The sequence below is a fragment of the Atractosteus spatula genome, chromosome 8 (genome assembly GCF_055471065.1).
Source record: "Atractosteus spatula isolate fAtrSpa1 chromosome 8, fAtrSpa1.hap1, whole genome shotgun sequence".
NCBI classification, from domain to species: domain Eukaryota; kingdom Metazoa; phylum Chordata; class Actinopteri; order Semionotiformes; family Lepisosteidae; genus Atractosteus; species Atractosteus spatula.
The window spans coordinates 51,795,656-51,939,834 of record NC_142713.1 but is presented as its reverse complement, the minus strand read 5'-3'; the positions used below and the strand labels follow the sequence as shown (position 1 = coordinate 51,939,834).

Below are 144,179 nucleotides of genomic sequence, written 5' to 3'. Positions count from 1 at the left end.
CAAACAAATAAAAAGAAAATGATATGATTCTTTGTCAAGAAAATCCTCATACTTGTTTTTTTGTGGCGTTTCAGAATTTTCTTCTTCCTCTTCTGAATTATCCTCTATGTCAGAATCCTCGCTTGTCTCTTCATTCTCTTCTTCCTTCTTAGATTCTGTACAACAATAAAAGCAAGACTGACACCTTGCCTCCATCTATAAAAGTTCAAGTTAAAAATATATTTAAAACTTTTTTTTTTAAAAAAGAACAACTGATCTCTTAAAAAAAGATTTGAAAGCAATGGAAAATTATCATGCAATGATATGCATTCTGTAAAAAAAAATTAATGAAGCAGTTTTTTTATTACAATAAAGTAGAAGATTATACAACAGAGGTTTAAACATCTCACCAATAAACACACAGACGTTTGATTTTAACAAGATAAGTTTACCTGAAGAGGATGATTGCTGCGTAGCAATAAATTTATCCTTTGCCACTGCCCAGTCTACAGCCACTTGCCTTCCTGTAAAACAGACAATTTCAGGATTCGGACTGGTAACATGCAAATCAAACAATGGTACATCAAAAGTTTTAATTTTACAAAAAGGTCTTGACAAAAATAAATAAAAACACTTCATTATCTAGCCAGAAGCACATACTGTTCAGGGAGATTAAGGCCTTGAAGAAAGACTGCCTTGTACAGACATGCGTAACAGAAGCTCTATTAATTTTTTATAACTGAACAACTTTACTTTATATTTTCACCTGCATTTTTGTTGCTTGAGAGTGGTTTGTCACATACCAATTGTAATATAAGATGGTGCTTAAAATTAGTTGCCAAAAAATCCCAGTACCTGCTGTGACACTGAGTCGCTACACATTCAGCACACTGACCAGTTCAAACCCTGAAGTCATAAGAAGTACTCACTTCTTGAGCATGAATTACAAACCTAGCATTAGTGAATCATCTTTACTGTTTGGGATTAAGGTAATCTGTTCTTTTAGACCACTTGACTTTTGTCTGGTAGGGTTTGGATACGTTTAAAGTCACCAGTATACTTTACATATTCTTCCATTTTTAATGTGTTTTGTTCTGTAAGTACTGATTTAAAGCTAGAAACCATATTAAACACTGAACACTTCATACTGCACATGATCCTAAATAAGGATCCTTATTATTTTTAAAATTATATTTTAAATATAATGTGAATGTAATGTGAAATTTGCTAAAACAGAGGTTTTCACATTGTTCAGGTATTTTTCATTGCCCACCAATGCAACACATACAGCACATTTTCTAATGTTGAACACTATAGCCACACACTTCTTCAACAGCATATTTCATGTTTCTTATATTATACATGATCTCCATAAATGGTTCTTTTATTTTCCTTTCTGGAAGGTGACTGTCTTCATAAAAATTGTCTTCTCCCGATGCAAATAAATCCTTTTCATTACAACAGAGGTCTGTAAAGTACAATGTCTTTAAACGGATTTAGTATTTACAAGAGGTGAATTACTTTCTCTTTTATCTGCCCTTGCATTCATGATATTTTGGTTTCTCTTTCTTCTTGTTATGAGTTTTCTTTTTGTCTTGTTTTTTGTTGTTCAAATTTCTGATTTTAGCACAGAATTAAGATCAACCCGTTCCTTTGCAGCCCATGAGCTGACACAACTCCCCACTCAAGCTCCTATTATTATAATTATAGATGTAATATAAAAAACTTCAAAGGATTACTAAAACATAAACATCTGCTACACTTTATCAGCTTTAACTCACTGGCACTAGCGAGGAAGCAGGTGTTTCTAATAATACAGTAGTAAAGATGGGCCAGTCAGAAATATTAGTGTTGGTATGATAATAGTGAAGGTAATAGAGATGAAAACATTCTAAAGATTGACACTGTGACAAAAAAGTGGTTAAAATTACAGGGGAGGCTCAGATCTCTATTACTTTAAATATTTACTCTGCTTGTCTCTTAAAATGAAGGCAGAAATTTGACTTCTAGAAGAAATATATTAGAAAATTGCTCAATACCTTTGATCTCCTTCAAATTTGTGGCATTCAGTGCTTTTCCAGCCTCCAAGACGTTCTTGAACTGCACAAAGGCAAACCCACGCATCTTCCCATCTGCATTACAGTATATGAACTAGGTGTGAAATTCTGGTAAAGGACTTTTCCTCTCAATTCAATTATTTTAATTGCTTTATTATAAGTAATTTAATCATTTTAATTACCAGGAAATACAGCAGTATTCACCTGATTTTAACAAATGAGTTGGATAAACTGGGTAAATGTGATCATGATGTTTAGTTTAACAGACTGCATAAATCCTTCATTGATCCCAATGTGAAAAACTGAACACAAAGGAGTTCAAAATCATAAATGTCAGTGTAATGGTGTAATAATTCATAAGAACATAAACAAGTTTACATAAAAGAGAGGTCATTTGGCTAACCTAGCTTCTTTGGTTGTTAGTACCTTGTTTAATACAAAAAAACATACACTTTTATTAGACTGTTTTCTCTTTGTTTACCAGAAAACTGTGGTCAGTAAAGTCTAAACAATATGGTTCTGTGATGAATGCCAGGCTATCACTTCTTGCAATGTTAATTATGCCGTTCTTTAATTACCTGCTTTTCTGGGAATGTTCACTTCTAGGACTGCTCCATACTTAGAGAAAAACTGCTTCAGATCATCTTCAGTGCACTGCAAGTGCAAGTAACATTATGATTTCCTCTAAGCAACATTATGCTAGTCAGCTTCAGTTTAAAAACTGCTCAAAAGCATGTTAATCCTACAGGGGCCTTTACCTTAAAGCTGAGATTTCTTATAATCAACCTTGCTTTCTTTTTGGACTTCTTCGTACTTTTCGGTTTCTTCTCTTTTGGAGCTGACTCTGTGGAAGCTAAAAAAATTAGATAGAAAATTATTAACAGGCAAATTACATCATTTAAATTATTACCGCATAAACTTAACACTGTACTCAATCAACATTTAGTGATGTTAGAAGTCTATTTCGAACAGTCTAAAAGTCTGAGCTGATCTCCATTTAGTTTATCTGCCATTTAACATTTCTAGAAGATCTCTAAAAGCAATCCTTTAATGTTACTGACCACACTTTTCTACTTTACTTTACTACTACTTGTGTTGACTTTAATTATTAACACAAATAATGTATAATCATAAAAAACTAATTTACAAAATATAATGTACATTGACATACCACTCTTCTTTTTGTTGTGTTGTTTCTTTTTTGCCAGCATTAGAACAATTTGTTGTCCATCGTACTGTTTGATTTCTTTCATGGCCTTCTGCGCATCCTCTTCCATGGAAAATGTAACATATCCGAATCCACGACATGTTTCTCCACCTAAAGCAAAAAAGCAAGTGCTTTGGATATTTCCAGGGCAGAGGAATGGTAGGATGAAAACTGTTAAGTGTCCTTTATATTATTTATCCAGTCGACTATCCAGCTACCATCACATGTAGTCAGCAACCCCTGAGAGAGACAGATTTAAGGGGACAGCTTTGTACTTGAATTCACTGAAGGAGAGGCAGATCGTGCAGTGAACAACGGTGTGATTGCGTGTTTGGCAGATCACCCAGCACAAGATGCTCACGAGCAGTGCATCACAACAACTTGCAGTGCCTGACTCTTTCTATGGGAGCTCATGCATGCCCTTCACACAAGGATGATGTGCTCAGTCGTAGTATGTCCCGGATAGGAATATAATGGATTGTGTGAGGATTCCTGTGTGGAATTTGTTTGTGTGTGGTGTCAGAGATGAAATAACGTGAGGCATTTTTTTTTCAGTATCAGCAGGTAGTATGTTCATTCACAGATCTGGAATTCCCAAGAATCACTAAATCTCTCTTCAGAAATAGGTGGTCTGTAAACGTGGCTCATTAGCAACGCATTTTCTGTAATTCTTGAGTTGTTAGCTACGTGTTTTTTAAATAAATCTAACAGCTGCACCGCTCAGTTATTCCTTCCACCCAGTTCTAGATGACAGACTACATTCAAATATTATGTACATAGCCGCAGCGACGACATTATCTTCTTAAAATACTGTATTTAACCATGTTAGAATAAAGATAAAGATAAGTTCGAACTTTCCTGTTAGGAAAAAGATATGTATATAAATCAACTGCATTTTACCTTTCTCTTTAACCACGAAACAATGTTTCACTGGTCCTACTTCAGAGAATATCTCCTCCAGGCGATCACTACACGCTGAGGTCGGTAGATTTCTGACGAACAAAGTTGAATTAGCCATTACGACTTAAAAAATATAAAAAAAACACTGTGTCTGGAGTTCACTGACCAACAAATATATTAAAAAATTATTTTCTTTAAATTTCAAACTCAGTGAACGCAAACGAAAGGATGTTCAACATTAAGAATCGTCAGTATTCGAAACTTAAACAACTCTGTTAGAATTAAAACGGTTATGTAACTATTTACACATTTTTCTATATACCCCACGTTGGGATACCTGCGCCGCCATCTTTAAAATAAAACAGGAAGTTGTCGTCGCAAAACACCTCCGATGTGCCACAGTGACTTACATTGCGTTCCTAACGAAAACCTAATAAATAATCGTTTCTCCTGATTATGTTATGTATTTTTACATTTATCTCCCCTCATGACAGAGTCATTAAACTTAAGTTTTACCTTTAAAGATATTCCGTGATTTCATTCTTACTTCAGTTAGGAGTTATGATAAAGATGCGCCGAGATTAAAATGTACTTTAGAGCTATGTTAGAAATCTTTTGGTACGTCTCTTACTGTCTTTAAGACCCAATTCTGCATCATCACTTAATCTCAATCACGTCAACAGTGTACTTTACATAACAGAGACAAGTGACAGCTTTGACACTGCATACTACTGACTGCTCGCTTTTATAATGTAATGCAATCCCAGCACAGCCTTTCCTTGCGTTTTCATATGGAACAAATCTTTACCACATGTAGTCTAATCTTGCATATTACTAGATCTCAAAAGCTAAGTGGTGGATGAAGTTGTGTAAAGGGTTTTTTAGGGTAAAAAGCACCGTACAACTGCAAGGAGTTCTTTTATTAATTGATTGAAAACAGTTAGATTAATGGCATATTTCATGTTTGAAAGTAAGTAGACGGTGAAGAAATCAACACAGAAATTTAACAAATGTCAGTGATAATACTGACCTTGACAGAGATAAGAATAGCCTTTTCTCTTTTTCTGTAACTTTTTACAGCATGACAAAAATCACCACAAGGCCTTTGTACCGGCTTTACGCCAGAAGAGGGCGTCATTAACGAGGGCGTTGTCCGTAGAATAAGAATTTATACCAAGAATAACACTAATACTTGGATAGCTCTCCGTGGCCCAGAGAATAGACTCTCAGTCTATATTTAGACTTAGATAGGAAAAGAGTTTGTGTGGCTGTTTCCTGTGTCAGGGGCGCTAGAGAAACCAGGACGTGCTGCCAAGCCCGGCTTCGGTTTATCTTTATGGCTCGGCGTCCTTGGTCTAACGGTATCAGTCATGCTAGATTGGGTGCTCTGTTCACGGTACTATTTCGCTGTCCAGAGGAAAAAAGAAAACGAGTCATCAAACGGTCTCATAGTCAGTGCTGTAGTGGGGAGGGTGAATGCTGTACAGATTCTTAAAACAGCTCGAGTTGGAAGAGACCATTGAACTCGGGCGAGCGGGGAGAAGATGCTGAATTACACGGAAGAGGCAACAGTCGAGTGTGACCTGAAACGCTCTCCGTACCGTTCCAGTTTTAGTATGTGTTGCCGTAAGAGAGTGGTGTTGATGTCTCAAGCATACAGGAAGGGGACGGGGGAGTCTGGCGGAGCTAGCCCATATACTGCGATATCTTTTTTTCCTCCCAATTTACATTTTACTTCTGTTGTGTTAAATGCAAATTGGGAGGCTTTACAAGTTAGTTGAAATGCATTCAATGCTGATTCTTTCTAACCCCAAAATATAAAAATAGTGTTGCATTTCCCCTTTAAATTAAATGTCTAATTACCTAGGCTTTGGAATTCATTAAATTGAAAGGTGTCTTTTGAGGGTACCGAACAATGCTAATTATGTATTTCAATAACCTTTATCCTAACGCCCTTTTTAGCCTAACCTACACTGCACCTGTTACTCTGATTTCTTGCAATTTTTGCAACATTTTAAAGATTGAGTGGCCATCTTTCTGGGATCACAAGATGTGAACTCAGGTAGGACATGGTAGAGATTCAGAGTGGTCTCTCAGACAACAGTTAACAATCCATTCCATGGCCAGTGGAGTCACAATCACCAGTGTAATGTCACTGAGAGACTCCTCTCGTGTAAGGTAAAAACAGGGTGGCCATTCAGACCATCCTGTCAATTATGTGGTTAATAGCTAGTTGATCTGTGGATCTTATTCAGCTGTTTCTTGAAAGAAGGTAGGGTAACAGGTTTAGCAAGGTTCATAATCTGAGAACTTAATTTAACCTGAAGTTATTTGTACAGCACAGCAAACCCCAAAATACAGTACAACTCATTCAACTTTCACCTCTTTGGACTTCTGCCAAATGAAGAGCAGCTGAAGAGTTGTTTTCCAGAAACAAGCCTTCTGACCACATGCCTTGAGAAATAAGGGACTCTGGACTGTTAGATCTCTACAATAAAGGATACGTGGTCACTTCATCCATAACGACTCATTTTTAGAAACCTCCCACATAAGTATTCTTTAAAGAAATTACAAAATGGCCAGTTTTATTCTTCTTGTGAGATACACTAACCTCAGTTCTTGGCTCCTAGGGAAGGCACATAAAAAGGGATGTTAAATGAGAGGAAGAAAAAAGTTTAACAAAAATATAAAAGGATGTGATGCCAATTTTATTATTTGGGCTTTTACTATATACATATTACACTAAAATCATTATCTTTTTTTTTGCTTTTGCTTATTTTTTTAAGAACTGTTCCATTTTCTGGAATGAGAATACTATAGTTGTATTTTGTACTTTCACAAAAAGTTGTCAATTTATTTTAAGCCCTCTGACCAACAATACAGCTTGTGCAGTGAGGCATTGCAACTTGCCAGTCACATGAAAACTCGTTAGGTGCACTTTTACCCAACGAGGTCCAGGTGGAACAATGCCTGATCAGGTCACCTTTAAAAAGACCTTAAATCAAAGCTTAGGTCACTGCAAGAAAAAGGCCACACTTAGTCAGTTTTCTGTGCATTCCATAATGCCTCAAATGTCACCAGACGCAAGGGAGAGGGCCATTGGCATGCTGCAGGCAGGCATGTCATGTGCCAGCCTTGCCAGACACTATGGAGTAAGCCTCTCCAATGTGTCCCGACTGCAGAGTTTTCAGCAGACCGGCAGGACAGATGAATGTCCAAGATCCGGTTGCCCTCGAGTGACCACACCAGAGCAGGACCGACACATCAGAGTGGTCCATCATTTCAGAACTGCCACCCGTACTGCAGACAATACCTGCATCAGTGACAGGACAGTGAGGATCCATGCTGCTGGCCTTATAGTAAGGCGACCTACCTGTCAGAGGCCCTCTGTTCACACCTCCTAGACGTCACACCCGACTGGCTTGGACCAGACAGAGGCTGCGATGGACTCGTCAGCAGTGGCATCAGGTCCTCTTCACAGATGAGTCACTCTTTAGCCTGTTCCACACAGGGCCAGAGTGTGGAGGAGGAAGTGTTGCGTTTCTTTTTTCCCCTTCAGTGTGTATATATATAGGGGATAGGTAAAAGGATTGGGGCTTTACCTATTCCCTATAAAAGGTCTTGTCCCTGCTTTAAGACAGACAAGGGCACCAATGCCATTCACAGAATAAGAAATAGTACCTGGAATATTCCTACTACCTGGACTCATTTTCTGTGGGTTTCCACATTAGAATTCCAGGAGCTAAATACTTTACTTGGAAGACATTACTGGGCATGTGCACTGTATTTTGCTGAGTATTTAAAGGAGTCTCTTGGAGAAAAGATCTTCAGTCTATATTTATAGACTGATAGGAAAGGAATTTGAGCAGCTGTCAGGGGTGCCAGACAAAGACTGAGAAAGAAAGTCCAGCAATAGAGTATTGGTTACATGTAAAAAGCAGTGAAAACTTCCTACCACCACGAGGTCCTGCTGATCTCCAGAGTCCTCTGAGCCAGGTGGTCCAGAAGCTCACTCCACCAACACCAGCCTGCCTCAGGACAGTGCCGCACTTGAACATCCCGAATCAGGATCGGCCAAATCTCATGCACTTGGACGCACACTTGCAAACAACAAACTGATATGCTGCAGAACCCTGAACATACAACACACACTACAGTAGCCGAATATCTGAGGGGAAAAAAAAAACGGCAAAGAGAAACGGACCCTGGTGAAGTACAGGCTCAGTGACCACAATCGCAGCCAAAGAAACTGGGCGACAGACAGACCTGGGAGAAATGGAGATGGAGGTGCACTTGGAACTAAGAATTCAGAGCCACTTTACATTTTCACATTTTAGCTTTCAAAGGAATTACATTGAGAGACTGTAGAAAGCTGCTGAGGGCCATCAGGTCATCCTGTGGGTGCTGTTTCAGGTGCCCAGTGTGTAGTGACCTCCTGCAAATCATGGAAACAAGCTCCTTCCAACTCCTAAGAAAAAATCAAACCCAACTGTTCAGTACTTACACAAATCACAATTTAAGTCTACTTAAACAGTGATAACTTATCCAAGAGTTGGTTCAACTGTATGGAGCAAAATTTTAAAAGCAACGTTTTTATAACTTTGAATTGATATCCTTGATTCTTAAACATGTTGCATGGTAAGCTTCTAACTGGCTGAATTATTGAAGTAACAGGTGTCTTTTGAGGCTCTTTAACATGCTCGTCATTATTCAATATATTTTAACACTTCTCCTTTACCCTGACAGCCGTTTATTACACTGTATCGGTTAGAATCTGATTTATTCCAAACATTCTTTGAAATATTGCAGACATTTGAAGTCGGTGGCCATCTCTCTGGCAATGTGCAGGTCATATGGAGAGCACAGAAGTTTAGAGTGTTGCTTTATTTTTACCACCTTAAGACCATCAATTGGTAGGGGCCCTAAAACTTTAAAGATCTTTGGATAAGGTTTGAGACAACAAATAAAAAATAAACATTTATTTTTTCTGTCTGACAAAGTTGCTGCTCCATTTTGCAGTGGAGGTGGCACAAAAAGAAAATTGTTTTCCTCTACAAAAGCATCTTTTTTTTCCTCTATTAATTGCATTAAACATGGTAAAACGGAAAACTACACAGCACATTACTCTTAACCATCACCGGTCAATGCATCTTAAAAGAGAACTACAACATCAAGTTCTCTTGAGTTCTTGACAAGTTGAGTCCTTAAAAACCTGTTCTTTTCTCTCGTTAGGGCCACTCCTCTTTCACTTTGTTTTCCAGGTAGGCAAAAACAACCGTGCAACTAGATCTTTATTCCAATTTATTCACAAAGTTATCACATGGTGAAAATAGTTTTGATATAAAAATTAAATAGATTCACGAAACTTCAAAATTTGATATAGATTACAATGATTTATTAGAAATGTGTTTACAAAGAATTTGAAGCTGCTTTGCATTTTCAGATTTTAGCTTTCAAAGGGATCACACTGATAGACTGTAGAAAGCTGTCGAGGGCCATCAGGTAATCCTGTGGGTGCTGTTTCAGGTGCCCAGCGTGTACTGACTCTTTCCAGCGCATCGTCCTGACAGGAATGCCAAGTTTCTCCCAATGCCGAGTGACTCTCTCTACTTCTTCACAGTCACTGAGCGGATCATTGTCACAGTAGAAAAATAAAGCTGGAGCTCTTACTGGAATGTTCCAGAAGACGTCTATGGCACGACTGTAGTAATCAACTGTATACTTCTTAAAGAGACTAAAATAAAGAAGACTGACTTTCTGCACCAGCCCTTCAAATCGTGGAAACATGCTCCTTCCAACTCCTAAAAAAAACAAACAAACCCAAAATTCAGTACTAACACAAATGCCTTTTTAAATTCACTTAACGAGGGCTAACTTACCCTAACTTTGGTTTAACTGTATTGAGGTAAAAGAGCAAAGTTGTAATATATTTACCTTGTTATATTTACTATGACAAGCTTCCAACGTTCTGAACCCATTAAAAAAAGTTTGCAACATTTCAAAGATTGTTTGAAAGTGGCCCAGCTTCAGCTTGTACTCATATGGCTTGGAAGTTTGCGGTCCTGCCTGAAGTAATTTTATATTTTTGCAGCATGACCAACCCAGAACCACACTATATGCCTCCTTTGGACCTATACCAAATAGTTGAAAGCTGAAGATTTTTCTTCAAGAAATTTACAGCTTATGATCACACACGCTGTTAAATGAGGAATTTCTGGGCTGTCACCTCTCTAGAATATGACACTTGGTCACTTAATTCACAAAATGAGTCATTCTTAGAACCCCCTCCCACTCATAATTAGAAGCATAATAATTGATTCTGTTAGAAAATTTATTACACAAAATGAAACTTCAACCGCAACTGATCCTCAGACACCTATGTGCAGAGGTGCCCTTCACAGTGTGATCTTCTTTGCAGCATGCTTACCTGATGCCATGTGCTCCACAGAACCCACCACTAGGCTGTCGAAGATCTGACCTCTGATCCTATTCGTCAAGCTCTGGTGCTGCTGCACATTCCTGGTGACGTGGACCATTATCTGAGCAAAAGTATAACCTCCGATGGAAAAGCCGTGAACCAGCAGTGGGCGGGAGTTAAACATGTCCGTCTGTAGCAGTTCCAGTACCTTTGCACCGTGGTCCAGCCCCCGTCGAGGCCAGAGAAACTGGGTGACTTCACTTTCCACAACCAGGACGTCCAAGCCTGTCCTGAAGTAGATCTCACAGTACTTGGCCACCGCCTGCGGGCGGGAGCCCAGCCAGGGGAGCAGCAACATAACAGGCTTGGGGCCAGCCTGTGAGAGCGAAGAGGCCACCTTGGACTCGTTCTTATAAAACGTAATGAGTTTGCTTATCCTCTGGGCAGTGATTCCCGTAGAAATAGGGATTCTGGACAGCATTTTTTCAGCCGAAAACCTGGAAACCAAAAATTGTTGTAGGCTGGTGAAATGCAATTGATAAAATGCAAAAACGTGACGCACAAGAGTTTCAATTATGAAACGTTCTGAGCCCTTTTGAGTGTAGTTTTCCTCCTCCATTTACAGCTCTAGCCTAGAAAACCCGGGTCCAAAATTGCTAAAGACCTAACCTATGTACATATTAAATTAAATTTCCCTTGCTCTACCACTCATTACTATCCTAGTACATAATACAGTGATAGTAAAAGGTAAAAAAGTTAATTCTTAGAATTGCCAAGAACTGGAAATCGCTTATTCAAAACCTGTGGGCATCATTATGTATGCTGTAATTAAGGAAATGGTTTTAAAACTATACCCGACTTGTGTACGCCTTACATAATGGAGGAAAAGTAAAAACCCACAGTTGGTTACTTTTAAAGACGCTTTATCAATGCAAGCTACCTCTTAATGATGTCACAGTGCCTCTTTTAATACTTATCAACTGATTCCAGAGCAAGCTTAACTCTCATTTAAGAAACTCCATTTGCAAACTATAAACTTCACTGTACAACTTGTTGAACCAGACGTACGACATTTTTCCAACAGAAACAGAAATGCGTGTCTCGCAGGTTGTAGTTGGTGTACAATATTTAAAAATATAATAACGCATTTATACTCGGAGAGCAATGAATACGTTTTGCAAAACTGCGATCCAGTGAAAAACAATCACTAAAGCGGTTCGGTTTTTACAAAACCCTTCGCCCACGTTTACAGAAGTCGAAGATGAGAAGTGCCTGAGATTCGCATCACAGAGGTCATTCAAGTCGGCATGCTTCCTACGTAAAATGCTTGCAATTACGAAGTAAATATTCGGGTTTTTTTTTCGTTAGACAGTGTACCGTGCAATCGATTTTCGTTATCTTCACCTCAATTTCTCTTACGAAACACGATGCAGTATTTTTTTTTCCAAGCTTCCCCAGGTTACCTACTGATCATTTATGGACGGAAAACACTTAATAAACAGTTCATCGAGTCATTTTCAAACGTAAAACGCAGCTGACAGGAAAGTATTTTATAAGCAAAGATTGGTGGAAAAAAAACGTATTTTATAAACTATAACATAACCTACCACTGCCTTCACCAGTTGCTATTTGCCAGTTGTATTGGAGCACTGTAACTCCTCCCCTGCCCTGCCCTGTATTTAAATAGCGAGTTCAAGGAAGCTAAATTGCTCGAATTGCAGCTAATCATCCAAGGCAATTGATTTGTAATCTAAAAAAAGACTTGCATTATAAACAGCAGAAAACGACAGGCTGTTTGTGCAATGGCGCGTTCATCTTTTTTGAGCACTTGTTAGAATGATGCAACGTACAGTATCTCTGGACAACTATATCATTTGCTACAGAGGACAATAAATTGTAGATGGTCCCTCGCTGTTAACCACTCGCTTGTCCTGATGCAAACCCCAACAGTCCCGGGCTTGGTGTGGTTTTGTAACTTCACGTGACAGTAATGTGCGAGTTGGAGTTTAGTTTATGATCAATTCAGGTGACTTTATCAGCATGAACTATGCATTACCATAGCACCAAAGCAATACAGACAACCATTAACTAACTACAACTGCAATACAAAATTATGTATAGTGCAGATTAAAATTGTATAGGACAATAATCCGCCGAACATTAAATTAAACTGTAGAGGCGACATAACATTACTGCAGCAGCATTTAAGGTGGAACGCAAAACGCAAAAAATGAGAAGCCAACTTCAGCCTCGTAAGAAACAAGACGTATGCTAAATTGTCAACATTACAACGTTAATCGACAAACATATGCAGGATAAAACATAAATGTTTCCGTGTTGAATATAATAAAACCTTTGAGAAGTTCATAAAATCACACAAGCCCTACAGTTTTCAATACCATAGTAGTCAAAATCAAAAGAGACTGGACAGAATTTAAAGAACAGTTACCATCACAATTAAATATTTACAAGGTTGGTAAGCAACTAGATGAACAGACCAATTCGATCAAATGTGACGAACTTTCCCCTTCGCCTTTGACCTGTGGGGTCAGTGCTACGAGTGGGCCTCTCAGGATGTTACAGTTCGCAACATATACAGTAGTGGTTCACAACTCCTATCACAAACCTGAGCTCTTAGTATTCCAGGGATTTACAATCGTGGAAGCTGTGACTTTTTAAGATGGACGAAGTTTTCAATACTTTTCCTTTTTTAATGCTTATTAGTGGATACTAACGCAGTTTCGCTCTGTGTACATTTGCATGTCTTTGTAATTTACAGAATTTCTAGTTTTCTATGCCTCACTATCCCCTTTTGTTAAGCCCCTTACGTAGCTGTGATACAGAAACACGAAAGAAACCGATTCTAAAAGGGCATTGTACGTAAAACCCTAATGCTTTCGTTTAACCATTGCATATGATCCCCCTCTCGCTTTATTTACAAGTCATGTGATCGAAGAGACTTAAGCTAAAAATTATGGAAATGATTCTGATCATGTAGAAATTTAACTCTTTTACAAAGCCCTAATAAAATTGTCAGAGTTTATTTTAACTGCTTACCCAAGTTGTGCAAAGGCAAAAGAGTGGCTCGAATCTTCTCTGAATCTTTGTTATAACAGCAGGAGAGTAAGTGGTAGCAAGATGGCAGCAGTGCAACCTCTAGATTCAGCAGGGGTCTTAACTCTGTTAAAACTAACTTCTTTATACTATTTTCTTGATTCAGGCAGTGACAGTTTTGATGTGTGTGCTTGACTCAATAGAAACCACTTAATCAGTGAGCGTGAGCTGTCTATTTAGTGTCTGCATGGTTTGATAATTCACCTTTTGAGTTCACTAATCAAACCTGCCACAATTGGGATCTGGGGACATTTTTGGAATTAGCCACATTTTGATCTTGACATCCTCACGGAATGTGGGGTGAGTTGTATTCTTGAGACCTAATCAGTTTCGTCTGTCTCCATTATAAATCAAACAGGACAGATCATTCATAAAGTATCATATATACAGTCTATATACATACACTGTATATATGAGATATACAGTCAAAGTATCATACCTTATACAGTCTAGAGATAGCTGACAGGCCTATACGTTGCCTTCCTTCTAAAAAAGTCTTGCAGTACTTGTCAAATTGGAATCCTGCCCTGTCAGAATTTGAATAAAGTAGTGGTGTTTTCTGGATGCTATCCATCTTGAGTCTAGTTTCAGGTGCTAATGCCAGGCCTTCAGGAAATGCATGTTCAGTGTTGGATCCCAGTGCAAATTATATAACACTGGGAGCAATCATTAGATTACAGGTTAAGAAAAACAGACTAAAGAAATAAGCCTTCAGCCTCAACTTAAGAATAGGGGCATCTCTTGTATTTTGTTTTTTGGAAAGTCATTGCACAATTTATGGGCCCTGTAGCTAAAGGATCTGCCACCAAGAGATGTGAACTAATCGATGTACAGATCTGGTGGTTTTAATTTACTTAATTAGAAAGAGGACAGTTAATTCAGAGTACCTTATGGCAACTTGGAATCAGCCAGAACAAACAGCAATGTACACACATTAAAAAAATACAATTTTATTTACGATGGTAAAATCTGCAAATAAACCAATATAAGGGAATATAGCGATGTGCCCTAATGTGCAGAAAAGCTGACAAATCACTCTGGGACTGCAATAAATGGGATTAGTCAATCTCAAACATTCAGAAATGCTTGAAGGACAAGTAAATGTCAACTTCTTTCTTGACTCATCTTTATTAAATTTCCAAATTTGGAAACAAAAGTTGACCCCAGTGTGTTGTACCCTGATAGCCTCTCTCTCTCCCTCTGTTGTGGTTGCTGCGCCGGACACACGTCCGATTAATAATGTGCTGTGTTCTCCGTTAAGAAGAGCCCGATTTTCTGTCGATGCTCGCCGGTCCATCGTGTTACATCAGGTCTGTTCAGAAAGCCCCATCTCTGCTCCGTCATTAGAGCTAAACTCGCGAACCTAGCGATCGCAACCCCTTCCTTCAATCTAGACTATAACTCTATTTTATCTTTAAACGGACGATACTTCGATCCAGAAAAAAAATATCCGTTTTTATTTTTCCTTTTCCGAGTCGAAAGCTTCTTTTTATTTCGGCTGAGAGCCGTGCGCTCCTTTGAATTTTATCTTTTCTTTCATTTGCACACCTTTTTACTTCGCTCCGTCCTCTAACATCGGCCTGCATTTGACCCGTTACTAACTCTCCCTGATCATTGCGATAACATCTGAAACCGCCCCGAGTCTTGCGCCTGGGCTTCGACCATATCTCCTGCTGCAGAACCGTTTCCAGCCTTCTGCAGCATTAAAAAAAAAGTCAAAATGGTGAACAAAACATTAAGATTGAATAAAAACATAACATGGGTTTAACATTCTATCTCAAAAAGAAAAGAATAGATGACTCAAAACACAAAAATGCTGGTTTAGCCTTTAAAGCTAATTCAGTTGATTTAATACAGACTGTGAGGGCTGATCCTTATGTCTGTATTATTAATTTTAAGGTGAAGTTAAAATACAAAGCTCTCTCTCATGACATTCTCCCAGATGATTGGAGTAAAGGGGTTTAAATCCTTTCTCCCTTATGCGGAAGATCTCATAGTATCCCACACGGTGGGGCTATTGGTCCGTAGCAACAACTATAAAACTTGTCTCGAGGACAAACGTAACAGCGCAAATATGGAGAGGGGAGCGCATAAAACATAGAAAAGACTAACATTTTAATGGACACAAAACTGCTTGTCCTTAGGTGTACCCCTACGTCACAGCTCAATATGGCTCAAGCAGTGGCTCAACCGCACTTCAGAGTAATCTGAAGCACATTTGAATGAATAAACTGTGGTGGCAAGCATCTAATCCTCACAGCCTTCTGCTCCCTGGGGTACCTCCTCATCTGCGACAGGTGCAACCGAGGAGCTGACCTATATTATAGAGACCGACTATATTGGAGTGTGCTTTGGGGCACAAAAAAATGTGCAATTAGTTTTCAGTACAAGTGCTGTGGCTCAATGCGCAGGAATTGTGAGAATGTTGCTGGGTGTACAAGGGAACTGCATTACTATATCCCTTATAGCACAATCCTTACACCATAAATGTAGCAAACCTGTCCCCCCAAAAAGGTATTGTGGGACTGTCTCCAATAAATGCGCACCCTTGTCCCTAGAGAGATGGATTTTCCCCACAATTAAGACAGAGCACCAGTGTCTACAAATCAAATAGCACCATTTATTGTGCACAGATGAGAGTCTAAATCAAACAGGATAGGGAACACATTTCATACCTTTTTGGAACAAAGAAACAAAAACTCGGCTTAACCTTCTACAAGTTAGAAAAGTCTCCTTGTTGTAACCCTGAGATCTTTCTTAGCAAGGGGATTACTGAGACACTACAAACAGTATTAATCCTCCTAAATACAAATCCCTCTGAAACAAAAAACAAAAGGGTTTAAATCTCCTATTTCAAAGGTGGTTGATACTAATATATTCCCCATATAGCAGGGCTATGGATCCACAGCATCATTTTTTTAATGGTTTCACAACTGAGAACATTGTACTTGGTACTCACACACTCCAGACATCACGGACAAGACATACTGTACTGTAAAAGTAAACAGAACTCTGATAATAAACAAATGACCCGTGTCATCACAAACCCCTACCGCGTGCTATGGCTTGGGCAGCAGCCTTACTAAAAGCAGCATCCGAGTGCATACACACACAAAAACTAATGAAGGTGGCTCCCAAACAATTTCACTCCTGACCATACAAATTCACAAAACAGTAAGACCAGCCTGACATGAGACATTGCTGTTTTTTTCCCCAAAAACATTCTGCTATATTACAGGGGTTGTGGGGGTGAGCTCCTGCTCTCACCACATAACATCTGAGGATTTACTCCTTGATTCGCACAAGTGCCCAATACTACCTGGATTGTTTTACAGATAGTATTGATCGTCAAGCTGGTCACCAAGTCTAACTAATTGGTCTATACTAATATAGGCTGAAAGAAGTTTAACTTGTTAATAAAAAGGCCATTTTAGACAACAGCAAGAACAGAGAAATACAATTGGGTCTCCCAATCTAGTCTACGTGTTCACAAGTGGCTTATATACAGTACATTAAAACATCCTTTACCATATGTTTATGGTACTGTATATATTTTGTTCATTCTAACTTATGTATTTTGAATTTTAAGAGGTTAAATTGTCATTCTCACCTGATTTAGTAAGCTACACAGACTTCTAGGATAGCCCTTCAGTCAATATCAGGGAATTACAGGTGAAGTTCAAATACAGCTAATCTCTCATGACATGTTCCCTGAATGTTTGGAAACAGGGGTTTAAATCCCCTTTTCCCTACTGTGGGAGATACCAAAGTATCGCACACGATGGGACTAAGGATCCTCAGAAACCAAGTCTTAGTTTTCGAAGGCTGGGATACAGTTATGAAACGGGAGAATTGAAGAAGCTGCACAAAAAGCAGATCTGCACTTAGAAAGAAGTATCTCACCATTTTGATGTCGTCAATCACCAAGATGGTGTCTGCTCTACTCCCCTTATGGGAGCACCTTAGCTTTCTGTCACTTATACATTGTGTGGTCCCCTGATCTGGAAGCACTTCGCAACAGCAGAAGTGGGCCTCTTCAGCACTGGGATATTTAGCTCTGACAAAAACAGAAATACTAAATAAAGCCTTACTATTTCAGTACATGACAAACATGAAAGGCATCTAGAAACTTAAAGAATGCAATATCAGCTCATGAATACTTCCGGTGGCCTGGTTTGATATCTAGTAAGACTAACCTTGTGATATAATTCACAATCAACCTATAGTACAGTATTGTCCTAATGGTCTTGGGTTAAGATACCATGGGAATAAATACATGTGGAATATGCAGAAGTGGAAAAGCCACATTTTCTTCTGGTGGTAGATAGTCGCTCCAAATGCATAGATGTCTTTTCCTACATATCTGACAACTTAAAAGGACTGTTACCCAATAATCTCAATGTTTTTGAATTACAAGAGCATATCAGAGCAGCTGAGCAGACTGCCGACCTTCAGAAATGCAGAGATGTACTAGTTTTTCCTATCTAAAGAACATAATACAGAATCCATTTCTGTTTTACAAAGGTTAGAAATGGTTTTTATTTGCTTACTGGAACACTTTGCAAAGTGACTGGAATAAATGCTCATGGCATTTTTCATGGGGAGACACTCTCAAATTTAGTAAAGCATTGCGAAAACGTTATCTCAATAGGGTTACCCAGCACAAGCTACAAGAAAACTTGGAATAAGGTACCCAGACCTGATTAGATATTCATCTGACCAGGGAAGTGAAGGTTTGTGATTTTAAGCACCCAAAACATTCCTGTATGCCTGGAGAGGAGAAGAAGCACAGAGACTATCATTGTCAAATGCATGTTAATGGTGATCTGCTATTTTCTTAGTTGTCACAATGAGGACAGTATCTTTGTCTGTTGCTTCTATTTGTGCAATGCCTCTGTTAGGAGGTTAGGAATTCTGCCATTCCACACCAAGATCAAGAGAATCACCAGGTCAGAAATATATTGTAATATGTTTCTACACATTTACAATTGCTAGTGAAGTATCATATTTTGGCACACTACAATGAACCCTGCAATCACAAATTGGGAAGCAGGGGAGGCTGCTTAGACTTCGGATCTGCTAACATGTTAGGCAATTCAGCACTGTTTATGTACAGTATGTCTTATCAAATAATACGCATCTCTAAACACCAATAACTTTCCAAGTGAAACTCAAGGAGACTGACTTCATTCGTTTGGCATTCGGTTCATTAAATTCATTGCATACTCCACAGAGAACCTCAAGACTGGCAAAGCAGGTCAGTTAAATACATTCTGTCTCTTCATTGCTGAAAACTGTGACAAGCCTGTAGAGGTCATCAGTACCAAGGGAAAAAAACAAATGGAAATACAGAAGTGTTAAGTAGTGCTAAGTTTAAAGAAGAATAAGACAATCATATGACTCTAAATAGATTCCTTAAATATTTTTCCCCTGTAGTTGGTTTTCAGTGTCTATTTAATTTATGGTATAACACTGCTGAATTGATAAAGAATTATGAAAAGCTTGTGCATTGCAGTACAAGAATGTGGATTTCACGTATGCCTTATGTGAACTGGGTATCTTTGTAAAACTGGGCAGTTGAAGACCCAAAGGGGATTTTTTTAAAGTGGCATTTGTTTCTTAATTTTAAAAACTATTCATTTCTTTTGTGAGCTCGTAAGAAGAGAGTAGAGGTGCCAGATTAGTTCACTTTTCCCTTCCTCACTTCTTCACATCAGTATTATCATTGTTATCAATGCAGTGTTTTCTCTAGGAGCTCAGCTAGTGTTTAGATGAACTAAAACCTCAGAGGCCTTGCTCAGCAGGATCACTTTCAAAAGCAGCCAGGCAGATAAATTTGTGTGGAAAACCATCGGAGGCTGAGAGATTTACCAGGCCTCTATGCTGATGTCATATGTTTAACTGCCCCATCTCATCTATTGTTCCTGTGTGTCCCCATTGTGTGGATCCATTTTGTTTAGCTACGCACAGATTAGATTTAATGTGACCAGTTACACACAGTTGCGGTGTTCGGTGATGACCTCAAGTCAAAGATTCCTGGTATGTTGTCTGGACTTTTGTCTGGAAAGCTTTTATTGCTGGTACATGCTAAAGTTATTAACATTTGTACATGCTCTTTTTTGAAAAGTATTTTTATTGCATTTTACATCACCAAAAACACATGATGCATCTTAAACAGTTAAAGAATGTAAATTGTTTGTACAGTGTTTCAGCTGAGAGTAATTAATGGGAGGAGAAAATACAAAAGTTCCAGTTCCCTTCCCATTTCCCACTCAAATCTTCCCTTACAAAAATGATCAAACTAAAGGAGAGACACAAAAAGAGCACAGCAAAATACTAAATATACTAAACAGTCTTCAAGAAGCAAAAAAGGTGAAAAGCAAGTCCTGTCAAGATTAATCTGAATATCCAACTGGTAACCAATGGAGGTCTAAGGAGTAGAAAGCAGGCTCACAGACAAAATAGTTCAGACATGGTTGTCAGGCTTTACAAAAGTAATGGTGGACCTGCTTAGTATATACAGTGGTGTGAAACAGAAAAATTGTGTTAGCTGTCATATGAGGTTAGATTTATCTACTCTTAAGACTTGGTGAAGATCCGATATGCTTTAATATGTAAAACCATAGAATATTAAGAGGGTGCTCTTTTTTTGCATCACTGTATGTGATTTTCTCCAACTGAAGAAACTGCATTAAATCTCTGATTCTTTGAACAAATGTGGGTGGGGCAGCCTGCTTCCAATTAAAGAGCATAAAGGCACCTTACAAGGAGAGTTGCAAAGACTGTTAGATTATTAGGAGACACACCAAAAAAAAGCAATAAAATAAGCAATAGCCAATTAAGTATCAAAACTGGAAGACCAGAAATGAACCTGCCTAGCACAAAAACCCAAACATACAGTATACATGAGTGGCAAGGGCCTGCCCACATCTGGTACATATTGGGTTTAAATTAGGAAAAATCTGAGCAAGTTTAGATTTTGACATATGTAAGCAATGTATAAATTTTGAACTGTATGAAACTCCTCAATAATTATGTCCAAGTCTTCATTCCACAATGATGGACAATGTATTGAAAGAAGCAATGTGTAAGCCTTAGATATTAAACCTGGTGTATGTCATAAGGTGAGAGTTCAAGAAGATAATTTGTCAATTCTGGGGGAGAACCTGATTTGTATATATTAAAAAGTAGGAGTGGGGTAGATCATTTCTAAGTTGCTTGAATGATAAAAAATGCTGTTTGCAAAGAGATCTCAATTTGTCATCACCCCATTTCTATGCCAATTAAGAAATATCTGGTAATTGAGGAAATGGGGATACATGATTGGTATTAACAAAAGAATGCAGGGAAAGAGATGTACTGAGGCAAACCACTGGTTTCAGATAGGAAGATTGTTATATCATGTTCTGAATAAACAGAGAAATAGGGGTAAAAAGGAGCACCACAAGATGGAAAGGGTTGAAGCTTTGTAAGATTTAATTTCAATTTACAGCCAAGCCACATGACTCCAGTTACCAAATCAGATGCCAATATAAAAGGTTTTTCATATTTCCTGCACAGTAATAAAACTGAAAATGAACTACCATGCCACCCTCTTTTCTATAAAAAGAATTGCAGATGTTTGGGGGTTTATTCTGAGTGAAAGGTGGAAGTATTTTGATTGATCTCATTTAAAAAAAGAATTTTAAAATATTGTAATGGACTGAATAATACTGTATATAAATATCTAGGAAGCACAACCATTGTAACTGAATCAATTTTACCAGGTACTGATGGGGGCATGGTGGACCACCAGATGAGATCTTGTTTTGTGTATTCTAGATGAGTGGTGAAGTTGACTTTCAGGAGATGAGACTAGAATCTTGTTCCTATGACTATTTGGTAGGAAAGGCTGGAGCTTTCAGTTTTAAAGGGTAAGATGGGGAGTGGATGTTGGGTGGCAGCCTTTTTAATGGGGAAAAAAAAAAATCACTCATCAAAATTTAATTTCTACTGTGGTGTCTCCAGGGGAAAAGTTTATGTAAATGAGACAAAGTACTTACACCACACTTCTCTTCTTTCATTTCCGTGGAGTTTTCCTCTGTTCCAAAATCCATAAAGTGCCACAAATCCGCGTCGCGTCTAAATCACAAACCGTAAATCTTTTTTCCTTCCGTTAATCCGTACAAACGCCAACCCAATTCCTCTATCTCCTCCAACATACATTCACCTACCAACTTCAGCGCTGGTTCATTTTTTCCGGGGCATATATATTTTGTTTCCTGACGAGTCACACCTGTGTCTCATTGTTTTTCGGAAGCCCTTTCCATCTGCGGGTCAGCTGGTTTCTCTTGGCGGCCATCTTGCTCAGGTCTAAGTCGACTATATTGAGCAGATCGTTCATGAAATACCTGTCCTGGATAACCCTTCCCCAGGTCATCTTACACTACCCAAAAATGATCAAAATGCTTTAAAATCAACACGGTATGCAGAATAGAGTTAGATTAGAAATATAAATAAATCATCCTGCACTCACTACCTGCGCACCTCACATGAATCACATAAAGAGATAGTGAGCGGCTCAATAGCCAAGGCAGAAAGAAGTGTCGAAAGTGGACAACCCTGCCTTGTTCCGCGGTGCAGGGTAAAGTATTGCGCCCGAGTTGAGTTCGTCAGGACAGGCGCTAAAGGCAAAGAGTATAATAACTTGGCCCAGTTAATAAAAACAGGGCATATGTGGTCTTTTTATTGCCTTTGAGAGACTAATTTTGATATTACTTCCATGAAACCTTGTACATAAAAGATGTGCAAATTATTGAAGTGAAGTATGAATGGTTTTCACAAGTGGCAACCCACTGAAGCTCAGCAGGCGGTAGCCTGGCCAGCACCTGGATGGGAGACCTCCTGGGTAAAAACTAATGTTGCTTCTAGAAGAGGTGTTAGTGGGGCCAGTAGGGAGTGCTCAACCTATGGTCTGTGTGTCCTAATGGCCCAAGTATAATGACAGGGACACTAGATCTGTGGTGAGTGTACTATTACACTATGGCTACTGTCACATCATCCAGGTGGATGCTGCACATTTGTAGTCCTGGTGGAGGGGGGTCCCCATTACCTATAAAGTGCTTTGAGTGGAGTGTCCAGAAAAGTGCTATATAAGTGTAAGGAATTATTATTATTATTATTATTATTATACATACATGTAACACTCAAGGTATAAAATGTACTGCTGCTCTGATCAGGGACAGAAGATTTAGCCCTCTCTCTGAGAGTCGGCTTCATGATGTCATTAAAAAACTCATTCCATTTTAAATAACTTTCATGTTAAATATTAATACCATGGGCTATTAATCTAAATGGAGCTTTGGTGAAAGACAATACTGGAGAAGGTAGAATAACAGAGATTTTTGTTTTCTTTGAGAAACAAATGGAACTAAGCTGGACCATGAATTATATTTATGTATCAAATACATATTTTATATTTAAGACGTGATACCTAAATGGAATGAAGTACAACAAAAATAGAATACCAATGCTAAGACAGTGTGCTTCACTCTTCTCAGTGAAGTATATTCATTGTATCTGAATTAATTACACAGACTCCTGTGATTTCACTTGCATACTGATCTTGTTTTTAAGTCTTCCTAATGTAGTATTAGTAATTCCAGTTTATTTATAATGATGATAAATGTGGTGATTAAGGTGCTATGTCCCAGTTCTACATGTAATTTTTTAAAAAAATCGTAAGTTCTCATTCAAATGTTTAAGCATAACCATTCTTAAGCTTTTGTCCATTCTTTCTATTTCTTACTGTTTGCCATAATTTCTGATTATTTATTGTGGCAATGTCAATATTAACCACCACTACACTATGAAGTTGCTCATTTGATATTTACTAGTTTCAGTTAAACAATGGCATGCATATTAGAAACCAAGCAACAACAAAAATCACTGGCTGTCAAAATGGTATGGTTGTTTTTATGGAAGCCTTAGTTAAATTATTACAACTTTAAAAAATAATGCAGTAATAAGTGAGTCATGGCATGCAGAAAAGAGGTCTTAGGATGGTTTAGAAAGTCTAAACATAGTCATCCTCTAAATCCATCTATGCAATACAAAAGGCCTGTTCTTTGTCTAAGCAGCCCTTGTTTTGTAGCTGTAGACAATAAAACAATTCATTGTTGCTATAAAACAAAGCATTCTTATGAATCCCACAAGCTAGGCATTGTGCTGTCTTCCTAATCCTAGAACATTGTAAATAGTAACGCTGTTCTGTCACTGCATTTTCATATTTGTGAAGCCCAGTTCCTAAATGTGTTTCTTTGCTGTACAGATGTTAAGCGCATGCAGTTCAGCTGATTCGTAACCTGTTATGTGGATTCAGATTGCGCACTGAAAGGCAGTTCACAAATGAAAACGTATATTCAGTATTGTTCTATTTAGGTCAACAATTAAAGGGGAACTCACAATATCTCAGACTGGTTATTAAATCTTGCTAACAAAATTAATTAATTGACATTCATTGAAAAATTTGACAAATTTCAAATTAAGTTCAAAATACCAAATGTTGTGAAAGTACTGCAAGTCAACATGTTGTCACAAACAGTTTGTCTCCCCACAGGCAAGAGCAAGAGTTTACGCAAATTGTGATGTGGCCCTTCCTGCTCACTAGTCGCTGTAATGATTAATGTAATGCAATGTACAAGCGAATAAGTAGTTTGTGCACAGAAACCTGCTGTGCAGCAGAAATTTCACTACAGAAAGTTTCCAATGTGATCGGTTAACAAGTAAATTCCTTTTATCTGTAAAATTGTCCTGAAGTCAAAAGCAATATTTCTATTGGATTAAAAGAGATGCCCTGCAGAAACTCAACAGAACAAATATTGGTTTGTTGAAAACTGGACTCACCATAGGTGTGCTTATCTGCATTGAAACTAAGTCTGCTTCACTGATGAATCAAAGTTTTGTGTTGACTGTTGACAAACCTGAAGTACAATTAAGAAAGTATAGAGTAGGAATGTTGAAATGACCTCACTTGCTTCCCTTCCCTCTTGCTTGACATTATTCCAGCAGGAACATGCTGCTTGTGTAACAACCTGATAGCTATGCTGTGAATGGTCCTTTCCTTACCTACATTTAGGTGGGGTAAAATGGCACAATGTGGGGTATCTAGAGCTTCAACAGCGGTCAACAGATATACCTTTAAGTTCTACAAGAATGGAACTAAATCCTGCAAAACAGCATCTGTAACCTGGTGTAGAGTGTACATCGCAGATGTTCATCTTGTATTGCATCTAGGAGTGGCCACACATGCTAGAAGCCTTTGACTTCCATGGTGATTTTAACTGTCATATCTGTTCAAAAAAATGTATTTTTCCTGATAACTTTGAGTTTGTTGCAGTGTTATTGATTCATTGATACTCAGTACATATCCATACAGTGTCGAACCACAAATCCATTACACTAAGGTGATATCCCAGAACAAGAATTTTTTATTATAATTACACTTTAAATGGACATTACACATCCACATTTATGAAGTGGAGGTTAAATAAAATATATGTAATTAATGCAGGGAACAGTCCAAAAAATATAAATGAATGTACATCATCAATGTGCATACCAATTATCCTTGTCGATGATGACTTACAAGATAGAACTTTTATAGAGAGAATAAATACAAGGACAGTAAGATAGAACACATTAATACAATCACAATATGATGCACACAAACTGGAAAACATAATGTGAAATCAGAATAATATTAAGAGGTAAATTAAAAAGAAATGAGAATCTTAGTCGTATTTCAGACTTGTAAGTTAAACATGCATACACAAATATTTTTTAATCTCCTTCAGTTTCCAAAGGTTTGCAGAGATTTGTAACATTGTGAGGAAAGGCTTCTTTCAGCACAATTATGTGAAGACAAGCTATAAATTGGTTTGATAGAGTTTCAAATCGTATAGACTGCATATTCATTGGAACAGATGATGAACCATAATGATTCTTACTGTAGGTTAGGTAATTTTAATACTAATAATCCCTCCATGGCTACTTGAAACATCTGTTATCAACAAATTAAGAGCAGGTGGGTGGTAAAGATCAGCTCTTCTGTTGCAATTATTAACTAACTTTTTTGCATAGCTTATACTGGACAAGTCATCTGCCTCAATTACGTGAGTAGAAAAGACATCTATATCAAGTCCCCGAAACTCCAAGTGTTTACTTCAAAGCTTACTTTTAAGGTACAGTATGAAGTATTAACCTGATCCATCCATTTTCTAATTGCTTTATCCAATATAGTGTCATGGGGGAGCTGGCACATATCCACCTTTTCTGTTCATTTTTTAATGCACCTGATTTATTAAAAGATGAACAGAAGACACATTATAAATTCTACCGGTATGGTCTGCAAATGATGTTTGGCTACTATGCAAGAATTTGTTCCAGAAATCAATAAGATACATATTTTCTTTGTATCCCTTATAAATTGTCTTTTTTTTCCCATGTAAAGTTACAATAACACTTTGTAAAGTATTTTACTTCCAAACAAAATGGCCAATTTGTGTGCTTACCTACTTTGAAGTCTAAATCTTGTCTAGTCCTTATTAAAAAAACAGTAGATAGCAGTTGGCAGATGATTATTAGTGTACTTCATAAAACAGCTGAAAACTGTTACTATATATTTCAAGACCTTTATCTAAATACATACTATTTTACTTTTTTATAAGACCACCTGCTGCATTAGATTCATTGTGTGGTAGTTTTTGCTACAGCTGAGTTCTGAGATACAGTATATTTGAACCCTGTATCACTATCTTAATTACATCCTTTTAAATGGAATCTGCCTCTGAACTAAGAAAAGTTGTTTACAATTATACATTTATTTGTTGCTTATAAAATGGTACAGATGAATTATCCAATTGTCTAAATAGTAATATGTGCCTGCATCACACAATTATTTGTTTAAGGGCCCCATTAAATAATTCGGATTCAGTTGGAATACCAAGCTAAGGAAACAATGGGCTCTTGAGGACTAGTATGAGAAATCCTGCTTTGGAGTCCACGTGATAAATTTTCACAAATTTATATCCAGATCATTATTTATTGGTATTTTTTCTGATAATATTATGCCAATAATTCTTATTGTGCCAATTAACATACTATAAGGTTCATTTCAGATGAGCCTCTATTTCAGTCAGGAACCACATATTCATCTTCTAAACCAACAGGGAGACTGCATTCTGGTCATATTTCTCTTTTTTATATTTGCTATTCATTAATTACCTTGGGAGACCATATTTCCCAAAGCTTAAAGCACGTTGTCTGCTTTTTCACTTTGTTTTCTCCATGCTACTTTTATGCTCCCTTTTACCCAATTTCCAAAACACAAGATTATCAGTTCGTTTCACAAAAACAAACTTCGTGTCCAGGATAAACTCTACATATGAGATTACAGATTATTTCATTGAGCTACTGAAACATTTTTATTTTTTGTATTTAGCCTTGTTTGCAATCATGTGATATAGCCAGAAAAAAAAACATTTTTTGATTAAGAATTACTAGAAAAAATATATTAACGATTCAATAGAAAGCAAATGTTTAAGACAGAACCTGCAAGAACGTCTTTGCATTAGGCAAAAATATGTGGCCACGTACAGTATATGTGGTAAATATATGATCACAAAAGAAGATGCAAGATTTAGCAACAGGCAGTGATAATTTGTTTTACAGAAATTTAGACTCCATCACCTAAGCAGACACTGTCAAAAATACTCTGGGTTCTTCCAGATGTGTTGCCAAAAGATGACAAAAACTACGCACTGATCTGAATAAAAGGCAGTAGCAACTAAATGCATTTGGAGAAGCATTTATTTTTAACGGTACACATCTGATCATGGGAGTTTTCATTGAGAATTTCCATTGTGTATGCCCAGATAAGTGAGAGTTCTCATAACATAATCGATTATAAGGACCACCCTTGGGATTTAAATGATCATTTTTTGTGTGTGTCCCTTAAAAAACTTGCAGACTGCTTAGTGTTCTTATTGCCCGAAGCAAAAGCCACTTTCAAGCACTGGGAGCCTATGGGGGTCACAAGCGCATGGTGACCTACTATTGAAAGCACGTCTTAGGACGGCTCATCTGCTTATGCTGCTGTTGTTGCTGTGGAGAGAAACAGGGGAGAGAGTAGTGGTGTGTTTGAAGCCCATCCTTTTTCCTGAGGCTCCCTTTCCCAGCGTCCACAGCACTGGCAGCCACTGCTAATGAATAATTTGCTTAGTGAGGTGTGACCACAGGCATTGTGTATTTGAATTTCACACTGGCGGATTGATGCAGGGGGAAGAAGAGGGGGAGACAGAGGAAGAGAGGGAGCGAGAGAGAGAGCAGGGAAGCTGAAACTCAATTTCTCACACATGAAAAAGGATTTGTACAGCATCGCAGCAGAGGGCACAGGGAATTTCAGGTTTTTAATACCATTTTTTACACAGTAAGTATTTCTTTTGCTTCCTTGTAACTGCCTTAGGTGAGAGGGATAATTTACAAAACAGTGCCTTAGAATAAACAGAACCCGTTTCTGTTCTTCATAAAGAAAAGATTACAACTCTGGAAAAGATCAGGGATCCTGCTGGCTTTTCTTGCTCGCTTCATGAAATATAAACCTTGCTGGTTCATGACTTGAAATGAAAATGAGTCATTTGTGCTGCAGTCTTAACCAGTGCTGGCTCATCTGTAGACAAGTTAGGTCTCAGAAAACATGCTGTAGGAAAAATGGAAAGGACGATGCACTCATAATTTACGTAGTATGTCTGTGGCTGTCTGCGTCTGCTGTGTGGGTGTTCCTATGAACAGCATTTTGTTCTATTTTTAAAAATGTTAACCTGATAGAAGCAAATGCCCTCTTTGGCAAATCGTTGAATCAGATGAACACTGTCAAAAATACTCTCGGTTCTTCCATATGGGTTCCCAAAAGATGACAAAAACTACACACTGATCTGAATAAAAGGCAATAGCAAGTTAAAGCATTTGGAGAAGCATTTCTTTTTAATGGCACACATCTGATCGTGGGAGTTTTCATTGAGAATTTTCAATTGTACTGTGTATGCCCAGATAAGTGAGAGTTCTCATAACATATGCTATCATATTGTTAATAGTCACATAAGATCCCAGTAAAATTGTGTATACATATTGATTCCTTAACAAATGTTTGTCTGAAAATATCAATGAATAACATGATGCTGAAAACTAACACCTGCTAGTGATATTTTTCATTCTTTCAAAAAAGAAATACTAGAATGTCCTTTAAGTACTAAAACAGCTCCATAGAACTGTTCAACACAATAACAAATGAATAAAATAATTTGGGTGACAGGAAGGAGAGGCAGAAAGAAGGGCATGGAATATAGGGCAATAGCAGTTGGGAACAATTGATTTGTATTTGTTTTCTGAAGTCTTTCATTAGATATCTGTGGTCATCTAAGCAGGATTAGAAGTAATCGATTCCCAGCTAAATTAAGATGCAATTATTAATTCAGGATAGTATGTGCCTGCCTCTACTCACAGGTGATGTTGTGTCTGATGCATGTTGTTAATAAAATGTTTTAAACAATTTTACATGGACAATACTTGTTACAAGATCAAACAAAGATACTTCATGCAGAAAATGCATTTTGTGTCTGAATAATAGCATGTCCAAAATAGATGTTTCTATTCATTGTTTGAAGTCCCAAGACTCCAATCCTAGGTTTAGCTAATTTTGAAATTAATTCAATAAATGCAATACAACACTTTGTGAAATGCACACTGTAGAGCACACTTTCTGTCTCAAATGTCAGGTAGAAAAGTAGAACTGGGAAGAATGCTGTGAATGAATGAAGTTAATTCTACACATGTAATGAATCATTTAACTGTTGATGCACTGACTTAAATGTTTCCTTATGACTGTCATTAATATGTCAGCTGGTGACACGGATTTTAATTTCTTTTTATGTTTTCCTAACCTGCTTCTGTCTCAGTGGAGTATGGGTCATAATGTACCTAAACTGAATTACACATTACAGAGAAGCAATGCTATCATTGCATTACCAAAGATTAGGACAAGATTTATTTTGATATATTCATGACATATCCACATTAATCGCAATAAATAAGTGACTCATATATTATATTTATTGTCTAATGCACATTTGTGCCTGAGACGAATGCAGAACATTTTGAACAAATACCAGTATTGTTTTAATCATTTTCACTATATCAAATTGAACACTGATGTACAGTACGTAAACATTACTTCTACCTATAGGTAGTAAAAGGGTCTTTTTTTCTGAAGAAATGCAGTTGTAGAAAGGTTTACTTACTATGAACAACCATTAATTTGCTTTTACATAAAAATGAATTAAGAGTATAAAGAAAGTGGTGCTTCATAAAGCAAAGATTACAGGATATATTGTCACAGAATGACTACAATATTTGGCATTCATGGATAACTGTGTGTGTTCCTGCATTTGTCAAAAAGATGAATGTGTTTAGTATTCAAGATTATAAATTTGCATGCAAAAATTATGATAATCCTTAACTGTAATCCAAATCTGGAAGAGAAATAAAGCTTCCAAACTGAAGGGGTGTTTTGATGGTTCTCTTTCACAATGGAATAGAGAGAAGAGATAATTGACACAGTGACAGAAAAACAAAACAATCACTGTAGGGCCCACACTGTCTGTTTGCTGTGTCCATTCAACCATTTTGTTTTGTAATCTGTAAATACCAAGTATCATGCAAAATATGCAAATGTATTTTCCACAGCAAAGTTGCTCCAATGCTGTCGCTACAAAGTAACGGTTAACACAAATAATCTACTTTTGTTAGACATGTAGCTATTTAGGAAAGCTGCTCAATTTATGCAAAGGGAAATATCTACTACAGGCCAGACAGAAAATATAGTTTTAGTTACATTATAATAAAATTCCAAAGGCATAGTAGTGCTTTGAATTCAATCTTTCGGTTGTAAACACTTTGTTTTGTAATATTGGAGATGAGTCTCTGCAACTAATGTTTCATATTGTGAAGATGTTTTTTAAGAGTTTGTGATTTGTACATATTCAATTCAATATTTTAAATGTAATTGTTAGAAGCTTTAAAAAACAAATGTTTTGATAATAATGACCTTACACAGTATAAAGAAAACATTAAAGAAAACGTAATACAGGCTTTCAACATTCTGTACATCAATTAATAAGAATTTATTTTTGAATAATCTACATTATTATACATTAAAATCATATTCCCTTAACTTAACATGCTGTGAGTTATGTATTTTTGGACAAAGGCCTCTCTGTTGAATGCTCTACATATGTACTATTATTCAGAATGTTTTCATTTGTGGTGCATACTGGTATTTACCTTCAACAACAAAAATCAAGCCACAGAAATGTAGAGAACTCACTGAATTCTGTGAGGCCTGATCTGTCTTACTGGAATAGATGTAAGTGCTTTTGGCTAAGCTTGCATTGGAAGAAAAGTGAAAAATATTAATATCTTCACATACAAACGAAGGAACACCGCCTATGGAACATTGTAGTTTGTGGTTTCAAAAGATTGTTGGTATTTCATGAAATTAGGTCTAGACTCTCTTGTCTATCTTTATAGTTTATTATTTGTTAAAAGGCCTCCAAATGGTATATGTAGACAATCAGTTTCCATCAAATACACTAATATACTAATGTGCAAATGTGTCTTTTATTAATCTGCAAAAGCAATGCACAAAGATAAATAATTAATATTATTGTGTTTTAATTTCTCTGAAAGAGATCTAAAATCTGTTGTGCTACAACAAATAGGAGTTTAAAAGTGAACATAAGAACATATACAGTACAAATGATAGGCCATTTGGCCTATTTATCCTATCTGGTTGTTACAATCCAATAATTATTCATTTCTTAATAGAAAATAGAATATCAACTTGAAGAACGTGGCTGGGGAGCTTGCTTCATAGGTCCACATGACTCTTAAACTGTATATCTAAACCCTTGTACACCCACAGGATTACAGGAATAAAGCGGATAAACTTGATTACAGTATTATGAAGTCAACTTTTAATACTATAATTTACATGTTATCCTTAAAGGGTTTCAAACAGTTGTCTAGCAATGAACTTTGTTAAACTCATTTTGTGGCCAAAAACATTAAAAATCAAATAAATGGCAGGCCTAACAATATTGGTGATTAATGACAAGCAATTAATTATTGACTCAGACTTGTTTGCAATTAGTTGTTGCTCTGGGGACAGTAACTACTTGCGAAGTGCTCCAGAGGGCTTGTTTATTTACAGATGACTTAAGGGCTTATTGCTTTTCCCAGTGGAAACAAAATCTGTAAATGGCTGACAAAATATCAAATCAATCGTAAGTAGAAAAATGAACCCAACAATTACGTTCTTACCCATCTTACTCACCTTGATCATCTTGCTGTGGTTGCTAGTTGCATAATGAGTTTGTCTTTACAAAGTAATTTATCTGTATGTGGCATCCTGTAAGAAATAATCTCTTGCTTTCTAGAAAGATCCACAGACTCAAATCAAACAACATGGCTATAGACATGCTATGTTGCAGATATCCACAATTTTCAGTGGAACAAAAAGTACCTTCTGTTTTCTGATCTAAGTGATTCTAAACCTGTATCCATAGATACTTGTATCAAAGCTGATTCTGTGAGTGACCCCTGAACTGATTTAGTCAACTCTTCAGGATTTAGAATATATAAACCAAATCACTACATACCCACACTGATTTATATGGAGATTTAATCTGTGGTACCTTCTTTTTACTATGTTTTTATTTTAAAAAATTGGAAATTATCTAATTTTAGATGTGAGTGCACACTGTTTTATTCTAGCTTCTAAAGTGAAATGACATCTTGAGGAGTTTATCAGAAAAGTGTTTAATAATAGAATTATAGAACTGTAAGAATTAATTTTTGAGATACATTTACATTATATTAATACATATGGTACACAGAAGACAATGCAGCTAACTCACATTTAACACTGAAATACTTTGTCATGAAAGAACAAATGGAATTCATTTTCACCTGTATATCTCTCTCTTTTGTAGGTGAATCAACTGCCAAATGTTAAAGCCCCATGAGCGCTGAGAGATGTTGGAAATCAACTTCTGATTAGAGTTTCATGTTTTAGCAAAAACACTATGCTTGTTCAAGTCTGGAAGGTGATATTTTTTATTTGGCATTCATTACCTGGCACACTTGTTGCTGGAACTTTGGCCAAGAATGTACTGGAAGACACTTCACCTCAGCCACAACCAAAGACTGATTCTAATGATCATCACCAGTCTTTATTTGAAAACCAGGGTGTCTCGTCTCAGCCATCCTGGACACCCACAGATCTAACAGTGGAAACCAAAACCCCTTTCTTGCTTCTATTACCTTTCAGTTTTCCTCTTGATCTTCAGAGGTACAGCACAAAATCTGAAACAACTCCAAAGAGTACAGAAGGCATTTCAGTAACTAATTCATTATCTGATAGATTATCTGAAAGATATCAATCACTCAAACCTGCTATAATCAAGTCTACACTGAAGAATTCTGAATTCACAAGATCTAGCACAGAGACTTTTCCTTACAGAAAGGAAACATCTATAACTACATTTACTAACAGTGGAACTGTAAGCAGTCTTCTCAGTAATAACAGTAAACCTACTCCTTACCTAACCACTCTGCCTGTGCACACTTTTGCTACTACTAATGAAATAACTCTGCCAACACCTAAGGGAGAAATACTGGGATCAACAGTCTATACTACTCAGAATAAAAACTCTAGTGAGCCAGCCTCTAGTATGGTGAATATAACAACAAGCAAGCCTTTACTTTCATTAAATGAGTCATCTACAGGGGCTGGTCTAGCTGGCATTGTGTTGCCAACAACAGCTACTCTAGCAGTTATCCAAGATGAGAAAATTAAGGAGACCGAACTGAAAACAGATTTTGATCGATCTAAAAATGCTATAATCCCGAGTCCAGTGGAGGAAAACATGAGATGGGCCACAACAACCATCAGTGAGAAGATGATGCATGAAGATGTTGTACAAAAATCAACACAATCCTCAGTGTTAACCACAAATACAACTGAAAGTAAGTAAAATCATCGCTTTGGATCTTTGATAAATAACTGGGGACTAATCAAGAGACATCAAATGTAAATAATTTTGTCCAATGATGGAAACATTAGTAGTAGAAAAAATATCCAAAATGTTCCTCCTATAACTGTTGCCACTCTCCACCGTCAGTTATGTACCAAAGATGTGATATGTAATTTTAAGACAGTTTAGAATATATCTTCCGTTTAAAAAATATTTATTCTAAAATGATTTTAGTGAGCTCTTTCGCTTCTGTATCTGTCCATCACCAATAGTGTAAAGACCTGAGCATGCTTAGAAAACTGTTGCCAAGTTGCTTCTACTCAAAAAAACAGATTAAGTTACTCATCTGCATCATCTGAACTTTAAGTACTATAACTTAAATAATACTTACAAAAACAAGATTTTATTTAAATTCTGTTTTAAAGGCACACTTCAATTAGACATACACCGTACTTGTATAGATGTGTGACTCCATCATACCTCTTCCTCACTGTTCTGATGATCACTAGAATGGTCTCTCCGTCTCACCAATGAGAGACCATTTCACCATACGTTTCACCAATGTAAGTGGCAGGGCACTTTCTGTAAGTGATTTCTGGACAAACATGCCCTCCTTTTGATCTTGAAAGGGGTTATGTATGTGTAAAACAACATGCCGGGTAGGTGTATATGAATGTACTGTATTGCATGGATCTTGAACTGTAGATATGTATATATTTCAAATACATATAGAATATGTGGTCTCATAGAAAGCTATGCTGACATTTCCCCATTGTAACACTCTGCCACGATTGCACTGATCCTTCTGTATGCTTCCTTTCATGGAGATTCAAGGATACTTATTCCAGAATGACAGCAGAAGCCAACGTCTAATTAAAAAACAATTTTTTTAACCTATACATTTGTTTTTACAGATTTCACTCTTTCACAATTCCACCAGAAGGTGTTGCTCACATACCCATCTCTTCGGGTCTCTTTCCCACATCCCCATACTCATTTTCACATTCTCATGTCCTCCTCACACACCTCTTATATTCATTTTACCATTCTCTCCTCCATTTTTCCACACACCTCAAGGAGGGCAAACAGCTGAAATTGTGTGCTGCTTTTTTTCAGCATGGAATTAACCTCTACAGGTTCATATACATGCAATACTCCGCTGTACATGATTTCAAGACACAGTGCAGGTTTTCTACTTCTTCACTTTCTATGTAGAAACAATTCTATGATGATTTTGATTTAATCTGATAGATCTGTGTTTTGTAGTATAAAATGTAGCCTCTTAGATCTGTAAATGATGTGGAGAAGAACAATCTTTGTGTTTTTCATTGTCTGACAAAAAAATCAAGTCAGCACAGAAGAATTAGCTTTTTTAGCTATCCTATATTGATCTCGTGGGCAAGATAACTATTCAGAAAATCTTCTAATTAGTAGTCAGAATCGACACTTGGGCACTGATTTGCAGAGCACCGAGTTCTGGTTTCTTTTCACCCAAAAATGTGAAATTATCCTAATTTAACATTAAACCAAAAGATGTTTTGTCAAGCTTTTCTGTTCTTTGTCAGACTGGAAACCAGGAATTCAGAAAAAATCCTAAAATCAATGCTTTCGCAGCAAATGGCAGCAGCTCCCTTCCTTCATGACTGTCGTGTCTAATTAGTATTCTTAATAAGCAAAGCACCTGTTTGAAGTCAGGTTATGACTGACCCTGCCATAACTGTGGGGTGGAACATGATAAAAAAAAAAATCCTAGCATGCAAGCTGCAGTGTGTATCAGTATTCCACAAGCACTCGGAATCATTTATATGCCAAATCCTCTGGGAAACTCCTTACCTCTTCATGGATGCTGAGCATGTTACACAGCATCTGCAGTACACCCTCCACCCTCTTCCATATTCTGTGTGTCTTTCTTCTTTTGTAGATAAAAGACAAGATTTACATTTTTCTTAAGAAATGAAAATAGTCTCTACACAAGAAAATGACATTGTGAGGCACCAGAGAAAGGACATTTCGTCTCCTATAAAGGTTGTACGTGCAACAGAGAATGAAAATGTAGAAATACTGTCTACCTTCATTTCTTTCCCTGTTACCAAGACATTGTACATTCTCTGGTATTCTTGCAAATCAAGACGGGGCGGGGGTATCAATTTTTACATATCTTTATTGTAATTTCAAAGGTTTGTTGAGTTACATCACATTATTTCAGCATTTTGTACTGGATAGTTAACACCATAGGTTTACAAGATTAAATGATCAATCTCAATTTCAGCTCATGCAAGCCTACTTGCACTACACTAGTTGTCACATGAAATATTTATACAGTAATTTATTTTGGGAGTTCTTCTTTGCAGAGCATTTTTAAATATATGGTTTCATGAGACATAAATGCATTAGACATGAATAAAAATGCATATTCCTATCAGAATTTATTTGTACAGTGAAGCATGATCAAATAGTTTGCTGCGTTTTCATTAAAATACAAAAAAATCTGCAAGCATAATGTATATCATCCAATCATATTTGTACATTAAATAAGATTCGATGACAGTGGTTCTCTAGTGAGGTCCACATAGATAGGATGCTATTTCAAATATGAATAATCTCTCCAACTCCAGCTTTTTACTGTTCCATCTGTAATTCCACTCTGGTCTTTCACAGTACAGCCACTCTAGTCCCCTTAATTGGTGAAGCAATTCCTCACTTGTCTACTGGAATAGCTGTGTTATGGGGGTGCTGGTGCATAATGGCTGCTATGTATCTCCCATCTCCCAGATGGATCCTCTCCTAAATATAAAGCACGTTGGAATCCTAAGGGATGAAAACAGTTACATATATTTAAAGAATTCTTGAAATACTTTGCTTTAAAGAATTCATTAATATATCAGAAAAAAGCAACCATAAACATTGGAAACGAACCTGTAAAAATACTCTATCAGCAATTATATTTTAAGACCATTATGTGGAGATTTAATTGTGCTATTTTCTACAGCCTTTATTACTACCTCTACCTTCAGATACAACCCAGTGGAAATGTAAAAGTAATTGGCTACCATACAGTGCAGTGGTGTAGTCAAGGAAACCTTAATTGGTGCTTGGCATAGTACTGTATGCAGTCCTACTACGTGACAGCAGTTCCACTCCCTTGAACATAGGCTAGAAAGAGGTAAAAAAATAATCATGTGAAATATTATTTAATTGAATGCCATATTTTTAAAAATAAATTACACATATAATTTATATACATGTTACATACTGTACAGTGTTTTTGCCAAAATAGACACATAACGATATCAGTGAAAATAATGAGGATAATGTTTTGTAAAGGTTTACTGAAGAGCTATTCTTGCGATGAAGAGAGGAGAGATTGTATACTGATCTAATCTCATTGAATTCCTTATCTATCAGCACTGACTCAAAGATCACAGACAGCGATTGAAAATGAGATGCATGTGCCTTGGTGCTTCTTAGTTATTATTATAATTCCAGTAGATGCACTATAGGGTCATCTGCTCACATTAGTCATTAATTCCTGGAGGAGTGATTTAAATTAAGACCCAAAAATATTTACCTTTTAGGTATACATTTTCAATTCCATGTGTGCATGACTTTATATTTTGCTCTTACAGAGCCTGAAGAAACACCATTTAGAGTTTATAATTATAAAACAATAAAAATGCCTCACAGTGCTTGGGCCCTAGGTTCAATTCTGGAGCTGGGGTGCTGTTCATGTGGTGTTTGTTCTTCCTGTGTTTGAGTGAGTTTCTTCCCACAATCCAAAGGCACACGGATGGGTTAATTAGCTTCTGGGAAAATATTTAGATGAAGTAGTTAGAAAATGGATTGAAATAATAAACATATTGTGTTTCAGTTATTCAAATTTAAAAGATGTCCAAATGTCAAGCAGATTTAGTTCTTCAGAGCATATATAGTAGACTGTCTGTAAGCGTGTTGCTAAATGTTAGAAAAATGCATTCCAATTTCTTCATGTGTCCTCAGAAACAGAATCATCATACAGAGAGAAACCTGTTGACAACTGACAATAAAAATATGCAAATCAGCACATTGCCAAGAGAATAGAAATTGATTTATCCGTTGACTACAAACCACCACAGTAACACACTTCCCTCATGCCCCCACATACCTAAAGAATATGTTATATACAATACATTCTTGTTTCATCATCTTTCTACTTTTCATTAACCTTTACATATTCTTTTGCAGCTCACACGCTGTCACAACTCCATGCTCAGAACTCATAGTAGTCAACAATATGACTTTGAATATTGCAAGCAAGGTTGAAACAATTTTGCCCTTATACAGTATTGAAGTGAGCTTCATTCCCTATTCTCCTTCCTAGGTCTTTCTCCTATGCAATCTGTGCAAGGGATCTTGCATCTTGTTTTCATTTTGAATAGAAAATATTCTGAACATTTCTGAAATGCAGCAGAGAAGATGAGACAGTGGACAACAGAGACCAATTAACTGCAGTTCAGCAGTCGAGGAGTTATTTTCAGCAGCAGAACTTATCAGACTACAGAGGTAACAGAAGGAGAAGATTTAACAATTGTGATTCGGAGTACAGTGAAGTAACCTTTTAGGGACTGGTTCCCTCGTGAGAATAATATTATATTTTGGTGTTATAACAGTAAGGCTATTATAATTAATAGTGTTGTAAGTGTTCAGCAACAGTTTCATAAGGTTTCTATTGCCTTAAATGGAAAATCACCATGGCACCCTTGGAGTCATTTTCTTAGGAATGCAGTGGGACACAATCAGTCAGGTTGCGCTGGCTTGCTAACATAAACCAGGATATCAGAAGTTGGACACATCATGACTCTTCCAATTATGAAGTTTCCACTTTGACACTTCTTTGTCTACCTCTCCAAGAGGGAGACACCTCTGTACTTGAATCCCAGATGGAGGTCAGCTGTCATAAATCCACTGAGAATTGTGCCACATTGGGATGGATACACTATCTAATGACATCTCGACCAGTCGGCCCCTGTGACAACGTAACTTAAAAGCAAAATAGTTTGGGATGCTCTTTTGGAATCCCCTGGCAACTTGACAGCAAGACAAATCACCTGGCTGTGACTGCTTTTGTCTGATCATCAGCTAGAACTAACTGAGCTAAAAGTAACTGCCAGACCGAGAGACCATACATAAACAAGAAGTTTACTCAAGACATCCTCCACCACATTAGAAATTTTGTGACAAGCTCTCAGTATTGGTTTTGTCAACACCACTGAATATTGGGATATACTGTAATATACTGTAAAGCTTCAAATTGTTCTGGAGTATAATGTTTCCAAGTCCTGGGATTTGTGCATGTCCAGGAACACTGACTTTTGTACAAAGCTAAACACAGAATCCTTGTCATGTGAGAAGCTGTTTTCAGCAGGAGGCTAAGAGGAACGGTTTTCTCTCTTCTCCTGCACCTGCTGGTCATCCTTTGGCCCAGAGCAGGACTTCCTTGCAGCACAGAGCTGGCGGTCAAGGACTGGACAGGCTGCATCCAGATCCAGCTATTCCCCCTCTTATTTTTTTTAAATCTTATCTGGATCGCCTGGCTAAGTCTTTTACTTTGGATGAGTATGCTTTCACCAGTGGTAACATTATAACACCTGCAAATTCAGTTATTATTCCAAACAATCCAAAAACTACAGTGTAGAAGGCAGAAATCGCAGATAATTCATCCATTTCATTTTAATAAAGCAAAAGTACTTGAATATTTACTTATCTTTCTAGTGTACGGATATTGCAGAAATTGTATAAGACTGGCTAATTTACAAGTTTGGCTGCAATAACTATTTTTATAGTCAATGTATTTAACCCTGTTATTAGTATCTTTGAAATCACTGGATTATTGATCATCCGTTTTTGTGTATCATGCCTGTTTGATTCATATGCATCTTCACTCTTGGTTAATTTTGCACTTTTTATTATTGTGTTAATAAGATTGCATATTGACGTTGATCTGACTCCCTGAATACTAGCTGCCCTAAAGTATTACTTGCGTTCACTGTCCCAGTTTCTAATTGTTTTTTGTCAATTCAAACAACTCAGACACTACAGTGTTGAAGGCAGAAATCGACAATTCATCCATTTCAGTTTAGTCAAGTCATTTACAGTAGTACACTACTAGTGTGGAGCCTTAAGAAACAGGATTGCTTGGCTTTTGGTTTGTGTGTATATCAAACGAAGCATACAGTATATTCACAATGGTTTTTCGCTATATTTTTTATTAGAGAAAATAATTGACTCTTATAATGATGTTTTATAAGATAATTTTAGTTGTACTGATTTCTCAGCACAACATAATACAAGCTAATAAACTATTTAAAGTACAGATACAGATGGATGGAGCTGGTTAAGCAGATGATGGGGATTTGTTTGACACAACTAGGTTAAATCTCCATTTTCAATGCCCATTTGTTGTGCAAAGCATGATGCATTACTTTCATTAATTATTTTTTTTCTACCTTTTAAAATAATTTCTAGCAATCTTACCTGAGTCTGACCCTGAATCTGAAAACCAACCAGACAGCAGCTCTGAGAAGAAGGATCTGCTTGGACCTTCAGTACCTACCTTTTCCCTTTTCACGGCTCTGGATCCACAGTTTTCAGGTACAGTGATCTCAGTTGTGTCTCATTAGTTTCCCCTGGCAGAGAAAGTAGTAAGAGTTGACCATCAATAAAATCAAGGGTTTAATAATTATCACGTTTTTGGAATTCTTTTCATAGCCAATCAAACATTACAAAAAGGTTATCATACTTATCATACTTATTTTGATATCATATGTTATACTTATTATCCTTAATTTCCCTTTGGGATCAATCAACTTTTATCTTATTTTATAAAAGGTATATAATAAAAAAAGGTTTCAGATTAATAATTCCTGATTCATTTGGATTCCCTATTTACTGTAGTTGCAACCAAAATGTTTTGGCAGTTGAGAAAAACTAACAAAATCAAAGAAAGCAATTTCTATATGCAGTATTCTGTTTTTGCTAGTAAAAGAAATTAAAGATGGTATTCTGCTTCATTATAAAACATCAGAATTTTACATAACATAAGAAATAAAAATAACTTCATATTTCCTACTTCAGAGTTCCAGAAAGTGGACCATTCTTTTATTTTATGTGCTGAGCCTTTATCTGCTTTATAGCTTTGCACATTCTACAAAATTCAACATATGTAAACACGTATACATTCAACATACAGTATAAGAGTTCTGAACATTGTTTCCTCATTGCAATAGCAATTTTGAAATAAAGCCACAGAGTCTCAATGACATTCATGTCTGGGAACTTTGACAGTCTGTAACTGTAATCTTCCATTTTTGCAAAAACCCCTGAGTTGGCTTTGAAGACTGTTTTAGGTCACTATACGTATGTAATACATGCTTATTCAATAAACCTTCTAGCACTTAGTAATGTGAAAGTAAACATACATATTTATTAGTATTTCACAGCATTCACCTATTATTCTACAACATAAAGATGATCAGTTCCTGAGAAAGCAAAAGTCCGTATCATCCCACAACCTAACTCACTAATAACCACATCCTTAATAACTTGTGGAAATTGTCTTTTAGTTTTTTTTCTCCTCTCATCCTTTACATACTATATATTGTTATGGTCTCAGAAAACAAGTTCTGTTTGAATTTTACTAAAGAAATATTCACATATTCAGTAAAAAAATCATAGAAAATGTTTAGTTATCGGTCTTACCAAATAACTGTTGTTTTAATAAATTATAATATACCCCCCTTTTCATAAGGAAGTATAAAGTGACTCATCAAGAATTACTTATACGCCAACACATAAAAAGAAAGTTTTGAGTGCATTGTCCTTTCCACTGTTCAGCAATGTGTTGTAAATTTAAATACCTTGTTGTGTGAAGGTGTCAACAGCGGTAAAAATGGTTAAATTTATTTCTGTAATACGTGATTTCAAAGGCATCTTGAATTCTGCATTCGTCAAAAATATCAAGGATAGAAGTTGAAAAGTCGTTTTAATAAGATTCTTTTTTTCTAAAGTATTTATTTTTAAAATATATTCTAACAATAATTTCTTATTAATAATTCTGTAGACATAAAGCTATGAATTGAGTCATATGTAGTTAAAAGCAATAAAATACCCATAATTAGCTTAAAATGTGTTTATATTTTGACTTTTAATAATATTGACAATGTGTGGATAATCAAGTGAAATACCCCCCAGTCTCAGACTTTCCTTTGTGATAGACTTCATACTGCAAAAATTTAAACATTTGTATTGTTTGTGATAATTAATGAAATACAACATTGCAGGAAATACAGGAGGCACAAAACATCACATCATCCGAGCTACTTAATCAATAGCAGTGTCTCAAACCCCCAATATAAAGAGAGAGGCTGAGTGTGGCTAAACTATGGACCTGTATATAAGTAAAATATAACGTAAATATCCTAACCAAACACAAGAAAAATAAACTACAGACTCTATCCATGTCCTATGAATAGTCCTTTTTTACTGCAGTCATCCCTATTAATAAAACTCACTTGTTGAGCATTAATAACATCATTGACATACTAGAGACTAACAGAATTAGTGAGGATGGGGAAAGAATATATAGCCCAATAAAGATCCCTCATATTTCCAAACCTCCCAAACACGTAAATAAGTGTTCAATACCCCAGATATACAGAGCTGACAGGTAGCAAGTGCTAATAACCTTATATGCACTCTCCTACGTGGAGTGAGGACCTATGGTAAAAATTAATATGGATAAGCTGAGGCACTAAGCCTTTGGATGATGCAAAAACTATTATCTCTGATCACCTCCCAGTCTGATATAACGTTCCACATAATCAACTCTTAATTCTGTGAGAAACAAATGTACTGTACATTGCTGAAGCAAACCCTTTTTTACATTTTGATATTTATTAAATAGATCCAATAGTAGGCGAGAGAGGAGAGGTGAATCACTGGGAACACCAGAAGCATGAAACTATGAAAGAAGCCAGAGATATAAAATTTAGAAGAACGTGGAAGAGAATATTGACTTTGTAAGTTCTGGAAAGAACACACGCCAGAATCACCAAACGTGTCCTTCAGAATTAAAACACCACAAGTCCACCAAAGGGAACAGACAAAAGGATGAGAATCAGTCATAAAACATAATTATACTATATTGGTGATTGAGTAAATAAAGGTTTGCTTCTAAATTAACCTGGTGTTAGCAATTACACTGCCAATTCTCATCAATAGATTTTTGTGCTTTAGGTAAGATGGGAAGATCTTGTAGCTCTTTGTACCTTCTGTAGATCCCCGATGAGGATGCATAGTAATATTTTCTATGGTTTCCAGCAGAAGTGAGTACCTGTATTGGACTACAGTTAAAGAGCACTGAGTGGGAAGGGCCAGTAAAAAAAACTGAATACTTGTTAAGGCAAACCCCTAGCCTATTTTGGTGCCAAGAGTAGTTAATCAGATTCAGAGGTTCCTGCTGCTGCAAAACAAATTTAGAACATAGTGAGTTAAAGGGGAACTGCAACGCTAGTTTCATATTTCAGGGTTAGAAAGCATCAGCATTGATGAGTGGATTTCAAGCCGCAGTAATGGTAAAATATACACATCAACTTGATAAGGCCTCCAATTTACACCAGAAGACAGACAAAATTTCCAGGTATGCACAGCACCTGCAATTCAGAACAAGGCAACAAAACGTCCGGTGATGTGTGCACCCTATGGAATTGTAAACAAGCAGGCTTTCAAGATGGTTTTGCCAACAAATACTACTTGCTTGTTAACTCTGCATGCAGAACACATTTGGAAAATTCCTGCTGTGAAATGTCTGCTCCACAACATGCTCATACATCCCATTACATTATTCATTACTGGGACTATTGAGCAGGAAGGGCCACATTACATGGCAATTCATGGGAACTTGAATGTAAGTTGCGTCAACATGGCAACAATACGTTCACAAAGTTCACGAATTTTGTGCTTAATTTGAAATTTGTAATTTTTTTGTTACCAACATTTAATAACCGGTCTGAAAAATTGGGACTGCAGTTCCCCTTTAAGATTCACACTTAATTTAAGAGAAAGTGACAGTTACCACAGCAAACAGGAATTTAACCCTTGACAGAACGCCAATTTCTCATATAGTGATATTCTACCATGCAGAGTAATGTGAAGTGGCAACTTTGTCAATATTCTATCAAGGGTTCCCATTCCACTCTTCAGCAATGTTACAAATTATAATTACTTTATACATGAAAGTCTCAGCAATGGCAAAAATAAAAATGCTGTAACAAAGGTTGTGTCCATTATAGGTGATGTCAAAGGCATAAAAACTAACTTAGTCCATCCAGCTAGTCTTGTAACTAAAGAAACAACCAAAAAACCTTGAGAGATTAGGAAGAGAGCTAAACACATTGGCAAAATAGAGCTAAATGTCATCAACGTATAAGGAGATACAATGTGGAGTCCTGTATCTTAATAAGTATATAACGTACCAAGCAAAACTTTCAGACCCTTGCATAGTTTTCACATTTTGTTGCTTCAAGTATCAAGCTTTGATACTTTGAAGAAGCAATTAATTTTTTCATATACACCACCTATTCCAAACTTTCAAAGAAAACACAAAAAGAAGAAAATAGATTCATATGAAAGCAAAATAGAAAAGTCATAATTGCATAAGTATTTAAGAATTCGTAAGTATTGCCAAACCAAAATAAATGTAAGTACACAATATTACATTAATGAGGCACACAATTAGCTGAGTGGCCTCTATCTGCGTGCAATGAATGTAAATGGTTCACATAATTTCAGAATCAATACACATATCTCTGTAAGGTTCCTCAGTAAGAGAATTTCAAGCAATGATTAAACCACGGAGATGAAAAAGCTTTCAAAACAAATTATAGATAAAGTTGTATAAAGGCACAAATCAGGAGAAGGGTATAAGGGTATAAAAAATTTCAAAGGCCCTCAATCTCTTTGAACACATTCAAATTGAGAGCCACTGAATCTCAATTGCAATGCAAGATAGTGGAGCAGTGCTTAGGCACTAGGGCTCGGGGTTCAATTTTGGACCTGGGGTAATGTCTGTGTGGAGCTCGTATGTTCTTCCCGTTTTTGTGTGGGTTTCCTCTGGGTCCTCCCAATCCCCTTCCCAAAAACTGGCTCTGGTGTGAGTGTTTGTGTCCGTGTGTGCCCTGCGATGGACTGGTGTCCCTCCTGCCGCTTGCCAGGATAGGCTCTGGTTCCTCCGTGACCCTGTACTGGATGAAGCATTAGAAAACGGATGGATGTACAAGATGTTCACAAGAAATGAACCCAGCACTTTCCAGGAATCCTGCAGACACCTTCAGCAACAGGAATGTGCTGCAATCATATAGCTGATGATTGCTTAAGGTCATCCACGAAGTGCACAATTTTTGCACATTGCTTTCTTGCAAAAGGCAAAAAGAGGAAACACAGATATCAACCACACTCACTAGCATTAAAGAAAGCAAACTGTACCACTGCATGAAGTTTAGACTTAGTGATGTCATCTGCAAAGGTCTCCACCGCCACAGAATGTTCTGTCGGCTCACTGTGGTGAACAGCTAAGGTGTTATTAATTTCTTGAGCCATTGTTCTGACAGGAGAATTAAACATTAAGCAGATATATGTTATTTAAAGATCATATTTTCTCAATTGTTATGAAGTTGAAGTGTGAAATGAAAAATCAAATCAATACAGGATGTACTAAGGACAGAAATCTCATTCAGGCTCTTAGATCTGCAAACTTTCATTTTCAGGGAAAGGGGAAACACTGTATTACACATTGTTTCTCATTTTTATTTTCATGGTTTTGAATTATTACTTTTTGCAATATATAAACAAATGAGAGATTAATATTTTGGTGTTTTGCTTTGGGAAAAGTATATTATCTTTTAAAGAAGTTAACAGAGAAATATCTACACTGCTAAGTTGTCCCATGTTTTAACAGTCCCAGCTGTAGGATTGAAAAACCATGAGCACACTGAAGGTCACTTCGGCTTTGATTTCAAAAACAAATGTTTGTGTTTTTTTATAAGCTCTGTTTTCAGTTTCTAACACAAAGAGTCTAACTTGTTTTGGCTTTCCATGATGTTTATACTGTAAATATGTACATTTTTCATATACATTATGTACTGGACATATGGCATACAGGAACAAAGCATGAAGAAATGTAAAAAACACCTAAAGAACTTGCTACAGTATGTCAAGGTAGACAATTAAGAAAATAACCCTTGTTCCACTGCTTTGCAGCTGCTGTGAAGGTCACATTGAGCCATTTTAGAAATACATCAGCCCTGCTGTAAATGCTGTGCACGCTACTGATTATTTTAAATAGTGCCCATTTACCGTGTAGACTCAGAGCAAACATTCAGCAGCATTACCATTGGTTTTGTGAAGAGCACACTAATCTCTATTTCTGATTGTAGACAGTTTTCTAAGGTTTTCTTTGGGTAATCTCGAAGATTTATACTATGGTGGAACTGAAATCAGTTACATTTTCTTTGCTCTGTGAAAAGATCGAAGCTACCGTTATCAATATTGTTCAAAGCTAATGTTTCAATATTTATTTTACAAGAGAACAATAGAATCCTCACACTTTTTTAGTTTTTCTGTTCTAGTTAAATCTTGTTTGTATCCTCAGTAATTCAGTTTTCTCTTCACAATGTTTTATATAAGAAATATTCAAGCAAATCTATCAATTGTCCAAATGTATTTACCATTTACTTGTATTCTAAAAGCACATGGATGGTGACCAGAACAGATGTCACACACAGAATTGTCATGAAAAACTACTGCAAGTTAACATAACAGTTCCTAGTCATGGGAGTGATACTACAGGAAAAGCTTACAGTATCTGTTTTCAAATAAAGGGACAACAACTATAAAAATATTGACAAGTGTAATGAAATTTTTTTTCGTTATCTGTTGTAATGTTGTTCTTGGGTAGTTCCTATTTTTATATCTCGTCATTTTTAAACTGTAAAATGACAACTGTGCTCTGAGGTGTATAAATGCTCTCAGCCTTCTGTAACAACACAAGTAGGTCTAAGATGCACAGGTTGTGATTCCATGAACATTTCTGGGATGATATAGATAAGATAAGATCACTTTATTAGCCACATACAATTTCTTGCATTAGGAATTTGTCTTTTCCTGTTATTAGCATATTAGCATATATTCCCCAATTTGTGTCCGCCCGAACAATTAAACTATGTCACTGTTACTTAAAAAATGACCACATTTTTCATGAAAATCAGAATGAAAAAATAAACAGGTCCAAAGCAATTAAAATAAAAAATGAAGGAACTCATAGTTGTAGTCTAGGAAAATGTTTATAAATTTGTATAAAGTTTTCAGCTTTATTATTCTCCATATTCCTGTGTCTAGCAATATGCAATCAAAAACAGTTCTTAAATGGGTGATTTGGAGTTCAATTTAAGTAAAATATAGAATTCGTATACATTTGGCCTCTGATATTAAAATAACACTAAATATAAAGCCATTTTCACCTTGTTTAATATGAATCATATTGAGCTGAAGATCTTCACTAGCATAACAATGTTTTTCTCATTTTAAAATTCAATACCGTATTTTAGGTCACTTTTGATCCAAAACAATAACTATCAAATTTCTTAGAACAATACTGGTGTTGACCTTTGGATTTTGAATCCAGCACACTTCCATTTGCCCTGGAAAATAATTTTATTTTAATTAGCAAAGCGGAGGGCTGTTTCCTAATAATGCAACTATATAGTTTCCAGTATCGCAATTATCATTTCATGGCCTCGGTCAGCATATTTTTAGAACACATTTTCTTTAGGAGGAAACCATCTCGCGCGGAAATAATAAACACACCTATGGGAGTTGTCTCTAGAGACCAATAAATAATACATTGCATTTGTACACAAGGAGACAGGGTGGAACTACAAAAATATAACATTTGTGTGATGAAAAGAAATACTAAACATCTAAATAAGGGATTGGTTAGAACTGCAAATAGCTAATTGTTTCAGATACATTTGAAGACTGTGGGCATGAAGTTAGATTTCCTAACAAATCTGTAATATTGAGAATATTTTCATAATGGGTATTAACTTTAAATTTGCCCTTTGATAAGCTTAGGGGTTATCGGAGTGTGTGAGTGTTGTTAACAAGAATAGTAACCTCTATTTTATATCACATTTTTCATATATAAAAACATTCCAGATAAAATGAACAAGAATGATTATCCTTCCAGTTTGTGCTGTTATTGTCAATTTATTTATTTTGCTAAAACTCTATTGTTGTCTTCTACATTTAATGTCAATTTTCTATTGAATGCCTGCCAAGCTACATTAACAACAGCAATGAAAACCTCATATAAATATAAGGTTTCATCTTGGATTTAAAAGATTCAAGAAAAGGAAATGGACTGCGATTTTATATATTTAGTATTGTATCTAAAGATTTGATATATATTTAGTATTCTAGTATATTTTAACATACCAACAAAATGCCTGTATGTTAATGTTGAGTTGTAAATAGTAAACTGAAGTTCAGGGATTGAAAAAAGAGATGCGAGAAGGGGTGGAAATTAGAGAGAATCAGCTAGAGATAACTTATTCAGACCTTTGAATGTGAGTAGGACATTGAAAGCATTCTGATATACAGTACAGTAACTACAAGTACTGTAACCCTGCAATAGTAAATTCTAGAAAATGGATGCCATACCTCACAAACAGAGAAGCACAAAAATGACACCAAACAATAATTATCACTACATTATCACTTTCAATTACCGCTTATCCAATTTAGGGACACGGTGGAGCCAGAGCCTTGTGCACAAGGTGGGATTCACCGTGGAAGGGATGCCAGTCCATCACAAAGCACACACAGACACAGACATACACACACTCATACCAGGGCCAATTGCACAGAAGCCAATTAACCTGCCAGTATATGTTTGGACTGTGGGAAGAAACCGGAGTACCTGGAGAAAACCCATGCAAACAGGGGAAGATCATACAACCTCCATGCAGATACCACTCCAGGAGCTGAACCCAGGCCCACTCTTAATTTAACCAGTTTAGCTACTGTATATAAAACATGTCAGTACCAAGCAATTTTTACCAATTTTTCTACCTTTTAAACCCAATAATACCACCATTATGCATAAAGATTTAATAACTATTTTTTTTTCCAAAGGCTGAAGAGATGCATCTCTTCTGCTGGGACAAAACTGACATTTAAAATAGTTTTCACATGTACAACAGCTTTGACTCATATCATACTAATTTCCAGCCTTAAACTCCACTTTGGTCATCAATCATTGCTAATAATATATATGTATTGTTTATATAGATTTTAAATGTTTGTCCTTTTAATATTATTATTTCAATCTAGCTACAAAATGGTCTTATGTTGTTGTTTTTAATTAATAAAATGGTCAAGTATTAGACAGCTAGACTGTAGTCAATTAAAATTTCCAGATAACAGAAGTGGAGGTTAAAGAATGAGTTTTTTTTGTAAACTTGTCAGTATCTTTCCACCCAAGCAATGTTTATTTTAATTGTAAAAATCCTTATTTTCTCACTACATTTAATAATAATTTTAACTTTGATAATCAAGTTAAAATTTTCATATTTGTACAATTTATGTGGAATGTTAGTCAACATACAGTAACCATGTTTTTTTTGAGAGACGTACTTTCAGGAAACTTCAAGGAAGACTGCAGATATTTTTTTTGCCCATTTAATAATATCTCTAGAACATTAAGACAATACAAAGACAGTTAGTTCCATATAAGGTTTTATGAATGCACTGCTTTCATTAGCACAGCAACGAAGGCATAGACCAAGCCTATGATGAATCTCACCAATATTCTTAGAATATTCTCAGAATCACCAAGTAAATTGGGACCAGAATCAAGAAGAATAAAACCAGATTATAAATGGAATTTGACAACAGATTTGTACAAACTGTATTTCTTCAAACAAAACCTGTAGAGATTAAGACCTACAGCGTGTTCTCATCTGGATAGCAGAATAAAACAGACAATAGTATTAAAGGCTGACCTAAGTTCCAAAACAACAAGGACAGACAGAGAGCCAAAAACAGGAACACATCGATAAATTATTGACTGCCATTCAAAGAACTCTTTCTGTCCTCAGTTATAAATTTGAAAATAGACTGAAATGGTTGTAAACCTTATTTGCAAATTGATGGGCTGTAGCTGAAAAGCCAAGCCCATTATAGGGTTTTTTCCGTCAAAGGATAAATTTAGGATCAGCCTGTAATCAGTAAACAAAGTTACAGATCATACTTTTTATTACATTGTACAATTAAATATCTTTTCATTCTCTTGTAAAGGTTTTTGAGCATACATGTCCTAAACTCCTTTATTTAGACATTAATTAGAAGATAAATCAACTGTCACTTTCTTTTTCTTTACTATAAATGGGGCATAGATTAGTATGCAGGTTGCATCTAACATAGTAGAGCTTCAGCGATGATAAATTTAATAAATATTCCTTCCATTTTTATAACATGTTAATTTAATAAATTAGGCTTGTTTTAATAAATTACTCCACGAAGAGTGAGTATGTTTGTTTTTGGTATTTCAAGTGAAAATTCTGTAAATGCTCTACAGCTCTAGGGCGCTTATTCTACTTTCTCTTCCACCTCCTCAGCAATTCAGATTAACTGGAGCAGTGGGGAGCTCCAGGAGGAGAAGTGTCTTGAAAAGCTCCACCTTATTTATTTTAATTAAAAATAAACTCACTAGAGAGTGACACAATGATAATAACTGGCCTGGATTTGGAAGGTGATTTGAAGGTTTTTGCACAAGGTACATATTTAGAGTGTTTTAATGGCTGTTTCATCTCTATAAATCTATGCAGTGCAGATTAAGAATTTAAACTTTAATTAGTAAAAAATGTAGAGTTGGAGTGTTTGTAGGAGAAGAACATTATCTCGTTTACATAAATTACATAAATGAAACAACACGTAAACTGGAATTTAAAAAATCAAGCTAAATTAAAACTTTATAGTTTTGTTAAACAGATATTTGGCATTAAACATCAAATCTATTTCATTGATGGATTATATCTAGGTACTTATTAAACATGGTATTATCCAAATCCATTTTTTTTAAAATGACAAGCAAGCAATTAATCTGATATTCTCTTCTGCAAAATGTGGCAATAAGCTAAATTCATGTTTCTGTACTGTAGTTTTGGTACTATTCCCTGCACAAAAGAGCTCAAAGAGCTCCATCAGTGGCCAATATTGTACCCTTTTCCTATTTTTGATTAAAACTTTGTTTTGTATCTATTGACAAAGAAAATTAATCTAGTTCATTTATAAAATAAGGGAAACTCAATGCAAAGTAAAATACTAATATTGCTCTATCTCTAACCTTGGTGTGTATTCTCAAATACTATACTTTATATTCCAAATGCCAAATTGCTTGATGTAATATATAATCACCATTTCTGGCACAGATAACAATTGTGTAAAAGCATTTGAAAAACCATTAAAATGAAGAATAAAATGAAACAATTGGACATTTTAAAGCACCCACTTTGTCCAAAAGCAAACTTGATTTAGTTTGAAACAATTTTGTCTACACTTTCTAATAGCTCAGTTTAATATAAATCCATGGAACAGCTGTTACATCTTTGAATATCTGCAATAATTCTTTGCTATTCAAATACAGCTGCAGTCTGTCTTTTCCCTGTTAACACTGGAATATGCCAGAATGTGCTTCTACTAAATAAATTAAAAATTCATTTCCATAACCTTTGTCTTGAAAATACCACTTTTTAATTTTGAAAAAAAAGTCAATAAGAATCTGTATTTTCAAAAACTCCATTAAAAAAATTATAATCAGATACCATTAAGTAGTAAAGGGCACTCATTTAAGCCTATGAATGTGCTTTGCTGCTATTTTGGGACCAAACTTGTATAGCAATTACTTTTCTGTAATAAACTATCCAACTCTTATTTGAGAAGGTGCTTCCTGTAGCCTCGTTACAGGCTTTGACTCGACTCAGGAGGAATTTCTGACCCCTCCTCCATGCTGCGATCCCTCTGTGAACAATGAAGAGTGAACAACAGCATTAGCACATTACATGAACCCATTTACTTCTTATAAAATTAAAATAACACAAGGCATACAGTATAAGATGCAGAACAATAATACAGTTTGTCTTTATTGCCTTTGTCTTTCTTTGCTCAGATACTATTTATCCCTTAGATTTGATCCCATGCATTGGTGGTGTCTCATTATTCTGCATCCAGCCAACTGGCATAGACAGCCAACCACAGCAGACACCTGCAATTACCCAAACGTTTGCTGGCGAATAGGCAACCTACTTGAACTGATAGGGTGCACCGGCGCCCTCCTGTCACTTTGCACACGTATGAACAGCGCTAAATACCTCCTATCCTTGTGTTATTTCCGCACAATCTGTAATTGTATTGTAAATAGCAATTGTATCATTTATTGTATCGCAATCCTCACCTAATCCCTATTAACTTCCGTCCTTCAACTCTGAATCCCTCTTAACACCGCTGTATGCTGTTCTGTTCGAGCGCTGATAAATAAACCTCGATTGATTGATCCTTTTTATTATTTCACAGACGCACTTTCTAACGAGGCCTGGCCTTCAGAGATGGCCGTTAACGAATCGTCTACCTTGCCCGACTGCAACCAGGATATGACTGGGATCTGCAATTCTTCTGACGGGTGGAGCCCTGCATTTCCGAGCAGCGATGGTGCAGCTAATGAGTCCTACAACCCCCTTCTGCTTTTGCCTCCCCCGCTGTTTGTCCCTCTTTATGCAGACTGGAACACAGCAATGGCAACTTGGGGGACAGCATGGGAAGCCCACATCTATGGATTAGGATCCTTATTTTCGCTGGTGGCCTTCCTCTCTGTTCTAAACCTGCTGTGCCTCCCTTTTCGGTGCCCTTCAGGATGCAGCTATTTCACAATGGTCAATGTTTTCCTTTTAATAACAGGGTGCTGTAGAGCATTCTCACTATTTTATGATGCCTACAGCCACCAGGACAAGTTGCCTGACACTGGAACTCTACTCCTTTATGAAGTGCCATTTCCATGTCTCACCTCAGCCTTCGGCATTGTTTTTTTGCTCCTTTCCATGAGATCAAGGATGCAGTTGTCGTACTCCATTTTTCAGCATCCCTGTTTCTTAACCATCCTCGTAATTCTGCATTTCTCAGCAACATTTGGGTCCATACTAATGCTGCAGATCTTCACTCAGCTCCCTTGCCTTTTTTTCGTATCTCAAGGAACCTTTGTGATCTTGACTACTCTCATGTCAGCATCCTTTTTTGTCTTTTACTGTTATGTGAGGGCCGATGCCAAGCACATTTATCATCTGAATAACACTTCACCACCAACAGAGAGATATAATAGATGCCCTTTCGCGGACTCAAAGGACTGGGACCGTGCAGCAGTGACAGCTGTTTTCTCTGCCATGTTTGCACTATGTTGTGCGGGTCTTCAGCTATATGCCATGCTCCATGCTTTGGGATTTGGAGGCATGGAAGTATTCCACCCCTGGCCCTGGTGGGCCTTTCACTTGAGCTGCAGGATTTGTGAGGTTGGCATGTGCCTTACTTTGGTCCTTATTGTCATGCATCCCATCTTTTGCTCAAATGATGGACCTCAACGCACCTGCTGGTCAAACATCTTTTGCCTGTCCCACCGCCATGTTACGATGAAGTCACCTATCCTTCCTAATAACTACCAGTGGTCTTCAGCACAGCAGGAAAAACTGGTGATCTGTGATGCCATTGCTCGCAGTGAGTCAGAATGCCTTCCACTTTATACATTAGTGGAAAATCACCTCAGCAGTATTGATGGGCTTGATCTTTTATATCACAGCAACAGGGTCTTGACAGCAAAAGACATGGACCTAAATATGAAGCCCAAAACTGATTCACAGAAATCCTCTTTCACTAGTGTACATATTGATAGTGACTCCACAGCTGACCTTCGACCCCCTTCACCAATAAATCTGAGGCGCAGCATAGATGAAGCCCTCTTTAGTGAAGCCCTTTTTCCTCAAAGCCTCTTCCAGAACACTAAGCTCTACAGTTCAAGTAACCTTTCCCTCAACCTGAAAAACACAACAGATAAAAGAGTTTTTAAGGAAAATGCAGCAGATCGAGGTCTGTACAGAACTTCTTCTTGCTTAGAGATGGAGGCAGTCCCACCCTTGAAGAGGTCTGTCTCTAGTTCCAATACATTAAATGCAACATCTTCCACAGAACAGTGGAGAGGAAGCAATTCCAGTTCTCTTTACAAAGTCTACTTAGATGGATCTTCCCTGGTGCTCTGCTCCAGTCCAGAAAGGATGGGTTACTCCTCCCTTAGTAGTAATCAAATCGCGCAAAGCAACCTGTCCCAGACAAACCTAAATCAGGTCTCTCAATTTCAGAGACGTTATCAAGCCTTAGAATGTTCTTCCCGGGAATCATTGGACAAGCCTGGAGAACCTGATTTAGCCATTCAAGCAGAATTCATCAATGTCTGCAGGCAAATTGATGCACTGAGTGTCTGTAGTGATACCATAGACTTGTAAGACACTGTGATCAAATTCACTCTGACCAAGCACTGTAAAGGCAGTAAAATGAAGACGTTAGAATACAGAAGAAATCATAGTGTTAAAAAGGTGCTAACATTTGCTTTTAAGAGCATACCAGCTAATTTTCTTGACAATAAAATATTGCCAAATGAGAAGGCTTAGATTTTTTCTTTAAATCTTGGTTCCTCCTTTTCAAGGCCTGGAAGAATTAACTTCCCCAAAAGTTACAGGGGGCTTTACTCAGAAAGGACTTTGAAGATGGTTTAGTTTTAATGTAGGCCTGGAATTTATGGAGATATTTTAGGCTTTATTTCTGGGGAATGAGCCCATCGAATGGCAGAAATCAATAAAGACTTCATTCAATAATTTCCTTAATGTATAGAAATCTGCATTTGGGCTAGTTTACCTTTCTGAAATGTTCTAATTTTTCACATTTATTAAAAAATTAAATGTATGCAGTCCTCCTCTTATTTACCTATATAAATTAATCATACTGTGATTTTAATCAAGCACTTATTAATGAGTCTCATGCATATATTATGTACAGCTTTAGCTGGAATATAAAAACATAGAAGCAAATAATATTGATTATTGTTAAGACGTTTTGGTGTTGCTGCAATATCCATAGTGTCGAAGTACCTCATTGCGGTCAGTGAATATAAACATCCAATGGCATTTTATATTAACAGCCTTTATTCCTACATGGTTTTGTTTAAAACATTTTCTTAAATATATTTATATATAATATGGAAAAGAACACTCTGAAAATAAGAGTTTTGTAGCAGCTCCATCTACTGGTAGGTTCTGAAGGCTAAAAGTCTGTAGTCAAGGACTGTAGCATCTGCACCATTGCACTTGTGCATTTTGAAGAAGTGTGATACTTTTTGTATATTGTATTTTGATTTTTATATGAACAAACATACTAATTTTATTGTTTTAGGATTAAATAATGGCATTTATTTGCTTTCAGCTTTGTTTGAAAAGGTGTACATTTTTTACCTTAATAAGTCAATTTATTGTGGATGTGCATGTGTGACAAGAGACGTTTGACACAATGTTTATTGTAATATTGTAAATGAAAGCCTAGTTTGTTTAATTAGACAAACTGCTATATGTTTAAATATGTTTCCACATAGACTATTAAATCTTTATTGAATCTTACATGCTTCCTGTCATTTCAATAAAATGTGTTTTAAATATACTCTGCGTTAAGATTTAAACATAATCTAGACACCAAGAAACCACATTTGTAGTTTCTGGAAAAATAAATACTGACCTAATGGAAACTGAACTCAGTAGGGCAGAACAGGAGATGGGAAGCTCTGTGGCTCAGGCAGTTTGCTGAACTGCCTCCCAGCTCCTGGGTGAATCCAAGATTTAGTGTGGAGACCGCGTGTTCTTCCTGTTTTTACAGGGTACTTGGTTTCCTCCTGCCATCCAAAAATATGCTGACCATACCGGCTTGGTTAATTGGCATTTTTAAATTGTATGTGTACCCTGAGATGGATTTGGGTCTTGCCTAGTGCCCTATGCTTCCGGGATAGGCTCCTGGTATGACCCTTATGAGGGTAAAGCAGCATTCTGTATTTTCACCATATTTTCCTAGACGTGGTCATAAATATAAATTAATTTGTACTTAAAAAAATTTAAATAAAGTATAAATTCAGCTCGAGCATTGTTTTTGAAGTATAACCATCCTATTTACTTTATTTATCTGTCCACAGTTTGCAAGCTCTGTCCCACTTCACCATGTTTTTTTCAAAATTATAAACCCTAATTTTAGACTTTTACACTAATTTGTGGAAATCTCAAACTACCCATAAATGCTGAAAAAAAGCTAATACTCTGACTTCTTTCATGAGATGGTTCCTCAGAACACTAGAATCTCCCCTTCTAGGTCCCTTTATAAATGGATCTATGAAGCATCATTATTTTATCAATATGAATCTCGCATCTGATATCCCAATTTATGTGTGTGAGAAGTTGAAATCCACTACTATTACCACATCACCTTTGATATATTGATTTCTGAGTAAGCTACTGTACATCTGCATGTTGAGAATTAGGTGGTCATATATAAATTGTTACATCAGTTCCTTTAGTCTGCATAGAAGAGGAGGCACAACTTTTCACAAAGGGTTGTGGGAGAATGGAGCAAGCTACCTAACCACATCGTTGAAGCCAATACCTTGGCTTGTTTAAATAAATGGCTTGATGAAATCCTTTAGCTTTTAAAGAATAAATCAGATGTGAAACTGGCCAAACAGGATGAATTTCCTCCTCTTGCTTGTAATATTGTCTAGTCCCCAAATACATATTCATTATATTACATTTGCGTCCATCATTCGCCCTTAGTTGTGTTTCATTTATTCTAACGTCACAAGCACATGCTAATGCAGTAGCTTCAAGTTCTTGTATTTTATGCCTCTTGTTTATGGCATTTACAATTTAATTCTTAAGTAATAATGCAGTTATTTAATGTGTTATGTAAGTTTTACAATTTTCCTGACCTTTCTTCATCCCATTTTGTAGATTTTACATCTAGACACTAGATTTTGTCTGTTAAAAGATCCCTGCCACTCTTGTTTAAATGTTCCACAATGACTCCACCAACCGTTGTCTGCTGGATTTTAAAATGGAAACTTTACACATGAGAAAGCCATGCATTCAATTGAGCCCGACAGTCATTTTCCATTCCAGCTGAGCTCCACATCTCTTATGCCAATTGATATCTTTAATGGATCGGCTTGTTTTGACATTTGACTTGCGTGTTTCTGCATTCAGTTCCGAGCTTGACACGTTATTTCCATTTGATCATTTCCAACAAATTTAAGTATACTGATCGTTAAGCAGCCTCTCCTTAACTTGTTTTTTTTTCTGACTAAACAACTATATAATAAATTTATCATCAGGCACAGGAAAAGATGCGATCAAACCCCAGTACTAGGGAGGTAATATTTGTGCCCCTGTGCGGAGTGCATGCATTTCCTAACTGCTGCAGCACAGGGCTAAATTAAGAAATTGTGGGGAAAGTCATCAATTATAGTTATTCAGTCTATGTATACACTATGTACATTAAAACATGACTTCTTAACAGTAATTTCCACCAGTTCCTTAATTTAAAAAAAAACATACAAACTTACAAGTAACTTATAACCGTAAAGGACTACTTTTTTTAATGTAACCATCTTCATCAGTGGTCATAAACACTAGCTAATTCCTAAACAGCTACATGTTGTCTGAAGGGTTCTCAAGTATTTAGACATGAACTAGATCGGACAGCTTTACTACATGCAAGATCATAACTGTGAAGAGATGGTGTGTACAGTAGCTGTTTTATAGCAAAATGTGATATGCAACTTTATAGAACTATTGTTACTGTAAGTTAAGAAGATTCATTCTTTCCCAAAACAATCAATGAACAGTTCTTAGGGCTTACTTCAGGACTTTGGCTCAATAAACAGTTACACTTTGTTTAGGCAATGACTGATGCATGCATGTACAGTACTTTCAATTTACAAAGAAAGCAAAAGGTGATTAATGACCCAACTTGTCTAAATCACATGTATCCTGACCAACCAGGAAATAAAGTGAGTCATAAAAAGCTATCACTTTTTGACATTTACTCCAAACTGAAGAATGGAAAATGGGCTCAGTCATTTTGTAAATTATTTTTAAGAGACTCCAGTTCCCACTAGGAAAAGCTCAAACAGGTCTTGATTTCACTTTCCTGGGGAAGAAGTTAAAGGCAGAGCAGTTATATTTGCATAAATTACTGTTGGTCACTTCTCCTAGATCATCTCAATTTTTTCCTTCTAAAATCCACTGCTTTTCCCCTCTAAGATTTCCTTTTTTAATTTCTATTGTCACCATCATGGAAGAAACACTTAAGAGTTTAGGGGCCATGAAATGTTGCCTTTGAACCACAGTCCTTTCACTTCCATTATAAAGACTTTGCCAGAAAATGAAACGTTAGGACAGCATAAAATATTTTGGGAGACTTGTCCTTCTGGAATTGGTTATGCCCTCCATCGGAAGAAAAACATCTGGAATTCCTTCACAAATACAAAGGAACCACAAGAAAATGCATCCAAAGTTAGACATTTCCGTATGATAGAAACAGTGGTGTTAAGGAAAGAGTACTGATCTGGTTCCCAGTGAAAAGTGTGTATTAAAATAAAGATGCAAATCCATTTTTATTTCATTTTATTTCTTTTACAATATTGAACAGCATTAGCAATTTTAAAGCTTTAGGTGAATATCCTGCAGTGAACACACCTTTGAGATTTTGCTATACTCAACTGTTCTGTGCTATTAGAATAGAAAAAAAATAAAACTGGTACACCAAGAGAGAAGCTGGGAATTGCTTAAACCAAAATGATTGTTATCTTTCATCGGACAGCAGCCACTTCCTGAACACAAGACAGAACAGATGTTTTCATCGAAAAATACAGATGCCATCTGCAAAGAAACAAGTCTTATTCCCTATTTATGCACAGAAATCCTTTTTATTTTCAAAATTACTTCATTTTTAATGCAGTGTTAACATCGGAAAATGGCTTTTTAAAAATAATACTGAATATTTTTAAAGAAAAAAATGTAACAAGTTCCTTTGTAATTTATGATTGTGCACTTCATCCAAAGTACAATCGGGCAGTTTCAAAGTATAAATAACAGAGAGAAGTAGTGTATTTAAAGGATCTAGTTTGTGGAAAGTAACCATGTAAAATGGAGATCTTATCCTCAAGTTACCAGAGTCCTAGTGAAATTTCTCTTGCACGTAAACATCTGAACTTAACCTGGGTAATAAGTTAAAAAAAAAGACAAACACTTCCAATTAAAACCAAATTTCTGTGTAACTTTGATAAGTGTAAACAAAACATACTTCGTAAATAACTACTTCTTCATACAATGCATTGTAATAAGGTTAACTTGCAAAGGAACTGTTAAATATGAAATTTATCTTTTGCTAGGAATCAACAGTTTTGACAAAGATCACAGATGCCGGGGTATTTATTGGACAGTTGATTGTGCTGATACATAGTTTTAAATTCTGAAAGATTTTTAAGAACAGACAAAAAATTGATTCATATTAGTGTACAAACAGTACATGGTACTCTTGTGAAAAATCACAAGAAAGGTTTTAAACTTGTTCACAGTTTCAATTTTTACCACAAGTCTGTTGATAAGGGTGACTTAAGAGCTCACAAACATTATTTTTATCAAATGTTTCTAAAGGTTGAGATGCACTGTATATTAACACAGTTTGCTCTTCAATAAATGACAAAAATAAATTATTTTTTACAAATTATGACTCCCAGAATGAGTGGAGTAGCATATATAAATTTCTTGGAACAAGGCTGTTATTTTTCGCAAATTAAAGCAAATAAAATAAAGTTAAATTAAGGAGCAGGAAAGTTAGAATAAATGAAAAAGTAAATATAAACGATAAGTAAAAATAGTTTCAACAAGAGCCTGTTTATAGCCATAATCTTGGAATCTCAAGATGGACACTTACAGACAAGCAGTTTTTCCTCCAGTACTCAAGGAAGTGAGTTCAACAGAAATATGGCTCCTTGGATAGTGAGATTACAAAGTATTTTTATCTAAATTGATCCATCTTTAGACAAGAAACTCAGAAGACTTCACAGTAGTTATGTCATTCTATGCAGTATTCACATAAGGTCTTCAACATTTTTGATATATAATACTAAAACTTCCAGGAGAAAGCCAACTGTACATTATCAAAATATACTAAAAGCTATGCGAGCACTGCTGAAATTTAATTTGTATATAGATCATCCATTACTCATTTATCAGCAAAAAGTAAACTTCTTTTCTGTAAAAAATAAGCAAAACAAAGCTATAGCAGACACAAGGAGAAAGACTAAGGCTGGTCATTCCTGCTAAAATGTAAACTTGGAGGAATAAGACTCCTGCCATAGAGGAATAGGAATTATTTCTTCTGAAAGTGCTTCCAAGGCATGTTGTTGGCATTCTCCTAAAAAGTAAAGCTTTAATAACCATTTGTCATTCCATATGGATCGTGAACAAGAATTACATTTTGCAAAATTTCAATTTGGGTCATTTCATTTGGGAGTTTCATTCATTTCAGTCAGAATCTCACTCAACAATGAAAATCTGCCAATAAAATGAAAAAACAACCATACATTGCTACTTGCCAGGTATAAATTAAGTTCAGAGGTGCATCATAAAATGCGATATACTGTAAACCCTTCATGCTTATTTTTTTATCTAGAGAATGAAACATAAATTATTTGGGTAATTCATTGTTAGAAATGAATGGAATTCCAGTCAGTTATAAGGCTCTCTGGTATAACATATCCCTGATATAAGGCTACCGTTTAGCTTTTGGTCCCAACTGCGTTACCTGTTAATTACAACTGCTCAGTGGATATTGCAAGATGCCTTTTGAATAGTAGGCCTTCAGACAAATATCATAAGGTTAAGCAATTTCATCATTCAAATGAAAAAATAAAGCTGCTTGAAAACTTTCTGTAGTTGTACTATTTATGCACCAAATAACTAAATATGAGCAATTAATACTAAACTACTAACAATACAGTAATTAGTACTAAACTACTTAGCCCTGCCATCTTTTGAACTAACCTTTCATTTACTTCAAATGTCACGTCATATGCAAGTATGATCAATATGTCACACTTGTACAAAGGAACGAAGAACTGTGCATTTAGTAACAGGATGTACTGTACAAAGTTTTTGTGTTATTTAAACGTTTCTGTGGATAACCTCAAATTCGTGACAGGTTTGCAGTTATTTTTATTCTTTGAAAAAATATTGATCTTACTTTTCCTGCAGACTTAACTGTTTGCGCTATGGAAAGAACCCTATTGCACACCACCCTTTAACTGCAGCAATACCCACTGTAGATCTCCTATGGTTGCTTTGTGGTTTGGGGCTTAAAGTCACCAACCAAGACACCATTTGTTCCTTTTTAATTTATAAAGAAACTGCAGTGTATACATTTACTCAGTATATCTGTAATAGCTTAAAACAAGTTGACAAAATTTTGGCTAAATTTGCCACACAGCACTTGAACTAGCAAGATACATATTTCCTACATCACTGGTGATTTCTGATGGTCTTTGATTCTTCCATTCCATGTAAGTCCTGAATGAACTGAACTGGGATATCTGTGTTGCTGTGTACAAATACTATTCACATCCTATTAAAGTCTTGATTTTGTAAACAGCTATGATGTTGTTTCTAAGCACCTGTTCCCTTCCACAGTTATTCTGCTATATGTATTTCTCTAATGCTTGAAAAATTGGTTGAGTTATTTCAAGCCCTGATACTTCATTGGCAGGTGGTAGTGCAAATTCGTTCAGGTCAGGAATTGGTACATGTTCTTGGCTGAACTCCCTGTAGCAAGAATGCAATGTTGGCTTTCAGATGTGTCCATTATGTTTGGTCGCCATTGGAGCTGGGACACTAGGAGCAACCCGCAGCTGTGCTCTGCCCCCTGCATCAGTATAGCCGCTTCTCATAACTGTGGAAACAATTAAAACAAATAGTACAGGGGATGAATCCTGGACGGTTTCTTTTAAAACTGCCTCCAATTTATTTCAACAACCCATCCAATCAGAATTCCCCCAACAGTGATGGCCAACACTGCAAATTTTCTGTGGAAGTGCATTAGCAACAGCTGAAAATTCACCCCCTGCTTCCACCTGCCAGCGCCTCATACTTCGATTGCAAACTCTGATTAACTGCTTCTTAACAAGAAGGCTAAAAAAAAAGGTAGGGGGAACCAGACGTGGTCTTACTTTTCTTAGAATGATTGTTTTCTAAGGCTCTTAAAAAATACAACTACCCCAGAGAGTCAAATAAGAATATTCATTTACAGGACATGATGAGCAACAGTCTGAATCAGCACTATAATCACCTATAATTTCCAAATTTAAATTTATTAGAAAATGAGGAAAAAGCTGAACTAACCAAATGTATTTGTAAGGTAATGTATTGGCAGTTCAGTAGCAATGCTCATTATTGTTTCAATATTTTTTGCTTTTTCCAGGAAGGTAGAAGTACTAATATCTCTTTCTTTTTCTGTGATATTTTTTGTATATGAATGACTTGTTTTAGGTAAGTTGTTAAAAGAATAACTCCATGGCTCTCTTTGTATTGTTTACTTCAAATATAGTAATAAAACAAGTCAGCTTCTGGTCTGTGTGCAATTGACTTTGAATCCTTGTGTAAAAGAGTGAAAGGCCAGCAAAAAATCTAATTTGCGGTAATGCAGTAATGATGTAGAATGCACTGGCATAATTATCAATTTAAAATACAACTTTCATATTTCTTAACAATAATGAAGATTTGAGGGTGTTCGTGGGATAATAAGATTCTAAAATAAGTACAGTGAAAAATGTCAATCTTTAATCATAACGTGCCATAAATAATAATAATAATTTATAATAATTCCTTACACTTATATAGCGCTTTTCTGGACACTCCACTCAAAGCGTTTTACAGGTAATGGGGACAGGTAATTTACTTCCTCAAAGAGGAAAAATGGTCATTGCACAATAAAACCTGTACCAGAAACTGCATTGTTCCCTTTTTTGGCCTAATATTTCTACATTATTAACACAGGACTGGATTACTTACATGGCACAAAAGAATATCTATGATGAATGCATGAGTAAAAAAAAAAAGAAAAAGAAGAAATTTGATGTCTAATCACCAGTTTCATTTTCATAAGTACCATTCTATGTAACAATATGTAAAATTAGATGGTTTACAACCATTAACATAAGTTAATATACATTTCAATATTGTCAAAAGCTACTGTTCACAAGCAATCTGAGAAATAGTGAGAGCACTTCACAATAGGACTCATTCAGAAAGCATTGAGCACTCTTTAAATTGCTTAGTTTTTATACACTTATCACAATCTTTACACATCAGAGAAAAATAGGATTTGCAGGTCTTTCAGTTTGAGAAGGTTAAAAAAATACAATAAACCTAGCATTATGGGAAAAGCTCTGTGCATACATTCACATTTCTAAATTCGAACAAGGGCTTTAATGATTTAGATGCTAGCGGTCTTCACCCTCAATTGAAGCAGGTACCAAGCAGGGTTGAGTTTCATTCTACCTCCCAAAATTGACAGTTTTTTTTGATTCACACTATGTCCATATGAATGACTGGCAATATGCTGACAATTAACAGTGACTTGGCCACTCCCCCTCTACTACACAGGGAAGAATGAGGACCAACATGCCCCTCTGTCAGAGCTATTTCACTTTGGGCTTCACAAGATGCCAAAGAAAAGAGTTTGCTCAAATGAGGGGTCAGTGAAGAAAGTACTGCTCAGCGCTGCAAGTTCCCAGGAGCCCTGCATGTCCCGGCAGTGTCTGTCACACAGCAAGCTGAAGAAGCCCAGGCAGAATCAGACCCACCAAATACAGTGACCTGAAGCTCACTGTTTGTCGTCACCTGAGGAATCCTAGTAAAAGTCAGCTAATAACATACCCTGGACTTGAATGAGTCTTTTATTAGCTTTTGGTTTTAACAGTAACTTTAAAAAAACTAGGCTTAAGATTTTACTGTCCTGCAATAAGATGCAAACAGAAGTGGCATGTTTATTTTGTTCTGATTCTTTTACTAAGCTTCAATTCTTAAATTAAATTCAAGTTAAAGTACAGATTACAAAAAAATAACCCAATTTGAAACATGTTATTCTTTTATCACACTATCAATTCTACCCATTAAAAAGAAGGTTGTGTTTCTAATACTGTTTACCTGTAACCTTATAATACAATTAAATGATAACAATATGATTATAAAAATGTCAACAAATGACAGAAAAGTCTGATAAAATACTGCATATAACTTATGCTATTCTTGCAAACTGCATAATTAAATTGCAAAACTAAATTTTAAAGTCAATGGCAAAAACTAATCTCTTTGTATTAAAAACGGCAATTGTAAAGTCTGTGTAACTCATATCATATTTCTAATCAAATTTAGACAAGCAAAATGAAAAAATTAAAATTGCAAAGCATGAACAAAGACTAAGCCCCTTCACCAGCTCAACTTCAAGCACACGTTCCCTGCTAAATACTGCTTGAGGAGGATTTCCAGTAATAACAGATGTGTTGCACATTTTTTTTTTTTTACTATTAGACCTCAGAGGTCTGAGAGACATGTAAATTTCAATGCACTGTCACATACTCCAATTAATAAGTTGAAACTGGATAGAATTAGAGATGCTTGATTTCATATTGTTAATATGTAAGAACAAATGTTCACAAATCAAAACTTCATGGTCATATCCTCATCCCAGTATAGTGTTCTATAACTCTACAGCACTCAAACCACACAAGTCTAGGAAATGACATTCCTCAGTCACATTCTATAGTCTTGTGGGTAGAATAAATTGTAAAAAATACCAGCCAATTGCGGTGCATTAATGAAAAATGTTTAGTTTAACTAGTGATTCTCATTCAGAATGTCTGCTCATAGACTAGCAATATGTATAATAAACAAGATCACCTTACCATCAAAATTACAGCAGCAACTCAATCAAAACCCGTTCTTGTTGCAACATAGATACTTACGAATGGAGCCCATGGACACCCCCTTCCACTTGGGCAGACATGGTTCGCTTTTCAAACTTCAATTCCCCCGAGTACATCATTGAACTACAAATAACAGGGGGAAATCAGCTTGTACAATTTCTTAAGGATAACTAACTTTTTTTCTGTAGATACCAGCATGTTTCATAACCTCTAGATTCTTCGAAACCTTTGGGCTATAGCAACACTGCACTGTTAAAAATAAAGTAAAACAGTTCTGTTTTACTCCATACATATACCGCCCCTGGAAAACTGGTATAGACACCATTCACATAGATCCATGCTTACTGTTCACAGACTGACTTTCAAAACCCTCTTTCAGCTATCTTGCACAATGTAACGGCCAAAGCTGACAAACTCAGATGTATTCATCTTCAAGTAAAGAACCAAGTCACATGTAATATTTCTAAATAAAGTAACATTTTATCGAAGTCGAAATGTTTTTTTGTTTTATTTGGATTTAGATAAATGTGCATTTTATAAAGAAGGAAACACAATTCAAAGAACCTGCAAAATCATTGCTGCATCAATTCTTTTGGGTAAAAGCAAAACTTCTTACCGTAGAATTGACAGGCTCTTAGCACCGATGTCTTGACAGCCGTGCTGGATCCCGGCGATCAAGTAAGGAACAAACTTGTGAATGGAGCCCTTGTCCTGGACAGACCCTGACACCCCCTGGGCCACTTTCACCTTGTCCCCTTCACTGTTTATCAATACAGAAATTCTCTGCCAATCACCTTATAATGCAATCTCAAAAAAAAAAGGCAGAAATCATGCACAAAGAGGGTGAGCAAAATGAAAACGACAACACAAGCAGCTGTTACTGCTCACTGACCTGAAGTATCTTTTCTGACTGCTGCTGTTCTTCTCCATGGCATCGAGAGAACCCATCCCACGGTACTTCTTCAACCTCACACCGTCGGAAAAGAAGTACTCGCCTGGGGCCTCTGTGGTGGCTGCCAGCAGGGAGCCCATCATTACTGTGGGTAGAAAAGAAAATCAATCTGGTTTTGCAGCTTAGAACATTTTTGACTCCATGTTGTTAAATGGCGGCAAACAATGACAAAACCAACAGGCCAGTTCTTGCGAAAAGCCAGGAGCAGATGTCGAAAGCAAAGACTTATTAGTTGACAGGCGTATACGTACCCGTTGATGCTCCTAAAGCAAGAGCTTTCACCACATGTCCAACTGTCTGAATTCCACCATCGGCGATCACTGGGACACCAAAGCGACGTGCATATTCAGCAACTTTATACACCGCTGTGCCTTGGGGCCGACCACAGGCCATAACTTCAAACAAAAAATAAACACACTTTTTATAAAGGGATACAATTCTGAAGATATTTGTGGTTTTAGGATTCAATACAAAACAATCCAATAAAAATTTCTTCCGACGTTTTATTTCCTTTGCAACAATTTGGAGGCAAAAACAAAACTGAAATTCCTACGCATTTTGAAAGAAAAAGATGTACATTTTTAAACCTACATTTTAGAAGCACAACAAAGATTTGAAAGGCTATATTTACTGTCAAGTGCTTAAAACTTTTTGCATGACATATCATTAATTCTCAAGAAAGCAAATTGGAAAACTCATCACCTTCTTGTGTGATACAAATTGATCCACAGCCCATTCCAACTCGGAGTGCATCCACACCTGCATCTATGAGATTTTTAGCCTGGGCAGCAGTCACCACTGGAGACAAGTGAAAAATCAAAAAATTAGTCTTGAGATGCAACAGAATATTACAACTGCTTATCATCCTCCAGCCCAGTTGCTGAATTACCTTTTTCTAATATTTTCCTCGATTTCAGTTCTGTATTAATGTAGAAAGAAACACCAGATTCTACAGGATTGTATTCTACTGCTGTCACATATTTAAAAAAAAATAAGAAAAAAATTTAAATCTAATTGTCTATAACTGAGAATAAATTGGTCACACACCAAAAAAAAACACACTAATTACACATCAATAAACATGACAGAAAACTATTGGGAAGGTGTAATTGTTGATATAACATGCAGTAAGGAAGTAAATGTTTAAAAAGCTCACACATGGAAAAACAATGCTGAAACATGGGTGGCAACAGTGTAAGCTTCATATTTATGCGAAATTGCTTAAAATCCAAAGGGAGGTAAACTGATTCCCAAACCAAGTAGCTGGTTTATGCCTTGTCTATTCAACAACCTATCTGCGTGTGATCTTAACAGTTTGTCGACACCTTTATGTATCAGCATCGATTTCTACTCAGCAGTTGACACCTCAAGCAGTTATTTATGCCTTTTGTATTCATGGGAAAGAATTTCCACCATCTCCTGTGTTGAAACTGTTAAGCATTCCAATTATGAGAACTGCTTAACAAGGCATCATGATTATTTTATTAGGATGCCAGATTTCTCAAATTTGTTAAAAATGTTTCAATGTGATGAATCAGACTTGGAAAAACACTTTTATATGAAAACGCTATGTCTTCCAAAGTTTTTGTCATTAAGTGCGCATTAAGAATTTTACCTCCCTCTTCAAGCATCAGGACAATATAGGCTCTTTAAATCATAAATGTGTTCGGTGTATGAAGTGTGTGAACTGCCCAACAACAATTTCACAAGAAAGGACCACAATTTTTCATTAGTAGGTAAACAACCAATATATTTTAGACGATCTTTCTAGATTCTTACTAATTGCAAAAACTCAAGGGTTTATATCCAAATAATGCCACCTTAAATTTAAAGCTTATTTTTTTCTAAAATAACTTCAAGGTTTTTTCCCAAAAGTAGTACTGTAATCTTACTCGTATACATGGACTCTACCATATTGAACAATGTGGGTTATTTTGTACTACATTGCAAGAGCTGTTCAAAGGACTAATATTGTTTTCTAATTCACAGCAATGTGACGTACAGGCATTTAATTCTATTTGTTTTGACAGCATGAATATTTAGTTTTTTTAAATACATTTAATATTAAACTGCATCCCCACATGACTGAAAAACTGAGGAGTTGTGGAAATCATTTTTCTCCTGACAGCATTTGGAGGTTCTCCTAAGCATAGTACTACATCATTTAAAAGCTTACTGCTATGTTTGATGAACAGCAGAAAGATGCTAGTCTTCCATGTGAGCAGAATTAAAGCAAACAAACTTGAAAAAACACCTATTTATCAGCACAAGCAAAATGTATTGTCTGAAAATTAATGTTTGTAACTTACCGTTTCCTCCTACTACCTGAAGGTCTGGGTATTTTTGCTTGATGTAATTTATCATATTTATCTGATAAACTGAATTGCCCTGTGATGAGTCCTAAAAAAGAAAGACAATTTTAAAATACAGGGAACAACCAGGAAATTATTAGAGATCTTTTTATAAATATTATATGACATTTGTTCTATTTATGCACCTTTTTTTAACAAGAAAGAAAGCATGTACAGGTAGTGGAAAGACCCGGGCAAATAAGTGACATTAAGTGTACTGATAGCAAAGGCTTCCACGCAGGTGTGGCTCAATGATTAATCAAGCAAATAATATCCCAGCACCCTTAGGGCGAGGTATAAAAAACTAGAGAGGCCTGGGTGCCTACAGTTCAGACTATTTGACTGCAAGAGCAGACCTCAGAGACTTAATGAATGGGAGTTGATGGCTGGAGCTCATTTGGCAGGTGCTTCAGCAAACAAGACAGCTAGACTTGCTGACTTAGACTCTGTTGTCCAAGGTGATGTCAGCATGGATGTCTGAGGAAAAGACATCAGCAAAGGGCAACAGCGGGCAGAAACACATACTCCAAGATTGTGACAGACTGATTAAAAGTATAAAGTGTAACAGGTGAGCAACTGCAGATCAAGTGGTTGCAATTTCAACCCAAGGCACGAGCTACCAGTTTAATCAAAAACTGGTCTACTGAGAGCTTCACAGACCAGGACATCACTGTGGGACTGTAGAGCACAAACTGCTAATCACACACGGCAATGAATGTTTGTGAAACCTGTGATGCAAAGAACTATAATCATTACTCCATTTTCCAGCATTTCTTTTCTGCTGGGAGGGGTCACCCAGTGATTCGAAGACTTTCTCGGTTACCAAATCTGAACCCAGCTGAGCACTGATGGGATATTGTGGAACGCCACCTGAGACAGTGCTTTTTACTTCCAATAACCAGGCATGAACTGCCTATCTCTTGGAAGAATGGAGCTCTTGCACACCGCATACAGCCTGTACAGGCTGCACATGGTGGCCCAACACCCTATTAAAATACTTCATATTGGAGTTTCCATTTTTTGTCCACTACCTGTATTCACCCCATGTCCTGGAGGGTTTTCAGACTTTCATTCCACCCAGGACTCTTAAAGAATTGATTTGAATCAACTGTTCACTCAATTGGTCTTTGAGTGACAGTTTTAGTTCTTTCCTCAAAGAAGATCAAAGATAACCTGGTATTCTGCGTCCCTTCCAGATATGGAGCAAAAATCACTGATCTGCATTGTTAAAAAATAGTTCCTGGTTTTACAATAACTGAACTACAATATTATGTACATACAAACAAAATTGGAAAATTTTCACAAGTTATCCTGTAATGGGAAAACACTCACTGTGAGCACAGCATTGGATAAAGCAGACATATTGTCAATTCACTTTAAACTCCCAAGCCCGTTCATGCGGATAGCCATTTGAAAAACAAGCCAGCGGACTGTACAATTCTGCTTTAACTCACCAGAACAACAACATCCACCCCGGCCTGCATCAGCAGGTCCAGTCGGTACTTGTCATCCTCCCGGGTCCCAATGGCTGCCCCACACAGCAGCTGTTTCCGCGAATCCTTAGATGCCAGCGGGTAATCCCGGTTTTTCTTCAGGTCCGTCCGTGCAATGATGGCAATAAGTTCATCGCTATCATTGACGATCGGCAGCTTTCCTAATCGAAACCAGAGAAAAGGTTTTTTTTTTTTAAGATTTAAAAAAAGAGCTTCAAGTTGAAACTTTTTTTTTTTGACTGCAAACTCATTTGAACTGCAACATAAAATCTGTTTCACCAGCACAAGAAATGCATTTCAGAGTACTGTAAAAGCATGTAAAAAACTAATAAAAAAAATTGGATTTGAATTGAAAAGTTGGATTCTTGTGAACAATGAAGATATTATAATCATGGCATACGTCATATGAACACGTTTAGTTGGATTTACACATTAATCAAATCCAACACATTATATGAAGAAGTCCATCAAAATTGACAAAAAAATACCATAGTATTTTAAATACTATACCAAGTACTGGATTTATGGTATTAAACTTTATGGTATTTAAGCTCCTAGACATTCTTTCAAATATGTACTGTATATGATTGATTTTGTGCTGTTAAAACACACTTTTTGTATTTATTCAAATGATAAGTCTTTGGTTTGGTTTGAACATTTCACACACAAGCTGCAAATAAAAACCCTCACTCACGTGTTGACCAGCGATCAGCCAGCAAGTAAAGCCAGTCAGCGTTAATCACTGCCTTATGTTACTACTAAAATACCTCTAATGCCTGAAGTCTTGTTGCTAAGCACCCAGACATTGGGATCATTGCTCCAACTGCTTCCACTTCCTACAAAGGTGAACAGAGTCAGCAGTGTACACGTAACGTAAAAAAAAAGAGAAGGATGCTTTCCGTGACCAAACGCCAGAGAGTTCACAAGCATGGGCTCTGGTCACAGAAAAGCCCTTTTTTTTTAAAAAAAAAGGCCTTTTTTATTTGAAGGACTGGACAGAAAGAGTTAACTGAAGAGCAAAAGTTAAAGAATGACACTTTATCGTGAGTACACTCAGATATTGAGAAAATGAAGTGCTAAAAAAAGAAAGAATAAAATGCTATTTTCTCAAATGCTAATGAAACGAACAATATGGTTAAATCATATACAGAACTTCCTATTGAAGTGATAATTGAAAAAACATTTAATTAAGTTGAAAATGTTCTTCTTTATGACTGGACGTAGGTGGAGCAAACACTAGTGAAGGGAATGCCACTCTTCCATTATTGCCTTGTCAATTATTTTTTAACTAGTTTAAAGACTCCTATGCTACTAACATTTACTTTTAGATTTTCTACTGGAATATCTGTGCCTTTGATAATAATTTGCCTTGCTAAAATTATCTTGTGAATACAAGCATTTTTTAAATACTGCCAAAAAACATTAGGCATTTTATTTCCATAGCTCCATCTGCAGTTTCTAAATTAAAATCTAATTCTGCCTTTGTAAGAGTTTCAAGAGTTGTTTTTATGTAGGAGATTAAATGTGTTTGGTCTCCCCTGTAGTAACTCAAGTATTCATGCACTAGGGCCTGTTTTTATCAATTAGGCTTTACTCAATATTATAAATCCCTCTCATAAAGTAGTGGTTCCTTCAGTTTTAAAATGGCACTTAAAATCCTGTTGAAGATGTCCTTTCTTGATCCCAATCAGCTAAGCAACTACAGACCCATTAGATCACAGGACCATTTAGATCACTGGTTCTTAAATCTTTACTATAGCCTGCACCCCTTTGGTTGTGAAAATATGTTCACATGCTTCTTATTAAAACTGTTGGAGTAATTTGTGTTTTCGAATTTACCATGTCTTGCATCCCTTAAGAAATTAACTCTCGCACCCTTAGGGAGTGCATGAACCCCAGGTTAAGAACCACCGATTTAGATATACATAACATTTTTGAGCCCTTACAATACGGTTTTAGAGAAGAGTACAGATATAACTCTTGGACGAAGAGTGAATGATCATTCAACGGTAGCTGGTCCTGAATGCCTCTCCATCTTTCTGTTACTTTATCTTAGAATATCTATCATAGCATTTTTTCAAAAGACTGGAGAAGGCCATTAGTACCTCAGGCATTGCTCTGGACTGGTTTAGATTATTCATACCAAAAGATGCTTTGCAGTCTTTATAGGTAACTCTCCTTCTGTGAATTTGATTCTGGTATACCACAAGACACAGTTTTGGGCCCTTATTATTCAACATTTATATGCTGCCTTCAGGCCAGGTTATTCAATCTTGTTCTGTTTGTTTTCAATTTCAAAATTTAAAAATACTTTTCCATTGAAATGAACTGACAGCAGTCAGTTTTGTTAGTACTGTTGGGTCTCATTATATCATTGACAAACACCTGGTTACACAATATCAGAATTTAATTGTATGAAGCTAAGTTCTGTTATTAACATCTGGGGAAATAACTCTAGTCATTGCTTTTAGATGGCTCAAAAATCAAAACCAGTTGTAAATTAGACATTAGAATGTTACCATGTTTCTTTCTGTACAACTTGAGGCTGATATATGCAGTGTTACTAGGACGGCTTTGTTAATCTAACAGCCTTCGGTCACCTAAGACTTTGGACTTCTTCATGTGGAGATTTAGAACTTTTGTTTAAAGCTTTAATGTTTGAATTTACATTTTGGCTTCACCTTCCCTTAAAGTTATAAATAATGTGTATGATTCTGCATTTCTTTAAACTTGATATTTTTTAATTTTAAATTGTGAAGTACCACTTGTTAAAGGCATTATGTGAATAAAACACTGCCATTCGTGAATACAGCACTAACCTTTTAAATATATTTCCTATAGTAGTGTAGCACTCTTGCAATGCTCTCCTGGCTCTTAGGACATATCCTAATGCAAATTTCAAAGTACTCAGTAAAACCAGTTTTAGGTAAAACACTCCTGGTTATAATTTAAAAATGACAAATGATAAAACAATTTAACTTTCAATTAGAAATGCTTGAGAGAAAGACTAAATCTACAATTTAAAAGCATAGCCTGTTTGAATTTAAATAATGTAATCTTCTCTATACAATTCAGATTCATTTGAATGTACACCACCATTTCCTTCCTAACATTCTTGGTGCTCGTGTTACTCATCTCATTTTATTTGGGGTAGTTCACTGAATTTTTTATAAGAAACTGCACAGATGCTGTTCAATGTTTAATAACTTGAAGCACCTTACAAAGAACACAAACACAAATGTACAGTATATGCAATGTAAAGGATACATAAAGTGTAATAAATAACTACACAAAAACATACGAAATCCAGGAAAGAGGAAAAAGCAAGTGTAGTGGTCAGTGCCTAAAATGTTATGAATTACATAGCACATAGAAACCCTAACCTAAAGTAAGAGTATGAAGCAAATTGTTAGGATGTCGATCCATTATATCAAAGATTACATAAACTGAAATGTAACCAGCATAGTTGCAGCATTATGACAGAGATGAGGATGGATTGATTTTAGGTCATACTATTACCACGAATGTAAAACCTTGCATTTAATAAGGAGAATTAAATTTATAAACAATTCCAAAGCACATATATATGAGGGAATCTTGATCGACCACTATTATGTGCCAGCAAACCCATGATGCAGCACGTTATGTAGAAAAGTGGCAAACCTCACCAGCTGGATTAAGGGGATGAACTTCAGCAAGACCAGACTGGGCAAGCCCTGTAGAAGTTAACACTCTTCTTTTTTGAAAAGCACCTTGCAATCTTTAACAACCAAGAAGTTAGGACCTTGGTTTAATGTCTCAGCTTAAGGATTGTGTGTGACACCGTTAATGTTACAGACCTTTACAGAAGAAGGACTAAGAATAATGTCTAGAGATTGTACCTTGTACTATGAACCATTATCTGGCCTACATCTTCTTACCCTTTTTGCTGCGTTGCAATATCTCATTCGCTTCCTTCAGGGTGACTCCAGCAGGAGCAACAACTAAATCTTCCCTCTTTGTCATCACCTGGAAAATAATGGCCTTCTTTAATATTGATCATTTGGAATGAAAGCACATGCAGTTACGTTTAAACATGAACGAGTTTTCAATCAATGAATACATACATATTCCAGCAGAAGATTGAAAAGGCTAAAAAGTGCTTGCACATAAGGTTGCAAAAACTGTCTACTGAAAGCAAAATTGTCAGTTACATCAATATTTATGACCATCCTCAACTACTTGTATATGCATACAATTATCACTAGGATTGCAATTTTTAACCAATGTAAAAATAACATGGGATTAGCGATTATGCTAGCATGACAAAATGAGAACATGCCTCAAGGTTAGAGATAACCAAATCTGATGAATCCGACGATGACAGACAACCCAACTGACAACTAAAGAGGATCTTCTCACCCTTTGGTCACTTAAAGAAAAAGCAAATTCAAAACGCTTCACAAAATACATTTGAATTAAGAAACTATTTTCCATCACATCTGATGCGGCTCCAGTCCTGCATGGCAAAAAACCCGAGGATTTGTCGCATTGAGCAGAAATGATCCCGATTTCCCCCCTTTCTGTCAAATCTCTCATGTAATAATAGTCAAAACTGTAAAACCAATTTATGAAACAGCCCATCAGGGCACTTGTACAAGTCTTTACTCAACAAATTTAATGTTGCTTTGATTTACTAATTCTTCTCAATGATATGAGGTGGCTGAGTCAAGAGAGGTTCCTGTAAAGAATTTTAAATCAATCCCTGAAATCTTCACTTTTCTAATATCACGGAACAAGCCTTGCTGACAGAATGTTAGACTTGGGACTCCTTATGGACATAAAGCAGGAACTGCAGGGAAAGGTCAGAGTCCTATCACATACTGTATGAGCAGAGCTGTGAATGCTTTCAAAATGAAACTAGATCTATGGTTTTAATATCCATATATTCTCCCAAGAATTAAATGCTGCAATACTTCCCAAGTTGGGGGAGAATAATAGAAAAAAATCAAAGACAAAATAAAGTTTCTGTGCCAACATAGCCAAACTAGCAGAGAAACTCAACAGGTAATTATTAGGTATTAGGTAGAACAAATTAGCATTCTGGCATGAAATTACTTCCTTCAACTGGACATTGATGGGCTGGCTACCAAATTCCAGCAGGTGTTGGACTTACAAAGCATTGGAGTTGATACAGAGATCATTATTGTAAAATGATATGCAAAATGATATTCAACTGAAAGTCATTAAGTGACCGTGATCTTTGGGGACACAAACACAGCAAAGTACAAACTCAATTATCCTGTGCTTTTCAAATAAGGGTTTCCATTGGTTGTACATACCTTTGTGATACTGCATTCTACTAAATAAAAATAATCAAGTTCAATTATCACTCCACCAAACAGATACCCACAGATCTGATTAACTGTATCCAACACGCAGTCTTAATCTACAAAAATCTACAAATGTCTGTGCAGTCATCACACTGGAACATGACGAGTAAAGGACAATGTGTATACATTTGTCAATCTAATTTATTTCCGACATACACAACAAATTAAAAATAGACTGTTTATCCTATATTTATATAGCTGTATAAGTTACACCTTTGGATTAAAATTCAAAACAAGATCTGGTATTTAAAATGTCTGGAGAAAACTGCTCTAAATGAACCTTTCGCCTTCACTGTGATGATTCAAGTGGTCACCCACCACACAATAGCCACTAACGCCGAGAACTTTCCTTACCTCATTCAGGTGTGTGTCGTAGTCTTTCTCGGTCAAAAAGTCAATGTCACGAGACGTGACAATGCCCACCAGCTTGCTGCCCATTTTACCCGTCTCTGTGACTGGAATCCCAGAAAAGCCGTGACGGATTTTAGCTTCAAAGACATCACCTACAGTGTGGCGAGGGCTCATTACCACAGGGTCAGTAATGAAGCCTTGCTCAAATTTCTAAAAAAAACATCAACATAAGAGATTAATCACTTCCTCAAATCCATTGGGAACTATTATTTAAACAGAATAACTGCAATTTTAAGCCATAGAGCTGACAGATATATAAAGACGCCTAATAAAATTCCAGGGAGTAATTACTGTATATAATTACTGTAGATAAACAGATTGAGGCTTCAGCACAAAATATTATCAAAGATGACATCCGAGTCAGCACGATATACTGTAATAAAATAATTGCAAAGCTGCTTGAATGCATAGCATGCACAACATTAATTAAATCTGTGGAAGGAGAAAGAAATGGGTTGTTAATACAATACTGATCATATTACCGTTTTTACAGGACACTCTTACCTTGACTTTACGGACTTCGTTGGCCTGAAACTCAGGTGTGCAATTATGATGGATAATACCTATGCCTCCCATGAGCTGAAAAACACCATTGCTAACTGGTCAGCAAGAAAAAGCATGTATACCACACAGCAAAATGCAGCTGGCTTTCTGTCACAGGTAAATCCCTTTTCACAAAATAACACTATAAAACTTGAGCATGAGTGTAATTAATTTACTTATGTATGAATTCTATGGCCTACAAATCAAAGGATTAGAGTGGGTTGGAAGCAAAAGAGTTGCTACAATGATACAATAATGAACTAGATTTGGTCAAGAAATGTCCAATTTTTAATGGCAATCACAGCTGTTTTGCACATGATCTTTTAAAAAAGCCGATCCTGATTTTCAATAAGGCTAGCATGGGGAAAGAAACACCCATCCATCTTCTTCCAAATCAGGGCAACAGGGGAGCCAGAGCCTAACCCTGAAAACAACGGGCACAAGGCAGAGTACACTCTGGATGAGATGCCAGTTCATCACACGGCACACACACAGACATGCACACATTCACAACAGGGCCAATTTTCCCAGAAGCCAAGTAGCCTACCAGTATATTTTTAGACTGTGGGAGGAAACTGGAGCAACTGGAGGAGACCCACGCGAACACAGAGAGAACATACAAACTCCACACAGGTTTTACCCAAGGTCCAGGAATTGGACCCACCGTGCCACCCGAGGAAAGAAACAATTACAGGCTAATATCACACCGAAGAAAAAAAAGAAAAAATGTTTTGAGTATGGAAATGCCTTCAGTGTGTGGTGGAATGAGGGAGTGAGCGAGAACAGGAGATTGTCTTACCCACCCCTGTGACTCATATTCCTGCTCTCTAAAATGAAAGACACACAGGACTTAATTTCATAGATGGCAGCAGAAATTCTGAAACTACTGGCTGATGTTGTGATTTTTAAGAAAAACAAGGTTTCATATGAGATTTGGCCATTATCCAAAATCCAAGGATCATATCTTGCTGTTTCTTGAGAAGTCAGTTCATCAGCTTCAACAAAATAGCTGGGTAGCTTGCTCCTCTTTCCTTGGTGTAAATAAGTGGTTCTTCTTTTCGATTTTACATGCACTTTCAAAACGGGAGATAATGTGTATAGATGTGAAACTTTAGTCCAAAGGGCTTGTCTGCAAGGGAATTTTTTTTTGTGTAATCTGGGTTGAAGGCTATTAAAAAACCATCTGCCTTACAAAAGGAGCAAAGAAGCAAAATACAAGGCAATATGCTCAGAAAGACTTACTGCCATGGCAATAGCCATAGAAGATTCTGTGACAGTGTCCATGGGGGAGGAGATGAGAGGGGTCTTCAAGGTTATCTTCCTTGTGAGTGCAGAAGTCAGGTCCTGAAAGGCAATCAGAAGAAAACCATGCATTGATCTGAAAGGTCGATGAGGAAATGTTTTTTTTTTAACTTATCTGAAAACAGTGACATTCTGAGTACGTGAACACTATAAGGACAATACTTGTGCCTACTAATGCAGTAGTTAAGGGAGGAGTTTAAAAAAGGTAAAACTTTGAATTAAAAAATGACATTACAATCCCATGTACACTTGAACTAGTCAGCAGGATGTTAGAGCTGCATACACTGGGAGGACAGATTACTTAATCAGTCTAGTATTTTGGGCAACCAGACATTGTAATTAATTTTAATGCAAATGCAAAGGTAAGTTTCTGATTCAAGAAAGTACAGCAGTATGAGTATGCTAAACACTTGTAAGTCTTCAAGAAAGGCTGGCAAATGAAAGCCTTTTACGCTGTTTTATGTTAGGTCTCACAACATTAAAGATGCATGATTCAGATTTTAGATGTACGAGTACAATGCAGTATACAGAGGGGTAATGCACCTAAACAGAAATCACCCTTCCTTTTACTCCTACTGGAATTCTGTGCTGTTCTTTTAATCCAGCTGCAGACGGTGATAAACATGCTGTTTTAAATTGTGGAGGAATCAACAAGAAACAAGCAGCAAGTGGGACAAATAGCTTTAATTTCAACAAGTAATGTGATGCTCCATAATGATTTGGATTATATATACACTGATGGGGAAAAAAAGAATCGCAACATTTTCTTGAATGAGAATACTATAGTTATAGCCTACGTAGTTTCACAATTTGTTTTAAGCCCTCTGACCAGCAATACAGCTTGTGCAGTGAGGCACTGCAACTTGCCCATCACACAAAAGCTTGTTAGGTCCACTTTTACCCAATGAGGTCCAGGTAGAACAATGCCTGACAGGAAACCTTTAAAAAGGCCTTAATTCAAAGCTTAGGTCACTGCAAGAAAAAGGACACTTAGTTTTCTGTGCATTCCATAATGCCTCAAATGTCACCAGAAGCAAGGGAGAGGGCTATTGGCAGGCATGTCTTGTGCCAGCGTTGCCAGACACTATGGAGTAAGCCGCTCCACTGCATCCTGACTGCAGAGAAGGTTTCAGTAGACCATCCAAGATCCGGTAGCCCTTGAGTGACCACACCACTGCAGGACTAACACATCAGTCCAATCCATCTGAGAGATCATTTCAGATCTGCCAACCATACTGCTGCTGAAACTGCCGGAAGACACAATGTCCACATCAGTGACAGGACATTGAGGCTCCATGCTGCTGGCCTTAGAGCAAGGCGACTTGTCAGAGGCCCTCTGCTCACATCTAGACGTCACACCCGACTGGCTTGGACCAGACAGAGGCTGTGATGGATATTTGTCAGCAGTGCTATCAGGTCCTCTTCACAGATGAGTCACTCTTCTGCTTGTTCCACGCAGACAAGAGGGCCAGAGTGTGGAGGAGGAGGTGTTGCATTTCTTTTTTCCATCAGTATATATGTGCCATCTTTTTGAACATGTGTGACTAGTTCATTTTTAATTAAGAAGCCCCCCTTTCATTCTAATCTGTGGCAGTTGTTCTGCATGTATGGATAATGAAAGTGCATGTTTTTTTAAAGACATTTTTTAATGCGTCTTTGTCACCGTTGACAATTTTGTCAGCGGTAATTAATCTTAGTCGTGATTTAAGGGTAACTTCGTACAACACATCGGCTTCAGGCTGTAAAACAGGTTGGAAAAAAAATGTGTAGACATAGCAGAAGCATCATTAATTTTAACATGGCACCCATTTTTAACCATCCTCAGAATTTTTGATTACCTAAATTAACTTATTTTTTACAGTCAAATCTTAGGACTTTTCCCAGAAGAGAACTGGGCCACGTACCTTCCTCAAATGGTATAGCAGCTGTCCTCAGTTGAAACTTGAGCCCACAGCCATCCAGCCAAGTTCTAAAGTGCCTAAGACTATTCTGCACAGGTATAACCAGCAATACGTTTCAAAATATCCAATATAAATGCCAAACCTTGCACCCCTACAGTGTAAAATGTTTTATTTTGAGAAGACTGGTATGACTGCAATGCAAAGAACTGAAACAGAATATACACTTACTCTGCACAAAATTTTAAATGTATCCACCAGAGGGCACTTCTGCCTAACAATACTATAAATCTCACCAATGTGACCACTAAAATCTGCAATTTAGTGATGTGCAATTGACCACAGCTAGTTTGCCACTAAGGCCCAAAAGAGAGCATTTTGTGCAGGACCCCCTGTAACTGGTACAAAGTAAAATAAACTCACAAGGAATAACAATGTCCAAGTATTTAAGTGAAAAACATTTAACTTGTTCAATAAAGTGGTAACTTCCTGGCCACAGGACGCGTAGGCTCGATCCTCTACTCAAAGGAAGGAGGTAACCAAGGGGTGTGACCCTGGTGGAGACAGGGTGGAGGCAGCATGAGTGTTACAATAAAGCAAGAAGAGATGTGTGCAAGATGTAGCATGAAACAAATGTTGGTAATTATTGCAATTTAAAACAGCCAGGTAAAACTGGCTTGTCTTGTCCGTCAACACTCCTGAACTTCCTTGTGGAAGTGGTGGTGGTTAAATGTAAATTTGCACTTTCTGCTATGACACACTTTGATACCTAATTTGTAGTGGTAGTTGTGGTTTAAGGGTTCTTGTATTTATTCTTTATACATACAGTAGTTATAGTTGGCTCTCCGAACTGTTGGTCATCTTGGATGAAGCAGTCACTTTGACGATGAGAGCATTTTGATATATTAACTATTTAAGCAACAATAAAACTTAGTTTACTTCAAGCTTTTACAGCATGTGATTTTTAATATATATATATATTATGGTAAACACACAGAGAATGCAGTCTGACAAAATATTATGAGGAAAGGGAAAGGTTTTGTGTCTGTTTATTATTAGTGACCTTCACAGGGTTCTAATGGAGGTCGAGAGTCTTTCCTAAACAGATTAAGATCCCTGACCCAGACAACCGGCCTTGACAAGCCTCCTGTCCTATCTCACTCAAACCGAATTCCCAAAACAAAACTGTGATCAACACAGCCAAGCCCCACGAAGAGACTAGAGAGCATTTTCCAGTGTTATTTCACTTTCAACATACACTTTAAATACAGTGTAACTGCAGTTATAAGACTTCTACTATCAATGAAGATTTATTTTAACAGTACTGGGTGTATACATATTTTAACTCAACATCACATCTGTTTAAAACTGACTATTCAGTAGGCAAAATAAAAGAAACAAATAGCACAAAGTGTTAAATGTAAAGCAGAAATAGCCCAATGATTTAAGAACTGAACTAAGTTTCTCAGAACAGAAACAAATCAGAATAGAAAAGTCATTTTCTCTTTTAAGACCACTTGCAGTAACATTAAAAAATAACGAACATTGCACATAAAGCTAAAATCATCAAATAAAGACTGACTTAAAGTTATAACCTGAAGAGTTCTTTGATATTACTTAATTTCTGAGCCCCTCTAAGCTATCCCTGCATCTTTTACATAATGCTCAACCTATATATTTACTACCATAATCAGCAATCTGAAAATTATACCCAAAATCAAATGAATGACAGCCGTGATTGAAATAGGATGTTCAAACAAACTTCTGAATGGATAATGTAGCACTAAAAAGTCTGTATAAAACACGGTTAGATTCCTATTTAAAAAGAAAGTGCATTTTCAGAAAACAATACACAGGTGGTAGAATAACACTGAGCAATAACTAAATAATAGAATGGCCCACTGTACAGCATCGATCCTACACAGAAAGGATTGAAAGTGCAAATTTCTTGTAATTGACCGACCATTTATGACACTTACCACTTGGAGCAGAGCCCAAGATCAACAGCTCATGGCCTGACTTTTACAGCAAGCTGCCAGTTACAATTCTCTTGAGTGCTTGGTTTCTTTGACCTGGCCTGAATTCTTCAGGATCATCACAAAATTTACTTTGTGAATTAAGTAATTTATGACAGTGTTGACTGACCTGACTCAGAGACAGAGTCATCTGCTTAAAGAAGAGTAACAATAGCAGATTCAACAGGAAAAAAATAGATTAATAAGAAAAGCTACTGCATTCCAGTTCAATGGAGTCATAACTCTATTAAGTCATCTAAGTGAATTTAACCTTTTTACCAAAGACTACATTAAAGCTTTCTCATTTGTATTTGATATTTTAAATCTGGTGCAACACATCACACTTGTTTGATATGAACCCTGCGATCTGCTTCCTTTGTGATTTGTCTTTCAAAGGAAACTGCCCTTTTTCAAGACCTAACACGACTTGTCAAGTTTCACCCACACACAAGCCTTCCAAAATCAAATACTTTTTAAAAATAAAGTTTAATAATTTACATAACTCATTTTAATGTTGAGAGTATTTCTGAACCTGGTCTGAGCAAACAAATAAGTTGAAAATAAAAGGAAAATCTATTACTTTTTATCTTGATTCCTTAGAGTACATTAATGACGGCAAATGTATCAATTAATAATGTATTTGGTTTATCTCCTGAATGCTCAGCTTCAAGAACTTTTAACTCTCAAATTACATCTAAAAATGAGCTGTAAGTAACATGCTAACTAAAGGAACTTGGAAAAGACACAAATGTTGCACTATTAAAATCATGTTTCAAGAGAATTCAGACTATTTGAGAGCTTTTCAATGCACTCAACTTGGTCAACAGAAATAAGGCACTGTATAAAGTTCCCTTCCACACTGCAACATTTGCAGTCACCTAAAACAATTAACTTGTAACATCCAACCATCCTGACATTACACTTACAAAAAAGCAATTATAGAGTGCCCCATAAAAGGTTCAATGATCAGGGAAACAATCTGTAAGAAACATTAAAATACAGTACATGGCTATTTTTTTTTGATAATGGTATGCATTTCCTCATACCTGAGAAGTATAGTATTAAGTATAGAGAAGTATATGCAATTTCATTCTTTAGGCCTTGCAAAGCACATTACACAAGGGGGGGGGGGGGGCATTTCAATTAAGAACTCTGTGAGAGACAGAAGACACCCCGACCTGGCAGCAGTCACTGGACATCGAGGATTATGGGTGCGCAACTCTGTTGGATGACGTCAAGGCTAATACTTGAGTAAGAAAGTGATCTGTTAAGTGGACTTCATTATGAAGAGAAAGGATAAGGCATGTCACAAATTCATTTATTTTTAGCAGGCTTTAAACAATGTGACAGAGCAAGCTAGACAAGATGCAGAGCTCTTTTAAAGACTGCTACAGAAAAACAGAGTGGGGATCTGCTTTAGCACACAAGCTGCCAAGGAACAAGTAGAAAAAAAGGAATATTGGAACACTTGAAGAAGGTTTCACAGCTGAAATGTTCACTTTTCTGTTTTTAAAAGAAAAGTGAACATCTAACTTCAACTTGTATGGTTAATTAGATAAAACCCTATAAGGAAGCAATCTTTTTCTGGAAAGTACGTACTTCAAAGGAAACAGTACAGCCAGAAGTCTATAAGGATTAACATAACCTTGCATAACCACGAGGTTCTAAAGTTTGCAGTTGGAAAAAATGAAAAAATAAGCAATATATTCTGCTATGAAAATCTTGGAGGTGGAAGGTTACTCAAGATTGTGTTCCCAAATTACCTTTAGTCTTATTTCACAATCACTTGCTTAATTGATCACAATGCTAATGTTCTAATCTTTGCAGGATGAATGTCAAAATCCTGCTCTTCAATGCTTCAAACCTTATGGATTTATTTTTACAGGTCGCCAAATATTAAATGAATGTAAAAAATGAAAAGAAATCAAGCATGTACTGTCCAACCCTTGATGGCTGAGAGTACTGAAATGCAAGGAATTAATCTAAAAGGGCGTTCTACAGCATAAAAAATTCAATGATCGTTTGTTGGCAAAATGAAACAAAAAAATCGTAATCATCCTTTACATTATTCTTTTCCATTCAAAACTGAAGTAATCATAATTATCAAAATGCCAGTCAATTTGCCGGTATTACAAAAAGAACAAGGAACTAGGGATGGCATACTTTGAGCAATTAAATAATCCAATTTAATATTTTCTAAGAAAATTAACTTTGAAAAGTATTTGGAAGATTAGTCAGGCCAAAAAACAAAGTTCTTTTAAAGAACTAGGCTAAGCAGAAAAAAAAAGATGTGCCCAAATGTTTTGAAAGAAGAAAAACTAAATTGCAGACTTTATACCACTGCCTGTACTATATTAACTGTAGGTAGGCAATAGTATGAATGAATATGCAATACTTTCTGCATATTCTATGCACATTTATATGTACACAGAAGACTAGAATATGCAGAAACCGTCAGCAGCATCAAATGTTATGAGCCACAAAAAGTAGAAAAAAGGCACATAAAATGGATTATTTTTAGGAAAATGTTTTCCAGTCTATTAATTTTGCTACTCTATTCGGCCACTATACATTTTATCCAACTAGGGCTCCAAGGAAACCACATCACGACTTTCTGCAAACATCAACAATTACATTTCTCAAACACAGACACTGACATGTCCCAACACCTCCAGTCCCTAAGCTTTGCAACAAGGCAAAATCTTGGACAGCTCAGCTAACTGCTGTTTGTGGCTCAGCTAACACCTGTTTCCTTGGTTAATTAACAGGAGAGGGATTAACGTGACAATGATGTTTTCATTAATTTATAACAACCATCTATAGAGGTCTCTCATGGGCAACTCATAAGTTTACCTAGCAAAAAAAAAATTTTTAGCCTGCACTTCATTTATGTGATCAACACTACAGAATTTATAAAAAGAACAGAATGACAAAACAGCTGGATATATTCCTGGGATTAGTTCGTTATTAACGATCAAACGGGTGAGATGGGCCAAAGAGCCTCTCTGCATTTGTAACTGTTCTTATGTTCTTGAACTTGAACTTATCTTCCACTACTCTTCCATTTCTAGACATACACGACTAATTCTGTCTATTACAAACACACAGATTCACACAACTATCTCCTGTACAGCTCATTTCATCCCACACATACTAAAACTTCTCTCCCCTTTTCACAGTTCCTCAGGCTCTGATGACTTTGCAGTGACGACATGGATTTCCAAAAGCAAGCCCTAAAATGCATCAGATTTGATCAAAATTAATCAACAGAGGATACCCCACCCATATTATTGACAGGGCTCTCACCCAAACCAAAAATAGCCCTTGGATCATCAACTCAGTTAGGACATCCATATTTTACAGTGGCTAGGAGTTTTAGTTTTCTCAACAAGTTTGACCTTTTTGATATCAAGCAGAATACAAATGAGCATGTCCAAAAAGCTCAACTGCATTTCATCTGATCATAAGGCATTACACATGGACATTAAAGTAGTAGGCTTTGTATCCTGAAGATGTCAAATCTGTGTTAGAGATCTCTTACTTTTGCCTTTGGGTTTCTCATTGCCTCCGAAAACCACTTGTCTCACAATAGAAAGATAAACGTAGTCTAGTAGTATAAAGGACCCACATTTCTTAACACTGGACACTGCGGAAGATCCCGATTTTTGTAGATTGTTACAGCCATTTCCCACCTTGTGAAGGCCAATGGCTTTTTGCCTACAGGCTTCAGAGAGCAATCCAACTATAACCACAATGTTGTGCTGTATGCTACTGCTTAATGTCTTCCACGTTTTGCCTCCTTTTATACTTCTGGGAAACACATCTTCAGAGGTTGTGATAAAAGTTCTTTTAGGACCAACTGCACTCTCAAAGAGCAGAAGGGTGTTGTCTATTTGTTTTCATGTGGATTTTAAAGGAATACTTTATATATAAATGTTTTTAAAATTCAGCTATGATAAAAAATAACTGTGCAATGCTATTAAGATCACAGTATAGAACTTTCAGAATTTAGCAAGACATTAACCTGTAACTCTGTTGTGTTCTGTTAAATACACTGAGTGTACAAAACATTAGGGACACCTTCCTAATATTGGAATAATAATGTTACACCCCCCTTTGCCCTCTGAACAGCCTGAATTCGTCGGGGGCATAGACTCAACAAGATGTCAAAAGCATTCCAAAGGGATGCTGGCCAATGCTGACTTCAGTGCCTCCCACAGTTGGCTGTTAGTCGATCTCTACTCCGAACACCTTGTTCCATCTCAACCCACAGATGTTCAATTGAATTGAGATCTGGTGATTGGGCAGGCCACTGCATTAAACTAAATTCACCGTTATGTTCATGGAACCATTCATGGACAATCTTAGCCTTGTGGGGCATTATCCCGCCAAAAAAATCCATTCACTTATGGATACACTGCTGCCATGAAGAGATTCACCTGACTGGCAATGATCAGATATCCTGTGGCATTCAAACATTGCTCCACATCTATCAAGTGTGCATCATGAAAACACACCCCACACCATCACCACCAGCCTGCAGTGTTAACACACTACATGATGGATGCATGGACTTATGTGGTTTTCTCCATATCCAATCCTCCAGTCTCCAATGTTTGCAGTTGAAGTGGACTAAGGGAATGAAGTTTCCTGTTGTTGCTGGAAGAAGTGAAACTCTATAAGGTTGTCGGCTGCCATACCCCATTCGTGTTGTATAGTGCAACGAGTTGTGAATTCTTTTACGGGTCTTTCAGCACCAATGTTGTATTGTCAGCTGACTAACTGTAGACCATCTGTGTGTGTTGAATCTGCACAGTTCGTGTCAGCCTTCTTCCACCGTTTTCAATGGCTGGCTAGCCGGCCTTTGGCTGAATGTCTCTTGGGTGGTGGATCATTCCAGAAAAACAGGGGACACTGTTGACCTTGAAGAACCCATGAGCATTGTAGTTCTTGACATACTCAAACCAGGGTACCTGGCACTTACAGTACTATCACACCCCCGTTCAAAGGCACTTACGTCTTTTTTCTTGCCCATTCTCCCTCACATACACAATGCATGTCTCAGTTGTCTCAAGCCTTAAAAATAATTCTTTAACCTGTCTGGTTCCCTTAATCTAGACTGAGTGAGGTTGATTTAACAAGATAAATCAAATAGCTTTTAGCTGGATTCACCTGGTCAGTCTAATTCAAGGAAAGAGCAGGTTTCCCTAATGTTTTGTACACCAAGTGTATATTAAATCTGTTAGATATCCTCTGTTCCCGTTTCATCAGAGGTGTGCATTTGGAGGCGTCTGTGGGTAGTAGTATGACAGAAGGCACTAGATATCTCTCTTCATCAGTCACCATCTTCAATGCATGTATACCTTGCATATTTAGCATTGAACCCATTTAGTATTCTCTAGATTCACAAGGCAATATTCAAAATATTTTCTGTTCAGGTTGCATCTTACTACAGTAAACTGCAGCTAACAATATTTGCATACCCTGCTCAACTGCTTGTCAATAAAGAGAACTGCATAAGGCTCATGGACGTAACTAATCCTGAGATCGTTACTCACCACTTCATCGGCAGTGAAGTCAATGAACCCTGGAAGGATCAGGAAATCGCTATAAACAAAAAGAACAGGAGTTCAATTTAATTTGCTGAAAAGGTTGTATCATAAAACTTTGGATTGTTTGCTCAAAGCTCATTTATATTTAAGCAGTTTATTTAAAAAGAAGAGCACCATGACAAACAAAAAGCTTGTATTCTACACCACACTCAGGGCGCTAATTTCACGATGTTCAGATCACCCAGATACTTCATTTATTTTGGAATGTGAAATCTGCTAGCATTTTACCTGCAGGGGAGACTTGGACCCTTTCCTTTGCAAATATTATTCAGTCTCATCATATATTTGCATCATAGTCTCAATCCCTATGATTATGTAGTGGGCAGACTAGGAAAAAACTATTAACATTACAGACTAACAAATGTACAAATCATAAATACAGGAAAGATTATAAAGGATGTAGAGCAAAAAACTACACATTTAATTGGCTTTCATAATTGTTGGATTACACTTCCAACTTTCAACAATTTCAAATACAGTAAAAGTTTCTTTTTTCAAGGTGAAGGTTTGAGAAGGCAACTGTTGTGTCTGTGTTGCAAACAGGGGAAAAAAAAGTTCTACCTTCGAGCTTTTATGATTTTATGGTTTCTCTCTCGGCATTTTAGGATTTCTGCATCAATATCACACAAGTTTAAATGAGCTCAAAAGCAGGGAAAGCACAATACAATCCATCAGTCAGAACATGTAGGTTTTCATTTCCATAGCATTAAGTCTGTTCTTAGAAGCATACATTAAAAACTAAAATAACCTAGTGGTTTAAAGACTGTTGACTCCTCATAAGTTAGAAATTCTCTCTTAAAAACTTAAACATATTACCTAAAGAAAAAGGTACTGCCTTTCTTGATGCATATTTATCTGTTCTAGACATCCTTTCAGGATATAGTCTGAGAGTTAAATACGTGTTAACCAAGAAATAAAAACATGTTAAGGATACATCAAAGGAATATGAGTTTTACTGTTCAACATTTTTTATATTACTTTGCATACATCTCTCTACATTTATAAATTTAAGCAAAGTGAAAAACAAAAGATGTGTTGCCGTTTTGAGATCCAAGACTTGTGTGGCTTGACAGACGGACATATGCATACAACCAAGGGGCTGACAAAATAAAAGAAGCCTTATTCTTGAGGTGGCTCACAGTCTGTTCCAGCCCATACATAAGAGCTTGCCAATATCTGCCCACACCAAGTGTGGTAACTAGCTAAACCCATCACCACCCCTCATTAACAAGGGTGGATTGCGAAGTCTAAAGTTCTATTATAAGCAGCATTCTAGAAACCTGCAATGGTCTCATCCTTTGAAATACAAAACTTCTGAAGTTTTACACATGCCCTACACCTTCACATGTAACCTTCAAATGTTTTTTTTCTTCTTTAACTTATCAGGCCACCAATGGCAGCAACAGTAGCCTCTGGAAATGCTTTCTGTAGGTGATTGAGGCAGAGTAACAATAAAAATATTTCACCTAGTCCTGCAAAGCACATTGCAAGAACACCGTGTACTGGCTACATAGATCTCAGTAACTCGGGGTAGATTTGGAACTAATATTTGCATGTTCCTAACAGACATGAAGAAAAAGATTATTGTTACTGGGAATTAAATTTGAATACTGATAATGTTGCAATGTGCAAAGTTATATATAAAGTGATATACTGCACAGATAACGATAAATAAGCAGTTTAGAATCATATGCTCCAGATATTTGTCATTCAGCTTTTATTTTATACCCATATATTGATGGAGAAGATTTCAGTTTAACATTAAAGGGAAATATATGGAGAATGTACAGGTAACTGCTAAAATAAAGGCAACACCAACGTAAAGCACCTTAATGGGGTGCTGGTCCTCCATGAACTGCCAGAACAGCTTCAATGTAATTTGACAGATCCTACAAATGTCTGAACCCTACTGGAGAAATGTGACAGCATTTCAAGAAATTCCATCATTAGGCGTTCTATGGATGGTGGTGGAAAATGCCATCTCTGGCACCACTCCAGAATCTCCCGTAAGTGTTCGACTGGGTCGAGATCTGGTGACCTAGACAGTCATCACATTTGGTTTACACTGTTTTCATGTTCATCAAACCATTCAGGGACCACGTGTGCCCTGTGGATGGGGGCATTGTCATCCTGGAAGACTGGCACCTTGCACCTTGCTCTCTAAGGGATTGAGCAGAGCTAAAATAGGAAAATGCACCCCACACCATAACAGAGCGACTAGATCCATTCACAGTGGGGAAACAAGCACTAGAGCCTTTTCTTTTCACATGTGCCACACAGGTACTCACCCTCTCATTCAGAACAGTGTGAAGGATGATTCATTTGACCATATTACTTTTTTCCATTGCTCAGTAGACTACTGCCTGTGTCCTTTGTACCACTTCACTCACCAAAGTGCAGTTCAGTGTTTTAGATGTAATAAGGAATTCATGCAATGCTACCGGACTAGTCTTCCTCTCTATGAAGTTCTCAATGGACTCTACCTGATGAAACTGCCTGCTCCTGCCTTAATGTGACATTTGAAGTCAACCAATTCAGAATTGCTCATCCGTTTTGCCTTTGTCTTGCATCTCAATTAAATACATGGACATCATAGTCGAGGAATATGCGTTTCCGTACACAGTTGCCTGTAGTTAATGACGTCTTTTCCTCAGATGTCTGTGAAAACATCTCTTTGGCCACTGTTCCTCGTGAAATTCCAGTAAGCTGAGCAGTCTTTGTCACTGAAGCTCTTGCCAAACTTGCCCCAACAATTACCACTGCCTCAAAGTCACGGTGATCGCTTTTTTTAGCCAAGATAGCCAAAATAATGGGCAACTGGGCCTGTCCAGCAATTTTATACATGACTCTAAGGATGATGGGATGCACACGTGTGTGGAAGCACCTGCTTTTAATATACTTTGTATCCCTCGTTTACTTGTGTTTATTTGTTTTTTGGCAGTTACCTGTACAAAGAAATTATTCACCGATTCAAAAATTACAAAGAAAATGATTGCATTAATAAGACAATAATAAATTCTTTAAACTTAAAATAAATGTCTTTCTTTTCACTGTGTTAAGCTTTTTGACTAACTCTCACTGCAACGCCAACACCAAAATAGCTCAACATGCTGTGTTCAATACAGCAATTTGGTTAACTTGAATAAGGATGACATTATACACAACTGTTTAGCTAAAATATTGTATTCAAATCTTCAACGATTGAAAGCAAGTCTCATTTGTTGTTCACCATGCCGGAAGAAACCTAGGCAGCTCTTTTTAACTTGAGATTGTTTGAAATCATATCATAAAAATAGTGTTAGTGTTACCTAGTAAGATCCCCAGATGAGATACGCAATATGTAAATGTACAAAGGTTTTTGGATACCAAATGGGGAAGCTGATGGATACCAGGAACTATTATACTTGTTAGAAAACATGGCTCTCAACGATATAATAGCACTGCAACTCAGGGACAGTTCAGACTATGATGAGTTAAAAATAAATAACTAAAACTGGCAAGTTTTAAGAGCCATAATCAGCTGAATATTACAGCATCAAACAGTAACTAAAATAAATCAAAGTCTTCAGAATCTGACTGAGAATACAAAGAGATTGACTCACTTTATAAATTACATCACAACATACAGGATACTAAAATTACCATTCACGATTTTCTTTGGGCAGATAAATTGTTTGCAAAGGTGTACATTCATAGCTTAAAATGTAAAAATTAAAAACTACTGTATAATTCGTACATAGCTGCTGTTCCTATGTCTCAGCACACCTGAAACTTAATTGGCTCATTACAGTTACAGTTATGTGTTTTAGTCAATCTGGAGAGTAAACCCAATCAAGTCTGCCTATGTTAATCTTGAATCCAACTGGCCAAGTGCATTCAAAGAAAGTATTATTTGAGAGTTTTTAAGCAAATCCAATTCTACAGCTAAACATGTCCTGAAGAAGTCACAGTCATGTACATGCACAAGTTTCAGGGTTGTGCTTTTCATTGGATACAAAGAAAAAGATATTCAAATACAGTGAAAAATCCCTGAGGACTTGTGGCCAAATTATGCAATTGATAAGCATACTTTTCACATTCGTGGCAGATTAACATGTAGGTCTGGGGCTACATCACAAGTTCGGCAACACTATACCAAGATATAATAAAATATATGCAAATTACCCAGTCTTTTAATTCAGTCATTTTACCTCTAATGTAACTGCATGTAATCTTTCTTGATCTTTCCCTTAAATTTGTACTAAATATCACTGACGAGATCACTGCCTACATCAGCGTATTAAATCTGGAAATGTTCTTCTTTTGATTGTTTACAGCTAATACTTGAGCCCGTCATTATTGTTCTTTGTGGAAATTATAAAAACAATCTGGTCAACAAAATGAACATCCCTTCTAGGATTTATAAAAACTTTATTTGCTAGTGTTATCTGAACGATCATTAAACTCTCAGCTCTTTATCCAGTAGCTGATATCAGAAGAACCAATGTCCAGTAATGGTGGTATACAATTCACTAAACCACAAAATTAAACAATTTGTTTGCTACACAGAAGTTGAAACAAAACCTAAAAAGATGTTCTTAAAATGTGTAGGTAATATTAAACTGCAAAGTAATTACCTTCCCCCTTTAATGAATTCAATCATTTCAAAAATAGTTAATAATCAACTACCAACAAATAACCTTTATTTGTGGACACAGACCACTAGAGTTCTCTGAAATCTGTAATACAGATTCTACCAGTCCACTAATATTCTGTCCAGTTGCATGTGGCCTACAACTAAAAATACTCCCCATTTCAAAGTTACTACAATTTAAAGCACAAATCCTGCTTATCTGCTCCACTGAATATTAATCCACCCTGATCTTTCAAAACCCATGGAAAAGGATCTTATGCTACCAACCAAATGCAATCCTACAAGGAGTGGGTTTACATAAAGTCCATTAGTTGATGCATTACACAGCAGAAAATGCCACCTAATACCATGCAGATTATTGCCTTTCTAGGATCCAGGCCAGGAAATGTCAAAACAATGAAAAAAAAAAATTCCTCAAAGCACAACCAGTATCTTTTACAGACTGTGGCTCGAAGCCCAATAGCGGAGACACTGGTTAATGCATTAGAGATAAGGACTAACGTAACCATACCTAACAACACAAATGTCAAGGCTGCATACAGGACAGTGAGCAATGCAATGCATTATTTACAGGACAGTGAGCAATGCAATGCATTATTTCCCCAATAAGCTGCTCCGCTTGAAGTCTGATTGATCCAATAAACACTCATAAATATAGTAGCTTTATTATGCAATGATTCAGAATATGACACTCAAGGAAATCAACTACTTATAGTTTTGAATAGGATCAAACATTATGTACTGAGGGTAATGCAAGCTCTTCAAAAAATATGAAGTATGCACTTCGAAGGCTCTCATTCATTCCATTTCAGTTTCAGTATTTGTAAAGGAAACTCCTTCCGTCCTTTCCAAGTCTGACTCTTGAGAGCCCCTGTCTCAATTTGCAAAAGACAAATCCTCCATTAAAGAAAGATTAAGAGCTCAAACCTCTCTATATAGCAACAAGACCACCTATAACCTAAAGTCCAAAAGCCTTAATGGAAAAGATCACACATGTTGAAATGCTGCATCATGTCCACATGGTCAGCTCAAAATTCATTTTTCAATAAGTATTTTTTCATTGATTTGAGAATTAAAATCCAAAAATGACAATTAATTTAAGGTTAGCAGTTCCATAAAATTTAACCTAAATATCATACAGGTAATTAAACAAATGCATTCAATGTTGTCATTTTCATTAATAATGCAAGAAATAATAATTGTTGATAATTCTAAAATTCTTAAAACTAAAAATTCATTTTCATAAAAACTGAAAGTTACAGCAACCTAACAAGAGCATTCACACAGTATGTTATTTTAAATTCAGGCAAACCGCTCGTACAAATGCCATCCAGAGGACCTGACACATCTCTTAACTGGGGCTCATAAAGTTTAATTTTAGAGTATTTTACTTGGCCTAGCAAATCTTTCTCCATTGGCAAACTGTACTCCAAGAGTGCCAAATGCAGTAACACTTAAGTTAAAATATTTACAGGTGTACCAAATTTTCTCATTTTAGACGTCTAAAAACTAAACTGAAAGCAGAAGACCAACCCTGTTGTACAGGTGGTGTGGCAAGCTCTTATGTTACAGCCTGACTGTCATTTCATCTATAGAGCAAAATAACAGTATAAACATCACAGTGGAAATGCTCAGCCTAATGTGTCATCCCGTTTATAAGACGGCTCTTCCAAAGCCAAAATAAACTTAACAGCCAGTAATTTCACACTAAAGTTAAATAGGCTATTTTGAAAATGTTTTTTTTTTCCAGCTATAAATGTAAAATTTGCTTATTCATTTCTGCCAGACATAACAATATACATTTGTGTGGCACAGGTTCTCATCTTGCGGTATGAACTGGGATTGGGCATTTCTCTACTTGTCTGTACCATGGTGAGAGACTCCTTACTTTTCCATGACTGCAAACAAAAATCTCCATTTATCTTCTAGTGGTGAATAAAAACTTGGCAACTTCACTTCTGATTTTAGATTTGTCTGTAGATTTTAACATATTGTAACTGTAAGAGATAGTAAATAACACAGCCTTACTGTATAGTATTCTTTTTTGCCATCATTGATTAAATAACTAGGTTTATTTAATTGGTTATAAATAAGAAAATTAAAGTACAATCACAATAGAAAAGATAACTGTTCTTTAGTTGATTTTTTCATATTTTAGAATATCTAAATCTAAATAGATCTTTGGAAAAACAGAACTTTCCTTTTTCTGAGGAATTTTAGTTTCTGTTTGTCTGCAATATGCGTTATGCTTTTTGTTGTCAGTACTGCAGTCTCTTTTACATTGTGAATAAGTCATTCAAAACTAAAAATCCAGTTGTCTGCAGTAATTAGCCAACAACTGTCCTAAAAGGACAAGAGGTCATGCAACAAATAACTTCGCCGTTGCCTAACCTTTTTAGGAAAAATAACCTGAGTAAAAACAGAAACAGAAAATAAAAGCTAACGTAAATTATGTTATTGGAGGAATGAAATTCATATCAATAACATTAGAGACTAATTTATCGCCACCTGTGAACTGTTCCAGTTACAATGTCAGCAGTTCAGTCAAGACAAACATAATAGCAACTGCCCTTTTTTCATAAGCATTTAACGGTTTGTGGTTTTAATGGACAAAATGTTCTCAAAATAACTTTAAAGGTGGGGCACAATCAACACCGAAAATGAGAATCCTTAAGTGTCTGATTAGATTTTTTTCAAAATGACCAATAATTTCGCCAATTTAGAGTCCCTGTCCGGCACTGTACATTGTATTTACTGCACAATCCGAAATTTTGTCAAATTTACAGTGTGGTATATATTTCCACTTAAATACCTTGTACTTGCCGACCAAACATGTAAATAAAAAAAAAAATCAAGCGATACCTGAACAAATGCTTTCTTTGAATACACGATTAACATTCTTAAAAGTTTTTTTGAAACATTAAAAAACTTTAAATTTCATTACTTATCAGGTCCGTCATCATATTTAAGAGCGCGTCTCATATACTAGTTAACATTCTAAAATTTCTGGTTACTTCTTAATATAAAACAAAGCCGATAGCAGTTTAATAAGTACAGGACTATATAATAAACATTAACCAATCACCGCACACTCTGTGGTCTTAAGCCAAAAGGCCTGAAGGAAGGAAAGAGTGATTTTTGAAGGACAAGCAACAATCCCCAGCAGAATTTAGCATGTGCATGTCACCTTAATGGCAGTTCAAAAACATGTTTATCACTTTATTTTGCAGCTGCTTAAACCACAACAATAATAAGGGAGATTAAAAACGTTCCTCTTTGCAAATGGTCTTTTACAGGCAGCATACAGTATACAGGAACAATGAAATCATCATATCAAAGAGGCGTCTTATGAAATATTCTGTCAAAGCACTTTTTTTCCCCATCATGATAAGGGAACATGAAAATGTAATTCAAACTAAACTCTCAATAGTACAGCTTCTAGTGCCGAGATCCTAACTGAAACCAAAACGTCATCACACATATTACTTTTAAACAGCATTTTACAAAAGGAAATAAATCTGCAGAGCAAGTCATTCTGGGTTTCTATGGATACCATCGGAAGGTTGCCATGCAGCTGAAAGCAGACTCCCTAATCAGCATCTTGCCTGGCGTTGAATTGCAAATGATTAGTGGAAATAAGCATGTTTTGCATCACCTTTATATGCACATACGTGGCTTTCTCCGAGACAAGTCCTCATACACTTGAATGTAAGAAGAAAAACGTGTCACTACAAAAAAAAAAGTCTTAGTTTCTAGTTGTCTGCACTTGTATTTGTGAAATTAAGAACATCCGCACACAGGCCATCCATGCATTTTCTAACCATTTTATTGTGGGGAGCCAGAGCCTAACTCGGCAAGCAATGGACAGAAGGCATGAGATACCCGGGATGGGACACCTGTCCACCAAACATCACACACAGGCAGAAAAATGACAGACTAATCTACACCATAGCAGTTTTTGATTAGAGATGACATTGTTTAGAATACGGTGTGCAGACAGATATAATCAGCACAGAATGTTCTCTAGGTGTCTTAAGGCCAAAGAATCACAATTAAAAAAAAAACACCTTCCAATAATATTTAAAATTCATCAAGGTCTCATACACTCGCCTAAAAGCACAAGTAATTTCCATACCAGAACCACATTTGGCTAATTCTGGTTTCCATGACGTTAAGCAGACAGGAGAGTGTGGGTCTCCTTGCCCTGCAGGAGACGCAGGTCCATTGTAGGGATTACACCCAGAAATTCTTGTCCCCATTCATACAGCTGGGTGGACTGAGGCAACTGGGGAAAATCAGCTCACTCAAGGTAAAGGCACTGTCAGCAGCAACAACCTAACCATTATAAGTCTAGAAACAATCGCTGTGCTGTGCCATCCCTTATCCAAAATTATCATTTACAAATTCACAACCAATTAAAAATCAATTCCTGTAGAACTGGATGAAAGTGTGCCTAAAATTAAAATGTATTTTTTAAATACAGCTGTGATTTAAAAAAAAAAACTCACTTCCGTTCATGATACGTGCTACATAATATAATGTAGCAGAGGGTAGCATTTTGAATGCTCTAAAGGCATTTCTGAAGGTTGAACTGTTCTGTGTAGCAGATTCGAGGAATCTGTATGAAATTTACAAATTAAATTATTTCATGCCCCTTAGTTTTTCATGTAATTTCTCCACACACCTCTGCATGCCTTGGTTCAAAAGCATTTCATAGGTAAAACACCTTGATAAAATCCAAACAGTGCTTCAGGTGTGAAATAATTTTTTTTCAGTTAATAAATGCATATCCAAAATATCAACAAACATACTTTATAGCCCATGAACTCAGTAGTGTGTTTTAGGATTTCTTAGTCAAGTTATAAAGAGAACATGCAATGAGTTTACACTGTAATCCAACTGTATGGTTCTTTATTTTTTCAAAATGATTCAAATTATTTTTGTAGCAGATGAGCCAAACTGCTGATCAACAGGAGAGCTACTGTGAAAGTCAGACCAGTAGCGTCTTGCCACTGCTGGATGCTGTACATCTGTGTTTCATGTGTTGCAAATACAGTCTTGTGGGATTCTATCCCATTCATTTAGTAGAGTCTGGACAAGCATGTGTCTGTACACTAGTATCCGAGCCCTAGAAGCTACTCATTCCACAAATTCAATTCAATTCAATTGGCTTCAACTCTGGTAAAAGAGGCATCCATGAAATTACTGTCACATTCTCTTCTATAGGAAACATGCTGTTTCACAAGCAGCATGAGGGCATGTATTGTCCTGGTGGCCTGTTGTCATGTCAGTATGAGCAACACGTGAGGATCAATGCAGTAAGGTTGTCTTAAGAAGGGTAATTATTTTCTGTGTTTCTTTATTTTTCCCCTGGCTTGACATTCAACAGGTTAAATTACCTGATCACCTCTGCCTAATCAACTCTCACTAATGAGGAGATTTAAGACTTATGTAACAGTCATTTGGCTGCATCACAGTAAGTCACAAATGACCAATTAATAAAAATGCCAAGAAGTAAATATGCAATTAAAACAAATCCTTCCCTACAATAATGCAAACAATTTTGCTTCAGCTTCATCAATGACTAAACTTTAAATGTTTGAGTGTGCCTTATATACCTTAAATATCGTCAATCAATATTTTTTTCTAAAAACATACATAGAGTGATACATCTCTTATGATGCTCAGTATATTTAATAAAACATGGAACAAAAGACTTAAACATTTTCCTTACATCCCTCACTCAAAAGGCTGAAATATAGACTAAAAACACAAAAATTAGGGAAAAAACCATCATAGTGCTGGCAAAGTACAAACAAAAAAAGGGAGGAAGAGGTCTAATATTTAATGTCATTTCATCAAAATGCTTGACACCTTACAGCAAAAGGGAGTTATTTGGTACAACTACATAACATTTCAAGAAAAACTAAGAATCTGAAAATTATAAGCTCCTCGGTAGTCTTTACAGATGGTCTCACATGACATAGATACTGGCTCATCATGTGAAATGCATCCTCTTAGATTAGATTAAAGGCAGGCTTCAGTACTCAATCAACTCATTCAGTTCATTTCCCAATTAGATGCATGCATTACAAATGAAATACTCCCCTTTTTTGAAAAGATTAACCACAGACACAGTAATTCAGATCAATTCTTCTACAATTAAGATCCCACATGACAAAAATTATATGAATGACAAAGACGGATATCCATGAACTCACATGGCAAAGATATATACATCTTTTAATCACAGACCCACATTTTTCCTTCATATCACATTAATTTGGAGCAAAAACCTTGGTAAAAAAAAATGAAAACAAAATGTAGAAGAGGTGAATGAGTGAACCCCAAATCAAACTTCCCTGAAGTTGAATGAACAAATACATTCTGAAATCAGTATTAGTCATACAGTCTCTCTCATTAGAAAGTCACCGTCTTGAAAGATTTGACCAAATTATGCCCATCCAATGTTAATGAGAGCATTACAAAATTGCTTATTCGTGGATTTCCAAGAAATAAAAAGCAGGTGATTACTCACTCATAAGTCAATCCATCCCCTTTAGAGCATAGCTGTTCTGCTGTGAGTCCATCAGCATCAGATTGATGCGCTGATCTGCTGATTCAAAACGTTTTTCCCATTATATGCGCTGGTGCATGGGTGACATACTCATCAGAACAACCAGAAACTACAGTACTTACTTGTAAGTGAGACCATCTCCAATAGCAAAGAGCTGCTGTGCAGTGAGTCCATCTTCAGGAACATAGCCTGTGCCGCCACTGATTAGGTAATCAGCCATGCTATGGTAGTGATAAAAAGACAAAAAAAATCAAATTAAAGTATAGAATTACGACATAACATAGTTCAACCAAATATCTTATTGTGGTTTAGATTACTCATTTTTAAGTAACAGTCCATCCCATCGAAACCTTACCCTCAATTAAACATCGGCCAAAACAGTACTTACTGTATATCATAATTAAATTATGCTTCAAAACTGATTCAATCATCACCCCGTAACTGTCAACCAATAACCAAATGCGATTATGATGCACAGATGCATCACCTATTGTGGAACGTATTAGCATGAAATGACAAAAAATAAAGAACATTTGCACAAGTTCTTTTTTTATCGGGGGCACTGCTCACGGTGTGCAAGACTACCTTTCAAAGCTTTCGGTATGTATCGTTCATGGAGAACTTGAAGAGTAAAGAAGGGAAAGAGAAGGAGAAAATAGACACTTTTCGTTGCTTTGCGTCTGTCGCACACTGGCACAGATTCAGCTCGGATCTGCTGGCCTGGTGACCTATATTACATATAAACACGAGCGCACTGCACACCACCTCATGCTCCACTGAGAAAAACAGACAACAAGCTTTTGAGGAAAATAACGAAATTAAAATACAAACCTTCTTTCAGACAAAAAGCCCTTTATAATAATTCGATTTAGACATTTAAAAACGTAATGTTGTACATGAGCTAGATGCATCAATAAGATCCGCCTTGTTTCATTTAATTCTAGTTATAAGACAACAGAAACACGGGTCGACGTGTACTGAATCCGATTGAAAGAACGGAAAAGCTCAAGACAAGCCATACAAACCCAGTGACAACAACCAGTAAATCTGATGTCAGAAGATGTTTCATCATCCAATGCCACCCATGTGGGTATGAAACAAGCAGCTACATTTTTAAGCATGCGAGGTAGACTCCGTTTTTATTATTTTCTTTTGTACTTGCCTCGCAGATCGTAAAAGGGACAAACGTTTTAATTCATCTATCATTGAACAAACCGAAAATAAAAATACAAGTGCTAACAAAAATGAAAGAAAAAAAACAGTTTGAACAAATTCTACAATCGGCTGCAGGAGAGACTAATGCGGCGTGTAGCGTTCCTGGGCGATCATAAAAACACAACCTCAACACATGCTCGTTTAAACATAATTAAAAAAAAGGACACTACACCTTGTAGATGATAAAATTTCAAGATCGCTGTCTTCCTCTCATTCAAAGGCTATACACAATGCCCACAGGTTTAGCAGCAGCAAACTTTATGTTACGGACTGTAACAAAACCGAGTCCAAACAGCAAGCAAAAGGAGGTAAAACAAACGAAACGCAGCAGTTCACCTATCCCGTTTCTGACCCAATTTCAGGGCTACACAGACAGCACTACCCAGATGCCTCTAATGAGTGCTCGTGGCTCCCTCTCATCTCGTTATTCAGCGCAGTGAAGGCTGGATCTGTACACGCGTCACATCCTCTCTACTACGAGACAGAAATCACACGTGGTTGGGGAGAATGGTGGAGGCGTTGTTTATTAACTCTTTCAGTTTCGTCAGCTGAATTGCCTCAAAGAAGCGTGTAAATCGTCCAAACGGGGCATCATTAAGCCCTAGCATGGGCAGTAATACCACATAGCATTCAAATATATTTTCACAACATTGGTACCTCTGCTAATAGTATAATGCAGTCAAACGTCTTTGTATACATTTGTACATGCAATAGTACCAGAAATCGATGGCTCTCCATTTTGTTGTATGAAGAACATGACCAGATTATCACCAAAATTACCAGGCTTGTCTAACATTTAAAATAGGCGTTAAATTTAAATTCTTTACAAATTTTGAAACTCTTTTCACAAATAAGACAGAAACACTAGAATATACTTATTGCAGAAAGTGAAATAACAGAAAATAGGTTAAAACTGTTTTCCATGTGTTTCATGTCACTATTGCACAAGGGTCCAGGGAAAGGAAATGCTGTTATCTTAAGTGCGCATTTAAAAATGGAGATGTTTCCTTTTTTTAAAATCTAATGCAGTATATGATACAACAACTTTCCTTAATCAGGCCAAGGCTTCCTGTAGAAGAGGTGTGGATTAACAGGATTAATTTGAAAACTCTTCAATTGTTTTCAGCTCTTGAACCATTTAGAGATTGCCTTTTATCTATGGCTTTTCATAAATTACTTATAATCTCCCAATTTCCAAATAGAAAAATAAAAATTGTTAGTCCATTAACAAATATGAGTGGATCAAAAATCTTCAGGATTACTCACCCTGTACTTGGTTAATCTTATAGGTCACCTTGAATCACTTGTTTTCAAAAGATGAGGATTACGTGGAAGTTATTGATCAATTAAGCAAGAGCTGAAGTGTTTTTTATTTTTGTCCCAAATGATCTCCGAATGGCTGCCATGACGGCACAGCACAGCACTGGGACTCTGGACTCAATTCCTGGGGTGCTGTTTGTGTGGAGTTTTCATGTTCTCCTCATGTTTGTAGGGGTTTCCTCTAGGTGCAGACCAAAGACATGCTGGTAGGTTAATTGGAGTATGTGAAATTGGCCCTGGTGTGGGTGTGTACTGTATGTTTGTATCTGTGTGTATAATGGACTGGCATCCCATCCAGAGGGAATCCCGCATTGTGCCCAGTGCTTCCTGGGACAGACTCCAGGCCACCATGACCCTGCATTGGATAATCGGTTATCAAAAGTGATTGTGATGGCGATGATCTCCAAATCACCAGTTCAGCTGATCCCCGTCCAGGTATTCCAGGGATTTAAAAATTGGTGATTAAATATGCTTTATCAGGGCTCTCCAGGAGCAGGGTTGGAGACCCCTGCTATGGAATATGAGAATGAGACTTTTAACCAGCACAGCATCAGAGAAGAATGAACACCAGCAAAACTAAATATGAAATGCAACACAGCAATTCTTCCCCTGCTCTGTAATTTATTTGAACTGCAAAGGCACAGTAATACAAAACTGCTTTTGTAAAAGCACCTGGTGACACATGAACTGGAGAACGCCACTCAAATTTAAAGTCAGCTGTTATCAATTAAATGTGACTAATTAGCCAGAACAGTGGCAGTTAGAATATGAAGGTCCCTGTGAACCTAGAATGCCTTCATTTTTTTTCATTCTAATCTGATTATCTGCACTGTGCAGTTACTTGGAGATGTGCATGAAATAAAGAGCTACCCTGTCAACGTGGTGACTTACTAGTTCGATAAATTTAACACAAGAAACTTTCTGTTCCATGAAGTTTTCCACTAGCAAATATCTATCATTCTTCTTCGTGGAACCACCCCACGGATGTTGAAAAGAAAATGGAAATTACTTTCAGCTTATTAGAAAAATAGTAAAATATAAAACACTTTGTTCAAACATGGAAAAAGTGTTATATTATGTCTAGATCGGTAATTTAACCTTACATTACATGTTTAAGAAAAACTCTTAATAAAATAATGTAATATTATTTAATTTTTATGAATAATAAAAGACTGAAATACTCTTTACTATAATTTGGGGTTTCTTTTTTTTGCAAGTACATACTGTAGATAAAGAGAATGTATAACACATGTGTAGTGATACATAGAAACTACTTTGGTTTCCAGTGTGACTTAGAGAGCTGTCATTTACTTCAACTGTGGACACATCAAAAATTGTTACAAAAGAATCTGTTACAGATTTTTAATATTGGTATAAATCCTTATGTAATTTGCTCAGCACTCAATATACATACAGTACAAAATATAATTGTATAATATAATTTATATATATACATAAAATATAATAGATTTTAAAAATCCATCCACTGTTAGAAATTATTGACTCCTGTTAAGGGTTATGAAAACCCAAAAGCACAAGGCAAAAGGAAGGACTATGCCCTGGACATGACACAAGACCACCATCACGAGGGCACACACAGAAAGCTTGCTTAATAAGTCACATGCTTCTAAAAAACAAAGCCTCAGATAAAATTATCAATATTTGCACCACTTCCATCCTTGTATAGCATTTATGCAATAGATTCTTCTATTTGATCTTTTATTGTTTCACATTCCATAAACAGAGACCTGATTTCAGTCATGAGGAAACTGTATTTTTAGTATTTGGATAGCTTTAAGTGAGATGAAATGACACATGCGGAAGAAAATATTCTAATGACCAAATTTTAGTCCAGGTCATGTTTTAGAGGCCAATAAGGGCTTAACTAGAGCAATATTCAAAGTCTTGACTTGAGATGGGACTATTGTAAATATCAGGAGAGAAACTCTGAATAGCTTATTATGGATTGCTCATGCTGTGGGAAACGAAGTGAAATTATATTGATCAATTATATATTGTATATCCCAATACACCTGACCTGGGTTATCCCACCCAGGGTTGGACAGGGTCAATCATTACTATTTCAGTGGTGAAAAGTTTATGATTTATTTGTGGAGGAACTGTAGGCAGTCCCTGATGACTTCCATGAGTCCACTGAACCCAGATTGAGAACAACTGTTTTGGGATGCGCACTAGTATTGCACCAGGCATCATGGATATCTGGGTATATCCCTCACCTCAACAATACAGAACATTTAATGCATGCTGTAGATGGATGATCAGATCAACATTTTAATGTGCTTTAAATAATTCAGAAATTGTCACGATAAATGTAGGATTTCATAAATTTGAAAAAAACGTACCAAATAAGATCTTTAAAGCAATGATTTTGTTCTATTTTTCAGTTTTTTCTTTTTCTTAATAACCTGATAGCATGAGTATCTATCTGAATTTGTACAAAATGCAAAAAAAGATATACAGTATATAAAACCGTTAAAGCATAGTTTTTTCAAATCACTTTGCCTTTTCAGAAATCAAAATGACTTGAATTAAATAACCACATAGATGATGTGTTTTTAGAATATCAATTTTTCAAGCAAGGCAAGAAATACAATTTCTCCCTAACAATTTCCCAAAACTATACCTATATTTTAATAAAATTGTAAATTAATCGTCTTCAGGACAACAGCTCTGTCTTCCATTAATTAAACAACTAAAATAATTAACTCAAAATTTAATCAAACAATATTTGTGCAAAGCAAATCGTTTATTTTTTACAAATTTATTCATGAACTAAATTAATGGAAATTACAGTGGATTCGTATTTTTTCATGTAAATGTTTGTTGCATTTAAAGGACTTTATATCGATATTAACAAAAATGATTAAAGTGGATATCTCCAATACATAAGAAACACTGGGAACAGAAAGCTACATGTTTGTTCTAAGTTTAAGGATTGAAGGTGTTCAGGCTGCACAAAAAGACTTTGTAGTTCCATTATCTTGCTTGTCGATAAGCAAAAAAGGAATGTCATACACCAAAATGGGCAGTTAACGGAACAAAACCACTGACAGAAAGAAATAGCAATGTACTTAAAATACATGTAAACATCTATAGATCTATAACTGATAGATAAAGTTAAAACATAGAGCAAATAAAAAACTCAAAAGCAAAAACAGTCTGGAAACACAGAGAGGAATAATTAATAATGTGTACAGTGTAAACACAGTACATAAGATGAACAGATTTCCTCCATGTCTTGAAAAAGCCAATCATTAATGAAATATGGTTTTGCTACAGTATGTGTTGCTCCACTGATCACCCAGGTCACAATGGATCTTCAAAATGTACTGCTTTAAGAAAAAAGCTTATCTGGAGAAGGAACCAGCATCAGCTCTAATTTGTACTCCACATCAACTGTCCTCACCTTTTTTAGCATTATTTTTGTGCTAGAATTATTTGATTAATTAGTAACCATGAAAAGAACAAAAAGTAATAACATATTTCCATTTCCATTTATTTCAGTAGATTTAATTTGATAATTGAATTTTATGTTCCCAAATCTTTTGAAAGTCAGAACACAGGTGCCAGAAATGTTATCCTTGCACTCAGCATAATAAATCTGTAACCGGCATTCAGAAAATTGGACCAAAGATATACTGTAGGCATTTTTCATATACACTGTGTGCTTCTGTGAATATACAACTGCATTCTCTGTCAAAATATACTACAAGCAATAATGAAGATATAGTCTCTGAAGTGCCATGTCAGTTCAATATATCCGACTTCATAAGGGGAATATCAGAGGGGGATATGTGTGTTTATTGCCTGAATAATTATCTTTCTAAAACCTTACATTGTAACATTTTATATTCTAGGACTTCTGCCCAAACAATTCACTCTTTTTTTTTCTCTCTGTTGTGTTTCAATGTTATAAATACTAAAAGCATTGCAGTATTTGTTGAGACAATTATTATAAACACTGTAGAAAAAAACAGAAGAGAAGAAAGAATTCTAAAAGATTATTCATTTCCCTCCTTAGTTCCAAGAGCTAAAGATTAATTAAAGCAAAATATTTATATATTTATATATTTATATTTATTTATAAACACAACATCACTACAACAAATAAGTTTTCTATTCAATGTATTTGAACTATTCAGAGAAATCAACATATATAATATGCTAGTAGTATTACCTTATGAAGACTTATCAGGCAACACAGATAACCTCTCCAACTGTATAGCTTTCCAGGAAAAAAGGGTGGACACACCGAGCAGCCACATAAGAGACAACTTCCTAATCAATTTTAGTAATATATTATTAAAGAATAGGTGCTTATGTGTTAATTAATGCAAATATATTAATAATTCAGGAATATGAATGAAAAAAAAATTAACATTATTGTCCTCACCCTCACTTCTCCCACTTCCTCTATTCCTGAGTTGGTGTCTCCAAACCTTTTAAAAAATTGGCTTCTGCAGGGGACTATGATTCTATAATCCTGGTCCAGGAGGACCACACACACCATCTGGTTTTCTTTCCAGCTGAGTTCTTTGCTGAACTGAAGCCTATAACAAACAAGTTGCTTTAATATAGCATTTCCTTGCATTTATTCTGCTGAAAAGTTTGGAATGATGTGTTCTGGTACTTATGAAATGCAATAGTTTAATGGCCACCTTCCACATTTTTAGACGTTGAAACATTCAAATAATTAAATTCATTAACTTGAAAAAAACAGCAGGTGTGTGTCAGCTTCCAGAGCTGTGAAAGGACTGTATCTGTCTTTGCTACATCTTTGTTCCAGTTCCTTTCTTCCTGCTAAAAAGATTTCAAAAGCTTTTTCTTCCAACTTCATGAAAAATACATTATTTTTGTTGGCAGATTCAACATTCATGTTTTGAGTCTCATAATCCTACTCCCTTAAACATTTCAAAACACTGTAATATCATTCTCACAACGCATCTGCAGTGAATCAATACACTCTGCCCCATTACTGTGGCAGTGCAGTCAGGAACTTCCATGAAAGTGCTGACTCAGTTCCTATTTGCATCACCCTGCCAATGCTGAAAAACTCAAGTTTTCAGATCTTTAAAAGGCAGTAAAGAGATGAAATGCTGTTAACATAAATAAGATCTGCAGACATGCAGAAGGATGGAACTGTAATGTCCTTAACACCCTAAAATTTACATAGAAGATATATTTGAAACAGAGTACAACTGTAATGCCTCTGTAACATTCTTTTTCATTCATAAAAGCATATCAATGAATTTTCATTAGCTATGCTGAAATGCATGTTTTTTTATAGTCATATCAATTGCATATGACAAATAATAGTGGTCATAGCAAATTGAAAAGAGAAAAAAAGAAATTCCTAAAGAATCAGTGCTGGTAGCAGTAATAATAATGATGATGTGCACAGTATGACAATTAGAGGAATGTCTTAAGAAACTATACTGTGCTGGGAAAACATAAAATGCAACAAGTATTGAAACTAGTAACATTTGTTGCAGTTTAAATGCCTCTCAGTAAATTAATTTTCTCTAAAATATATATTTTATGCTTGGCAAACCAGACATAGGGGGCACTGTAAACAAAAATGTTTCCATACAGTAGCAGGTCTCCATGTAGATATTTATGATAATTAAATGAAAATTATTATAATTATTATAGCTATTTTAGAACATGCAGTATGTTATAATCCAGATTACAAAACAAATTTCCACATTCATTTAGTCCCATTTTGGCATAATTAAAGGACATGATAAGCTATATGCAGTACTGCAGACATAGCACAATAACTCAATGCTGTGTGGAGAGTTAATCATTCCGCACATCCCATAACCCTGCACAGAAATATGTGTTGCAGTATTTAACAAAAACAATTAATTGAAACTGCTGTAAGATGATCCCTTACTATAGTCTTGAATTTCTGCTTTTAATTTATAAATAGCAAAACTGTGGCATCATTATGTACAGTAAGCACCTCATACCTTACTAATAACAAGTTTAATGAGATTTTCTTTTCTTTCTTGTGGGCGCTACAAAATCTTAAACAGTGCAGCATTTACAATATTTTGTCTCTGCAAAAAGCATCCTTGTTTTGAAGAGGCAGCTACAAAACACGGAAAATGATCGTATTAAGTTAACCGCTCTCTACAGAGCAGTAGGATGTCCAGTGTTTGTTCACGGCTTGTTTGTATTTTTTTAGATTTGCAGTCTGAAAGGTTTGCCTCACCTTTCTGGCTCATATCCAGCCTGTATGCGGGTGGCACTGTACCTCTGGGCCGCTGTCTCATGCCCATGCCCATGGGGGTTCCCATGGAGTGGTGACCCATGGAAATGATGGTCATTCTCTCTGGGAGACAGGCGAGGCTTGGCAGGTTCTGTGTCCCCTACGATCCGCCGGTAATCAATCTGATAGGGCTCTCTCTCCCCTTCTCCAAAACAGTCATACCCGTGTCCTTCCATCCCCACAAGATCCAGTGTGAGGGATTCTGAATTACCTAATTCCAACCCTTCCACCCCAAAATCCTTGAAACTCTCACCGTGTTCTTCAATGCGGATAACCAGCTCTCAGTTTAGAAAAAAAAACCTCAAGTCCTCCTGATGCCAAAGGAATGCACGACTTTCAAAATATTTTCAGTTTTCTAAAAAAGATTGCTCGCCTTCTTATTCCTACAGAAGGATACACAAATGGACCCTCCAGATTTTATTGAACAATTTCTAGGACTCTAGTTTGAAAACAGAGCAATATTCACTATCTGGCTATCATAGCAAGGCTGAAATAACAAAGCAGAGATTTAATGGGCTGATATCCTTGAAGTGGTGAGCAACGTGAACAACAATATTGGATCCGATGATAAGAACAGAAGCAGCATAAATAAACAGGTTTCAGCTGAAGAGAGGTATTCCTAGTTTCCTCTGACCTGGTTAGAGCACTCTGGTCCCAGATGAAGCTGCCTTCTACAATGAACGGTAGAATCTTAGTTAGCAGGCCTGTGGGGCAGATTGTTCAGTAAAGGGCAGGGAGATTGTTTTGTTTCCCTGCTGTCCTGAGATCCTTCCACTTGGCCAGCTTAACCCTGTTTTTGACAGGAGCATACGTCACTTTAGCAAAGAGGATTGGAGTATTAAAAAAGGGGGCAGGGGCATTCGACAAAACACTTCTACACACATTCCCCGCCTATTGCTATCACAACAGTGTGTTTGCACATGTCCCAGAGAGATATAACTTTCACTGTAAGAGAAAAACAAATGCAAATCCCAGATGTGACCTTAAGTGGATGGCTTCCCAAGAGGTCGTTACACAAACATGATCACATGGAAATTCTATGTCTTGACAATGGCTTGTGAGTCTCCAATACACAAAATGTGGTACTAATTAAATAGGTAAGCCATGAAGTTTCTGTCACACACCTTTGCTGGATAGTTACAGGTCAAATTACATCCCTGTACCTTCTGAATATACATATTTTGTGAGGAGATAGGTTGCCGTATGAAATGCATAGCCTTGACATACAGTATGAAAATATTTACGGTAGAATATATATTTTTTAAACCCTAATTTTGGTTGTGAACCTTAGGCCAGAGTTTAAGTAGTTGTAGTATCATAATATTATAGTGAGGTTTAGAGTAATAAATTCACTTAGAAGTCTTAATTCCTGTTTTTTCAGTCAACATGTCTCTATAGGAGCACATTTACAGTAAGTCATGGTTTGTTGCCAAGCTATTGAGAAAAAATGCTACAAAAGCAGATTTGTGCAGTAAAAATTGAATGATGATAACAAGCAATGAAAGCTTACTGTAGTTATATCTCTTATATCTCTTTAAATAAACCACATCCAATGCAAAAATGTAATTGGGGCAGCATTTGTCTTCTCTGTTGTATCTTGTTTTCAAGATATGTTTTCCTGGACAAGTTACAGTTGTTATTTTATAAATATTTTGTATTTCAATATTTCCATGTGTTACTATTTACAAGTACTTATTTTGCTGAACTTTGCATGTATTACACAGTGCAAAAGATTTGAATGCAATTTGCATATGTTCCTGAGATTGTGACCTACTAAATATTTAAGTCGAAATTTTGTACTGTATATCATTAAGTAAATTTGTTCATAAAAGAGGTTTTGGGATTATAGGACAGTAAAGCGATTTATTCAATCAGATATGGTAATATATCTCTATAATACATTCTGAGACAAAAGTAGTATAAAAAAGTACAGAATAATTTCTTTGTGGTATTTTAAAATCACTAAGCACAAATCATGTTTCTGGAAAATTGTAGGATTTTTGAACGTGGTTCAAATACTTTTAACAATGCTATAGAGAACAAAATTAATTACATAACAATTCAACTAAATAACATAATTAATTTCATATACACTATATATACAGTATACATGTGGAAGCATTGCGTGACAGTCATTCTGAGCCCTATTACTGTACATATTTCAGAATTTCAGTTGATTTCCTGATTTAATCATATTTAAAATAAGTAAAATAACAAGTTGGGCATTTCCTAGAAGTGAACTAATTAGTACTTCAAGAAAAGGTTTTGTATTGTTTTTTTCAAGTTTAAGAAACTTTTTTATGCATTGGATGATGACTCCAGCACTCCTCTAATTCAAAACAAGGTAATATATTCTAGGACTTTAGGAACAACGTCTTCTGAGGGTATTTGCATTCGGTTGTCTGATGATTTAAGCATTATGAACTTCAAAAGTATCGCAGGGTTCTGTCTGAGGCCTAATGACATTTATCTTAACCTTATTACGCAAGAAGCATAGGTCACCTCTAGTAAGCTTCACAACTATTTTCCCTGAAAGGCCGAACTGCATCCCCTTTCCACTTTCGTTACCACGCTGAGATGCTTTTCTTTAGGCGTATGGAATATCTCCTGGTCTTGCTTGGGAACGGCATGTGATGGTAAACTCTGGTGTTCCCAAGGTTGCTGCGTTGCTAAGGTCCCTCTTGACGACTTCATCTGCAGGTGACTGACTGCCTGTGACAGTTGCTGAAGGATTTAATTAGAAAAGCCTCTTACTGGTGGCGCAGAGTCCCCCGTCTTTCAAGGAAAACAAGGTTAAACAGACATTTACATTGAGGTGAACACCTGAGAGCTGAGGCTAAAAGCAAATGGATTCAAATTCCCTAAATCCTTTGGTCTGATTCTGAATGACACAGACACCTGTTTTTCTTTCCCCAGTGGGTCTTTATAAAACTCAATAAAAATATGAATTGATACCCCAGGAACTGAACCTCTTGTCAGTATGATTTACAGTTTTAACAGCCTTAATATTTATAGTGTTATCACTAACAATTTACTATTAGTATCAGCATTTAATGTAGACAGCTCTGAGATAGATACTCAATAAATTACATGCTGACATAATTTCAAAACATTTCCATCATTTATAAATGCATAAAACAATTCTCAACTGTCGTGGTAGGACGTTATCTTTGTCTTTTAAGGTTTACAGTAATGCAATTCTGTGCTCACTAAATTATATATTGTGTCTGAAATTCTGTTCTTGCATCTGTATTTAGTGACCTGGTAGAGTTTTAAACCTATACTTAACATAATCTACAGTATATTTGAGCACCATAACATAGCTTTGTGTAATCCAGTTTTAACTAATCTTAAATAAGACGAAGTATTTCTTTGTCAACCTAACTGAATAAAAACAGATGCACATACAAAAAATAAAAAAGGTGTCCTTTAAAAAGAGAAATCTGTTTTGCGCTTGTGTGTGGAATTTAACTGTGAGCTTGTTGAGTAGACAAAGGCACAAAATATAAACTTGCTGACACAAACCAAGATGGTTTATTTTTTTACAGACCCACACATACAGATACTTTTGGTGGCACATAACAGCCAGTCTCCTTGTGCATGTCCTCAATGTATCCCACACTGCATGACTGCAATATTCAAACATAGAGCTGAATTAAGCAATTCTAAATATAGGGTAAATGCCAGTCAAATTACTAAAAAATCTGGATGTTTGTTCTCAAAATTTTGTTAATGTATTCAATGTGATGTATTAGTGACTGCTTAATAAAAGTAAATATACACATTCGTGAGTTCATTTAGGATAAGACACAATTAACATCTAAAGTCTATCACAGCATTTAAAAAATGCTTAAGATAAGTCTTGAGGTTGATTACAAAATGGAATTGTAATCCTCTTGTTCACCTCTGACAGACAGCCCTGATTTTATCTGATAAAGCATGTCCTAAGTGAGTGTGGAAATCATTAGACTTGACATAAAAATAAAAATGCCTGTTTAGCCTACATACCCTAAGAGTAGCAGGGCTGATCTAAAGGAAATGAAGAGGTGAATTCCATGCTGAAAAGGAGAGTCAAATTGTCAAAATTCACTTCTTCTAGTTCCTTTGCTGCAGCTCTCAGCTCAAAGGAAAATTAATGCTATTCCTACCAATCTATTTGGTAGGAATTTGTAAGTTATAGAAATCTCATGCTTCTGTGAAGACTACAAGTAGCCTACAGAATGTTAATGCGAGAATTACTCGTTGCATGCAAGTGTTTAGTACTTACAAGGCAAGTGGGTGTTCTGGCGTTCCCCTCTCTGCTTTTTGAAGTGGTAATAAGGATCACATGCCTGCTGTACAAGCTTTCCGGCTCAGAACTATATAAAGCATAACCAAGCCAGGAAGATTACCTTTGACCTTCCACATGTAGCATCTTCCTTTTCATTCAGGACTTCATGCAACAGAACAAAGAGCTGTGTGTTGAGATGGTCTCTCCATCAGTTACAGAAACATGAGATTTTTTATGCTGTCAGGTGATGTTGCCGCGTTCCTTGCACACAAATAGCATTAGAGTGCAATCATTAAGTGAGAAGAATTGATTTGTTTCTTAAATCTTTTAAAAATTATCCACTAAGATATGGTATATTACCCTGGAAAATGAATTATGTTTGGTTTCTTAGTCTCTGCTTCAGCTTTTCATTAGGTCATCTATTAGCACCCACACTACAATTCAGACGTCAGTTATGTGTTCTTGAAACACACTGCTGAGCAGAAGTTTTAGAAATATTTTATAAAATCCAAAATACATGTATGACATGAGAGAGTAGCATGGTGGAAGCACAAGAGTGCACTGCTGCCTCACCTCAGCTTTAGTGTCCTGAATTCAAATGGCCTAGGCATCCTTTCACTGGTCACTCTGATTTCCTCTACCAGTTCATAGACATGCTGCTTATCTCCATTGGCATCTCTAGATAAGTGTGTGTGCACTGTAATTGACTGATGTCTGTCTGGGTGGAATCCTGCCTGGTACTCATTCACTGCCTAGTTAGGCTCCAGCTTACCATGACCCTCAATTGGATTAATCTGTTCTTAAAAATGAATGAATGGGCATCGACAATTTTCTTATAGCCCCCACCAGTGTTTTCTACTATTATAACAGCTGCAACTGCTATTCATTTTCTTGGTTCTAAATTCATGTTGTTTAGTCTTCAGAAATGCAATCACAACACATCAAAACTATACAGCTTCAATTAACTTTAATAAAATCTGTTTACATAAAATGTTCTCTTCTGACTTTGAACAAGTGTTAGTTAAGATGAGTGAATTAACTAATTGAAGACACAGGGTGTGAATTTGAATTCTTCTGGCGTTTATAGTATACATTTTTCTGCTCTAATACACTGAAACACCATTTACTGTATTGTTCAGAATTAAAGTAGTTCAGTACTGCCACCTGGTGGTTTTAAACGGTATCGGCACATCCACGCTACTATTCAGTTTCTAACTCGTATAGATCGATTTTTACCAATTTGTTTTCAAAGACAGAAAACAATACTAGAAATTGATACCCCCAGAGGCCTGGAGATTGATATCTCCAGTAGAGAACTATTTACGTACAGGTTTTCAAATTTCTTAGTCAATTTTGATATCTACCTTGGATCACTCATCCTGGAATACTCATTTCACACAAAGCTTCTTAAGCTTTTTGTCAGAGGGAACCAGGTGTTTGGCCAATGTTCTGGTACGTGTGGAACTTCACTGTTTCCCCTGTCTAAGAAAAGCTCTGGGAACTGTAGATGCAAAACAGATAACCCCATACAGTTTATCATAGCTGAATAAGTGTTTTATCAACATGAGCTTAATGGAGAATGTTGACCCCCGACCCGCAATATGAGACTCTGAACTAATATATTATGGGTTTATAAGTGCATGTTTTGGCAGACTGTCATGGTTATTGGCTTTTGGAATCCCTCTGGACTCCTGGTCTCCTTTCAGAGAAGCCTCCGCTGTCCCAAAAACCACTCCATCACAGAGGTATTAGATGAAATATCTTTCTTCTTCATCTTCCGTGGACCAACTCTTTAAATCTTCCAAAATCCCCTGGAGAAGCTGGAACAGCCAAACTCCAGAACCACTCCTTCCTCTTCTTCAAAACGACTATTCCTTACAAACCCAGGGACACACCAACACTTAACTGGGCTCATCCACTTAATAAATGGCCAGGCTTCCCCTTAAATAGGAAGATATGCCCCTTGTGTCCTTAGAAGCCTACTGGCACACCACACTTGACTTAAAGGGGAACTGAAACACTTTTTTATATTTTTGGGTTAGAAAGAATCAGTATTGGTGAGTGCATTTCAAACCACAATAAAATGTACATAGTAAAATCTCTAATTTACGTCACAAAATAGCTGACATTTCCAGCTGTGCACAGCATCATGTTCTGTGATTCAGAACGAGGCAACAATTTCCAGTGATGCGTTGCAGTCTTATTACACTGTAAATCAAGCTGTGAATACATATTTTAATCAAATAGAACTATTGCTTTCAATTTCAAGGCAGGTTTGCCAACTTATAATACTTGTTAACTCTACATTCAGATCACACTGGAACATTCTGCAGTGAAATGTCTGCTGTTCAACCTCTACTTATTTGCTAGTACATCACATTAGTCAGTGACTAATGTGACTTTCTGCAATTTCCCTCACGGGATCAATGAAGCATCTATCTAGTGACCAGGAAGGGAACCTTCACATCACAAGTCATGGGAGCCCATTTGCAAAAACACAGCGACTTACAATACTTTCACAAAGTTCACGATTTTGTGAATAATTCCAATTCGTAAAATTTTCCTATAACATCAATGAATTCGTTTGTTTTTTTTTAACCAAGATTTAATAACCAGTCTCAGAAACTTGGACTGCAGTTCCCCTTTATCCCCTTTTCCAACTACAATCAGCATCACTCAGCAGCTCTTCAGAGACGACAAAGGATTCAAATTATATCCAAGAATACCTAAATACAAAAATACTAAATTCACTCTGGCTCCTTCAATCACCACTTAAATCGACTCCAAAACGCACACAAATACTTGCAGGTTTCTTCTTAAATTCCAAACTATTTTCTACCTGGCTTAAGACTTACAGGCTAGCTACTGATATCAAAGCACAGAAGGTGTTATCTAAACTCCCTACATTTCATTCATCTCCTAAATCTCCCCAGTTGGAGCTTAGACGTAACCTCTAGCCTGTCCTCACCTGGCTACTAATATAACCCGATAGTAGATCCTGTGAAATGTGGAATTTCATACTGGACCAGTCAAATTACTGTAGCTCAAGTGGCATTCCAGTCACACAGGACCTTCATCAGGCAATCAAGCCAGGTGCGTCCAATTTTCACTCAGGAGAGGCCCTGGCCAAAGCCTTGGTTTGCAACACCACACCTTTTTTCACTCCAAATCTAAAACTCATGAGCATTGACAAACCTCAACTGGGCCATCCCCCACCATGTGGAAGATCAGTGACCATTTGTCCACACTGACTTGAATCATGATGATGCTACTCCTGACATCTTTTCACGTGTTACTTTTTCTTTTATATCCCAGGGAAAAGGGAAACATTTGGAGGCCTTTAAATACTGTAGTTCTGGACTTCCAAACAAAAAATAAACTTATATTAACATTCTGCCTGGATTATATTTAAAGAAATATTAGAAGGTGTGAATAAAGGTGACACTTGCATTTTCACTTTACAAATTCATTTAATTCAAATCAGCATGCTATATACCAGGACATTTCAAGAGCAGCATGTGATATTAACATGCAGAAAAAACGGATTAATATCACTGGATAAGAATAATCCTTAAAGGCCTTATGAAGTGCAACAACCACTCTGGGCACATTGTAACTAGATCTTAAATGTGTATCCACAGTAATTACAGTGCATCCTCAGTAACTGTAGTTGCATTGTAGTGATGTTTCCCAGACCTTGTGTTGAAAAATTATTTCCACACAAACTAAAAGAACAGGCGAAAAGATCACTAGTTATAAAAGTAGATAAGTGAAATCATTTAAGTTCCTAGGTACATATGAAAATCTATTACACTCAAAACACCAAAACAAAAGCCTAAACTCCTTTTCAAGATATTAAGGTCTTTTTGAAGTCTATCTCTAGCATTGTCAAGCAGCTAAACTGCTTTCCGGGATCAAGCTCTCAGACTCTTCAAAACCAAACTTCCACAGAACTCAAATCTCTCAACTCACACATTCATTCCACAAAATTGACATAGTTTTGTGAGCAGACAAAGTTGTTTATGTACAGTTAGTCCTTCTCCCTCAGTTGAATGGCACATACAGAGGTTCTTCCTTCTGCCCTTCAGCCGGTAGACATCACTCCAACAGACTGACACAGGAAGCTTCTGCTTCCTGACTTTAAAAGTCTCTTGACCAACTGTTTTCAGCTACAGGTCAGGTTTCTGAGAGGTTTCTGGGGGATGTGGTTCAGACAGGGCTGTGGTCATACTGTACAGCAGGTACAGGACTTTGGTTGAATTCAGCTAGTAAATGTTTGATTTTCACCAGCAAAGCTTGTGCGTCGGGTGAAACGTTCTCCTCAAGGTCTTTCTTAACTGCTTCAAGGCATGTTTTTACCCATCCAGGGTTATACTGTTTAATTTCTGCTTGCAACGTGTCCACTTTCTCTTGGACAAAAGTAAAGAATGGCTTATCCTCAGTAATTGTAGTTGCAATCTCAATCTTCGTGCAGTTTCTGATATCCGTGATGTTTCCCAGACCTCGTGTTGAAAAATTATTTCCACACAAACTAAAATAACAAGTAGAAAGAATCAGTAGTTATAAAAATAGACAAATTAAATCATTTAAGTTCCTAGGTACATATGAAAACCCTATTTAACTGCCTGAAAATGTGCTACACTAAGGTTTAGAATGTTTTTAAAACACTGAATCAAAATGCAAAGAAATGGTAAGCTATTAATATACTGAGAAACATTAAAAATGCAACAAATACTACAGGTTCCAATACTCTTTATTGTGTTTCTATGCCTTTATATGCCTGTGAATATATTTACAAAAACCCTGTTAATTAAACATGTGACACAGTCCTTCATAATACCTAAAACTACAGTATATTTGCAACAAAGAAAATTTTTATTGAAGATTTGTTCATTAACTATTTGTCTCAAAATAGCTTCAAATTATTATTAAAAACAAAAGAAATATTGATAGCTAACAACAAAATCAACCCCCAATTAATGTTCCATAGAAATGAATTCTGACTTGCAACAATAATCCAAAGGAAGGTTATAAAACCATTCATGAATGTTTATAAAAATATCACTAAGATAGGATAAATTAATTCCTGAACTCACTTGATCTTAAAGAGCCTCGTGTTTTTGCTTAAGAACCTCTTCATCTGTTCTGTTCCTTCATCGGCAATGTTATTATGGTGTAAATAAAGAGTCTTCAGGCTCTTGTTTACCTCAAGAGCTTCCCATATTTTGCAAGCCCCTGAAGACTGAAGGTTATTTGTTCCAATCCTTAAATATAAGACAGACGTTGCTTATTTTAACTTTAGTATGCACAATTTTAGTGTGACAGATGAATATTTAAGTACCTCATAATATATAAAATAACAACAAATTTCAAAGAGATACTTACGAAAGTTCTTCCACATTGCAATCCTTCAGTTTTAGGATACGGCCGATTACTTCAGCAGATTTGTCTGTTAGTTTGTTGGCACTGATTCTATTCAACAGAAAACAAAAAGTACAAATTTTTTAATAAACAGTTATCAAAAAACATTTTTTAAAAAGCAATGTATTGAATTATTGCACTAAAATACCTGACATCCTTGCTGTTTGCGATGACATCTTTCAGTTGTTGTATGCCTTCATCTCCAATTTCACACAATCTTAAATCAAGCCTGTCAAGTTTACACTGTCGAAGGCTGTAACTAAGAGCTATGACATCCACACTGCTTAGGGGAGTGTTAAGTAGATCGACCTCCTTTATGTAAGTCGAAACATGGAATGTTATATGTTTATCTTGTAGCTCAAACAAACAATGCAGGAGATTCAGCTGGTCTTCTGATGTGTACTTTGGAATCCGCTCCTGAAACCATTCCATCAAGAGTTTCTTTCTGTTCTCAGAAATGTCAGATCCTGTCTGGCAGAAGAGGTCTGTTTGTGATGCCAAAACCCCCATGAAAAGCCTGGATAACGTATATCGTTTCATTTTCATATCTTCAAAAAGTTGAAAATCATTTTTTGTCTTTGAGATGCTGCTCATACCGTCTTTGAGAAACAGCAATGTATTGAGAGCTGTGATTAATTCATCATCATTTTCTATGGAATGGACAAAGTATGATGCGGCAAAAAGCTCCTTGAAAACGCCATGAGAGAATTCAAAATATTCTTCTTCTCGATTTTTCTTCTTGAGGAGCACATTAGAGAAGTACTCCAAGACTTTGGGTTCCAAGCCATATTTTCTCATGTCAATATTTTTTACTTTCAATTGTCCAGAATTGAGGGTCTCCAAACACAATTTCCCAAGCTTCTCCACACATTTAATGATTTTCTCTTCCTTTTCATTAATGGTTAAATGGTTAACTTCTTCCTGAGTATCTGCATAGTCTTTCAAGGTGGAGCTAACTAAACTTGATATATATCCAATGAACACACTACTGCATGTGTTTGACTTGTTTAACATTTTACTGTTTGTCTTTTCCAGCTGGCACATAAAATAGCTGTGCAAAGGAACTGATGCTAAACAAGACAATGTTTCATCTTCTATAACTTGCCTGTAAATGTCATTTGACATTTTTTTATCTTCACAAAAAGATTCACAGAATACTTTGATTTCTTTTATGTTAAGAGCTGGTAAAATGACACAACGGTCAAACCATCTGGGGAGAGAACTGTCAAAATTTCTCCTGGAAGTGACAATTACAGAAGCTTGAGGTAGCAGCTCCTTCTTTATTATTTTTGATACCAGGTCACCTATCTGTAATGTATCTGTAAAGCTGACTGTGTCCGAAGTGTTGGCTGTGCTGTGTAAGTTTAACACATGTATGAATTCATCCAAACCATCCAAAGTAATAATTATGCGATCAGGATTTTGGAGCAATGCATCAGCTAGTGTCGAAGGTATTTCTTTCAGATTTAAAAATTCTTTAACACTTAATGCCTTATTAACCGAATTTAGCACAGTACAGCTAAAGTTCAAGATACATGTATCTGATAAATTTGTCTCTTTCGCCCAGACCAACTCCATTTTTTTCATTATGCAGCTTTTTCCGCCTCCAGCATCTGCTATTAGCAGAATTCGCTTTCCAGCAGGACACTGCTTCAAAGTCAAGAAATCATCAAGTGGTTCTTTTTCCGTTGTCATATTGTAGTTCATTAGCTCTCTACTAGTTCCAGATGCCAACATTTTTGGATCTACAATATCAAGGTCTCTTGATATAATACGTGTTGTATCAATCATGTTATATTCATTCAAAATACTTTTCTTGTACATTTCAATGTCTCCTAAAAAAAGAAAATAAATACTTTCAAAATCTGCATAAAAAAACAACGTTATTTTGAATGTTTACTGAACTATGTCAAACATCTTAGAAAATGCAATCCAACACAGTGTTCATTTTATCCTGCATGTTAACACTAACATATTTGGTCAAGTGTCAAAAAAAGTGTTTAATTTCCCACAATTTTTAAGCAAGTGTTTTTTCAAGAAAAAAGTTATTGTCTACTTCACATAAAGTATTTAATATACATTGTTCATATATGTTTATACTTCACATTGTGTGTTTTGTGATATACTGTACATTATTTTGGAGTAGCAAAAAAACACTTACGTTTTTTTATACTGATTAATGGCACACAGTCTAAGGACAAAGAAAAAACAATTTCATTAAAAAGAAGCATGAACTAGTCAGACATAGCAAATTTGTTTATACCTCAATACATACTCTTCAAAAAGTAAACTTTGTTAAGTTCTTCGACATAATCATAGATTTTGTTCCTCTGGCCTACATTTCATATAACTAAACATATTTATTAGATATTATTACATAAATTTCAGTTTAGTTTTAACTTAAAGTTTAAAACTATGCTTCACAACAGTGTTTCCACATTGCTGCAGGTTATTTCAATTTTTACTTGTAAAATGTTACTGTATGATGTTTGTTTGCACTATCATACTATTTTCTATTAATGATATAAAGAGTGGGAAAACTCATCTGGCAAAGTTCTCAAATATCCAAGCAGATATGTGGACATATTCAACTATGTAACAAATTCAACAAACAGCTTGTATTGTATCTGATAATTTGATAATAATAATAATGATAATTGTATCTCCAGTAAATCCATTATATGCAAAACTGCATAAGGTGAAAACCAGTACACTAAAAAAAGCTTAACATAAAAAAACATTACTACTGAATGTAAAGGGATTTCATCTTTTCAAAATACTTTGGCCTAAAATTAAGAATTGCATTAGTAGTTGTAGTAGTTCAACATTTGTGTAACAATATCACACAATATCAATTTTATAGAAGCTTGTAATAATTAAAATATTTTGTAGCCATATAGCCAATCTGATATAGAAACAACTGAAAGCTGAATTTACCTTCAGTCACATGCATGTGAATCTTTCGTCTTCTTAGAATAACATAAATGGCAACAGCAAGCAAACTTGGGAACAAAAGGACTAATAAAAGTCTGGTGTCCCATGTTTCACTTTTATCTGGTTCCTTCAAATCTGTGAATAACCATAATAATAATTTAAGTAACCCTATTCAGTCTTTCAAAGTACAAACAATTACAGTATGTCATTGGGAATGTAACAGGAAATGAAAAGGATATCAAAGCCAAGCTTATGATTCACACAATATTATGTATGTGGTGATTAAAGACAATAGAAACTGACCATATAGGATTATGAATATTATATCTGAAAAACAAATGCCACCCATGGTAAGTCAAAGCGTAACCAGATCTGTACTGATTCGTGAGCCCCTATACTATATTGGGAAAAGGAAAGGTACCATTTAGAAAATAATAACAAATGATTTCTTAAAAGAGGAAAACCCAGCAGAGAAGAATTACAATTAGCTCCCAGAGTTCAGGAGGCACAGCCTGAAGGCCATTCCTGCCTAGTGATCTAAAAAACACAGATTTGTGGGGAGACATAACTGAAGAATAGATCTGACCTCATTAATCACTCAGGTAGAGTAAAAGAACACAAATAGCAGAAAGTCTCCTAAAGACAGTCTTTCCGAGACCACAAGAGGGTTTATTAAAGACCAGCTAATGTTAAAAGTGTGCCAGCATGTCAGGATGTCAAAGATGGCGTTAGAAGCACCAGGTTGGACCCTATGCGGCGCTAAGCGTGAGAATGACTGGAACCAATAAGCAACCAAATCCAAAGGCAAAAGGCAAAAATCCAAGTTTTAAAACTAGAACTTGGTTGGGGACTGAGTGGAGTGAGAGGGTATAAACAGGGAAGAGTGTGATGAATGACAATTGATTAATTCGTGTGTGAGCGTTGGTGGTCGAGAGGTACTCGTGATTATGCAGATCATGAAATCAGGATTGTTAAATTTCACTTTCCCTAGTTTTTAGCGCCTGGGATAAGGTCTAGCCAGAGAGCTAGGAGTCTAAAAAGAAATACCATTTAGTTTCAGTTTAAAATTGTTACATATACATATACTCAGTCTATAAGCTGTGAATTCCATTTGAATACTCACCTTCACCAATGAATAAATCTGCACTTGGCACCTGCACTTATTCCCTGCTCAGTTTTCCAGATATTAGAGAATAAACCAAAAAGAGCTCAATCATGGTAACAGCTAAGCCCCAGCATCACAGTATGCATGAATCACTTACTTTGTATGACGTTACTATAGTTAGTATGTTTGTGTAAATTGATGAATTAACACTTCCCTATATCATCATTATCATCGCAGTGCACACACAGACACAGATGTGCATACACTGGCACCTGGGCCAACTTTCACATTTTCTTTTTCAGTAAAATGTCTTCACAGTCACATAAAGGTTGTGGAAAACTACTGTGAAAGCAATCAGGTTCATATTATGTTATCATTACGTTTCTCATAAAGGCATTTTAAATATCCGAGGAATACTGAACAATCTGTTTCAACAAATTTAAATTCCTCCATTGCTGAAAACTACAGTGATAAAGAAAACATACAAGGTTAGCTATGCTAAAGTATTTTGACTGAATGAAAAGGGCATTTCATGCACTTTACATAAGGCAGGCAATTAAACTAATTCAAAAACAGCAAAGAAAACAGAAGTAGCAAGATTAAATAATCCATTATTATTACAGCGATATAGGAAAGTGTAAACTTGTCGATTTACAAAAACATCCAAACAGACTCCACACAGAAAGTAACACATGGATACATATAGACCGTCCCTATCAATTCAAACCCCAAATTATGTTACAATTTCAATTCAACTCATATTGAATTGTACAATAGCTGTTGTACAGCTGTACATGTTCAGGTTCAGGTTACTTAATTCTCTTGGCTATTGTCTAGTTGATTTACACATTAAGGAAGTATCTGGTATGTCTATAAACTTACAGACTGACCAACTTCAGAAAGAAGTGGCAACATTCCGTACACACACACACAAAGAATTAAGTGCCATATCAAACCTTGAACTTTGAGTGTCACTTCATTAATTGTAAAATCATTTTTTTCATTTAAGGCTGTTAAGCAAATATATGTTCCAGAATCCAGTGGTGTTATTGCCATAAGAAAAAGAGAGGCATTTCCTTTTGAAAATTCTTGCTGAAACAATTTTGTTCTTCCTTTAAACTGGTCATGCTGGAAATCTGGATGGTCTGACATGTCATAAAAACTGTGTAGAATTGTATTGTGCTCTGCTTTTTGCCAGTTAATAACCAAATGTTCAACACTAAAATTAATCGGTGGCCTGAATGTACATGGAAGCAATACATTTTGACTCTGATTTCCCACAACATTCAGGATAAGTGCACCTGTGAAAAAAACAAAAAAAAACAATCAGTCAATTAATAAATCAATCTTTCAATTTGCAGCTAAGTTAATATTAAGTTTATTAAACATTTAGTAGTATTTATTTATACTACTTTTAAATGTAGTAGTATTTCTACCTACCTGTTGTTGCAAAAAGAGTAAGAAGAAGAGTTAAACGTTCAATTATTCCTTGGAACATGGCTTGCTTATAACCTGTTGTCAAAGAAATGAGGCAACATGTATAGTAAATTAGAATGATGTACAGTTTAAGATTAATGTTCTCATCTTCTTTTGAGTTAATTCAGCTCTTATGTTTAAGTTAATTAATGCACTTCTGCTTGCAGTTTACAGCATTGGTTCAGGTAAAATGACAGTATAGATTGGCAGTCAAAGCTATAGAGATACTTGGCAACCTTTCTCAAATTCTACTAAGTGTGGATAATTATAATGAAACCGCATCCCCCTGCACAAATTTAAAATTCAGTCATAAAGAAATAAAAAATAAACGTTTTAATTGTGCTTTACCTTAGTTACTCCTTGAAATGAATATTCTTTCAGTTAAAATCATGTTTTCTTTCAGACAGAAGGCTCTGGAGTGCTTCAGACAACATGGATTTTAGCATCTGGGAAACTCCAACCATAAGCCGTGCAATAGGATAACAGCTGTTTTAAGTAAATCAATATGCTTAAATGAGACATTATATGATGTTGTGACTCTGTAATTGAACCATGCACTACACATTACAGTAAGAAGAGGTACTGAAAAAAAATGTTCTGCATAATTAAATGCAAACCACAATAAAAAATAAAACAGAAAAGCTGGTAGCCATACAAACAAAAGTTGATATAGGAAAACAACAAAAATCAAAAACAGTTGGATTGTACAATATTAACCCTTTTCTAAACTGTACATCCTGCTTTCAGATTTAGTTCCATAGATCTCACTGTATCAAAGGAAACAGCAAAGACGATCCTTTAGAAAGCCAAAGCCAAAGAATAAATAGAAAAGAGTAGTATGGGAAGGCAAACAATTCCTGAACCTTTTGCCTCCATTAAGAACAAGAATGTGAAAGCCAGGAAAGACTTCAGTGTGATGAAGCACTAAAACATGGAGGGTGACAAGACTGGGCTGTTCTGTCAGATAGAAGATATGGTACAAGGAAGCTGAATTTGTAAAACTCATGGACAACGAGTTAGGACTTCTCATCCTAATGATGACCCTAAAAACACACTCAAGATTTGACCTTAATTCATAATTGAAATAAAATGTTTTTTGTTCATGGGCTGGTATCTTCATACACCTAATATTTTACAGGAAAACAGAGAAAATAACAGATTATATGTATTGATTAAAGATATAAAATAATTGAAAAAGAGTAACTCCCTACTCTCTTTATGGATTTTGGTGTAAACATATGCAACGTGTTTTCGAAAAGACATAGCTGTATGTGTGAAGAGATCATTTTAAATCGAGAAAATAGGGCTTTCAGTATTGTCGATATTTTAGACATTCAGGTTGGCTAAAATTTTTAGTAAAATGTACGAATAAGTTCCACTCGATGCGTACGTTTACAATGATTTGTATTTTTTTTCGGTAAATATCTATTTGTCTTAAAAAAAGAACACACAATTATTTAGGTAACCTAAAATCCTTAGGTAAACAAGTCGAAAGCGAAAGGACTTTCGCGGTATTTTCGGTTAATTTTCAGATACATGTCTTACTAAAACTGCGCGTTGAAATGTTAGATTAATAAGCCAAAGTAACTCTAAAGTAAAGAACTGTGAAGATACCTGTCGGAATGGAAAGATAGTTTCTTAATTCTGCACTTTTCAACGAAGTGCTGCCGCGCTCCAGAGTTCACAGGTGGGGACCGAGTTGTTTTGAAGTACTGTATACTTTCAGTTTCAGTATTATTCAGTATTGTTTCTTTTTTGCTGGCATTTAAAAGAAAAGTTTCGGTGCTTTGGGCGTGTCTGTGATATTGTTAACATAATGCTGCCAGCCGAATATATTGAGTTGAAGGGCTATTTCATACATGAGCAAATAGGCTAAAGAGTATGGTACTATTTTGGAGTTCGGCGAGGACGGACACAGTGAATCAGACACTCGTTGACTGAAAAACGGCGCTTTTATTTTTCGGCACAGCCAGCACACCCTCCGCGCCCGCAGAAAGAGAGAGAGAAAGACAGGCTGTGCTCCCACTGCCAGCGGGGAGAAATAGAGACAGAGGTGCACTTCCTACTGCACTGTGACAGATACTCTGGGATTAGAGAAACATTCTTCCCGAAATTCAGAAATCTAATCCCAGAGTTCCCACACCTGCCAGAATCACAACGGGTCCCAATCCTACTGGGAGAGGGAGGAGGGAACTCAGTTGAACTGGCAGCCCAGTATGTGATCTCCTGTCACAGCCTGAGGAACAGTGAGTCTGTCTCCCAATAATGCTCCAGCCGCCTACAGAATATGTCAATATTGTATAATATGTCTTTGTTGTAAATGTCTGTAATATGTCTGTAGATTTTATTTTACTTCTATTTTTGTTTTGTTTCATGTAAATATCATTACTTTCATTTGCTTTGGCAACACTGATTGTACCCATCGGTCATGCTAATAAAGCACCTTGAATTGAATTGAATTGAATTGAAAGAGCAACCGCCACAGACGGAGAGCAACACATTCGGGTCTATTCGGGTAGTTACAGGGATAGGGTGGCAATTGGCTACAAGTACTGTATAACAGGGTTGCGAAACCAGGGAACTATTTACACGAATCCGGGCGATCTCACCAAACTGTACGCACTTTTTGGCAATGGGTCAGCTGCACTGGTCAGCGGCTTTCCTAGTCCCCACCCTGACCACTACTACTCGCGTCCTGCCCCTCGGCGCTTACGCTCTTCAGCCTCAGCGCCAGTCGAATACGCTACAGTATTTTGGGTGCTGAAGCATCTTCAGGATACTATTGCAGGCAGGTACATGAGATTATGCGGCCAGTGTCCAAAAAAGGCCGCTGGAAAAGGACTAAAGAGATGCTGTATGTACATACAGTACGTTGCTTTTGTGCTGTTGTTTCTCTCCTGTCGTTAATCTTCTTTCAGGAGAGAACACCTCTCACCTGGACTTAGACTCCTAACCTGGTTGGTGTTTGTATAACCTAGTAACTTTGTCTTTATTCAGATTGATACAGTATACTGTATTTTGTCAGTTTCTTCCTTGGTAAGAACATGAGGACAATATTCATTTAATATCTCAGCCATTTCCCTTTCATCATCTAGTTGTTTAAATTATTCTTACTGAAGTTCTTCATCCTTTACTGTTCTTTCTCTATTTAAATACTAAGATATCTCAGCCATTTCCCTTTCATCATCTAGTTGTTTAAATTATTCTTACTGAAGTTCTTCATCCTTTACTGTTCTTTCTCTATTTAAATACTAATACTGAGCTTCACTTTCAGTATTGATGACTATGTCTTTTGGCTTTTCTAATGTATTTTTCACTTGTGGTTGCAGTTCATCAATTCAGTTTCTTTAGCTGGAATGAACTACCCACAGGAATCAGAATGACTCAGTTCCTGACCAGTGTTCAGCGCCTGCTCAAGACTAATCTGTTTAGATATCACCTGTGATCTCTCATCTCTGAAATACATCCTTTATTAAAGCTGTTGTTTTTTTCACACAAACACTCTCGGTATCCAAACTAATTGTACTTATTCACTGTAACCATGGAATTAATATCTACAGGATGTTTACATAAACTGCTCTGTATCCACACTGTAAGCTATTTTAGTTCTTACTGTTTAATGTAAAACATGAACTTGAGTTGGTCTTCACATATAGAAATGTTATGATTTATTTTCACCTTATTTTGCCTCGTGTTTACACTAAGAGGAACTTTTCCTATGTAAGTCAACATGAACATTGTTATCTGCTATGCAAATAATAAGATTAGAAATGTTAATTGGTGGAGATAATCAGTCCAAAGCTGGAGTCTAGAAGTTAATAGCAAATAATTTAAAAGACTCCAAAGGGCCTATTGATTTTTATAAAAAGTAGATGTATAATAAACCAACAAAGAATCCTCATAAGCAATAGCGTTTAATTCACCTTTTTTCTATGTGACCACAACATCTTTAAACCAGTGTTGCATAATTCTGGACAATAATGACAATATTTTATTAATGTCATTATTCTGAGTAGCAGTTTAGTCTGCTTTATTTATTTTAGATTCAGTTTCAAAGAGTCAACACAACCTAGCTATTGCATGTCTAAAAAATGTCTCATTATTTGAATTAAAGCTGTGTTAAACACTCATGTCCTAAAACAAAACTTTCTGATCTGTTAACCAGCAGGATTTCCTGTTATTTAAAGCAGTGATGTCTCTGCAAAAACAGGATATTTCACATTTTTGTATGCTAGTAAAAGATCACAGGGAGGGCATCTGAAATGGATAATATTACCACTTACTCCATATGGGCCAAAATGGGCAATAACGGATAACACAAAAAGTGTTTACCATGAAATACAGTAGTTTCTAAATTTAACATCATCACCCCATTTCCTAATAATATTACTTTATTTAGCATTTCATACTATTTTCCAATCTGTTCTAACTACTCAAAATGTTTAGAGCCATTCATTAAGTTATGCTGTTGTGTGATAAATCTGTAAGTATCCCCATGGACTCACTACTGAAGCATACTCAAGACCTTTTAAATCCTTTTATTAACCTGAAAGCACTTTTGCCCTGTTTCCCAGACACAAACAGACTTGCTTACACGCATCCATGTAACTAGGCCAGAATCCTGTTCCTGATGGAAAAGATCAAAGATTAACGTAAAAAATCCTATCTTCCAAATACTCGCCAATTAAAATCCATTCCTACTCACTTTAAAACAACTTCCTATACTAAAAATATATTTTTTAAAAAGCTTGCAATAAGTATAACTTCAGAAATCACCTTTGCTTCATAGGCTATTTTAACAACACCTACAGTAAGAAGTATGACAAGGCATATGTTTCATGCAAACATATAAAGGACCATGAACAGAGCCTTGTGGGACACCAAAGGTGATGAACCTTGTTGAGAAAAAACAATAACTGATTAAATTTTTTTTCTGTCAAGATAAGATTTGAATCATTATGAAGCAATAAAAAAGATAGTGTGATTAATAGTGTCAAAGTCAACACTCATTTCCAGTAGGACAAAAAACAGTTAAAAATCATCATCAGTCATTAATAATCAATATATAATCGATTAATAACCCTATTAAGATCTGTTTTGGTGCTATACATACTGTATAGTTCTTAAGTCAGACTAATAAAAGGCTCATGTGGTTTATTTATAGATAAGTGATCTGCTAACTAAAAAGCAATAGCTTACTCTAGAACCTTTGCCATAATTGGGATATTAAATACTGACAAATACTGAGTAGGCTGGAGTCTAAATTCTGCTTCTTTAATAAAGAGGTAATGACTGCAGGTATAAGTGTTGAGACAATTTTGGGGGGAATTCCCATTAATAAAATTGTGACAGATTTTCAGGTGGGCTTACCAGCTTTTGCACATCCCAGCTTGAAGGCCTTATGCAGAAGGTTTGGAATAATGGGTCTTGTTTGGGTGTATTTACATAGCTGTCCTTGAGCCGGGATGCAAGTTAATATGGAACAGGACACAATTGATCCAAAGGAGTCCCAATAATTTACTCAGCTTAACCTCACTGTTAAACCTGAGGATAAATAAAGGAAAAATCATGAAGTCTGGTGACATTTTGAGATGAAAAGCACTATACTGTATTTCTAATATGCAAATCATCATTATTATTTGATGTTACTTTTTGCGCTTGTGCTTCTGGGATGGGCTTTGGATTGGTGTTACCGTTACTTTGAATAATCAGCTTCCTGATAACCGAACAATTAATTATTTTATTCTTTTTATTTTTCAACATGAAAATGCAAAAATGAAGCCACTCCTTATTCCTTTGCAACTTAAAAACCTACATTGTTCCCCAGTGTAACCTCACAAAGCTGTATGGTTTTCAAAGACTTATTATTTTTCGGACTTGAGGTAGTCTCTGGTGGCTTTAATTTGTGTTAAATCAGGACTGCAGTGGTTCTTCAACTACTCAAACTACTCAGTGTTTTAGAATGTTAGTTTCCACCTTGCTGTTAAAATATGTTTTGAGTACATTGGAAATTGCTGTCCCAAAGTTATAGCTGAAGTACATATCATTCCATCCATCCATTTTCTAACTACTTTATCCATGACATGATCTCAGGGAAGCCAGAGCCTATCTGGTAAGCAAAAGGCACAAAGCAGAATTCATTCTTGACAGGATGCCAGTCCTTTGCAGGCAAGACACAAACACAAACACTCGCATCCTCACACCAGGGCCTGTTTTCTCAGAAGCCAATTAATCTACCAGGACTGTGAGTGAAAAACTGGAGCACCAGGCAGAAACCCACATAGACACAGAGAGAACATACAAATTCCATGCAGGCAGCACCCCAGGAATTGACGCAGCATTGTTAACTACTGCGCCACTGAGCAACACCTGAAACAAATATATGGAACTAACAATAAACCAAACCATTTGACTGACATTTGACTCTCACTGGTCAATGTAAGAAGTTTACAAATTAAATGTAACATCCATGTTCCTGTTACATGGTTATAATGTGTTAAATTATAATGCTCTTGAATATTTGTGTCCTTCTGTATGTCTGTTAGTTATTTTAATATAGTGACCTTTACTGGGCATGTCTAGCAGTAAGGCGGGGTTTAAAGTCTGTGGTTAGTGCAATATCTAGGGCCATGCCTGTATAGGAAAGTAATGTGTTCTGAACTTTTTTAGAGCTTGTAACCAGAATGGATCTGCTTAAACATCTCTTTGTGTTACTATGTTTTACAGGTATGCAAAATTATAACTTAGCTTTAAATTCCTTTAGCTTAGCTTTAAATTTAAATTAAAATTTTCTTCATTGATGAGATGCAGGATGAATTGAATTAAATAGTGCAAAGGACAAATCACAGAAAAGATACAAGTGTTGTGTTTTAAATTTTACAAATTGTACAATTTGTTAATGAATATGTAGTATGAAAACCATATGTTATGTTAATATCAATGACAAACTGACATATGTTTTTAGCTTTATATATGTGTTGCATATTTACCTACATATTAAAATACAACTGAAGTTGTTTATAGGGACAATAAGAATATACAGTAATTGGAATACTCTAATGTACTAAACAATAAAAATTAAAATGCTATTTTTATTGACATTTTAAACAAAGTGCTATGCTTTCTGAACAACTGTCTTATGTTTTATTTTATTTACAGGTTTATCTTTCAACATTTTTCATGTTGAACAGTTTCCAAATATCTGTGAAGACCTGGGGAGAACTATTAATATCAGCTGTTACTATGGGAAAGATGTGATTACCCGTGCAAAGACAGAATGGTGGTTTAAGAATACAACAGAAGACAAAATTTTGATCACTTCAGATACTACTTATGGAAATCAGTTTCACACGCAACATGACCAGTTAAATAAAAGATACGTGTTAACAGTTAAAAATGTCCAGGTTCAAAACAAAGGAATTTATACTTGTAAGATAACTAAAATTACCCCACCTCCAACAATATCTGGCATAGGAAATGGAACCAAGCTATGTGTACAAGGTAATTCCTAAGCGATGGAGTTTATTGCAAATACATTATATTTATATGCACATACTGTATATCATGCATATGCAGTATTTACATTTGAAATTATTGTAACTCCTCAATACTCTCTTTAGTACATTTTTACTTGTTGATGATTTCTAGATATCCCTATAGGTTTCATGGTAGAAGTTTGATTTGGTGTTATGTTTATCACTCTCTTAATCATTTTACTGAAGGACATCTTACATGCTACATCTTTTGGAAGAAAGAATTCAAAATTAAAAGGTAGAAACTTAAAAGGAAAAATGTGAAGTCTTATGTATGTATGTATTTCATGCCTTCTTTATTCATTATTTTTCAATGCAGCTCCACCAAGGACTATGGAATTCAGAGCTCTTTCACATTCTCTGATATCATGTGGCACACATAGCTTCTACCCCAAAAATATCGAGATGCATTTCCAAAGTACATGTGGTACATATCAAACCTTAAACGAATCACTTGACCAAAACTATGATATGACATTTAATGCCACAAAAAAGTTTGTGATATCTTTTGAAGCCTGCCACAATGGAACAGAAATAAGCTGTGTAGTGCATCATGCACCGTCTCGGGTGAAACTTAATAAATCTCTGTGGATATCCCCTAAAAGAGAAAAAGGTAAAATTCCAAAATTATGTTGACGTTTTGAACATTTGCTATTAATGAAAACTAAATGCAATATATGACAAGGTTTTATTTCTTTGGCAGGTTACTATCACAGCAGTACTATGCTACTGGCATCTGGGATAACTGCTGGTGTTGGCATAATTGCAGTTGTTACAATTCTTATAAAAGGTGAGATATTTAATATACAGTATGTGAAAGCTGTCAATTTTAAAATCTGAATTGGTCTATTATCAGTTGTTTTAATCGTGTAATGCAGTTTGACAAAATTTGTTAGACTTAGCAGTAGACAGAACCTTGGAACAGACAGGAAATATTAATTTATCTAGCAAATGTGAAATACAAATATATTACCAAATGTAGATATTTAGAGGAGAATAAATTATTAGCTAGCATAGAAATACACCACAGACTTAATTTACAATATCGGTACTATGGCTATCAGTAGTAGATAAGAGAATACTAGGTGAAGATGCAGTATTCATTGCTTAGAAAAAAACTAACACAAAATGCTGCAGTTTTTTTATGTTTTTCACATAATTTTTGAACTACTATATAGTAGGAATACAGAAAACTCTATGAAGTATGCAAGAAACCTGACAGATGTGGTGTGATGGCATCTTACTGGTTTTATTTTCTATTTGTAAATGAACAACAAATTTTAGTGAAAGTGCTGCTGCCAAATGTCTTAGTTGTATTGAATCAAGATTGAAGAGGACAGGAAAGGATAACAGATATTGATTTGAAAGGGCCATATATTGAGTACTTATTTGTCATGGTAATTAAGTAAATTGTTTGAAGAGGTAATTCATTTTGTTTTCCTTCTACTTTACCCCATTTCTTTCCTTTACTCTTAGTCAATGCCAATGCAAGAAGACATGGCATTTCTAATGTTAACAAATATAGAAAGATACTGCTTCAGCTCTATTTAACGTGAGCATTAGGATATGTTTTAATTCACTGTTAGTGCTTATGTATTGTAGGTATCTGTAGTGCTAAACAAAAACAAAACAATTGTTCTTACTTGTATAGACTTAATCTGTCAAATTTCTAAATTATTTAACTGTAATTTTTTGTAAATGATGTAATGTGGAAAAATACAAAAGAACATTTTCTTAAGACAAATTTGATGAACAACTTTTTTTTCCAGGATGTCTCTGCTGTGAACATAAAAGGTAACAAAATGTCATTATTTTAAATATATCACACTTTATTGTGTGGGGCATGGTGGCACAGAGGCTAGTATTGCACCCTCACCGGTCTGGGGCCCTGAGTTCAATTCTTAGGGTGCTATAACTACTCAGGTGCTCTGATTTCTTTGTGTAGTCAAGATATACAGTATTCTAGCAGGTTAATTGGCTTCTATGAACAAGTTGACCCTGGTGTGTGTCTGTGTGTGCCCTGCGATGGACTGGCATCCTGTACTGTGAGTATACCATGACCCTGAATTGGATATGTGGTTATTAAAAGTGATGTGATGATGATGATGATGAATAATTTTGATGTAATGAATGCTTTTCAAGGCACTAATGTCCTAACCTTAAATTACAGTATGTGTGGAATTTAAATCATAAAACATTGTCATTTACAATGTAATATTGTAAAAATATAAAAACCCAATATAAAAAATACACTTAATAATTTCAGTTGAAACAAAACATATTTAGATCTGTACATTTTTACAATTAATGAACTTAAAACCCTTTGTTAAACCATCTGTGCCCCCATCCTTTTTCAATTCTTTTTAATGTTTGTGTTTTCCTTGTTCTATTAACTGCTGCCATTGACAGGAAATTATTGTTACAGTCGGTATCAAATTATAGTATTGTTACACTCAAGCAAATGTTATTAGATCTACTTCCACTTTTGATGTTATATTTTATTATTCGTCAGCTTTCCATATGATGAGAACTGAATCTTGATATAATTGGCTTTAAACAAATTAGAGTCTTTGTTGTCTGATGTCTAGTTCAAATTCCATTTAGGACACTGGAGATATTTTTATAGGGCTATGTTGTACAGCAAAATCAGTGCACCAGAAATGGTTCTTAATTCTTTGTTGTTGATCAGTTAACAGAATTGTCACAACTGGGAGGGTCATAAAAGCTAAAAACAACAGGTTTTATTTGAAGAGTTTGTCTAGCTGTAGGTGGATTGAGAAACAGGCAAACACAGATGATCAAAAGGAATTTTCTGGTTTACTCTAAATAATTAACTGCTTGATCATTATGCCTTAAAACCATCAGACATCTCAAACACAGAAACATGGGATAGGAAGACAGGAAGGGGACAGAATAGGCAAAGGAGAAGAGTGGAGATAGAGAGCAAAAGAGAGGAGACAAAGAGAAGAAAGACACTATAATTCTTCTCTTCCTCTAGGCTTGTGCCATGCGAGAGTACCTTGTTCTGATCAGGCTTAGAGACCAGATTCTGAATAAGCAATTTGAGCCTTGTTGAAAAGGATCTGCTGTTCTATTCATCTTAGGAAATTCCGATTTCATTTTAATGTGGAATCTGCAGGCAAAAGATGTTCTTTCCTGGTTGGTGATGCATTTTTACAACTGGGAGATATTAATAATAATAATATTCCGTTTTGGGCATCCATGTTGTAGGAAGGGAGATTTAGTCTTGGGTAGGATTATTTTATTTAGGAGGCAGGCCTCTTTCCCGTTTTTTTTGTTGACCTGTTAAGGTGTTGCTTGGTACTTCACATAACAGGGCTAGCTTTCGGGACTTACAGTATGAGCCTTTCAAACATATGACATTCATAGCTTTTGTATATAGTATACCGTTTAAATTAATAAATATTTATCAGAGTTTTGACTCTGATGGCAAAATTTAGATAATTTTAGTGGATTTTCCAAACCAGGTCAGGATAGATAGAGCTTTTAGACTGGTGATTGACGCTCATGACATCTTATCAGTTTTTCAGTTCAAAGCCAAGGTGTCAGACATTTCTGTATTGTCTTATTAGTGTGTAGAAGAAACCAACAGGGCAGAGTATAGTGTATTTTTCTGGTTTTGTGAAATATTACGTGTTTCGGATTACCTCAGTCTTGCCTGAAGAGAACAGACACATAGAACTGATTAATGCTTTCTTTTCTTCAAAACATGACTATTACAAATCATCTTTGGCTGGGGTTTCGACAAATCTATTGCAGATGCTGCAAACTATTCAAAATAGTGTGACATGGGTTTTAACAAGTTTAAGGTTAAAAAATCACGGTGGTACTGTATATCTCCAATCTTAGTATGACTTCTGTAGTTACCAATTAAATACTCAATTTTGCTGCAAGATCCTGTTGCTTACATTTAAGTTTAACTAAATGATGAGCCCTAATGTCAAAGCTTTGTCCCATTTGCATGTGCAACAATTTATCTTCCACTCGGCCAAAGAAAGCCTTTTTGTTTGAAGGACAAAACCGCGTGGAGTGAAAGTGTGTTGGCCCAAGATCTTTGGCAGTCTAGGTCTCTTAAAGATTCAAGTTCTGTTGATGCTTTAAATCACATAATGACATATTTTTAAAAAGTGGCTTATTTGTATGTCTAATTCTAATTGTAGAATTTCATTAATGGTTTTCAGATATATCTATATTCTGTTTAATGGAATTTTTTTCTTTTAAACATTTGATTTCCTTTGCAGCTTCTAGAGTGTTGGGTAATCTGACTATACACGGAGCTAACTCATTAATACAGGTATAAATCAGAAAGATTAGTGGTCCTAGTATAAATCTCTATGGTACTCTACTAAGTAGTTACATTTATCCTTCCTGTTTTCAATTCATTAACTATTGCTCAGTACCTTGGATGTTTATGGTCTCCAATTTGTGAATTAATGTTTAATGAAGAACTTCATCAAAAGATTTCTGGATATCTAGATATACCATATTGTGTATTTTATGTGCTTAATAAACTTAATTTAAACTCTTAATAAAAACTTAATAAAAAACTCAAAAAAGTTATTTTAGTAAGGTCTACTGAAACCAAATCCTACCTAAATTCTAAATCCAAACTGGTTCGAAATTAGTTGTTTTTTTCTAGTTCCATTTTTTATGTGGTTGTGGACATCTTGTCAGGTGTGGCTAGGATTCAAAACATTTTGCTTATTCCAACTTCAAATAAGCCAAAGATAATATTTCAGAACTATGTTTTAATTAATCTCATGATTATTTTCCAAACTTACAGTTTACAATTTAAAGACTATTTTAAAATATTTTACAATTATTCTACCAGTAGCTCTGGTATAAAAAAAAAACACGGTGCATAATAATAGACAAAATACATAACAAGACCTTCACCACAAAACATAATAATGCATTAAAAAAATTCTTCACTGAAGAACCTTATAACACTAATGAAGTGATTGAATTAAAGTTCCAATTGGCACATTGAATAATGGAATTTCGTAAGTTGGTGATTAAGCAGCTAAGTTTTATTTGATCCCCGAACAAAAATCAGCAATTGATTTAATCTTATTTTATAATATTTTAATATTCTGTTTGTATATATTTACATAAAATGTATAGTTCAAAACTATTTTAACTACAGTACTCTATTTTACTATTTTGTCTTATTACATAAGCCTTTCTTAAGTGTTTATAATCACTGCAGTGTTGTGCTGTTAGTGATACTGAATACATTAATAATTAAAAATGGTATGAAAACATTTCTCAGTTGATTTTCACATAAGACATTGTGGTATTTAATTTATGATTAAAGTGTACGGGATGATTTTAATTGACTTTTTTAACCTATACAGGTGTGTGCAGCATGTATTGCATTTAAAATTTAAAACAGTATTTCTACAGTATTTTGTGTTGATGAAAGCTATAATAGAATAATTACTGTTTGTAATGAAGATCATATAGGGACCTGCCTAAGAAGATTTAGACTCCCACTCAGCTTTTAGAATTTGCATGTACTATGTCTTAAACCCACACTGTATACGTTACGAACTGTCCTCAGTAATGGAAAAACATTTTATTGAACAAGACACCTTGACCACTATAATTACGCAACATTCTGCATTTGCAGAGCTAACACATAACCACATGCATTTACGAGAATTTATAAATAACTGTTTCTTGCAAGTTGTGGTTACTTTATATTCATGGTATGTGGTAACAGTTGTTAAAGGAAGCATCTTGTGCAAGGCTGCCTATACCAAGAGGTACACTAGATGACAGCACCATGAATGAATGCAAAGTGCCACCAACCTATTGTCATAGGACTCAGTCCGGATGGTACTGTACCAGCCTTGTATTAAAATTGTCTGTCCCGTCCAGTTCCAAAAGAAGCACACAGATTTTTGATTGTACGCCATAATTGTGTCTAAAACCAGTCAAGTATATTTGACTATACCAATAAGTGCTTATGCCTAAATTCTAAGAGTATAAGAAGCAAAAATGTGTGAGAAAGAATGCATCAGTAGGCAACTATGATGCAAATGAGATCACAGAAATATGGCTAACAAAGACCAAAGTTGACGAATGAACACTGTACGACAGTGACAAGAGAGATGGAAGAGTCTGAGGTAAAAAAATATTCAGGCACAGGAACTTTTAAACTAGATTAATTAAAATGAAATTTCTCAGAATCTACTGTGTATGGTTCAGAATTCTGGAAACATTCAAAGGGCATGGTATGCAGACCACCATTTTGGCTTTTAATTACAATTACAATTACAGTACTTGCAACGACAAATTGTATAATAAAATTACAAACAAAGAATTGCTTTTCAAGAGAGATTTCAAATTTCAAATCAATAGGAATTGAAATGGTGCACATGACTAGTGACTAGTTCCTTACTTTTTCCTTATTCTGTATGAGTGGTATTTCATACCATTGGACAAAACACTTCAGATATCTGGGTGTTGAAATATATGATTTTCACTCTAGAATCAGAGCCACTGTATTCCCCCTCCTGACCTTATTTGATCTTGGCCTCTCTTCATCTTATTTTTATTGGTACTCTCTACTGCTTGTATTCACAAAGTCAGTGAAGGGATTGTGACAGTTCGGCCTCTGCTGCAGTCAAGACCTTATTTTGTAGGTTTTGTCCTGTACCCATCTCATGTTATTTTAGGCATCTATAAGGGAAGACTTGTAAAGGGGTAACATGAAGCAGAGGGAAGATGGGAGGTTATGTTATTATGTTTGAAACATAAGGAAACCAATCGTACAATCAAAAAGGTACATTCCAAGTTCAGAGATGTTTAATGGAGTGACAATAAAGGGTTAGTGATATACTTACTGCAGTGCCACAGGCATCTGAATTAGTACCACTGCAGTTAATTTAAATCAGTGATCTAGGTTTTGGCGTAGTAATATGATTCTACAGATGATTGTAAAACAGGAGAATCGGAAAACAGTGTAGACAATATTAAAGACAGTATTGAACATTGGGTAAAAACCTGACAGATGACACTTAATGTAGACAAGCACTGAGCATTACTTGCAGGTAGCAGACAAAATTAACTATAAATTTAGATAAATTTAGCTAGAAATACAAACACTTCTGATGTCACACTGGCAGAAATAGCATCAGCAGCAGAGCAAAATGTGAGAGAGACTGCCCTGTTCTGTTTTTTAAAGCTTCAAGTATATTTTTACAGTTCTATGTGTGCAGTGTTAGATCTCTTAATTTAAAAATGTAATTAAATGTAGATGTTTTCTTTTGTTCATTACACATTCACAATTTGGTGTCTCTATGGCCCAATACCCCCCCCCCCCCCCCCCAAAAAAAAAATAAAATCCTAGGGTGCTTGCAGGGCTGCTGCTGAGATAAAATGCCACTAGCTTCTACAAGCTGTCATTCAAAACCCAGTGACCTGAAGTATATGAGCAGTGAATGAGGTCAAGGGTCAAGAAAATAAGGTGTGAAACCACATCACAGATCCTGTTTGCTTTTAGAGAAAGATTTAAGTCAAGAAACATGACACAAATTGTATGGTTGAGCTGGGGAAGTAATAAGGGCTCTACCATCCCAGCAGTCCTCACAGTCCTTAGTCCATGCAATGACATCACAAAAGGGATATTGTCTGCAATGTCATTTCATCTACTAACATGGCCAGTCCTAGCTGTTTGTGGGCCCTTGGCAAGACATTGGAAAGGGGCCCCTCCGGATCACAATTAGCACATACACTACTATTATCAGCTCCCACTCCAAACTATTTTACTATTTAGAACAATTAAATAAATGAATTATATAACTAGAAAAACCTATCAACCAGCTATGAAGAACACAGAATTAATAGGTTACAAGAGTCAAGAACAAAAAGCACAAATTTTACAAGGATAACATCTATTTTAACATTGAAAGTAATAAATAGGAGCATTAGTAACAATATATAATGATAGATGGGATCTCTGTTATTTACAAATTATAGCAAATCATAACTTAAACTTACTGCATTGAAACCTTTGTCCAAAGGAATTCTAGAAATGAATATGTAATTAAGTAAGAAATTAGTGCACTCAATAACAAAAGAGATGAGATCAGTAAGGATGAGCATATGGGAATGTTTTATAAAAAACATTCTATAAATCGATTTGGCTAGATTTCCGGAAGACAAAATCATCAATTACATCTTCATGCGATAATGGTCAACCCACTGCATGTCTGATGCTCATGATGAGTCCACTGAGACCTCAGGTGTGTTTTAATCAGCTTGAACTCTGAAAAACGCCTCCCTGCTCCTGCCGCTGTCACTGGGAGAGTGAATACAATCCAGATGGCTAAAAAGCCATTGACACAACTCAAGACAGAAGTAGTATCAATGGACTGGAGAATTGCTAATGTAGTGTACATTCATTATTAGGTGAGAATACTGAATCAAGTAATTAATGACCAAAAATTCTTACTTCTATCACATGTAAGGTAAAGGAAACAATAGTAAGAATTAAACTAGAGGCTCACCTACATGGAAATAACATCCTAGGGAATAGCCAGCACAGATTTAGAAAAGATAGCTTAACCAACCTCTTAGAGGTAATTGAAAAAGCAACAACAGTAAAGGATCACAACACTAAGCATACTATATTTCAGAAGGCTAATATAAAGTTCCTCATCCAACTCTTTCATGATGATTGTTCACATTTATTCATTATTGTATATAGTACCATGTAATATTCTTTCTTTTCCCTGAAAAACCAATAAACAAATTGAACATAAATAATAGGCATTCAGGAAAATGTTTGTTTTGATTGAGATTTGATTAATAAATAGAAAACAGAGAGTACCGATAAAGGGGCATGTCCTACACTGCCAGACTGAAAGAACAGTTTTATTCTCGAACAGAGAAGTCTATGAAGGGACCTGATACAATATAGAATCCAACGGAGAATGAGTATTGAGAATCCTCAAGGGCATTATGTTGTTATGTGGCATGTCTCTCACTGACATTAACATAAACGGGCAGGGGACATCACAGTTTCTGTTTTTCCTGGAGCAGAGAGAGCTCTAGTTAACTAAACCAACATCACCCTTGGTCTCACATTGGCAATTCTGCACCCTTGCTTGGGGAATTCTGGTTACATCAGGCCAGTGACATGACCCAGACTCATCTGTGACCAAAAAAAAGTAAATGCATATGAGATGCAGCAGCAATTTCCTGTTTGATTATATCAGTTTGTTTGTTGCCCTTCATCATCATCATTTTCTTCTTTCTGTATCTGACAGTATTTCAGAACATATAGCATTAACTTTATGCTTTTCCTTACATTTCATTTCAGTCAGAATGCTCTGCAAAAGGATGGTTTATCAAGGCACGGTAAGAAAAACTGAACATCATGGTTTGAAATACACAGTAACGTCTAAGTATTTATTTACACGTTTTCTGCATTTTAAAGGGAGACAAAAAAATCTGTCAAAGATTTTTTCTGGTTTATTTTTTCATACTTGAGAAAAAAAAGCTGAGCCACTTATTTTAATTTACCACCCCACCCCCCCCCCCAGCTTCCTAATATCAGCTGAAAATGGATACATTTATTATAGCAAATAACACCACAACAGATATATAATTACCTTAGTATGCGTCAAGGAGGCAATAGGCAGACAATGAGCATGCAGTACCAACATGTGATAGAATGTTTTAAGACTATATCCCTAAAGCAGTTTTTTTAGAAAAAATATTCTTAAGGAAAATAGTATCTGACATACTTTTTAAAACCACTCAAAATAGGTGCATGACTAAAGACCAAATTAGGCAGGGAGATTGTACTTAACGACTACAATCTCATTTCCTCGAAGGAAGACAAATAAGTCTGTTGTTTTTATCCACATTTTTTCTACATTAAAATATACTACTTTGTACAATCTACCACACTAAACCAGACTAAATTTGGATGCTTAGACTTTCACACATCAGCCCTCAACACTTTACGTTGCAATACAGTTTTAAGACATCTTAAGACTGTGAGTTCCATAGCAATAATATGAAACTTCATCTTAATAAATTAATAAATAATTACACATTAGTTTGTTGATCGATTTTTAATTATTTGGTTTCAGCACCATAAATCATCGATGTGGCAGTGTCTGAATTTACTGCACATGTGTGAAATACTGTAAATATCTTTTGTATTTTTAAACCAAAGTTTGTCTTCTGAAAAAAATAAATCACACTTTATTTGAATGTTTTTTTTTCTTATCTGAAGCATTTCCATTAAAACCAAACATTAGGAATCACAAAGTTAATTTAATAAAATTACTCCATAAAGTAAAAAGCATATTTCTACTCAAATTCGGTGTGTGAATGTCAACATAAAACAGAATTTTTTGTTATCCCCAGCCAGTGTGAAATAGCCATATGTGTGTTTTTCATGTCTCGGCTTGCAGTTGGGAACCCTGCAACTGCACACTGTAGTGAATATGCCTGCCTTCAAGCCTCTAGTCTTTTAACACATCACAGGCAACACAACTACTTATCTGATCGACAGCAGGATAGGCCTGTGAGTGCCTGAGAGATAACAGGGGCTGCTAGGCCACTGGGAGCCAAGAGAGCTCTGCTCAACTATTTCCACCCAACTTCAGGCATGCTCAGTCACCTATAGTATGTGACACCAATTGGGGAATCCCAGTCATAATCCACTAGTAACATGAGCCAGGATTGAACATTCATTGATCTCAGCTCAGAAAAACACCATTACTGAGTGAGCCACTTGGCAGGCTAAATGAAGGTGTTTGGTAGATAATGGTTCCAATTTGCCAGCAGCTATATTGCCCTGCAACTCATAACTGGCAACCCACTGAAGCTCAGCAGGTGTAAACCTGGCCAATACCTGGATGGGAGACCTCTTGGGAAAACCAAGGTTGCTGCTGAAAGAGGTGTTAGTGGGGCCAGCAGGGGGCGCTCACCCTGTGGTCTGTGTGCGTCCTAATGCCCCATTATAATGATGTAGACACTACACTGTAAGAAGGTGCTGTCCTTTGGATGAGATGTAAAACCATGGTCCTGACTCTCTGTGGTCATTACAAATCTCAGGGTGTTTCACAAAAAGACTTGGGGTGTTATCCTGGTGTCCTGGCCAAATTTGTCCCTGGCCTTTACTAATCATGGCATCCTAATAATCCCTATCTATGACTTGTCTTCATCACTCTGTTCTCCTCCCCACTGATAACTGGTGTGTGGTGAGAGTACTGGCACATCATCCAGGTGGGGGCTGCACATTGGTGGTGATGGAGGGGAGTCTCCATTACCAGTAAAGCGCTTTGAGTGGAGTGTCCAGAAAAATGCTATATAAGTGTAAGTGTATACAGTACTGCACAATTGATCAGATGTTAGTATTATAAAAAAAAGGCATTGAGATGTTCAGAATTGGTCCTAGGGAGAAAATAATTATATTCTAATTTAATGAATCAACTGATTATACTATTATCACCACTTCATTTCTGCTCTAACTTACAGTCAAGATCAGTTTTTTCATTTTTGTTTACAATAATTTATTTACTTTGAAGGCCAAATGCACACAACAGAAACCAATGGAAATGAGGTATGTATACATTTATTTTCCTTTCATTTATTTTATTTTGCTTTGTTTTGTCTTTAAGAAACACATCAAATGCTGAACAGTTAAAAAAAGGTATTTTACATTTTAGCTATATTTAAATTCTCTGTGCCACTCACTTGAAGGAAAATGAAAAATATGCTAGACTTTAGTTTTGATAGCAAGAATAAAATGTGAATAAAAGCTTAAATTTGTTTAAAAAATAATACAATTATAATAATAATTAAGATTAAAGTACATGTATACAGGCTTCTGTGTCCAGGAGTTACTGTAATTTTCATTTTTAAAATGTCAGTAGTTACAAAAAATGCCTGCCGTGCTAATAAAATGTTTTTTTCTAGGAAGAAGATTTTGTTTCATATTCAACAGTACAGTACATGTTCAGTAGTACTAAGAAGACACATATAAGAAAAAATGATGAAGTTTTGTACAGTACAGTCATAAACAAATAAACGAATAAAAGTAATCTAATGTTTTAAAAATAATCATTAATTTTTCAGAATTGTATGAGTATGTATGAGTTGAATTAGGTGAATTATAGCTAGAGCAATTATAGCTATACTGTATAAAACTATGCTTGTTTAGTAATTTACAATCTCAAAATGTATTTTTTTAAATGTGTGCTTGTGAAGGTCTTGAACTATTCTTTTTTGCTGTTGTACTGTCATTTTTTGCTAACTTGTAATATGTAATTGCAGTATTGTCTTAAAAAATAGCCTAGCTGATGGTGGGATTTAAAAGCTTAGCCTGCCTGCACCTTGACACCAGGCAATCAGACATTTTATCACTTTATGAAGGAACAGTTTTTGTTATCTGTTAACTATCCATTTTTTTGCATGTTTTTGTGATCTTTCTGTTCATATGTAAAATATTATCATACGTACTTCTGTAAAGCCATACAAGTAAGCTTGTTTCACTTGTGTATTGATTCATTCTTATTTATTTTTGTCAAGGATTTGCCATCTTAATTAGTTCATCAAAATGATTTTCACCCAAAGTCTTGACATCTTTATGATTTACTTTGAAATGAGAACATACGAAAAACTGGGGAAAAACCAATGTGATGAGAGCGGCTACTATATAACCTGCCTGTGCCAGGATTTGATCATGATCACTAGCAGGGCCAAAGCCACACAGCGCCACAAGGCCAGGTTTAGCAGAGTTTTACAGAAGAGGGGAGATTTCTACAAGTCATTCAGTGTGTCAACACCAGGAAGTCATCTGCTCACAGAAATATAAACTGACATTCTGAGGGAAAAAAAATTGCTGTATAATCAGATTTGCTGTATAATATTAGTAGCTCTGTATGATCAAAATATTAGTAACCTTTGTTCTACAGATTATGCTTAAGCATTGAACACTTCACAAAACATTTTTGGGAGATGTTCAAATAGAAACAAAAACTTCCTGTTCTTTAACTTCAGTATATGAGACTACTTTCAGTTTATCTTATGACAATAATATATACAGTACTTAATATTAAAACCATAGGTACCTTTGCTTGTAAATATCATATATTAGGAAATAAAAGTACTCAGTACACAGTCTAAAACTGGCTCTGATAACCATATTGCTGTAGATCACCCCTGGAAAGTGACAAAATGTCTACAAAGAAACAAAAAACAGGACTTCTCCAATAATACAATCTTCAGTTTGTGTGAATTAGCAGTGTATTTGAAAGACTATGTGTATACCATTATATTTCACAAATATCTTTTTTCGTTCTTGTTCCTTCATTGACATGAGTATAAATGATCTGTTTCGTCCACAGCTGATGTCATATGATACCAGATTTATTCTTAATTTCTACTTTTTATGATTCACGTTGTAATATGGATTGGGGATCCAGTGTTTCCTATGCTGCATTGTGCATGAAGGAAAATTCAAGAGGTATCACAGAGACTTTGAGAGGGAGATTTTATGATACTTAAATGGTGACAAAATACATGCCTTTCATTTAGTTACTGACAGAGAAAAAAGAATTGTAGAACAAATTCAGCAAATTTATCTGCAATGTCCTCATCTTTTTCCACTCCAACCATCTCATTCCAGAAGTAGGAAATTGAATGAGTAGCATGAAAGTTTAATGGATGACACATACAGTAGGTGTTAAAAGTTAATGTAAAGCAGATTATCAACATCTCTTCGTTGTCTTCTTTTCAAAAATTGTATGACACTTTTCTCCTCATAAGGCAGCACCAGCCTTCAACAGTATATTGACAAACAGCTTAATATGACATAGCACAGCGTGCTTCGAAATTTGTTACTGAGAAATCAGCTTGCTTTCAAAACAACCGAGCAGCCACCAATAATATCAATGAAAGTATAAAGTTATTATATAAAGTTATTGCAAGCCCGTTGATAGCATGATACTGGCAATGTAATGTCATGTCAATTATCAAACCGCTTTATACCATATGGTGTCATGGGAAGCTGGAACCTACCCAGCAAGCAACGAGCGCACAGGTACACCATGGATGGGGTTGCCCTGTGATGGGGACAATTTGGAGGCCACGGCAAAGGCCGAGGGGGAAAATTTGGCCTGGACACATGGATAATTCCCACTCTTATTGATAAATGCCCGGGGATCTTTAATGACCACTGAGAGTCAGAACCTCAGTTTAATGTCTCATCTGAAAGATGGTGGGTGCCCACCACTATACTGGGGCATTTGGACCCACAGAGACCACGGGGAGGGTGCCCCCCGCTAGTCCCACTAACACCTCTTCCAGCAGAAACCAGAGCTTCCCTGGAGGTCTCCCTTCCAGGTACTGACCAGACCCAACCCTACTTAGCTTCAGTGGGTAGCCAGTTGAGAGCT

The 144,179-nt window shown here is 36.1% G+C and overlaps 6 protein-coding genes across 15 annotated transcripts in view; 2 read left to right on the top strand and 4 right to left on the bottom strand.

The window, feature by feature from the left end:
• The window catches only part of rbm28 (RNA binding motif protein 28), a 20,806-nt gene extending 16,293 nt beyond the window's left edge, over nucleotides 1-4,513 (bottom strand). The window contains exons 1-7 of the mRNA XM_088924061.1: nucleotides 4,144-4,513; nucleotides 3,208-3,354; nucleotides 2,795-2,889; nucleotides 2,615-2,690; nucleotides 2,019-2,111; nucleotides 432-503; nucleotides 53-155 (exon numbers count right to left, since the gene is read on the bottom strand). Coding sequence (XP_088780187.1) covers nucleotides 53-155; nucleotides 432-503; nucleotides 2,019-2,111; nucleotides 2,615-2,690; nucleotides 2,795-2,889; nucleotides 3,208-3,354; nucleotides 4,144-4,261 — 704 coding nt within the window. The 5' untranslated portion in view covers nucleotides 4,262-4,513. The remainder of the gene's footprint in view (nucleotides 1-52; nucleotides 156-431; nucleotides 504-2,018; nucleotides 2,112-2,614; nucleotides 2,691-2,794; nucleotides 2,890-3,207; nucleotides 3,355-4,143) is intronic.
• Nucleotides 4,514-9,525: 5,012 nt separating this feature from the next.
• LOC148829801 (transmembrane protein 53-A) lies at nucleotides 9,526-12,216 on the bottom strand. Of its 3 annotated transcripts, none has more exons than XM_088923414.1 (3): nucleotides 12,169-12,216; nucleotides 10,571-11,058; nucleotides 9,526-9,944 (listed from the first exon to the last, which is right to left on the bottom strand). In XM_088923414.1, exons 2-3 carry the CDS (start codon nucleotides 11,040-11,042, stop codon nucleotides 9,583-9,585), a joined length of 834 nt encoding a protein of 277 aa, XP_088779540.1. In that variant the 5' UTR covers nucleotides 11,043-11,058; nucleotides 12,169-12,216; the 3' UTR covers nucleotides 9,526-9,582. The 3 variants fall into 3 exon arrangements, with proteins under 3 accessions (XP_088779540.1, XP_088779541.1, XP_088779538.1); XM_088923415.1 differs by having other exon boundaries at nucleotides 11,966-12,194; XM_088923412.1 differs by having other exon boundaries at nucleotides 10,571-12,194.
• Nucleotides 12,217-32,853: 20,637 nt separating this feature from the next.
• On the top strand, nucleotides 32,854-56,106 carry prrt4b (proline rich transmembrane protein 4b). Its single transcript, XM_088923539.1, has 3 exons — nucleotides 32,854-33,796; nucleotides 40,306-40,431; nucleotides 52,468-56,106. The coding sequence occupies exons 1-3, from the start codon at nucleotides 32,854-32,856 to the stop codon at nucleotides 54,435-54,437; spliced, it is 3,039 nt and encodes a 1,012-aa protein (XP_088779665.1). The 3' UTR covers nucleotides 54,438-56,106.
• LOC148829799 (inosine-5'-monophosphate dehydrogenase 1a) lies at nucleotides 35,988-99,817 on the bottom strand. 7 transcript variants are annotated; one of them, XR_016091478.1, is made up of 17 exons: nucleotides 99,552-99,811; nucleotides 98,287-98,385; nucleotides 98,126-98,203; nucleotides 86,901-86,949; nucleotides 77,370-77,471; nucleotides 76,089-76,163; nucleotides 75,528-75,734; nucleotides 73,722-73,809; nucleotides 69,763-69,962; nucleotides 68,267-68,357; nucleotides 66,660-66,755; nucleotides 66,209-66,352; nucleotides 65,898-66,042; nucleotides 65,622-65,765; nucleotides 65,045-65,128; nucleotides 40,394-40,466; nucleotides 35,988-36,612 (listed from the first exon to the last, which is right to left on the bottom strand). XR_016091478.1 is itself a non-coding variant. In XM_088923546.1 (17 exons), exons 2-17 carry the CDS (start codon nucleotides 98,382-98,384, stop codon nucleotides 61,871-61,873), a joined length of 1,716 nt encoding a protein of 571 aa, XP_088779672.1. In that variant the 5' UTR covers nucleotide 98,385; nucleotides 99,552-99,811; the 3' UTR covers nucleotides 58,633-61,870. The 7 variants fall into 7 exon arrangements, 6 of the variants coding, with proteins under 6 accessions (XP_088779672.1, XP_088779666.1, XP_088779667.1 ...); XM_088923546.1 differs by lacking the exons at nucleotides 35,988-36,612; nucleotides 40,394-40,466 and adding exons at nucleotides 58,633-61,971; nucleotides 63,090-63,106 and having other exon boundaries at nucleotides 98,126-98,200; XM_088923540.1 differs by lacking the exons at nucleotides 35,988-36,612; nucleotides 40,394-40,466 and adding an exon at nucleotides 58,633-61,971.
• Nucleotides 99,818-114,714: 14,897 nt separating this feature from the next.
• Nucleotides 114,715-123,940, bottom strand: LOC148829798 (NACHT, LRR and PYD domains-containing protein 1 homolog). 2 transcript variants are annotated; one of them, XM_088923817.1, is made up of 10 exons: nucleotides 123,815-123,940; nucleotides 122,549-122,686; nucleotides 122,165-122,236; nucleotides 121,681-122,025; nucleotides 119,623-119,754; nucleotides 118,847-118,876; nucleotides 116,834-118,520; nucleotides 116,650-116,736; nucleotides 116,361-116,528; nucleotides 114,715-115,795 (listed from the first exon to the last, which is right to left on the bottom strand). In XM_088923817.1, the coding sequence occupies exons 3-10, from the start codon at nucleotides 122,220-122,222 to the stop codon at nucleotides 115,474-115,476; spliced, it is 2,829 nt and encodes a 942-aa protein (XP_088779943.1). In that variant the 5' UTR covers nucleotides 122,223-122,236; nucleotides 122,549-122,686; nucleotides 123,815-123,940; the 3' UTR covers nucleotides 114,715-115,473. The 2 variants fall into 2 exon arrangements, with proteins under 2 accessions (XP_088779943.1, XP_088779944.1); XM_088923818.1 differs by lacking the exons at nucleotides 121,681-122,025; nucleotides 122,165-122,236; nucleotides 122,549-122,686; nucleotides 123,815-123,940 and adding an exon at nucleotides 120,743-120,786.
• Nucleotides 123,941-128,883: 4,943 nt separating this feature from the next.
• On the top strand, nucleotides 128,884-141,810 carry LOC148829797 (uncharacterized). The gene is made up of 8 exons (XM_088922828.1): nucleotides 128,884-128,926; nucleotides 129,359-129,700; nucleotides 130,052-130,345; nucleotides 130,436-130,522; nucleotides 131,502-131,526; nucleotides 139,085-139,122; nucleotides 141,309-141,343; nucleotides 141,700-141,810. Exons 1-8 carry the CDS (start codon nucleotides 128,884-128,886, stop codon nucleotides 141,808-141,810), a joined length of 975 nt encoding a protein of 324 aa, XP_088778954.1.
• Nucleotides 141,811-144,179: the final 2,369 nt, after the last annotated feature.

Coding starts and splice junctions, on each gene's coding strand:
- LOC148829801 (XM_088923412.1), bottom strand. CDS start 11,180: ATGGAGGAGGAAAACTACACTCAAAAGGGCTCAGAACGTTTCATAATT. Junction 9,945..10,570: donor TGTGGAGCACATGGCATCAG/GTAAGCATGCTG, acceptor TGTTTTTTTTAG/GAGTTGGAAGGAGCATGTTT.
- prrt4b (XM_088923539.1), top strand. CDS start 32,854: ATGCTTGTTCAAGTCTGGAAGGTGATATTTTTTATTTGGCATTCATTA. Junction 33,797..40,305: donor AACCACAAATACAACTGAAA/GTAAGTAAAATC, acceptor AATAATTTCTAG/CAATCTTACCTGAGTCTGAC. Junction 40,432..52,467: donor TCTGGATCCACAGTTTTCAG/GTACAGTGATCT, acceptor ATTATTTCACAG/ACGCACTTTCTAACGAGGCC.
- LOC148829799 (XM_088923546.1), bottom strand. CDS start 98,384: ATGGCTGATTACCTAATCAGTGGCGGCACAGGCTATGTTCCTGAAGAT. Junction 69,963..73,721: donor ATTGCAACGCAGCAAAAAGG/GTAAGAAGATGT, acceptor GGTTTCGATTAG/GAAAGCTGCCGATCGTCAAT. Junction 66,353..66,659: donor AATTTGTATCACACAAGAAG/GTGATGAGTTTT, acceptor TTTTGTTTGAAG/TTATGGCCTGTGGTCGGCCC.
- LOC148829798 (XM_088923817.1), bottom strand. CDS start 122,222: ATGTTCCAAGGAATAATTGAACGTTTAACTCTTCTTCTTACTCTTTTT. Junction 119,755..121,680: donor AGTGACACTCAAAGTTCAAG/GTTTGATATGGC, acceptor GGTTATTCACAG/ATTTGAAGGAACCAGATAAA. Junction 118,521..118,846: donor ATTAATCAGTATAAAAAAAC/GTAAGTGTTTTT, acceptor TTCTTTTTTTAG/GAGACATTGAAATGTACAAG.
- LOC148829797 (XM_088922828.1), top strand. CDS start 128,884: ATGGATCTGCTTAAACATCTCTTTGTGTTACTATGTTTTACAG. Junction 130,346..130,435: donor ATCCCCTAAAAGAGAAAAAG/GTAAAATTCCAA, acceptor TTTCTTTGGCAG/GTTACTATCACAGCAGTACT. Junction 131,527..139,084: donor CTCTGCTGTGAACATAAAAG/GTAACAAAATGT, acceptor ATTTCATTTCAG/TCAGAATGCTCTGCAAAAGG.